At 38.2% G+C, this 144,179-nt stretch overlaps 3 protein-coding genes and 2 pseudogenes across 14 annotated transcripts in view; 2 read left to right on the top strand and 3 right to left on the bottom strand.

Annotated features, from left to right (window-relative positions):
• POLR2D (RNA polymerase II subunit D) overlaps positions 1-8,600 on the top strand; it is a 19,157-nt gene extending 10,557 nt beyond the window's left edge. The window contains exons 3-4 of the mRNA XM_028510711.2: positions 4,492-4,587; positions 6,027-8,600. Coding sequence (XP_028366512.1) covers positions 4,492-4,587; positions 6,027-6,105 — 175 coding nt within the window. The 3' untranslated portion in view covers positions 6,106-8,600. The remainder of the gene's footprint in view (positions 1-4,491; positions 4,588-6,026) is intronic.
• A 16,681-nt stretch (positions 8,601-25,281) lies between these two features.
• On the top strand, positions 25,282-117,780 carry WDR33 (WD repeat domain 33). Of its 11 annotated transcripts, XM_028509009.2 has the most exons (22): positions 25,283-25,457; positions 60,636-60,856; positions 61,545-61,613; positions 62,379-62,483; positions 64,163-64,258; positions 64,441-64,592; positions 66,289-66,386; positions 95,550-95,676; positions 96,783-96,937; positions 97,035-97,113; positions 99,364-99,474; positions 99,845-99,939; positions 100,147-100,233; positions 100,475-100,614; positions 101,259-101,411; positions 102,021-103,103; positions 106,117-106,225; positions 109,129-109,567; positions 114,075-114,238; positions 114,335-114,427; positions 115,142-115,357; positions 117,113-117,780. In XM_028509009.2, the coding sequence occupies exons 2-22, from the start codon at positions 60,653-60,655 to the stop codon at positions 117,340-117,342; spliced, it is 4,005 nt and encodes a 1,334-aa protein (XP_028364810.1). In that variant the 5' UTR covers positions 25,283-25,457; positions 60,636-60,652; the 3' UTR covers positions 117,343-117,780. The 11 variants fall into 11 exon arrangements, with proteins under 11 accessions (XP_035879606.1, XP_035879605.1, XP_028364810.1 ...); XM_036023709.1 differs by lacking the exon at positions 106,117-106,225 and having other exon boundaries at positions 25,319-25,457; XM_036023710.1 differs by lacking the exon at positions 109,129-109,567 and having other exon boundaries at positions 25,319-25,457.
• Positions 32,754-49,517, bottom strand: LOC114494894 (annotated as a pseudogene).
• LOC114494893 lies at positions 56,001-57,693 on the bottom strand (annotated as a pseudogene).
• Positions 117,781-120,515: 2,735 nt separating the features above from the next.
• Positions 120,516-122,099, bottom strand: SFT2D3 (SFT2 domain containing 3). Of its 2 annotated transcripts, none has more exons than XM_036023717.1 (2): positions 120,856-122,099; positions 120,516-120,825 (listed from the first exon to the last, which is right to left on the bottom strand). In XM_036023717.1, exon 1 carries the CDS (start codon positions 121,510-121,512, stop codon positions 120,871-120,873), a length of 642 nt encoding a protein of 213 aa, XP_035879610.1. In that variant the 5' UTR covers positions 121,513-122,099; the 3' UTR covers positions 120,516-120,825; positions 120,856-120,870. The 2 variants fall into 2 exon arrangements, with proteins under 2 accessions (XP_035879610.1, XP_035879611.1); XM_036023718.1 differs by having other exon boundaries at positions 120,516-120,831; positions 120,862-122,099.
• Between the last annotated feature and the right edge of the window lie 22,080 nt (positions 122,100-144,179).

The raw sequence follows: 144,179 nt of genomic DNA, 5'->3' as shown, positions 1-144,179 counted from the left end.
AGTGTCAGTACTTAAAATAGTGACACTTTGGCATGAGAATACACAGATCATTGAAACAGAATAGAAAATTCAGAAACAGACTTCCAGCCAAGATGGAGGCATAGGTAGACACACTGTGCCTCCTCATACAACCAAAATAAGGACAACAATTTAGAAACAAACAGCCATTACTGACAGAAAATGGAACTGTATGGAAGGCCAACAACCAAGGAGTTAAAGTAGACACATTCATCCACACCAGTAGGAGGGGCGAAGTCAGGTGGCCAGGTGGAGAGGGATCATCGCAAGGCAGCAGCTGGTGGACCCAGCGTGGCGGACTGTGAAGGGGCACAGTACACAAGGGGGCTGGCAGGCCAGGCGGTCCCACATTCCCTCGCAGATAAACCAGGTGAAACTGGGGAGCAAGATGGACCACACAACCCAGGGTCCCAGCATGGGGAAACAAAGCCTCAAAACACCAATTGAAAACACCTGTGGGGCTGAGGTACCAGGAGAAACTTCCAGCCTCACAGGAGAGTTCATTGGAGAGACCCACAGGGTCGTAGAATATACACAAACCCACCCACATGGGAATCAGCACCAGAAGGGCCCAATTTGCTTGGGAGAAGTAATTGAAATCTGGCAGAGAGCAGAGCAAGTGTTACTGTTCCCTCTCAGACTCCTGCCCCACATGCAGTCTCACAACCTGGCAACTGGGTTGCCCCACCCTGGTGAACATCTCAGACTCCGCCCCTCACTACTTAACAGGTGCAACAAGACAATAAAAATGGCCCAAACGAAAGAACAGATCAAAGCTCCAGAAAAAATACAAAGTGACAAAGAGGTAGCTGACCTATCAGATGCACAGTTCAAAACACTGGTAATCAAGATACTCACAGAATTGGTTGAATTTGGTCACAAATTAGATGAAAAAAATAAAGGGTACGCTAAGTGAAACGAAGGGAAATGAATAGGGAACCAATAGTGTTGGGAGGGAAACTGGGACTCAAATCAATGGAGTGGACCAGAAGGAAGGAAGAAACATCCAACTAGAAAGGTAGGAAGAAACAAGAATTCAAAAAAATGAGGAGAGGCTTAAGAACCTCCAGGACATCTTTAAACGTTCCAACATCAGAATCATAGGGCTATCAGAAGGGGGAGAGGAAGAGCAACAAGTGGGAAACTTACTTGAACAAATAATAAAGGAGAACTTCCCCAATCTGGCAAAGGAAATAGACTTCCAGGAAGTCCAGGAAGCTCAGAGCATCCCAAAGAACTTGGACCCAAGGAGGAACACACCAAGGCTCATCATAATTACCTTACCCAAGATTAAAGAGAAGGAGAGAATTCTAGAAGCAGCAAGAGATAAGGAGAGGGTTATCTACAAAGGAGTTCCCATCAGACTGTCAACTGATTTCTCAAAAGAGACCTTGCAGGCAAGAAGGGGCTGGAAAGAAGTATTCCAAGTCATGAAAGGCAAGGACCTACATCCAAGATTGCTCTATCCAGCACAGCTTTCATTTAGAATGGAAGGGCAGATAAAGTGCTTCCCAGATAAGGTCAGGTTAAAGGAGTTCATCATCACCAAGCCCTTATATGAAATGTTAAAGGGACTTATCTAAGAAAAAGAAGGTAAAAAACATGTATAGTAAAATGACAGCAAACTCACAATCATTAACAACCACACCTAAAACAAAAACAAAAACTAAGCAAAACAACTAGAACAGGAACAGAACCTCAGAAATGAAGATCACACGGAGGGTTATCAACAGGGGAGGGGGAGGAGCAGAGAGGGGGGAAAGGTATGGAGAATAAGTAGCATAGATGGTAGGTAGAAAATAGACAGGGGGAAGGGGTAAGAATAGTATGGGAAATGTAGACGCCAAAGAACTTATATATATGACACATGGACATGAACTAAAGGGGAGGAATGTGGGTGGGAGGGGGTGTGCAGGGTGGAAGGGAGTGAAGGGGGGAAATGGGACAACTGCAATAGCATAATCAATAAAATATGTTCAAAAAAGAAAATTCAGAAACAGATTCAAATAGAAATGTATTCTATTTTATATGAGTCTAATATATGGTAAAGATGGCACTGTAAATTAGTGGGGAAATATTTTACAACAAACTCTGAATTCCTAAGAAATTAAAGATTTAAATGTAAATTATGATGCATAAAAGTGCTGTGTGATAATAGGAGTGAATGTATATATTGTCTATGATTAGCAAGACTTTTTTCTTAAAATGTTTTATTTATTTATATAGGAGGAAGAGTGGGAGAAAGAGAGGGAAAAAATACTGATGCAAGATAGAAACATCAATCGGTTGCCTCTCAACCATGTCCCAACTGGGGACTGAACAACAACCCAGGCATATGCCCTGACCAGGAATTTAATTGGCTCCCTTCTTCCTCTTTGTGGGATGATGCTCCAACCAATTGAGCCGCACTAGTCAGGGCTGGTTAGCAAGACTTTAAATGTGGAGAAACGATTGACTCTAGTTGAATGTAAGTTTTTGTGAAGGCAGGGACTTGGTCATATTCATCATTGTAGACATTAAATAGTTAGTTGAATAAGTAAATGAATTTGCATAAATATCTTTAAATTTTCCTTTTACAAATAAAATGCATAAAATAGAAGTATGAACAAACTGGGAAAGGATTGATATCCTTAGATGATACCCACTTTGTAAAAGCTTAGTCTCTAATGGCTTGATTTATATCAGAATTTCAAACTTCTCATTCACATGAAATAATGGTCATCTTCAAGGAAACCAAAGAGATTGTAAAACAGCTAAGTAGATTTTAAAGATTAAAAAGAATGGGAAACCTAGTGTAACAAGAAGGGGAAATAGGCACTGTTATTTTTTGCTGATAAAAGTATATACTGGTAAATCCCTTTTAGGACACTGTCTTCTCAGAAGCTTTCCAGACAGTCATGTCCTTTGAATAATTCTACTTCCAGGAATTTATTTTTAAAACACACAGTACTCAAGTGCACTAAGAAGTATGAATTTATAATGATGTTCAAAAAGCATTGCAAAAACTGACATGTTCAACAACAGGAAACTTGATGTATAAATTAAGGCACAACTTTAGTGGAATGTGTTGTTTGAGGTAATTATTTGGGTACTAACATGGAAAACAGTTACTCTGTTGAGTGAAAATGGCCAGTTTTAGAGGAACATTTTGTTATGATTCCATTCATCTAATATATATATATATATATATATATATATATATATATATATATAAAGGGATGGTAGGGGACCTCCATGAAAATGTTAATACAGGTTATTTCTGTAGGATTTCAGGTTCTTTTCACCCTATTAATACCTTTTGGTATTTGTAAATGAGTGACTGCTCAATTTACAACATTCTGAACCTCTTCCCATGTAACTAAGATTACTGTATGTTCTTTACAAAATTAATATAGCATCAAGTAACAAAGCGTTACAAAACAATGTTTGAGTTTATATTCTAAACCATGTAAAGATGTTTAGAATGATATACTAAGATGATATATTGATTTTGTTTAGGTGGTAACATAGGTAGGTTTCCTTTTTGCCTTTATTTTCTATATTTTTTGTACATTAACATACATGCTTGTAATAGAGTGATAAGTACAGTAAATATTTTGTTTCTGAAGAGGTAAGATTCTCTCTGAAACCACATTTACCATTGATGAGTGCTGTTTTAGAGGCAGAGGGGTATAAATCCAAGATATGATTTGCATTGATGTCCTTTTATTTTAATAAATTTGTTTACTTTTTAAGATTTTATTTATTTATTTTTAGAGAGAGGGGAAAGGGGGCAGAAAGAGGGGGAGAAACAGCAGTGTGTGGTTGCCTCTCACATGCCCCCGACTGGGTACCTAGCCTGCAACCCAGGCATGTGCCCTGACTGGGAATCAAACCAGCAACCACACCAGAAACTGGTTTGCAGGCCGGGACTCAATCCACTGAGCCACACCAGCCTGGGTAACATTGTTCTTTTATACAGTTTGTCATTTAAAATAAGGTGTGGTTTACAATTTATTTGTACAAAGTAGAGTATGCCTTCGCTTATTTATTTATTTTTAAAATAAATTTTTAAAAATTTCCTCCAGGTTAAATATCTAATAAATTGGGGCATCTAACATATGTGTTTGACATACAATTAATAACAAAGGAAGCAAGGAAGAGTGTTAGGAAGAGCAGAGAGCAACAAAATAAATTCCTAGGATAAAGGTTGTGTTAGTCCTTGAGGCATTTTGTGGTTTTTCAGAAGTTACAGTAGCAGATCTTCTCTGCCTAAATGTGCTGTCTTCACTTTAATTGTCTCCACCTGATTTTGTTGTAACTTCCTGTCTCCAGGAATAGGAATGGGGAATGATTTGAAAGTGGGATTTTACAGCCACCCTAACCATAATAGAAAGATTGCAAGTGCTTTACTTTTTCTCTTGCTACATTTGATTCCATTTTTCCTATTCATGAACCTTTGATTTTGTTTTCTTTTGTCTTCCTGATGATTAGCTTGTTGCTTCAGAAGAAGCTTCATAAGTTTGAGTTGGCCTGTTTGGCCAACCTTTGTCCAGAGACTGCTGAGGAATCCAAGGCTCTGATCCCAAGGTTAGTATGAGTTATGTTAAGTTCTGTGTATTGGATGTATTCCTACAAGTAGAATTATTGTGCAAAAAAAGTGTGTGCATTTAAAATCAGGATAGATAAAACATTGAATGAGAGGACCTTTTTTAACAATGTGAGAATGATGACTTTGTAGCATACCAATTCTTACCAAAAATGTGGAACAGCTAAAATTCTCATACACTGATGGTAGGGGTGCAAATTAATACAGTTTGGAGACCAATTTGGCTAATTGGCATCTAATGAGGTTAAAGATGAATATACCCAATGACCCAAAAATTTCCTCCTGGATATATGCTCTAAGAGCCGCTCTTTTCCTAAAGATTTTATTTATCTATTTTCAAAGAGATGGGAAGAACGTGGGAGAAGCATCAATTGGCTGTCTCTTGTATGCCTCCACTGGGGACCTGGCCTGCAACTTAGGCATGTGCTCTGATTGGGAATTGATCTGGCTACCTCTTGATTCTCAGGCTGGCACTCAGTCCACTGTACTACACCAGCCAGGGTTCATACACTTTTTTTGTTAAGGATTTTATTTATTTGTTTTTAGAGAGAGGAGAAGATAGGGACAAAGAGAAGGGAACGTCAATGTGATGAGAGAAACATTGATCAGTTGCTTCCCAGGGACCTCGCCTGCAACCTCGGCATGTGCCCTGACTGGGAATTGAACAAGCGACCTTTTAGACCTTTTAGTTCACAGGCCAGTGGTCGGTCCACTGAGCCACACCAGCTAGGACCCATTCATGTACTTTAAAAGGAGATATATATTCCAGTGTCCACTGCTGCATTGTTAGTGATAGCAAAAACATGACAACAATCTGTCAGTCAACAAGAGACTGGACAAATAAACCATTATATGATCATATGGTATTTATTGTATAGCAATGAAAAAGTCAGTGAACTAGAACAGCATGGAATAATGTCAACAAAGGCTGGGGTGAATTTCCAAAACAAATTGCAGAAAGATACAGTATGATGCCATTTCTTATAAAGTTTAAAACAGTCCTGCATATTGCTTATAGATATATTTTACACATATATAATAAGTATAAAAATATGCATAGGAATGATAAGTACCAAACTTAGGATAATGGTTACTTCTGGGGAAGAGAGGTGAAGGTGTTGGGATACGGGGTATGCACGGTCATTGGGTTGTTCCTGATATGCTCATTAAATCTAAATCAAGTAGGGAGTACTGTTAAGGTTAACTTATTTTCTATACCTTTTGTATGTTTGAAATACTTCATGATGTTTTTAAAAGGAAAGGCAAGGAATAAATATAGTTGAAAGGTAAAAGTACCAGTGTTTAGGGGTAAATGGAGAGGTGGGTAACTGGTGCTCAAATATTGCTATACATTAAAGATAAGTGTGGGGAACATTGTCAATTGCTAAGAGACTTGCTTCTTTTGGTTTTCTTCTTGTAGCCTGGAGGGGCGGTTTGAAGATGAGGAACTGCAGCAGATTCTTGATGATATCCAGACCAAGCGCAGCTTTCAATATTAATCTCCTAACATTACTACTTAGGGAACCACATCCCCAGCATGGCACCACTGTCCCCCAGGATCTGGGACCAACTTGCACAGAAATTCTATCATAGAAGACATTTGGGCTTTTGGATACAACCACCCAGCTTTGTCTTGGTCTGGGTTGTTATTTGAGACTTGACTGTTAAATCATAATGACCATGTAATCTTGGAGAGGTCGTGCAGTGGCTGCTTGTGGCTTCCTGAGATTTCCTCTGGAAACATCAGGGCGGGGTGATAAGCATATAAGCTGTAGTTTTTGGCCCCTGTGTTATTTTTTATTTCTAATATTTTATGCTTTGATTTCAATGTGTTTCTAGTTTATGAAACTATACTACAACATACAAAACTGGTATGGGGAACAATCTTACCTAAATGCAAAAGGAAGAATTAAACAAGACCTGTACATTGTGTGAAATTCTTAAAGATAGGATGGTAGTAGTGTTAATGACCATGCCAGAGCCTTGACATTATTGGGCTTAACACAGGAGACCAGAAGAAGCTCACAATGGAAAACAGTCACAACTGAGGATAACTGTGCTAAGTATTGTGGGGCCGAAGCCTTGAGGTAGACAGGTATTTTTCCTTTTTTCTTACTGTTGCGGAATGTAGTTTTAGAATAAGTGATCCTAAAGTACTTACTTTATCATTCCCAAATTTAGATTTTTTTTTTCCTTCATCTGCCAGACGTGAAGGTCTGAACACTTTGAAGTGCCCTTTTAGGTAGCATCCCATCCAAACCTCTGGCTTGCTACTTGGCAACAAGTGTTATCAGATGGGAGTAATTTGGAAGGAGGGAGCCTGCCCATTCCTCAGTCAGTACAGTGAAGTCAATCAATCTGATACAAGTTGGAGAAAACATTTTAATAGCTGAACATTATAACTTTTATCTTTATGAAGGGAAATATGGTTTTTTTCCACAATTTGGAATTCTTTTTTTCTTTTTTTGTTTTGTTTTGTTTTGTTTTGCACTTGTTCCAAATGAATTCATGATCCAAGGAAAAAGGTTGAGGAAAAACGTTGGCTGTAAAGGTCAAGGTGATTTTGTGTTAGTTGCTAAAGCAAAAATAAAATATTCCTATTTTTATAAATTCTTTCAATTTCTGAAATGACATGGTTTAGTCACCAGTATTCTTATTTAATATTTAAAGGAAATGACAGGTATTCCTCAATTTAAGAAAAATTGAAGTAAATGTTTTCATCCTTGGATAACTTCTTTGAGACCCATCAGTGTTCTCAGTATTATCCACATACTATTAGATACTATTAACTTTCTCCTCTATAATTTTGAGAAGATTGAGAAAATATTAAAAGCCTATTGGTATCTGACATATATTATGTTCCAATAAATGTTAAGTATTGTGCTCCGTAGATGAACATGTATACATAGGTAATAAATAAGCTTGCTTCATAGAAGTTAGTACAAGACTTTGGTAGCATATTAACTGGTGATGGTATCAGTCTATGAACACAAACAAAATTGCTTATTCCTTAAGTCTCCAGAATTATCTTTTAATGGAGGCAGTTACATGTGCAGGTAGGCACCAAGCAGTAGACCAGAAAGAGCAGACCTGGAAAGCAGACCTGTGTTACAGCCCAGGTGCTATCTGGCAAGAGCAGTATAGTGCCACTGTCTTCACTGCTGTGCCCTCGGTGTGCCAAGAGTCTGTGAGCTCTATGAGGGTGGGAAAGTATGGAAAGTGCCAGGAAAATAGGCATTAATTAATGGTAGTAAGATCATTAGAAGCAGATTTTTAAAAATAACTCATACTAGGAAATACTTGTAAAAGCTACCTCATGCTATGTTCTAGATTCAAAACCTCATGAACATATTCTGCTGGGCATTGTTCTCTGCAGTCCTGGCCAACTCTGTTTCATCATCAGATTCTCTAATCATGTGTGAAACACTGTTAGGCCTACTGTACTATGTTTGCAAAGGCAGAATTAAGGGGCACATTGAAACAAAACAAGATATGCTGTCAAACCCTCACTTCACCCGAAAGCTAACAGAAGAAGCTTTTCTAAAAATTCTAGTCATTCTGGTTTTATTGAAATTAATTAAACTTGAGACTCAAAATATAGCATTACTGGAGGGACCTGAGCACAAGTCATTTTTTTAAACATTATTGATTTCAGTTTATGTTTAAAACCATCAAAGCCTACATAAAGATTTGTATGTGACTAATTAATGTTGTATTACTCATAGTCAGAAATAATCCAAATGCTCACAAACTGAATAGATAAATGTGATATATATTTTTTCAAGTTTTTACTACAAAAATTTTAAGCATACAGAAAAGCTGAAAGACTGGCACATTGATCATCTATATGTTCATCAACTACATTTAACATAACAATATTTGCTTTATCTAATATATTTTTGCTACAAAGCATTTGAAAACACATGATACTTTATTGAAATAGTTAAATGTGTTTTTCCTAAATGACTTCCTTCTGTAAGCAGTATTGGACTTAGGAACACTGATTAGAAGTTTCAGATATTTAATATTTAGTTCATATTCAAATATCCCCTGGGGAGAGTTGGGGACTGAAATTCAGTTCCCATGTTGGTATAATTTAGTATTATATAAAAGCAGTTACCACTAAGGATTTAAAATGACACTTGTGGAATTCCGGCCAAGATGGAAGCATAGGTAGACACACTGTGCCTCTTTGCACAACCAAGATAGGGACAACAACAATTTAGAAACAGAATAACAACCAGAATTGACAGAAAATCGAACTGTATAGAAGTCAGACAACCAAGGAGTTAAAATAGACACATTCATCCAGACCGGTAGGAGGAGCAGCTGGGCGGAGAGGGGTCCTGACACAAAGAGTGATGGGACTGGTGCATAAGGCATTCCGGGCTTGCAAGACCACAGCGGGTGGACCCTGGGTATGCAAGCAGCAGCTGGTAGGCCCCAGGTGTGGGGTGGCAACTGGCAGACCCAGCAAGGCGGTGATTGTGAAGCGAGGCACTGCATGCAACCCTTGGTCCCAGTGCCAGGAAATAGAGCTTCAGGGCACTGCTTGAAAAGACCTGTGGGGGTTGAGGCACAGGGAGAGACTTGCAGCCTCACAGGGTTGTTTGTTGGAGAGACCCACAGGGTCGTGGAACATACACAAACCCACCCACATGGGAATCGGCACCAGAAAGGCCCAATTTTCTTGGGGAAAGCGGCGGAAGGGACTGAAATCAGATGGAGAGTGGAGAAAGCGCCATTATCCTGAACCCTGACCCCACCTACTGCGTCACAACCCAGCAACTGGGTTACCCCACCCTGGTGAACACCTAAGGCTCCACCCCTCTACATAACAGGTGCGACAAGACAAAAAAAAAAAAATGGTCCAAACAGAAGAACAGATCAAAGCTCCACAGAAAATATAACTAAGCATCCAAGAGATAGCCAACCTATCAGATGCAAAGTTCAAAGCACTGGTGATCAGGATGCTCACAGAATGAGTTGAATTTTGCCACAAATTAGATGAAAAAAATGAAGGTACACTAAGTGAAATGAAGGGAAATGAATAGGGAACCAATAGTGATGGGAAGGAAACTGGGACTCAAATCAATGGAGTGGACCAGAAGGAAGAAAGAAACATCCAACTAGAAAGGAAGGAAGAAAGAAGAATTCAAAAAAATGAAGAGAGGCTTAAGAACCTCCAGGACATCTTTAAACGTTCCAACATCAGAATCATAGGGTTACCAGAAGGGGAAGAGGAAGAGCAACAAGTGGAAAACTTACTTGAACAAATAATAAAGGAGAGCTTCCCCAATCTGGCAAAGGAAATAGACTTCCAGGAAGTCCAGGAAGCTCAGAGCATCCCAAAGAACTTGGACCCAAGGAGGAACACACCAAGGCTCATCATAATTACCTTACCCAAGATTAAAGAGAAGGAGAGAATTCTAGAAGCAGCAAGAGATAAGGAGAGGGTTATCTACAAAGGAGTTCCCATCAGACTGTCAACTGATTTCTCAAAAGAGACCTTGCAGGCAAGAAGGGGCTGGAAAGAAGTATTCCAAGTCATGAAAGGCAAGGACCTACATCCAAGATTGCTCTATCCAGCACAGCTTTCATTTAGAATGGAAGGGCAGATAAAGTGCTTCCCAGATAAGGTCAGGTTAAAGGAGTTCATCATCACCAAGCCCTTATATGAAATGTTAAAGGGACTTATCTAAGAAAAAGAAGGTAAAAAACATGTATAATAAAATGACAGCAAACTCACAATCATTAACAACTACACCTAAAACAAAAACAAAAACTAAGCAAAACAACTAGAACAGGAACAGAACCTCAGAAATGGAGATCACACGGAGGGTTATCAACAGGGGAGGGGGAGGAGCAGAGAGGGGGGAAAGGTATGGAGAATAAGTAGCACAGATGGTAGATAGAAAATAGGGGGAGGGCAAGAATAGTATGGGAAATGTGGAAGCTAAAGTACTTATGACACATGGACATGAACTAAAGAGAGGGAATGTGGGTGGGAGAGGGTGTGCAGGGTGGTGGGGAATGAAGGGGGGTAGTGGGGCAACTGTAATAGCATAATCAATAAAATATATTTTTTAAATAAATAAAATGACACTTGTGAAAAATGAAGAAATACATGTGGTCACTGCTCTCAAGTTGCTGTAAAGAGCTCTGACTGGACAAAATACCTGTATGCCACCCTATGATGAAAAAAGGGCCTAGATAGATTGTAGGCCCAAAGTAGATTTTGATCACCAGTATGTCTGCATGTGACACTTGGTCTCTTCATCATCAGTGGGAGGGCAGTTTGGAACTAAATGGGCAGAATGGTGACAGTAGAGTTGAGGCAGGTCTGCTGAATGTCACCAAACATGGAGTAACATTCAGACGTGAGTTATGTGGTGCATCTTACTAGTAAATGTTAAGTAGAAACAGCTCCATTTTCAGAAGGATCAATGGGGAGCTGCAAGGAGATCAAGAATGTACCTGAAATTATAAAATGAGATAGAGTTGAGGTTGTGGAGAAACAGCTCAGAAGATACTTGGAAATTTTGAAAGACAAGGCAAAGTTGCCCAACAGAACTTTCTGTAAGGGATGAATGTTCTGTATCCGTGCTGCTCAATATGGTACCTGATAGCCACAGGTAACTATTGAGCACTTGAGGCTAGCATGACCGGAACTGTGTTAAAAAGGTTTTTTTCATTAAAATTTTAAGTATTTGCATGTACTAGGTGGCTATAGCACAGGTCTTAGCTCCCAAGACAAATGTCCTGTAGGGTGTTGAAATCGGAGGGTGTTGGCAAGATTAACACTGTTTACAAGAGTAGCAGTGGTAACAGGTGACTGTCAATCAAAATTTCATCTCCAAATTTCTGAAGTCTAAAATTGCTTATCACTTTCTATACATCTCTGAATTCAATTTTTCTAATGCAAGTTGTTTTCTCAAATCTGTTCCTTCTCTACTAATGCTCATAAACAAAATTTTGAAAGTTGTTTTAAGGAAATATATGGAAATAGTGAAAAAATGAATCTCACCTTTTGATGAGAACTTCTTTCCTAATTACTTTGCCTTTCAGTAGGCTGATAACTTATATGTGGAATTTAAAAGACAAAAATCCCTACACCAAGATTGCAGGTTCCAGCCTTATTAAGGGCACATACAAAAATCAACCCATGAATATATAAATAAATGAAACAACACGTCAGTGTTCTTTCTCTCTCCCACCCCTTTGCTTTCTAAAATCAATATATTTAAAACAAAAAACAGCCATGGATGGTGTGCCTCAGTGGATTGAACACCAGAATGTGAACCACAGGGTCCCTGGTTCAATTCCCAGTCAGGGCCTAGGTTGCGGGCCAGGTCCCCAGTGGGAGTGTGTGAGAAGCAACCACACATTGATGTTTCTCTCCCTTTCTCATTCTTCTTCCCCTCTATCTAAAGATAAATAAAATCTTTAAAAACAACAAGATTTATCACTGTAGGGGAAATGGAGTCAGTCAGGCTCCATCAGCTGGATATTCTGGGAACTGAGACTTAGCAGTGTTTCTATAACTGCGTAAGAGCCCGCATGCACAGAATCAAAGTCTTACATAAGCAGTGATAGTCTATGTTGGTGCCCTGCTGGGGTTTTTGGTTTGTTTGTTTTTTTTTTAACTTTTTGTTTTTATTGTCGTTCAAGTACAGTTTTCTGCCTTTTCTCCCCCACCCCAAGGTTTTATGTGCACTTAGTGTATAAGAGAGTCAGGACTTGCTGCAGTGTGACTCGAGGCTTGCTGCACATGTGGATCTCCCCATCCTGGAAAAGGGGCATGTCAGACATCCCGATGGCTCCACTCATTTTCTTTTGTCTGTCTGAATCCTGTGTGATCTTGCCCAGCCTTGAACAGCTGCAGGACTATCACTTTTTAAGACTTCCAATATTTATATTTTGTAATTCTTATAAACGTGGGCCAGGCACAGGATACTTTCATATTCAGGGACTGATGTTCTTTTAAATTCAGATCACTCTCTATCTCTTGAGCCATATTAACACCAACCTGTGGCAATGCATGTCCTAAATACATTATCCTTGTTAATAGAGAACTTAACAGTTCTTCATGTTCAAAGGTAATTGAAGTCATGAGATATCTGAAAAACAGTACTTTCTACATGGTCATGGGAGAAATAAAAAAGATGACAAGGAAGGATTATATAAAAATTAAAAACAAATTTCTAAAAAGGCAATCAACAGACTGATAAAATTTATAGCAGGGAAGACAGGCAAAGAAAGGGTGAAAATATTTTATTAAAAAAACTTTTAAAAGTTTAAATATTGACTCCAATTTTAGGAAGGTCAAAGGATATGGACATAAATTACATCCAGTTACCAAATTAATGGGTAAATGTTGAATCTAATTAATTTTAGAAGATTTAAGATGAGGTGACATTTTTCTAAAAAAAATACTATAATGAGCATATTGCCATTCGATGAGCAATTTGCATGAAGTGCTATTTTATACACATGAAGATACAGAAAGAAAACAGGATGCAAGCTCTCACAGTCTGTAGCCTCACTAGGAGAAATAAAAGAAAATGTATTTTCTGTTTACCATGCTTTTCTGTATTAACTGTTTTATTTTTCTAGTCTTCCAGTGGAATTGAGTGAGTTATATCCTTGCCTTTGTCTTCCTTGTACAGTCTTAGAATTTATACCGTCTACATATTTTTAGCACTTAACATTTAGCACTCAGTTGTCTTAATGAAGTCTTTACCCTCCTAAGTAATACAATAACCATAGCATAATTTTTTTCTTTTTTAACATCAATGTGCAGGTGCTGGGGGCCATGGCCTGCAACGCAGGCATGTGCCCTGGCTGGGAATCGAACCTGTGATACTTTGGTTCACAGCCCGCGCTCAATCCACAGAGCTACACCAGCCAGGGACCATAGCATATTTTAATTCTAATCATATGTCAACCTCCAAACCTCCATACCCCCTTCATGCTATTTTTGTCCAGGACTTGTTTGACCCTGTTTTAAATTACTTCCAATGCACACATATTAGTTGTTTTATAGTCAATGCATAGATTTGCCCACATATTTACGAATTTACTTGCTCAGTGGTGTTTCCTGCATCATTCCATCCTCCCTTTGTTTCTCACAAAGACCCTCCTTTGGTAGGTCTTTGAATTAGATTGTGAAGGTAAACATTCTCAGCCTTTCTTTGGTCAAATATGTCTTTCACCCAGAGTACTTTGAAGATACTATTATTCCATTGTCCTGTGATCTCTATTTTTGCTGATAAGAAATCTGACAGTTTTAATGTTGTCATGATTTTATGACTTTCTTTTTGTGTGTGTTTTATAATTTTACCACAAGGTGGCTAGGGATGGATTTGTTTTCACTTATTCTCTGGGAACTACTGTGCTGTTGTTGTATGTGGGTTTGTGTTTTTTACGATTTGGGACAGTTCTTAGTCATTGTCATTTTCCTGCATTTTCTTTTCCATTGTCCCTCTTCTTTTCTTCTTGACTTTTATTAGATATTTGACTTCCTTACTCTCTCTCTTTCCCAGAATCTCTTTCATATTTTTCACTTCTTTATCTCTTGATGATATATTTTGAGTGATTTCTTAAAGTCTATTCAATCACTGATTCTTCAGCTATGCCTAATGTATCTAGAGTTTTTTTAAACAGCTGTATTGAAATATAATTGACATAGCTGGTGAACACAATAGAATATACAGATGACATGTTGTAGAATTGTACACCTGAAACCTATATAATTTTATTAACCAATGTCACACCAATAAATTCAATAAAAAATGTTTTAAAAGAAATATAGCCCTGGCTGGTGTGGCTTAATGGATTGAGCCTGGCCTGTGAACAGCCTGCAAACCCAATGGTCAGCAGTTCAATTCCTAGTCAGGGCACATGCCTGGGTTGCAGGCCAGGTCCTCAGTCAGGGGTGTATGGGAGGCAGCCAATAGGTATTTCTCTTGTGCATTGACATTTTAAATAAAATTAAATTAAAAAAGAATCTACTTAGCCTTTCCTCTGTCTAACTCCATTAAACTCCCTGCAGATTTAATTGTTTATGCTCTCCACTTGCATCTCAGCTATAATTTACATGGGTTTTATTAGTTGTATAAATAAATATTAAACACTTAATAGGTCTCTTGGACACTATTCCAGGCTCCAAAGATACAGAGACGAGCAAGGCCAACAAAATGCTTTCAGGAAGCTTACAGTTTAATAAGGGGAAATAATGAAGTAAACAAGGTAATATTCAATAGTGATGAATGAATGAAAAAAATAGGTAGCAACTGAGTGACAGAGAGGACTACTTTAGGTTGGCTTCTCTGAGGTGGCCTGAATGAGCGACAGCCCTGTGAAGTCTGGAGCAGAACCTATGGATCAGAGAATATGAAATATAATGTCCCTAAGGTGGGAAAGAACTTGAGAGAAACAAGGATAGTGGGCCTGAAGGTTAGCATGTAGCTGTATAGGGAAGGATGGTAGGAAGCTGTATGAAGGGGTACAGCTATGGAAAAGGAGCTGGTAGGGGATAAAAGGGGTCAGAATAGGCTCTTTCTGAGATGGAAAATACTTGTGGATATTCATCTGTTAATAGGAATGACCCAGGAAGCTGAGACATTTAGTATGTATGGTAGAGGAAACTTCAGGAACAAAGTCTACAAAAGAGAGAAGAAATGGGATCCATTAGCTAAATGGAGAGGCAAGATAGGAGCAGAGAGACTGTTTGTTTTAGTAGGAAGGAAGGCAGAGAATGTGGACACAGAGGGCATGCATGTTGGCTAATTAGATTTCATTCTGCAAAGACAAGTGTCACTAGGTTCATTTAACTACAGATATCGTTTGTGTCTAGTGGGCCCAGCTGTCCTTTATCCACAGAGCATGTGCTTATTTTATGGAATATCTGTGTCTCCAAGCTTTAGTATGGAACAGTTCATAATCTCGACAGTGCTAGTTCAATAAACAGGTTGTTACTGGAAAGTGCAATTTGAGAGAAGAGGTGTATGAAATAGTCATTTTGGAGAGTGGGAAGTTGAATGAACAGGGGAAATGTAGTCAGATTGGAAAACCTGGAGGCTATATGTATGAATCTATTACAAGTGCTACAAACCAAACAAAAGTACAAAAAGAGGGAGTTATTGAAAGAAAATTGAACTTCCAAACCTTAGGGCAGGAATACAGGAACAATTAGAACCAGGCACAAAAATGCTGTGTGTGTTCTCTTAGTATTTACTCATCTCTTTAAATTAACTTCACTCTCTCATTACTGCCTACCTTCTTCCACAGAACAAAGAATAGGCTTCTGACTGCTCCTAAGTTTCATTGTCTTGACATTGTGTCACCTGGATTGGTTCAAAGTCTCTTGAACCCAGATTCAGAAATCCCAGGAAGAACTTTAAACAGTCTGTTTTGTGTCTGGTGCCCATGTGTGGTTGTGGCTGTAGAGATGGGAACTGTAAAAACATTGCAGTTTTCTGAGGAACACATGGTCATAGGGGCAAGCTAGTGGAAGTGGTGTTCCAGATGAGGGAAGAGGTTCCTGGGAGGGTTATATAAATGAAAGCATCTCCCAATCTAACCTAGTGATTGCATTTCTGAAAATTACCTTCTATATCAAATATCTTGAATACAGAAAAAGCTCTATGTCCATAGCTGATTCGCACACTTTTTCTAATAGAGAAATGGCATAGCATGTTATGGTCACTTGTCCACAGAGTATTACTAACCTATTAAATAAATGCGTTTTGTTCAGAAATTAATGGTTTACAACCAAGGTATCGATCTTGATGTCATTACACTAAGTGTAATAAGTTAGAGAAAGACAAATGTTATGATCTCAGTTATATATGAAATCTAAAAAAAACAAACTCCTACAAACAAAACAGATTGGTGGTTGCCAGTGTAAGGGATTGGGGTAGGGGTTTGGGGAAATGGGTGAAGGTTGTTAAAAGGCACAAACTTCCAGTTATAAGTGTTTGGGATGTAATATATAGCATTGTTACTGCAGATAATAATACTGTATTGTATACTTAAAAGTTGCTGAGTAGATCTTAAAAGTTCACACCACCGGAAGAAATTGTACAGTGTTAAAATGGCAGTTAAATCTGAAAAAATATGTAAAACTTTATCTATAGAATATATAAAATATAAACTGGAAAAATGTATAAAACTTAAAATTTTTTATTTGACTTAAAGTAAAAATTAGATACTTGAGTAAACAAACACAAAAGAGGTAAACATTTATACTACCTAAAGGGACATTTGAGAACTGAACTTGCCTTCTAATCAAGCTCAGTTTACTTCACCTTGAACAGAAAAGTGCCAAATGCCCATCTGTCCTTCCACTTATGGACATATGGACTCTGGATGCTCATCTCTGCTGACTCATGCTAAGGATGGTCTTCCCCGGATAGACAGAAACAACTGACCTCAGCTGTACCAAGGGCTCCCAAGAAAACTTCAGCATAGTTTCAATGCCTCCCAGTATGGTGCCAACCCACTGTTGTCCTTCCTAGTTACCCACTTGCCTTTTACAGTAAACTCACAGTTTGGGGAACCATAGCTCTTCCATCTGGAACTCACAACTTTAAACATCTCTATTTGCATTTTAAGGTCAGATGAACAGGCTAGAATTTCTTTTTTTTTCTTTTTTAAAGATTTTATTTATTTACTTTTAGGGAGGGAAGGGAGGGGAGAGAGAGAGAGAGAGAGAGAGAGAGAGAGAGAGAGAGAGAGAGAAACATCAATGTGCGGTTGCTGGGGGTTATGGCCTGCAACCTAGGAATGTACCCTAGCTGGGAATCGAACCTGGGACACTTTAGTTCCCAGCCTGCGCTCAATCCCCTAGCTACACCAACCAGGGCTAGAATTTCTACATGCCTTTGTGAAATATAAAAACAGAAACATAATCAATATGTCCTGTTCTTGGACAAAAATAGGCTGGTTTATTTATTTTTTTTAAAGATTTTATTTATTTATATTTAGAGAGAAGGGAAAGGAGAAAGAGAGGGAGAGAGACATCAATTGGTTGTCTCTGGTAGGTGCCCTGACCAGGACCTGGCTCCAGACCTGCCATATGTCCTGACTGGGAATCAAAACCAGGACTTTTTCCTTTGCAGGATGACACCCAGCCACTGGAGCCACACCAGTCAAGGCAAAAAAATAAAGGGCGGGGGCTGGTTTAAATCATCATCATTGTCATTGTCGTTGTCACTTAGTTCCCTCTCTAAGATTGCACAGAGTCAACTCTTGGCCAAAGTGGGATTCTTCTCAGGGTCTAGTCAGAGTTCAACTTTTCAGAAACTTGTATTTCCCAGTTTCTATTTCTCCTTAAGTAGAGGTGGTTTTCAAAATATTCAACAACCCAGGGGCCATTGGCCTTAGTGCTGTCAAGCAATAACCCTCTAATTGCCAGATCATGGTGAGGTCCTGGGGAGATGGGGGTGTTCAGAGGTTCCTTATGAAAGTTTAGTATTTTTGTAACTGGGATGGCCTTGGGGTACTTCCTTGATGAATCTTTCCTCTCTCTCTTTCTCTCACTGTATGTACATGCATACACGGACAGGTGTTTTAACTCCCAGGCCTATGTGTATTCAAAATAGAGGAGTGAGGACAGGCTATCATTGAGCTCAGGTGTTTGCAGCCAGGCACTGTTAAATGTTAATTTTTTTATATATTTTATTGAAACTTCACCACAAACCTTGGGAAAAATTTTAAAACACTCTTAAGACAGGCCCTTATGCTCTTATGCTCTCTAATGCTCTTATTAATAATCTCAATATCTGACCATTCATTCAACACATTTTATTGAGTACCCACCATGCAGATTGGGATTAAAAAAGTAGAGAAAGATGAGAAGGTTCTAGGAGGTCTCTTCTAATTGGGGTGGGAGGTAGAAACAGATAAGAAAAAGCAATTAAGGAAATTAGTCTGGGAACATGTGCCATATTAGAGGTGATACTTGGGGATAGGCTCTTTTAGGAGCTTATTTTTGAGCTGCCAAGGGTAGGAAAATCTAGGGTGGAAAAAGGAGTCCCAGATCAGGAGAAAGGATACTAAAGGCAAAGACATGGGTGGAGGGAGAGATATAGGTGCGAAGAAAATTAGCTTAAGTGGTTAGAATTTAGTAAATTAGAGGAACAAGCAGGAATAGATTGCAGATGCAGATGCTAGCAGACCTGGATTATAGAGAAAGCAGTTTGGATTTTATACTGTGCACATTGGGAAGCTATTTGGAGAGTTTTATGTGAGAAATAAGATCTGATTTTTATTTTAAACAGGTCATTGTTGGTTTCAGTGTAGGAAATGGATTGGAGTTAGGTGGGAGGGAAAACTGAGATGAAAAAGGGAAGCAAGTGGAACAGGAGGCCTTTACAATAGTTTAAGCAAACATGGCTTGGACTAGAACAGGGGTCAACAAACTTTCTGTAAAGGGTCAGAGAATTTTTGCGTTACATGTGCTCTCTGTCTCATAACTTTAGCTTTGTTTAAAAACACCTTAAAAATGTAAAGCTATTTTTAACTAGACTGCAGGCATAGTCTCTGGACTAGAATAACAACAGTGGAGATAAGAAATGGTCAGATTTGTGATTTATTTTGAAGACTGAGCCATATTATTCCATTTTACCAAGAAAGAAATTGAAACTCAGAAAAATCAACATTACACAGTCAGTAAATTACAGAGGTCAGATATAAACTCTAGAAAAGACATGACCCCAAGACTATGTGATCAATAGAATTCCTGGTGATAGAAAAGTATTTAGGACACAAGTGAGATGAAGCTTTAATATTAAGTGGCATTTGTATACACATTTGTATACTCAAAGACAAGGGCAAACCATAGTCTGGGAACTTATTTGATAAGTGCTCCTAAAATTCTTTAACAAGCATTGTAATGGAGGCCATGGAGGCCAACATGGGTTCACAGGGTGACAGAACCAGGACTTGGACCTAGGCCTACTGAGATGGGGTTCAATGTTCTTTTTCTCCCTGGCTTGCTTTGTAAACAAAACTGTAGTTGTGTATACAGTACTCCAACTTGAATTTGCGTTTTGTCAAAACATCAGAACTGTATTTAAAGAAGTGATATGCATTGTTTTCTTTGGTCTTTAATTTAGATACTTCAGTTTCTTCTGTTTTTGATTTGTTGTTGCTGGTTTGAGCAGGCTTGTTTTTTTTCACCTTTCAAAAGTAGGGAAAACTGTGCCTCATCTAGTGTTGACAAGAAGAGGATATTTAGAAAGAGTCTAATTCAGGGGGAGGTGATATGTGGAGATTTATTTTTAAAAAAGTAAATTTTATTCACCATGCTATTACAGTTATCCCATTTTTTCTCCCCTTTATTCCCCTCTGCCTTGCATCCCACCCCCCACCATCCACCAGCATTCTCTCACCTTAGTTCATGTTTATGGGTCGTACATATAAGTTCTTTGGTTTCTACATTTCCTTTACTATTCTTTTTTTTAAAATATTTTTTAAAGATTTTTATTTATTTATTTATTTATTTTTTTAGGGAGGGAAGGAGGGAGATAGAGAGAGAGAGAAACATCAATGTGCGGCTGCTGGGGGTTATGGCCTGCAACCCAGGAATGTACCCTGGCTGGGAATCGAACCTGGGACACTTTGGTTCCCAGCGTGAGCTCAATCCACTGAGCTACGCCAGCCAGGGGCTTCTTTACTATTCTTAATCTCCCACTGTTTATTTTGTACCTACCATTCATGCTTCTATTCCCTGTACCTTTTTCCCCATTCTCTCCTCCCCCGCTCCCCACTGATAACCCTCCATGTAATCTCCATTTCTGTGATTCTGTTCCTATTCTTGTTGTTTCCTTAGTTTGTTTTTGTTTTTGTTATTTTTTAGGTTCAGTTGTTGATAGTTGTGGCTTTGTTGTCATTTTACTGTTCATAGTTTTGAGCTTCTTTTTCTTAGATAAGTCCCTTTAACATTTCATATAATAAGAGCTTGGTGATGATGAACTCCTCTGACTTTAACTTATCTGGGAAACACTTTATCTGCCCTTCCATTCTAAATGATAGCTTTGCTGCATAGAGTAATCTTGGATGTAGGTCCTTTCCTTTCTTAACTTCAAATACTTCTTTCCAGCCCCTTCTTGCCTGCAAGGTTTCTTTTGAGAAGTCAGCTGACAGTCTTATTTGAACTCCTTAGTAGGTTACTGTCTCCTTATCTCTTGCTGCTTTTAAGATTCTCTCCTCCTTTTTAATCTTGGGTAAGGTAATTATGATGTGCTTTTGGTGTGTTCCTCCTTGGATCCAACTTCTTTGGGATGCTCTGAGCTTCCTGGACTTCTTGAAAGTCTATTTCCTTCACCAGATTGGGGGAGTTCTCTTTCATTATTAGTTCAAATAAGTTTTCCACTACTTGGTCTTCCTCTTCTCTTCTGATATCCCTATGATTCAGATGGTGGAACATTTAAACTTGTCCTGGAGGTTCCTAAGCCTCTATTCATTTTTTTGAATTCTAGTTTTTTCATTCTGTTCTGGTTGAATGTTTATTTCTTTCTTCTGCTCCATATTGTTGATTTGAGTCCCTGTTTCCTTCTCTTTGCTGTCGGTTCTTTGTATATTTTTCTTTATTTCACTTATCATAGCCTTCACTTTTTCCTCTATTTTGTGACTACACTCAACCATTTCTGTGAGCATCCTGATTACCAGTGTTTTGAACTTTGTATCTGATAGGTTGGCTATGACTTCATCACTCAGTTGTTTTTCTGGAGTTTTGATATGTTCTTTCATTTGGGACACATTTCTTTGTCTTGGTGCAGCTGATACATTGCAAGGGGCAGAGACTTAGGGTTCGCCAGGCCAGGGCAACTCACTTGTCTGTGTTGTGGCGATGTATGTTGGGGAGAAGTCCAAGAGGGAACAATGCTGCTTTCTCAGCTCTCAGCTGGCTTTCAGTCACTTTCCATGCTACCCACAAGCAAATTGGGCCCTTCTGGTGCTGATTCCTAGGTGGGTGGGTTTGTGTATATTCTAGGACCCTGTGGGTCTCTCCAACAAACTCTCTTTTGGTGCTGGGAGTTTCTCCCACTCCTACAACCCCCACATTTTTTTTATAGCTAGAGGTTTTGAGTCTTTCTTTTCCTGCATTAGAACCCTGGGTTGCACAATCTGTCTTGCTCCCGAGTTGTTCCTCTCAGTTTATCCACATGTGGATTGGACTGCTAGCTGCACCTCGCCTGCCCAGTCTTCCAAATGCCACTTTGCTGCTCCTTCTCTCTGTCCTGGCTCCGTGTCTCTGCTCCTCTTAACAGTCTGGATAAATGTTTCTTTTTAAACTCCTTGTTTGTCGGACTGCCATACAGTTGAATTTTCTGGCAGTCCTGGTTGTTTTTGTTTTTAAATTTGTTGTCATCCTTCTTTTGGTTGTGTGAGAAGGCAAAGTGTATCTACATACACATCTATCTTGGCTAGAACGCTATTAATTCATTTTTAGAGAGAGGTGAAGGGAAGGATAAAGAGAAGGAGAGAAACATCAGTGGGTGATAATGCCCAACCAGCTGTGCCACACTGGTAAAGGATGGATACAATACATTTTTATGGTAACATTTTATGATGATTTTATAAATGCCCATTATATTGATGCTGCAGTTCAGCACATTTTAAAGATTTTCAAGGACCAGGACAATTAAATATACTTGAATGCCTTCCCTACTACTTATAGCTATATCTAGGAACAGACTTCTTATCACTTCTCTATTTTACTTTTAGGACCCAAATTAAGAGTGGACTCCTTAGGGTAACCTTTCTGACCCCTCTCCTCTCTTCAGTCCATGAAAGTCCTGCCTGCCATTCTGGATTTCCTTCAGGGCTTCTGCCCTCCTATCCCTACACTTACCAGATATAAATAGAATTGCTTCTTGTCCTACAAGGAACTCCTTGAGATCTGGTTTATTCTGTGCCCAGAAGTTAGAGGAAATGCAGGACAGTATCTATTTGTTGTATGAATAAGTGGTTTGGTTGATTGAGTAATGATTTCTTCCATACAACTGATTCCTGCTACTCCCTCTGCCATCTCCATCATAATTTTTTTAGTGGATAGGGGATATACACAATCACATATCCTAGTGTTAAAAGCAAGACAACAGTCCCAAAATGGAGTCACTTATGCTATACTCCACACCCCCAAACCAAGACTTAATTACAATTTTGGCTGTTCCCAAATGGAATGTTAGATCAGTCAATCAGGTACTAACAAGGTAATCTGCACCATAGACCCCCTGTTATCCTCTAAAGGAAAGTGACTTTGTCTTTAGTAATCTGATTTTATGCCTGTTATAATTTTCTTATTCTTGCTCCCTTCTGCCTATAAAATCTTTGATTTTCCACAGTTCCTTGAAGCTCCTTTCTGTCTGCTAGATAGGGTGCTGCCCAATTCATGAATCATTGAATAAAGTCAGGAAGATCTTTAACGTTTATTCAAATTTTGTTATTCAATAGTAGCCTGCAGTAAAATTGTTGCTTTCCCAAATCTTTGCTTGTTGCCTCCAAGTTTTTGATAATTCCTGCCTTTCTGGAATTGGGAAAAAGGAAGACTAAACTCTTGACACCTGGGGAGTTGTAGGGTTGTGATATTTATTAACAACACCCAGTGGTTTCCAAGTCTCATCTAAAAAATGGAAAAATAGGAAGATTCCCTAAGTGATGTGTGATGTTAAGCAATGGACAAGAAGTTGGATATTGTAAATGGTAACAAATAGAAATGCATTTAATACAAAATAACATACAATGTCAGTAACCTGCTTTTTAAAGACAAACAAAACCCCTTTCCCTCTTAGTGATTACACAAGCAAAATGCAGATATTTGAAGGAAATAGTCATTCATAATCTCACCATTTTATTTCCTTAGCTATTTCTTGTTATGTATACATACACGTTCCAGCAGAAGTAAGGCCTGTTTCAGAGTGATTGGTAGGGTAATAATAATATGAATGTAATAATTTATAGTTTTAATCTGAACATTTCACCCAAAATGTTCATATGGTGTGCTTGAGTGTGATATTGTTGTTATTTACATGCTTATGATTTTGTAATAAAAGATTTTATAATAAAAAAGGGGCATTAAATTGTGACAGCATGGATGGAACTGGAGAGTATTAATGCTAAGTGAAATAAAGCCAGGCAGTGAAAGAAAAATACCACATGATCTCACCTTTAAGTGGAACCTAATGAACAAAATGAGCAAATGAGCAAAATAGAACCAGAGGCATGTAAACAAGGAACAGACTGACAGGAACCAGAAGGGAAGGGGAAGGCTGATGAGGAAGGCAAGAGGGGGAAAGGCCTGGTTAAAGAACTAGCATAAATGACTCATGGACATGGACAATAGAGTGGGGATTGACTGTCATGGGGTGGGGGGATGGGTGGGGCAGGGGAGAGAAAGGGGGAAAAATTGGGACAACTAACAGAACAACAATATAGAAAGGGGGGTTGTTATTTGGGCTGGACTCTGTAATTACAGTTGTTGATATTCATATCCCACTCTAATGAGATTATAAGCATTTCTGATGTTATTAAAACTTTATATTGTATACTCTGTAATGTCTGTGTAGTATTCTGTTGTATGATGCACTATTGTCTGGTGTTGGGCATTTAAATTTATTCCTTTTTTTTTCTATCTTCAGTACTACCTCAGTAACAGGTATGTCGATAGTTCTTTTTCACATTTCTCAGAGTATTCTTAGGATAGATTTTTAGAAGAAGGATTAGGGTCAAAAGCAATAAATATTTTAAAGATTCTTTAAAATTTTTTTTTAATTATATTTTACATTCAACATTATTTTGTATTAGTTCCCAATGTACAATATAGTGGTTAGACAATTATATTAAGACTCTTGATTCATATTGCCATACTACTTTCCAAAATTTAGAAGACGGCTTGCTTGAAGTTTTATTCTCAACTTCATATAAATTCCATCATCCAGTGTGCTCTTTTGTGACTGATTTAACAACACCCGTGATATTCATCCAGGTTTTTGTGATCATCAGGAATTATTTTCTATTGCTACACTGGTCACTGTATAACCACACCCTAGTTTATTTACCATCAAGTACTGATGGACATCTGGATTATCATTGTTTGGTTGTATGAATAAAGCTGGTATGAATATTCTTGTACAAGCCTTCTTTGGTGGATATATTCTTCTGGTAGTGTAATTGCTGTGTGGCTTCTTACACACTGTTAAGTTTTCCAAAGTGGTTATACCATAGGGCTTACTTAGTTCTTGGGCTATAGACTCTAACCTAGAAGTACTATCACATAGGGTAACTGCATTCTTGACTCAGCTTGGGGCTTTCATTTACATTCTCAGGTATGAGACACCATTTTAAAAGACTTTGCAAGGTCAAATGCTTTGTCCACAATTTGACTCTCCCGTTAGTTTGGCCATATAACCTAATACCGAACAAAATTCTCGTTCAAATTTGCTTCAGGGTTGCCTCACAACGTGGACAGTCAATACAGACAAACTTTCTAGCTTCTCTCCTCCACCCAAAGCAGAGACAACATTCCTCTAGAGGCAACAAAGGATACGCTCTGATAGGCCGCGTAGGGTTCTGACCAAGCCCGGCCCCTCATCTCTGCACATGCGCAGGTTGAACCCTACGGAACCTGGTGGCTCAGGCGCGCGTAACGTAGAGTCGTACGTCGGTGCGCGTTGACGCAAGGGCGTGCGCTCGGTAGTTCCCAGAGGAACATGGCGGCTGCTCCTTTGGAGGAGAGGTTTTGAGAGGTGCGGAGGAAGGAGGCCCACAGGAGGGACACACCCGGCAGTGAACCGGAGCTCTTCGCTCGTCATTCATTGAGAGCTCCGCTCCGCTCCAGAAGGTGAGTAAGGCGGTGCCACAGGACATCTCGCCGGTAGCAGGCGAGGGCACTTTCCGCCATTTTCAAGTTCGGCCGTTGCGTGCTTTGGAGGCCTGGCGGGGCGCTTGCGAACCGGTAGGAAGAGCAGGGAAACTCGACGTCGGGAGGATTGTTTAAGGCTGTTTGGAGCATTTGGGGAAGTGGTTGGAGGCTTGTTGTAGACCAGAAAAACAAGGCATGATAGGACTACGGCCTTCACTGGCGACTGGTGGCGACCAGACGTAGGTGTAGGGTAGGCCGCGGGTAGGATGTGAAGTTTGGAGGAGGGAAGCGGTTTAAGCAGATTTGGGGCGGGAGTGCAAGGGGTTGTGCTTAGAGTTGAACGGAGTGTGGCTGTGAATGATTGGTTTAAGTCTCTACACTTTAAGGGGTCACGGGAAGTTAATGCAAAAATCTGCGAGGGCAGAAGGTTTAACCTCGATATTATCGTGGTTTGTAATCGGTATTAGTAACAGGAATAAGTACACAGCTTGACAAGCAAAAACCCTGCTCTTTTGTAGTACTTACATTATTATTTTGTTTGCGTTAAATCATGTTCCCTGCAAGAGTCCCATTAATAACTCCCTCCACAGTTCCGATTTTTGGTTGCCTCTGGCAACTAGTTATTTAGGTTCTTAGAAAGCATTCTTTAAAAAAAGAAAAGAAAAATGTTGATACGTGGTTGTAACCCTGTGGATGGTGGCCCATCCGGAGAAAGAAGTATGCAGGTCGATAGGGAATTCGTAATTGGATATGTGTAAATCAAATCAGAAAGGTACGGATGACCTGTAGAAAGCCTATTAAATGTTTGGAAGTAATTTCTGCACAGAAAAAAAAACTGTTAGGAACTCTGGAAGACATTAGAGTGTAAACAAAAGCCTATGTTAAAAGGCATACCTCTTGGGAGCACTGAGTTGATTAATGCACACTTTATTTTTTGCCTGTTAACGTGCAGTGGTAGATCTGTTTAATTCAAAGCTTTTAGGTGAAACATGTTAATTGTTTCCCTAGTAGTATTCCGTCTCCCCCCTCTCCCACACCTCAGTCTTAGTTGCACTTAACACTGATCTTCTATCATACTTGCTCACTTTTTAATTGGTTTCCTTGCCTAGAAGGTAAAAATACTGTATGGATTTGTATTTGTGCTGAGGCTTGAAGTTCTGTATTTAGCCTATTTTCTTGGAAAATTTTATTTTTGTGGCAAATTTATTAATTAGCATTCTTATGTGGGAAGGATTTTGGTAGAAAGTTGGTTTTACATCACAGTGCTTTAGGAAAAAATAAATCCGTATTTATTTAAAGATTTAATTTTTTTATTTTTAGGAGAGGAAGGGAAGGAGAAAGAGAGGGAGACATCAGTGTGTGGTTGCCTCTCGCATGCTCCCAACTGGGGACCTGATCTGCAACCCAGGCATGTGCCTGACTGGGAATCAAACCAGTGATCCTTTGGTTCACAGGCCCGTGTGCAATCCACTGAGCTACACCAGCCAGGGCTAAATCCTTATTTATGATGTTGATGGCTTACCTTGTATTCTTTGGCAAAAATTATGAAAAGGACAGATTTTGCCATCACAATTTTAACATGCTGTAAGGCTTTAGTTACACTTAAACATTTTTAAAAAAGATTGTATTTTTTTTCAGAGAGAGGGTAAAGGAGGGAGAAAGAGGGAGAGAGACATCAATGTGTGGTTGCCTCTTGAGTGCCCCCTACTGGGAACATGGTCCGCATCCCAGGCATGTGCCCTGACTGGGAATCTAACTGGAGACCCTTTGGTTCTCAGGTGGGCACTCAGTCCATTGACCCACACCATACAGGGCTAGTTATTTTAATAACCACTTCAGGTGCTTTTTTGAACTCTCTTTGCCAAGTATTAATATTAAGTACATATACTTTTTCACATTACTTTGGGAAAAACATGTTACCTAGTTGCTGAAGTTTGAACTGTATCATATTTCAGAATTAGAAAGTAAGGTTACAGTAAAGCTTTATAACTTCAACAAATACATTGACAAAGGTATTAATGAAAGCTATTCCCTTATTAAGATATTCACATAATTCTTTTGAGGTCGCTTAGGAAAAGATTAAAACTTAGTGTTTTTAAAGTAGTACTAATTAGTTGGAACCTGCAGATTAGACATCTTCATTATCGAAGTATTTAATTAAATGTCAGAAACGTGCCAGTTGTTGTTTAAGCATTACAGATTTGTTGTTTAAGATTCCAAAGTGTCCTAGTTTTCTGCCAAATATTACTCCAGGATTTTGTGTTGAAACTTTTGCTTATAAAAGATGTTAATTTTTTTTCCTTGGCAGTGGTGAGTTTCTCTGTTGTAATGTGTTTGACTAAGTAAGTTGACTGATCAGGTTTTTTTTTTTTTTTTAAGATTTTTACGTATTTGCTTTTAGAGAGAGGGGAAGGGAGGGAGCAAGAGAGGGAGAGAAACAGCAATATGTGAGATACATCAATTAGTTGCCTCTTATATGTCAGCAACTGGGGACCTGGCCCACACCCCAGACATGTGCCCTGACTGGGAATTGAACCAGAGACTCTTTGGCTCGCAGGTGGGCACTCAATCCACTGAGCCACACCACTCAGGGTTGATCATAGTTTTAATACTTAAAAGTATTTTATCTTTTGTCTTTGACAGAGATACAGGTTCAAAACTTTGCTGAACACTTTCTCTTTTGTACCATTTCTTTTCTTGTTGCAAAGATTTACATTGGTCCTAAACACAAGCCTTTAAGTATTTTGGAAAATCTTACCCAGATTACTCTCATCTTTTCTGGACCATAAACATTTTAATATTTTCTGGTAGAGTGACTAACTTCATAATGTTCGTGTTGTACCTTATATTCATAATTTGAGGGCCTATGAATTCCCGGGTCTGGGTAATGTTGGAAAGGGCATGGATTTCAGCAGCAGGCACAACTGGGTTTGAATGCCAGGCTCACTACTACCTAGCTTTATTTATACTGGGTCAGTTAATTAAACTTCTGAACTTCAGTTTCTTTTTATATAAAAATGTTAATTATATCTCAGAAGTGAGAGGAAGTGTCTAATATATAGTAAGCATGAGTAAATTTTGATATTTTCATTTAGTGATGAGAATTTAATTGCTGATGTCACTTCAGTGTTTTAAATTGAAGTATAATGGACGTATGACATTAGTTTTAGGTGTACAACATAATTGGTTTTTTGCATTTCTATATACACTAATTTTTTATTTTAATTTTTCAATTACATTTAATGTAGAAAATTATATTAGTTTCAGGTGTACAACCCAGCGATGAGCCATTAAGTGTAGCTTATGAAGCAATCACCTTGATAAATCTAGTACCTGACACTATACATAATTATAACAATATTATTAACTATATTCCTATATTGTGCTTTACATCCCCATGACAGTTCCCTAACTACCAATTTGTACAAGGTCTGTCTAGAAGGTATCCAGCCATGTAGTGTGGAATAAAAGAGACATTTGTTGAAGAAGATACAAGAAACATTGTACATAGGACAATGATGCCTCAGTCCCCTTCAAAATAGGCACCTCAGGACTTCACACAGTTTTCCCAACAGCCGTCAGCTGCCTGGTCATATTTTCCTGAATCTTACCGATGGTCTGAAATCTCTTCCCTTTCAAAGGTGATTTTAATTTTGAGAAAAGCCATAAGTCACAGGGCGCCAAATCTGGGCTGTGGGGGGCTGAGTCACCTGATTGATTTGATGTTTCATCAAAAAATTCTGCACAAGGCTGATGCATGAGTGAAGCTGCCAATCACCAGTTGCCCATGGCTGCAGCCCTTTTCATCCTATTGAATCTCTTAACCAACAAAGAACATTGGGGTACTCCTTATTAATTGTTTGGCCTGGATGGACGTATTCATAATGGACAAACACTTTCATAATCAAAAAACGCAGTTAACAGATCTTGATCTGTTTGCCTTGCCTTTTTTGGGCCTGGAGAACCGGCAACTTCCATTGGGACAACTGGGCCTTTGTTTCTGTATCATAGCAGTAGATCTGTGATTCATCTCAAGTTACGACCTTCTTGAGGAAATCTGGTTCATTGGTAGCAGTTTAAATCAAATCATTAGCAGCTGCAGCATGATGTTCATTCTACAAGATGTTCATTCTGCTCTTGTAGCGGAAGCCATGGGATGAATTTTGCCACAAAACATTTTCTGCCAAGGTCCTGCGTCAAAATCTTAGTAGTTTTTGGAATATCCAGATCAGCTTCTAGTTCTTGCATTGTCAGTTGCTAATCTTTGTTGATTGTATTCCATACATGTTCAACATTCTCAGGTATACTGCTTGTTGCAGGCCTTCCAGGAGGTAGATCACTTTCAACAGAGTCTCGACCATCTTGGAAGCATTTGTGCCATCTTTTATTTGGGCTGCACTCATTGCATCGTCCCCAAAAGCCTTCTGAATCATCCAAATAGTTTCCATGGAGATATATTCAAGCTTATTGGAAAATTTGATACAGATTCATTGATCTACTCACTCAGTGGTTGTGAATGTGACAGCCACACAGGATACATGCTCACTCAACAGCATCTACTGTCCCCACTCACTAGTACAGTGAAGTTGTCATTGTTCAGGCATGACCATTCCAGTCCACTCTCCTTGGTTCCTGGGTTACATCGATGTCACACAAACCATTCTTGTTATATTAACAATGGCTGGACTTTTTCCAGACAGACTTTGTACTTAATCCCTTCACTTTTTTTATCCAGCCGATAATCTCCCTCCCTTCTGGTGACCATCAAAATAGTCACTTTATGTACAGCTTTGTTTTTTTTCAGGTCTGCTTGTTTATTTTGTTTTTCAGATTTCACACATAAGTGAAATCATATGGCATTTGTCTTTCTCTTATTTCACGCAATACACTATCCTTTAGGTCCATCTATATTGTTGCAGAAGACATGATTTCATTCCTTTTTATGGCTGAGGCCTATTTCATTGTATATGTGTACTACCTAATTATCCATTCATGTATTGATGGACACTTAGGTTGCTTCTATATCTTGGCTGTTGTAAATTATGCCTCAGTGAACATTGTCTTTTCAATTTATTATTTTGGATTTTTTCAGAAAAAATAACCTGAAGTGGAATGGCTGGGTCCTTTGTTTCTTGTTACAGCCTTTATTTAAAGTCTGTTTTGTTTGATCTAAGTATTGCTACTTCAGCTTTGTTTGTTTCTATTTCCACTAAATATCTTTTTCCATCCCTTCATTTTTTTATCTTTCATTTTTTAAAAAATATTTTTATTGATCATGCTATTACCGTTTTCCCAATTTCCCCCCTTATCCCTCCTCTGCCCTGCCCCCCACAACCCTTCAGCATTCCCCTCCCTGCTTACTCCATGTCCATGGATTGTACATATAAGTTCTTTGAGTCCTCTGTTTCCCATACAGTTTTTTATCTCTCCCTGTCTACCTTTTGCCTACTAACCATGCTTCTCCTTCCTTGTACCTTTTCCCCCCATTCCTCCCTTCCTCCTCCTGACTGAAATCCCTCTGTGTGATGTCCATTTCTCTGATTCTGTTCCCATTCTGGTTGTTTGCTTAGTTTTTGTTTCCATTGTTTTTCTTTTCTTTTAGGTTCAGTTGTTGATAGTTGCGTTTGTTGTCATTTTACTTTTCATAGTTTTGATCTTTTTCTCAGATAAGTCCCTTTAACATTTCATATAATAATGGCTTGGTGATGATGAACTCCTTTAATTTGACCTTATCTGAGAAGCATTTTATCTGCCATTCCATTCCAAACGAAAGCTTTGCTGGATAAGAGTAATCTTGGATGTAGGTCCTTGCCTTTTATGACTTCAAATACTTCTTTCCAGCCCCTTCTTGCCTGTAAGATTTCTTTTGAGAAATCAGCTGATAGTCTAATGGGGACTCCTCTGTAGATAACTCTTTTCTTTCCTCTTTCAGCTTTTAAGACTCTCCTTCTCTTTAATCTTGGGTAATTTAGTGATGATGTGCTTTGGTGTGTTCCTCTTTGGGTCCACCTTCCTTGGGACTCTAGGCTTCCTGGACTTCCTGGAAGTCTATTTTCTTTGCCAGATTGGGGAAGTTTTCCTTCATTATTTGTTCAAATAAGTTTTCAATTTCTTGCAGTCGGTTTTCTCTTTCTGGCAGCCCTATAATTTGGATATTGGAATGTTTCAGGTTGTCCCAGAGGTTTGTAAGAGTCTCTTCACTTTTTTCAAATTCTTGTTTTTTCATGCTGTTCCTGTTAGATGTTTATTTTTTCCTTTTGTTCCAAATTGTTGCTTTGAGTCCTGGTTTCCTTCCTGTCACTGTTGGTTCCCTGAACATTCTGCTTTATTTCACTTTGGGTATCCTTCATTTGTTTTTTCATTTTTCGACCAAGCTCAATCAGATCTGTGAGCATTTTGATTACCAGGGTTTTAAATTTTCCACCAGATGTGTTGGCTGTCTTCTCCTTGCTTAGCTCTTTCTGAGGCTCTACTCTGTTCTTTCATTTGGTGCAGCTGATAGGTTGTAAGTGTATTTCTTTGTCTTGGTGCAGCTGATAGGTTGTAAGGTGGCGGGACCATAGGTATTCACCCTGGCAGGGCAACCCTCTCTGCTGCATTGCGGTGCTGCCTGTGGGGGAGGGGGCAGAGAGGGAACAGTGCAGCTCACCTGCTCGTCTCTAGTGTACTTCTCTCTTTTTTTCTTAAAACTTTTTTAGTGTTGTTCAATTACAGTGTCTAGTGCACTTTTCAACGGACTCTGGGACTCTTTCTGTAGACTGGGAGCTTCTCCTACTACGACAACCCCAGCTGTAGCCCACAGCCACCTCTGAGTCCCATTAAGTCAGCCCAGCCCCCAATTTCTGCATGTTGCGGCAGTTTTTCTGAGTCAGTCTGCCAGTCTGTCACCTTACAGGTCTGGTGGTTCTGGTTGATTTTTTTTTTTTTTTTTATTCCTTGGTTGTTGTTCCATGCAGTTTGATTTTCTGGCGCTTTTGGTTGTTTATGATTTCACATTGGTTATTGTCCTCCTTTTGGTTGTGTGAGGAAACAAAGTGTCTCTACCTACACCTCCATCTTGGCCAGAACTCCCATCCCTTCACTTTTTGTGTGTGTCTTTCCATTCTAAGAGAATCTCTGTAGATAGCATATGTAAGGGTCTTGTTTTCAGCCAATGTCTTTTAATTGTAGTCCATTTAATCCATTTGCACTTAAAGTAATTGTTGATAGATAGACATTTATTGCCATTTCATTATTCCTATTTTTGATCTTTTTTTCCCTTCTTAAAGAAGACCCTTTTACCATTTTTTATAACACTGGTTTGGTGGTAATGAACTCCTTTAGCTTTTTCTTGTATGGGAAGCTCTTTACCTGTCCTTTGATTCTAAATGATTGCCTCGTTGGGTAGAGTAATAGTGCTTGTAGGTCCTTTCATTTCATCACTTTGATTATTTTGTGTCATTCCCTTCTGGCCTGCAAAGTTTCATTGAGAAATTAGCTGACAGTTTTACAGGAGTTCCCTTGCAGGTAAAGCACTTCTTTTCCCTTGCTGCTTTTAAGATTCTCTTTGTCTTTGACATTGAGTATTTTAATTATTTCTGTACATCATCATCATCATTTGTTTTTTTGTTGTTTTGGATAGTAGCCATTGTAGTGGATGTGAGGTGGTAAATACAACTCATTGTGGTTTCAATTTGCATTTCTCTGATGTTTAAGGATTTTGAACATCTTATACTCTTCTTGGCCATTTGTCATCTTTGGAGAAAAGTATGTTCAAGTCACTTTGTAAGGTATAGAATTGTCTAATCTTGTACACCTCAAACTAATGTATGTCAACTGTAATTGAAATATAAAATTATTAAAAAGTTTTTTTTGTTATAAATATGTATGTTTGATGGGTAAAGGGTAACAGAGGGTGGAGATGGTGCTGTACACAGTTGGTATAGGTTTGGAGGCTGGACACCACAGAGAGAGACAGGCAGTCTGTTCAGCAGGGCAGGCTGAGGAGCATTCTAGAGCCTGTAACACCTGGTTGGTGGGTGTGCTGGTAGGGGTCTTGTACATGGCTTCCTTGGCCAAGGTCCTGGGTGGTATGGGCATTGGCACCTGGGCTCAGGTTACATTATTCATGTAGGGCCTTGTAGGCAAACTCAGGCTGCTGGGTGCTCATCAGAGTTGTAATATTTTAGCTGCATCTGTTTGACCTGCTTCTGTTTCAGCTGCTGCACCGGGTGCTAGAATGCTTGGGTTTTTGCTGCACAGCATGAAGCCAGTCCAGCTCCTGGGGTGAGGTGGGAATGGTACAGTAGGCCTAGCTCAGAAGAGCATGAGAAGAGCGACCTGTGGAAGTGCATCATGTCTTTAATGAAGTTTAGATGCAGCTACTGGCACTCGCTTTGGCAACAGAGTGTTCTGTCCTTGAGGGTTGTCTTCATAAGCTGGTAATGGACTACTTGTAGAGGTTCTCAGCAGGGCCCCTGTGGTCAGAGGAGTCAGTGATAATAATGTCAAAGCTGTCCTTGTTCTGTTTCATGAGCTCAAACCGTGTAGCATCAGCTTTGACCTGGAGTAGCCAATGACCATGGCCAGTAGAACTTCTTAGAGACTTGAATGACATCCTCCTCAGTCTTGGACTGGACCATAGACTCCACAGAGGAATGCTTCACCACTGTCAACCTTCCCAGGACACTGTGTCTCCACTCCCCAATGATCAGCACCTTTCATGGGTTGGGTGGCTGCAGAGTGGCAGGTTGGCTATCATCTCCTGGTAGGAGAACTCATCCCTTTCCATGCACTGATGACTTGCTCCAACACCAACGTGTTGCCATGACTCTTACTGCAGAAGACAAAGATATCCTGGTACCACTCTAGTACTGGTACCTGGTACTCCTGGTATCCAGGCTTCACTTTTCATGGAAGTTACCCTCCTGGAACCAGCCCTCCTGGATGGCAGCAGGGCCAGAGTCCTTGGCTGGCATGCTGGTGGGTGGCACTGGGTGCGGACCCTGGACTTAGGAACCTGGACTCAGGCCACACCAAACCACAGCACAACTTGACCAGCTCTGACCACTGTGGTGATGTAACTTAACCCTTCTAGAGGGGCTGAAATATAAAATTATTGGAAAAAAATAAAAAATATATAACATAAATCCTAAAAAAAGACAGAAACTTTGAAAATTTTGTCTACTCTATATGTAATATTGAAATTACAGAGTATTTTACTTAAAGAGAACGTTAAATATTGATCCTTTAATTAGAAGATACACAGGATTGAGGAGATTAAATTTGTTCTTAGTTACACAGTTATGGCAGAATCCAGGTCACCTGCATACAAGTTTAGTACTCTTAAAAAAAAGAAAAAACCCAGAAAAGGAAAACCAGAACATTTCATAGTACAATGTGAAACGGATTTTTTGTTCATTGTCTTTGGGAGAAAGCTAAAATTATGACAATTAAAGAGCTATTTAGTAAAGTCTAAATCAGGAAAATTTTCCATCGGGAGTTGTGGTCACACTATTTTGTGAATTGTTAACTAGGACTTTTGTGTATTTTTATTTTAGTAACCTAATGATTTTCAGCCTTTAAGTCTGTCTTTAAATCATGGGATTTAGCTTAATATTTCTTGGTAGATTTTGCACACATGCCTAAGTGTGTAACCCATTGCCTTTCTCATGTGTTTCAGGTACTCAAGTTGTAGGTGATACTGTTAAGGAGTTGTTTTTTAACCCACAATTTCTACCCACAATGTTTGATTCCAGCTATTTTTTAAAATATCAAATTTGTGCCCAGAATAGACATCTTCAGTTCTGTCTGACCGTATCCATAATACTACAGTTAATAGCATTACCTTTCTGGGGGAGGGTGTTTAAGACAACAGAAATTTATTTATTCTCATAGTTCTGAAGGCCAGGAATCTGAAATCCAGGTGTGGTTAGAATTGATTCCTTCTGGAGGCTCTGAGGGAGAAGCCATTTCATGCCTCTCTCCCCTAGCTTCTGGTGACTGCAAGCAGTCCTTGGCTTTCCTTGGCTTATTTGTAGGTATATTGCTCCAATCTGCCTTTCTCTTTACATGGCTACCTTTGTTGGGTGTTTATCAGTAGCATTACTTTCGTAAATTGTGTTATTTTTATCACTTATTCATATATATGTATATGTAAAAAAAATGAAGGCACAAGAAGATATGTGGTGATCTGGCTCCTTTCTGTGGCTATTCTCTCATCCCCTTTCATCTATTTAGTAGGTACCATTGTTATAAATTTGGAGATAGTTTGGGCTATATACAGCAAACTAATGTTTGGGCATAGGACAATTTATCTTCCTAAATTACAAATTTTATAATCTGCATTTCTGGGATGATTGATTCATCATTGCCTACAACAGTGTTTTTTTACTTTTTGGACCCCATGACCCTGCTTTCTTGCTCCCCAAAATGTAAATATCCATATTAGAATTCTACATATGACTGCAAGGTGGAGGATGTCGTTGAATTCCTTTTACCCATTTATGTATCTAGATGTCAGTTAAGGCTTCTTGCTGTATTTGGTAGATTTAAACTCTTTAGCGTGTCTGAGCTGGCTTAACAGGAATTTCTGTTTCCTCTTCACCCTGCCCTGCTTATGAACCACTTTAGAAAAACCCTCTTTTTGTGGCTTAGCATAAGTTCTACAAGTTTCATCCATGTAGCATGTATTGAAATTTCCTTTTTAAAGCTGAATGATATTGAATACACTATACTTTCATTATCCATTCATCTGTCTATGGACATTTGGGTTGTTTTTCATCTTTTAGCTATTGTGTGAATAATGTTGTGTAGTATGGGTTTAAAAACACTTCTTACTGCATCTGCTTTCAATTCTTTGGGTTCATATCCAGAATCCCATAGCATTTTGTACATGCTTTTATAGCCCTTTGTCCTGTTGTGTTATCAATATTTCTATGTCTGAAGATTCTAAGCAAGGCATATGGTGGGGAAGCTTATGAAATTGATAATACAATTAAATTAATGATTAATAATCTTAATCTTCCAAAACAGAAAGCACCAGGCCTATATGGGTCATTGGTGAATTCTACCAAACAGTTTAGAAAGAAATTAAACCAATTCTTTACAATCTCTTCCAGAAAATAGAAGTAGAAAGAATACTTCCTAACACATATTTGAAGCCTAATACTAAACCAAAAAAAAAGATGTTATAAAAGGAAAACTATAGACCAGTATCTCTGGAACATAAACACAGAAATCTTCAACAAAATACTAGCAAATCTAATGCAACAATGAATAAAAAGAATTACATACACTATGACCAAGTGGAATTTATTCCAGTTATAACAGTCTGGTTCAGCATTAAATAATGAATTGATGTGATCTATCACAATCAACAGGCTGAAGAAGAAAAATCGTATGATTAAATCAATGAATATAAAAGAACATTTGACAGAATTCACTACCTATCATGATAAAAATGCTTAGCAAACTAGGCATAGAAGGGAACTCCCTAAGTTCATATAGAATATCGACAAAACCCTCACAGCTCTGGCTGGCGTGAGTCAGTGCACTGAGCATCAGCCTGCAAACCAGGAGGGGCCTCAATTCGATGCACAGTCAGGACAGGTGCCTGGGTTGTCCACCAGGTCCCCAGTTGGGGGTGTGCAAGAGGCAGCCAGTCAGTGTTTCTCTTCCTCTCTTTCTCCCTCCCTTCTCCTCTCTCTAAAAATAAATACATAAAATCTTTAAAAAAATACAACTCACAGCTAATGCCATACTTAATAGTGAGGAACTAGATGCTGAGATCAGGAACAAGGCTGAGATGTTCATACTCACCACTCCTTCTCAGCATTGTCCTGGAAGTCCTAGGTAATGCAATAAGATAAGGAAAGGAAGTAAAAGGTATACACATTAGGAAAGAAGAACTAAAGTTGTCTTTATTCACAGAAGATACGATTGTCTATGTGGAAAATCTTAAGAATCAAAATACCTCTAGTAAGGGATTATAGCAAGGTTTCAGGGTATAAGATACACACACAAAAGTCAATTGCTTTCTCATATAGCCAGAATGAACAGTTAGAATTTGGAATTAAAAACAGTGCTGTATTCTACATTTCCACCCAAAAATGTACTTAAGTATAAATCTCCCCCAAAATGTGCAAAATCTGCAGTAGGTAGGCTACAGAACTTTACAGAAAGAAATTAAAGATCTAAATAAATGGAAAAATATTCCATGTACATAGAGAGAAAGGTTCAGTATTGTCAAGATGTGAGTTTTCCCCAATTTAATCTGTAGATTTAACATGATCCCAGTGAAAATCCTACCAAGTTATTTTGTGGATCGAGATAAAAAAAATTCCTTTTAATCAGATAATTATCATCACTGTCTACTAAATGAATGGTTGCTGGAAAATAGATTAGTCACATAATTCTAAGGTATTACCCTAAGGTATTAAACATTTTGGGCATACAAAAAAGTTGAAAGAGGTTAATACCATATACTTGTCTCCTAAATTCAGCTTTTGTTCTAATTTTACTGTTATTCTCTCTCTCTATTGGTTTACCTTGACTGCCATAACAAAATACCACAAATTGAGTGGCCTAAACAATAGATATTGTCTTACAGTTATAGAGGTTAGGTGTTCAAGATCAAGATGTTATTAGGGCTGTGTTTCTTCAGAAGGTGCTAGGGAAAGATCTGTCCCCAGGCCTCTATTCTGGTTTCTGGTAATTTCTTGGCTTGTGTCAGCATAGCTCCAATCTTTTTTTTCTCCCAAATTAAAAGAGAAAGTGTATGTGGAAAGTTACAAAGGTAGTAGAAGTGAGCCAGCTGTGCTTTGTAGGCTCAGGAAACAAATTACAGAAGCAGAAGAAGGGCCCTTGGAGCTTAGGAAAGGCAAGGATAATGTGCCTGGGTGAAAGTGGGGGACCAGAAATGTGGGTATGCTCCTGGGAAGGAGAGTGCCAGCAAAGCTCCAGTCTTAATTACATGTGTACAAAATTTTATTTTTTTTGAAAAATAAGGACACTGGTCATACTGAATTTTGGGCTTGTCTTACCCCAGTATAACTTTAATGACATTATGTCTCTACATGCATACATATTACATACTTACGAGGTCTGTCCATGACACAATGTTTCAACATGCAACATTAGCATGCAGTATCATATCAAAGCCATAATTCCTTACTATTGTGTAATAGCTGGTCTGTATTCCACTGGTCTTTGATAGCTGGATTTTTCAAACCAGCACCTAATTAAGGTTCACATGTTCTCTCTGGTTGTCTCCTTAGTCTTTTTAACTAGAGCAGTCTTCCTGATTTTTGTTATTTTTAATACATACACTTTTTTTTTTTAAGACTTGTTCACAGAGCCCTGACTGGTGTGGCTCAGTGGGTTGGGTGTCAGCCCACAAAGCAAAAGTTCACTGTTTAGATTCCTGGTCAGGGCACATGCCTGGGTTGTGGCCAGGTCCCCAGTTGGCAGTGTGGGAGAGGCAACTGATCAATGTTTCTTTTGCACATTGATGTTTCCCTGTTTTCCTGTCTTCCCCTCTCTCTAAAAGTAAATAAATCTTAAAAAAAAAGAAAAGACTTGCTCACAGGAAGTTATCTTAATTACAAATCAAACCTCTGTGTTCTACCAACCTAATTTAGGACTAGTTGAAACCAGTACTTGCTTTCTCTGTCCAGGAGTCCTAATACAGAAAGCATGACTCTTGGACAGCTAAGAAAGCTGTTGCCTCTGTTATATTATTATCTCTGTTATAGTTGTTTTAGAGAATGGACTGTATTTCTTTGTTAATCTTAAGCATTGTCCTCCTACCTTAAAATGTTTCTTTTGTATGTGTAACATATTCTGTATTTTAAGGTACACTATCCTAAAAATGTCTTTTCAGTTTGGTGAAACTTCTTTTAGTTCATTCCCTGTGATACAAAAACAAAAATTACTGTTCTGTGAGCAAATATTTTGTTTGCTGGACCTTTTTTCCTGTATGGTTACTATTTTTCCTTTGTAATTAATAAGTATTTTGAGGATACTTTGAAACTAAGTAAATATATGTTGCCTCTCTATTTTTTGCTCACTAATTTTAGCAGCTATTGGTGGAGCCTGTCTGCAGCAAGTGTTACTGGGTTTTCCAATGGCGATTTTCTGATAGCATATGATGCCTATCTGCAAAATCTTCAACCACTGTTAATATAATGAGAGTGGTCTGTGTGACATCAATGTAACCCTGCAGCCAAGGAGAGTGGACTGTAATGCTCATCCATGAACAATGACAACTTCACTGTACTAGTCGGGGGGGGGGGGTGACAGATGCTGTTGAGGGATTGTGTGGCTGTTGCCTTCATAGTGACCAAGAGAATAGAGCAGTGAATCTGCATCAAGTTTAGTGTTAAGCTTGAATATTTCTCCAAGGAAACTGTTTGGATAATTCAGAAGGCTGCAGTTAAGGGCAACTGGTGATTGGCAACTTCATCATGACAGCACACCTGCTCATGCATCACATCTTGTGGAGTTTTTGACAAAACATTAAATCACCCAGGTGATTTAGCACCCTTAAAACCAGATTTGGTGCCCTGCAACTTCTGGCTCTTCCAAAACTAAAATCACCTTTGAAAGGGAAGAGATTTCAGACCATAGATGACATTCAGGAAAATATAACAGGGCAACTGATGGCAATTGGGAGAACTGTGTGAGGTCCCATGGCACCTATTTTGAAAGGGGCTGAGGGGTCATTGTCCTATGTTTCTTTTATCTTGTATCTTCTTCAATAAGTGCCTATTTTTCGTATTACATGGCTGGATACTTTCTGGACATAGTTCATATTTTACGATATATCTATCACAATTTTCATGTGTGCCAGGTGTATGCAAATTATTGGGAATGTAGAGATTACAACGTTCAGTTCTTGCTTACAAGGAATTTATGGTTTAGACAGACATGTAGTTTTTACCATTGTAATACATGCTTTTCTAGGATTATACATAGTGTACTTTGTGAGTATAAAGACTGCTGAAAATTAAATTGAGTATAATAAAGGAGCATAAATTTACAAAAGTAATTGAGAACATTGGTATAGAAATATACCAACAAAGGTTTTGAAAGTACAGTCATGTGCTACTTAATGATAGGGATATGTCCTGAGAAATGTGTTAAACAATTTCACTGTTCTATGGAATCATGGACTACACTTACATAAACCTAGATGGTATAGCTACTTTACACTAGGCTATAATGGTACAGTCTGTTTCTCCTGGGCTACAAACCTGTACAGCATGTTACTACACAAAACAATATGAGGTTAAATCAAGCACAAGAGAAAATGATGCAATCAAGAGACACTGTATATGTAATCAAGAAACACAAGATACGTGAGGCTGCCTCTGGAGTAATATGGCATACTATTTTACAGCAGACTTCAAAAAATAAGTTGAAAGAATACAGTCTAATAATATAGATATAGTATAGAGTAAATACAATAACGTTTATTATTATCAAGTATATGCTGCATGTAATTGTGCTATACATTTATATGACTGGCAGTGGACTGGGTTTACTTACACCAACATCACCACAAACTGGTGAGTAATGCATTGCACTACAGTGTTACAATGACTATAGCATCACTAGGTGATAGGAATTTTTCAGCTCCATTATAATCTTAGTGGATCACCATCTTTTATATAGCCCATTGTTTATTGAAATGCTTTGTGGCACATTATTTGGCAAAGCTAGAGATTTGAGAAGAACATTTTTAAAAAAGGAAAACACCACTCGTACCTCTTTATAAAAGTAATTCATATCTATTGTGGACAACTTGGAAAAGTGTAAGGTATAAAGGAAATGGCAAGATTTTACCATAATCCCATACTCTGTTGCGTTTATATGTTTCTTCCCATTTTTTGACTTTTGCCTCAAAGTATACAGTTCTTTTAAAATAGTTGTAAATTTTATTTTACAATCTAATTTTTCTACATAGTTTCAGATCAGGTAAATTTGTTTAAAATATTTCAAACAAATTTTAATAGTAATATAAAATTCCATGATATAATGGGCAAAAGCAACATATTTAGCTGTTTTTTGATTGCCTGTGCCTTTGAACTGTTTTGTTTGTAAGACATTTATTTTTAAATAGAAAAGTTTTTAAAAGATTTTATTTATTTAGTTTTAAACAGAGGGAAGGGGATATCAATGTGCAGTTGCCTCTTGTGCGCTCCCTACTGGGCACTTGGCCCACAGCCCAGGCATGTGCACTGACTGGGACTCAAACTGACAACCCTTTGGTTTGCAGGCTGGTGCTCAGTCCACTGAGCCACGCTAGCCAGGGTGAGACAGTTTTTTTAGTTGCCTTCATGGGTCTGTATTAAATCATAGAATGCTTCTCTGAAATTTATAAATTTATAAAGAAAGGTACTTTCTGGAAATAACTTCCAGTTGTGGTTTAAAAATAGCAGTAGTTTTCTTGAATGTCAAATGGAAGATTATAAGTCATAGTCATTATGTACTTTACAAATGGTAACTGTTGGGCGATAATAATAGTCCTTAATACTGGTCCTTTAAAAAAAAAATACCGATCCTTTTAAAGATGGAGCAAAGACCCAGAATGTCAAAAATTTCTCCAAGATAGGGAAGGAAGAGCCTTTATAGAGAGCCCTAGCTTCCCAAGTTCATTGTACTTTGCACTCTGATGATATTGTGTCCATCCCTCCAATGCTTAGGGACTCTGTTGAGGAGTTATGGATAGCATTAGGATGGTAGTACAACTTTGCTGTGTATCTTGAATTTACTTTTTAGATGTGACTTTAAGAAGGGGTTCTGCTGTTGAAGGAAATTTAAAATGAGAGAATGAGAATAACCTTATATTGTGTATATCATCCAGTTCTTTTGTTTTTCTTGTGAATAGTTAGTGCTGCCAAACCTAGGTGATCCTTATTACTCATGGCAGTTATGTTCTGTAAAGTTGCCGCAAACACTGAACTAGCAAATATTCAACTGTTTCTCCTAGGGTGAACACAGGGTTAGATTCCTGGGAGCCTCTGGTGATCAAATTTGCCTAAGCCAATCAAAACATAACCTTGTTTTTTGTGTGTTTCTGTTTAAAGAGACCTTTTTTAATGTGTATTATTGATTAACTGAACTCAGTGGCTAACAGCAGTAGTTAACAGCTCCCACCTGACCTAATGCCTGAACCATGCCTTCTAACCATATGGTTTTCATAAGGCACTCCAAAGCCTTCTTGTGCTTAGGAACAGAAGATAGCACTTTAGCACATTTGGGTACCATTTTAAGCAGTGAAATCATCAGTAAAAAGCACAAACATGTCAAAAACATGACATTCAATAGCCTGCAAAAGGACACTTGTTTACAGTATGAGAGAGGAAACAAGAAGGCAGAGCACCACCTGATTAGGCCTTAGCTGGGAATGAGCTCTTGGTGATTGAAATTTTTTGCTGCTCTGTGCATGTCTACAAATTACCACCAAAGACTGCAAATATTGATATGGGGCAAATATTGATATGATCAAATTTAGTGAGGAGACAAATGAGCAAATGTGAAATCTTTGAATAAGGAGGATCCATTGATGTTTGAGCACAGGGAAACAGTGTTTTTCTGATTAAGGTATTTTTTTTATTGTTGTTAACTCCAGGAATATAAGACATATGCTTTTAAATTCAAAGTTCAAACAACTATAAATGTAGGGAAGTTTTTCCCCGAATCTGCTCTTATGGAAGGCAAACGACAAAGACCTAAATGTAGATTTATTTCCAAAGCAAGATACATAAGAGGTGGAAAGAGAGTGTACCTAAGAGTGGGAATAAAATTGGTTAACAACGTGGGGAAAAAAGTATTCAACCTTACTAATAATCAAGAAGGTTAAAACAATAGAAACAGCCAAGTAAAAATTATTTTTTTAAACCTGAAGTAGCAAGGCTTATTTGACTTCAGTAATTCCTCTTGTGATGGATATAAATGGTTCTGAGGAAAAAGCATTGTGCACAAAGATGAATGCATTGTGAATTTTAGTAGTGTATATTTTAAAACAATTCTTATGTCCAACAATGGGACGTTTAAATAAATCATGTTATACTTAGTGGAACATCTAGGAAGTTGTTTAAAAAAATTTGTAGAGTTTTTAATATGGAAAACTTTAAAGCTGTAATTATTAGGGCATGAAAGTAAAACTTGACATGTAATCCACAATTGCAAATAGTTAACTAATTGTGGCATATTTTCTTCTTCCCTTTTCCCTTTGTGTTCTCAAATTCTTTCCCTAGGTATTCTATCATAACTGTGTTGTTTTCATAGTGGGCAAGTTCTTTAAAACGTGCAAATTATGAATAGGCAATACAAATTTGGCTCACAGTATATATAATATGTGATCGTAAATGTCCATAGTAGTGCAACACTGAGGTAAAACAGGATTTTGAACTGCCTTCTAATAGTCATTAGAAAGTAAATTATGTACAGCACAGGTGGCAAACACAAGGCCTGTGTACCGAATCTGGCCCTCCACCTTGTTTTATCCAGCCTGGAACCTTGTTTCTACCCAGTGGCAGCACTGAGCTCCTTGTCTCTAGTTAAGGAGTAGTTACATTTATACAGTCCTAAAATTACATTTGGCCCTTTGAAGGCAACCACAAGGCTGATGTGGCCCCTGGTGAAAATGAGTTTGACACTTCTGATATGCAGCATGCTTTTCACTTATTCATTCATTTTTTTGAACTCTGAAAGATGCAGACTTCTAAAAACTTTAGTGTTTATTATCTGTAGGAATAAAGAGATTTTCTTAAATAACTATAAGGTTATCACATAAGACAATTAGCAATGATTAATATTAATATCTGTGCTATTTATGTAATGTGATAAGGTAGATTGTACTTACCAAGCTTACATTGAACTGTATAAATTCAGTAAATTTGTAACTTGTTTTGCACTAATTTTAAAAATTGAGGTATAATTGACATAATATCAAGTGTACAACATAATGATTTAGTATTTGTATACATTGTCAAATGATCACTAGAATAAGTCTAGTTTACGTCAGTCATCTTACATAGTTAACAAGTTTTATGCTTATGATGAGAACTTTTAAGATCTTCTCCCTTAGGAACTTTCAAGTGCACAGTAGAGTATAACTAACTATAGACATCGTGTTGTACGTTACATCCCCATGACTTATTTATCTTATAACTAGAAGTTTATACCTTTTAAAGTCCCTTTCCTCATGTCCCCCACACCTCCCCCTACACCTCTGCTCTGTGTCTCTGTATCAATGAGCTTGTGTATGTCTGTGTTTTTAAGGTTTTATTTATTTAGAGAAAGAAGAAGGGAGGAAGAAAAAGAAGAAGAGAAACATCAGCGTGGGAGAGATACATGATCAGTTGCCTTTCGCATGTCCCCATCTGGGGACCGGTCCACAACCAAGGCATGTGCCCTGACTGGGATTGAACTGGAAACCTTTAGGTTTCCAGGCCAGCACTTAGTCCACTGAGCCACACCAGCCAGGTCTGTTTGCTTTTTTTAGATTTTGTATATATGATATTGTAGAGCATTGGTCTTTCTCTGACTTACTTCACTTAGCGTAATGTGCTCAAGGTTTGTTCATGTTGTAAATAATGCAAGGTTTCCTTGTTTATGGAAAAAAATCTTTTTTAATATTCTGTGTGTGTGTGTGTGTGTGTGTGGTGTGTGTACCATATTTTCTTAGCCATTGATTCATTGATAGACTGTTTCCATATCTTAGCTACTATAAATAATGCTGCAATGAGCCCTGGCTGGTGTGGCTCAATGGATTGTGTGCTGGCCCGCAAACCAGAGGGTTGTGGGTTTGATTCCCAGTCAGGGCCCATGCCTGAGTTGTGGGCCAGGTATCCATTAGGGGGAGCTCCAGAGGCAACCACACACTGATGTTTCTTTCCCTATCTTTCTCCTTCCCTTCCCTTCTCTCTAAAAATAAATAAATAAAGTCTTTTTAAAAAATTTAAAAAATAATGCTGCAATGAACATATCTTTTTGAGCTACTGTTTTCATTTTAACACAAGTGGAATTGCAGGATTATATGGTAGTTCTACTTTTTTAAAAAAGTATATTTTATTGATTATGCTAATATAGTTTTCCTACTTTTTCCCCCTTTATTGCCCCTTTGCCCCCCAACCCTCCAGCATTCCCCTTCTTTATAGTTCATGCCCATGGGTTGCACATATAAGTTCTTTGAATTCTGTTTCCTATACCATTCTTAACCCCTAGCCATCTATTTTATACCTACCAATTATGCTTCTTACTCCCTGTACTTTCCCCCCATTCCTCCCCTCCACCCTTCCCTGAAAACCCTCCATGTGATGTTCATTTCTCTGATTTTGTTCCTGTTCTAGTTTGCTTAGTTTCTGTTTTCATTGTTTTTCTTTTTTTTTAGGTTCAGTTTTTGATAGTTGTGGCTTTGTTGTCATTTTACGGTTCTTAGTTTTGATCTTCTTTTTCTTAGATAAGTCCCTTTAACATTTCATATAATAGTGGCTTGGTGATGATAAACTCCTTTAACTTGACCTTATCTGGGAAGCACTTTATTTGCCCTTCCATTCTAAATGAAAGCTTTGCTGGATAGAGCAATCTTGGATATAGGTCCTTGTCTTTCATGACTTCAAATACTTCTTTCCAGTCCATTCTTGCCTGTAAGGTTTCTTTTTGAGAAATCAGCTGCTAGCCTTATGGGCACTCCTTTGTAAGTAACTGTCTCCTTTTGTCTTGCTGCTTTTAAGATTCTTTATCTTCAATCTTGGGTAACTTGATGATGTGCCTTGGTGTGTTCCTCTTTGGGTCCAACTTCCTTGGGACTCTCTGGGCTTCCTGGAAGTCTATTTCCTTCGCCAAATCAGGGAAGTTTTTTCTTCAATATTTGTTGAGTAAGTTTTCAATTTCTTGCTTTTGTTCTTCTCCTTCTGGCACCCCTGTAATTCAGATATTGTAACATTTAAAGTTGTCCAAGAAGTTCCTAAGCCTTTCTTCATTTTTTTTGAATTTTTGTTTCTTCATGCTGTTCCCGTTGGATGTTTATTTTTCCTTTTGTTCCAAATCGTTGCTTTGAGTCCTGGTTTCCTTCCTGTCACTGTTGGTTCCCTGAATATTTTGCTTTATTTTACTTTGCGTATCTTTCATTTTTCGACCAAGCTTAATCAGTTCTGTGAGCATTTTGCTTACCAGGGTTTTGAACTCTCCATCAGATATGTTGTCTGTCTCCTCATTGCTTAGCTCTCTTTCTGAAGTTTTGCTCTGTTCTTCCATTTGGTCCATATTACTTTGTCTCAACACATCTGTTAAGTTGTAAGGGGGTGGGGCCTTAGGTATTTACTGGAGCAGCACAACCCTCTTTGCTGCATTGTGGCGCTGTCTGTGGGGGCAGGGTCAGGGAGGGAACAATGTACCTTGCTTGCTTGGCTCTAGCCCTACTTTCCAACTAACTCTCATGTGAGACTGGGAAGTTCTCCCACGGTGGCAACCCCTGCTGTAGTCCACAGTCAGCTCTGAGTCTCAGTTTCCTGTTCAGCCATCCTTGCCGGAGTGATCCCCCACCTTGCCCTGGGTTCTCTCAGCCAGGCCCTGCCTGCGTGGTCCATCACCTTGCTGCGGGTCTTTTCTGTCCACCCGGCTGCCCTGCTCCTTCCTACCGGTCTGGTTGCATGTTTTTTTAATTCCTTCATTGTTGGTGTTCCATGCAGTTTGATTTTCTGGCACTTCTCATTTATTGTGTTTAGATTGGTTGTTATCTTCCTTTAGGTTATATGAGGAAGCGAAGGGTTTCTACATAAGCCTCCATCTTGGCTGGAACTTTCCCTGGTTTTTTGGTAGTTCTACTTTTACTTTTTAACCTCTAAATTGTTTTCCATAGTTTTTGCACCAGTTTTTAGTCCCACCAGGAATGCACAAGGTTTCCCTTTTCTCCACATCCTTGTTAAGTCTTGTTGTAAACAACAACAAAAAAACAGAAAACAAAACTGTCAAGATTGCAGCCCTGGCCAGGTGTCTCAGTCAGTTGGAGCATTGTCCTGTCTACCAAATGGGTAGCAGATTGCTTCCTGGTCAGGGCACATATCTAGGTGTGAGTTCAATCTCTGGTTGGATCACATATGGAAACAACCCATCAATGTTTCTTTCCCCCAACCCCCAAAATAATCAATAAACATATCCTCAGGTGTGGATAAAAAATCCCCTGAGATTTCATCAAGGTTTGTTACAGCCTTCTTAGTCTCATAATCGAGGCTAGTTCTCCCCTGCCTTTTTCTTCTCATTGCATTAACTTTTGTTTAAAAAGATTTTATTTATTTTCTAAGACGGGAAGGAGAAAGAGAGGGAGTGAAACATCAGTGTGTGGTTGCCTCTTGTGCACCCCCTACTGGGGACCTGACCTGCAACCCAGGCATCTGCCCTGACTGGGAATCAAACCCTTATGACCCTTTGGTTCACAGGCATGCACTTAGTCCACTGAGCCACACCAGCCAGTGCTTACTTATTGCATTAACTTATTGACGTTTCTAAGCTAGGTGTCTTCTGGAACCTTATATATGTACGTTTGTGCATGCAATTGTTTTGTTAACTTGTTTTGTCTGTATTTTCTATCCTCTAGCTCTGGAGAACTAACTAAATTGTTTCATTTTCATGGATTAAAAAGTACAATTATGTCTGCTTGGTAGGTATATAACCTTGTTCCAGAGATTGTACCCATCAGAGCCTTTGGCATTAAAAGTTCTCAATGTGTAGATTATTCCCCGTGTACTGATACCATCAACTTCCAGGGGCTTTTAAATTATTAGTAGGTTCCAGTTTGGGAGTAGACGGTATTGCTTAAGCACATGTGAAAGGATAACTTTTTTCAAGAGTTGTTTTTTATTTCACATTTAAATTAATTTCGATTAAAAGTATTTCAGCCCTGACTGGTGTAGCTCAGTGGTTGGAATGTTGCCCTGTAACTGAAAGGTTGTGGTTCACCTCCGGTCAGGCACAAGCAGAGGTTGTGGGTTTTATCTCCTGTCTGGGCACATGTGTGTGTGACCCTGGTCCAAACACATACAATCCCATCCAGGCTCATATCCCCAATCTGGGTGCCTATGGAGGCAACCGATTAATGTATCTCTCTCACATGATGTTTCTTTTCACTACTCTCTCCCTTCCTCTTTCTCTCTAAAAAAAAAGCAAATGAAATTGTCCTCAGGTAAAGCTACAAATAAATAAATAAAATGTATTTCAAATAGACTCAGATATTTGACTTGTGTCTTATTTATTTATGATAACGTAATGATGAAGCTGGTGTTAGTTCACTAGAAATATTATATTGGATTGAATTCTCCATTTCTCACTTTCATGTTGGCTTTCAGTCTTACAGAATTTTCAGGTAAAAACTATCCCAGGTTTTTGGTTGAAAACTTAATTCAACATAGAATAAGCAACTGAATTTATATTTTTGTCATTTATAAATTAATACTCTCTAGTCATTAAAGAAGATTGAATAGAACCCCTGTTGCTTTAGAAAGATTATACATATACTAACTATATCCTTGAATGGAAGAAAAAAGTTTTTCCTTTAAATTGCCACTTGAGAGAAAGTGGTAGGGAATTACATAAACATCAACATGAAAGAAACATTGAGCTGTTACCTCCCCTATGTGCCCCAACAGGGATCGAACCCACAACCCAGGTATGTGCTCTAACCAGGGATTGAATCAGCAACCTTTGGGTGTAAGGGACCATGCTCCAGTGAACTGAACCATCCGGTCAAGGCTGGAAATTATTTTCTTAAGAACAAAGCTGAATTCTGACTTCTATTGAACAGGTTGAGTGAGTGAAATTTTACAGTGTTTCAAATTGGGTTTTTAATGTATCAAATCATTAAATACCTCAAATTTAAATTGTGTTGACAAAATTCTTCACACTTAACAATAAAAATTCTTACATACTTGGAATAGAAACGATTTTTTGTTTTGGCCTGATAAAGGTCATCTGCAAATATCTATAGCTCATGTCATACATAATAGTACTGTATGTGAAGGACTACATACCTTCTCCTCTAAGGTTGAGAACCATGGTAAAGCAAGAAAAATAAATAAAAGGGCTTTTAGAACACAAGTAAAGAAAATTGCTCCTATTTGTGGATGGCATAATTGTCTATGCAGAAAACTTCAAGGAATGTACAAGAAAGTTTCTAAAACTAGTGAGCTTATAACAAGATTGCAGGATCAGGATCTTTGGGCAATGTAAAAAATTATGTCTTTATACCAGCAGTGAACAACTGGAAATAGAAATCAGTTAAAAAAATAGTACCAATTAAATAGCACCCCCAAAAAGGTATAAATCTGAACACACACACACACACACACACAGGATTTATGTGCTGAAAACTACAAAACACTGATGGAAAAAATCATTATAGAAAATTACCTCCTTATGATTTGAAGACTCAGTATAGTTAAGATGTAATTTTTCCTCACATTGATTTGCCCAGATCAGAAGTCCAACAATATTTTTTGTAGATAATGAATAAGCTGCTTTTTGAAATTATGGAATGTTAAGCAAATTGCTAAATCACTTTTGATAAACAACAACATAGTTGGAGAATCCGATCTGAATCTAGCTGATATCAAGACATTCTGTAAAGTTACAGTAATCAAGCCCTGGCTGCTGTGGTTCCATGGATTGAGTGCTGGCTTTTGAGCCAAAGGGTCATTGGTTTGATTCCCAGTCAGGGCAGATGCCTGGGTTGCAGGCCAGGTCCCCAGTAGGGGGAGTGCGAGAGACAACCACACACTGATGTTTTCTTCTCTTTCTCCCTCCCTTCCCCTGTCTCTAAAAATAAATCTTTTTTAAAAAAGTTATAGTAATCAAGATTCTAAGGTAAATCTGGACAAAATATAGTCACTTGATTTTAACAAAGATAAAAAGCAACTTAGTTGAAAAAAAGGTCCTTTCTTCCAGCACAATAGTGTCAGAACAATTGGACATTATATGAGGAAAAAAGGAGAGAATCTTAACCTATCCCTAATAACTACTGTAGAAATGAACTCAAAATAGGTCATAGATATAAATGTAAAATAAAATTGTCAGAAAACACTGGAAAATCTTTGTAACCTTGGCTTACAAAGATTTCTACTTACTGTAGAAATGAACTCTTTTTTTTTTTTTTTTTAAAGATTTATTTATTTTTTATTTTATTTTTTTTAGAGAGGGAAGGGAGGGAGAAAGAGAGAGAGAGAAACATCCATGTGCGGTTGCTGGGGGTCATGGCCCGCAACCCAGGCATGTGCCCTGACTGGGAATCGAACCTGCGACACTTTGGTTCGCAGCCCGCGCTCAATCCACTGAGCTACGCCAGCCAGGCGAAATGAACTCTTTGTAACCTTGGCTTACAAAGATTTCTACTTACTGTAGAAATGAACTCAAAATAGGTCATAGATATAAATGTAAAATAAAACTGTCAGAAAACACAGGAAAATCTTTGTAACCTTGGCTTACAAAGGATTTTTAGATAAGGATTTCTTAGATAAGATTAAAAACAAAATAAATTGAGCCCTGGCTGGCGTAGCTCAGTGGATTGAGCGCGGGCTGTGAACCAAAGTGTTGCAGGTTCGATTCCCAGTCAGGGCACATGCCTGGGTTGCAGGCCACGGCCTCCAGCAACTGCACATTGACTTGTTTCTCTCTCTCTCTCTCTCTCTCCCTCCCCCCCTCCCTTCCCTCCCTAAAAATAAATAAAAATAAAAATCTTAAAAAAACAAAATAAATTGACAAATAAGGTTTCATTGTAGTTAAAAACTTCTGCTCTTTGAGGGATACTATGAAACCTTGGCTGGGTGGCTCATATGGTTGGAGCATCATCTCACACACCAAAAGCTTTCAGGTTTGATTCCCAGTTACGGCACATACCTAGGTTGCAGGTTTGAGCCCCATTTGGGGCCTGTTCGGGAAACAACTGGACCTGTGTTTCTCTTCCTCTCTGTCTTTCAAATCAATAAATAGATCCTTGAGTGAGGGCTGAAAAAAAATTCTCTTTTTAAAAAAAATTTTATTTTTTTTTTAGAGAGGGAAGGGAGGGAAAAAGAGAGAGAGAAACATGAATGTGTGGTTGCTGGGGGCCGTGGCCTGCAACCCAGGCATGTGCCCTGACTGGGAATCGAACCTGCAACACTTTGGTATGCAGCCCGCGCTCAATCCACTGAGCTACGCCAGCCAGTGCCGAAATTCTCTTCTAAGAAGGGAATGAAGTGTGGCAGACAAAATATTTGCAGATCACGTATCTGACAAAGGATTTGTATGTAGTTAATAGAAAGAACTCTCAAAATTCATCAATAAGAAAACACCCCAGCCCTGACTGATGTGGTTCAGTGGGTTGAGCACTGGCCTGTGAACAGAAAGGTTCCTGGTTCGATTCCCAGTCAAGGTACATGCCTGGGATGTGACCCAAGTCCCCAGTTGGGGACCATGCAAGAGGCAGCTGATCAGTGTTTGTTGTGCACATTGATGTTTCCCTCTCTTTGTCTAATACCTCTGATGGTGTGTCTTGGTGGTTGGAGTGTCATCTCATATACCAAAGGGTTGTGGGTGCAATTACTGGTCAGTGTTCACTCCTAGGTTGCAGGTTCAATCCTCAGTCGGGTCACTTATGGGAGCTAGCCTATCGACATTTTTCTTTCACATCAATGTTTCTATCTCCCCTATCCCCCTACTTACCTCTTTCTCTAAAATCAATTTAAAAAAAAAAGATCCTCGGGTGGGGATTAAAAAATAGAAAAGAAAATAACCCAGGAAAAAAATAAACAAAAGATTTGAAAAGCTTTATTGGAGAAAATATATTGGTGGTAAATAAACACTTGAAACCATGGTCTACATCATTAGTTAAATGCAAATTAAAACCACAACAAGATACTACTTTCACTGGTTAGAATGACTGAGAAACCAAAACAATCGTTCCCTGGCCCTAGCTGGCAATACCGAGTATTAATGAAGCAGGGTGACAAACTTTCATATATTGCTGGTGGGAATGAAAAATAGTACACCACTTTGGAAACAGTTACATAGTTTCACATTAAAGTAAAACATAAACTTACATAATCCAGCAGTTTCAATCCTAGCTACTTATCCAAGAAAAATAAAAACACATGTTCACACACAAACTACACACAAATGTTTATAACAGGTTTTTTTCTAATTGCCAAACACCGCAAAGAATCTAAATGTCCCTGAATTGGTGAATGGATAAAGAAACTGACATTCATAGAATTCAGCTAAAAAGATTCTTGCTACTTGCAATAACATGAATGAATCTCAAAACTGTTAAATTCAGTGAGAAATACCAGACTGAAAAGGCTACACAATGTATGATTTTTTTTTTATATGATATTCTGGAAAAGAAAAAAGCTAGAATGATGGGAAACAGACTGTTACCAAACCACCTCCCAAAATTCAGGTTCATATACCTGATATGCTAATAAGCCAAATACTGAGAAACTGCTGCTTGGAGATAGAACAAGGTTTATTCAATTTGGTTAAATGGAGAAGCCGGAAGAGCAGGATCTCTCATATCTATGTTCTCCTAGAAGCAAAAGGAGGGAGTTTTTTAGGAGGCTAGGGGATAAGGGAGGGGTACATTTGAGTGAACTGAGTCTGTTTCAGTTTCAGCCTGTTTCTTTAGTCCAGATAACGTTTTGTGCCACCAGACTTCTGGGTGTCAGTAGCTGGTTGCAACTTTTTTAAAAAGGCATTTATTTCTTCTGCAAAATTAACTCAAGTTCTCCTCACGACCCTGAAGTTACCTCCTCAAGTTATCTCCTCCTGCTCGACAAGGAGACCACTTCAGCCACTTACAACTAAATTGAGAACAAGGGGTGCTGGGCAGGAAGTGAAGCATAGCATGTGCAAGTGATGGTTTTGTGCTTTACCAGCTACATTTTTCTATTTTAATAGATGATTGTATCTTTATTTTTAGAGGGAGGTGAAGGGAAGGAGAAAGGAGAGAAGCATTGAGATCTGTTGCCTCTCTCACATACCCTGATGGGTGATTGAACCCGCAACCCAGGCATGTGCCCATCAGGAATTGAACTGTGGGACGATGCCAAACTAACTGAGCTAGCTGGTCAGGGAAACTAACTTTATTTTTCTTTTTAAGGATTTCTTCCCTCCCTCCCTATTTATTTTTAGAGAGAGGGAAGAGAGAGGGGAGGGAGGGAGGAAGAGGGAGAGAAACATTGATGTGTGAGGTCAGGGGTAGGTCAGGGAAACTTTGTTTTTCTTTTTAGAGATCCCCTCCCCTCCCCTCCCCTCCCCTCCCCTCCCCTCCCCTCCCCTCCCCTCCCCTCCCCTCCCCTCCCCTCCCCTCCCCTCCCCTCCCCCCTCATTTTTAGAGAGAGGGAAGCGAGGGAGAAAGAGAGAAACACTGATATGTGAGAGAAACCTGGCTCAGTTTCCTCTTGCAGGCCCCCAATCAGGGACTCTGCCTGCAACCCAAGCATGTGTCCTGACCAGGAATCAAACTGATGGGGAATTGAACCAGTGACCTTTCAGTTTGCAAGAACATATCCAACCCACTGAGCTATACTTCTCAAGTCTACCATACTTTCTTAATCTTTGACTATAAGCTATGTGACAACCCAAGCAATCAAAACATTTAAAGCCTGTTATCTATATTTCTAAACTCTATGATCTGATATCTAAATGTGTTTACTGTTGACTGTCAGTTTCAAGATGAGTGGTTGCCAGGGTTAGGAGGAGTAGTAGTAGTAGATTGCCGACAGAATGCCAATATGAAGGAACATATGGGGACCATATGTCAAACTGTTCTGCCTCTTCACTGTATTTGTTCCATAATTCTGTGCACTTGTCAAAACTTAGAAATGTACACCAGAAAGTGCATTTTATTGCATGAAACTTTAAAAAGAGTAAGAGAAGACAGGGCACAGACTGGGAAAAATGTTTGCAGAAGATATATCTGATGAAGGACTTATAAAAAATTTACTAAGAACTCTTAAACATTAAACAATAAGGAAACAAAAACTTGATTAAAAATGGGCATAAGATCTGAACTGGCACACTACCAAAGAAGATAAACATATGTTAAATAAGCATATGAAAAGATGCTCAAATCACATACCATTGGTTACATACCTATTAGGGTGTCTGAAATCCCAAACACTGACAACACCAGATGTCGGTGAGGATGTGGAAAAGCAACTCCCATTCACTGCTGGTGGGAACGCGAGATAGTGCAGCCACTTTGGACAGTTTGGCAGTTTCCTACAAAACTAAGTACTTGAACAGTTGATTCAGCAGTCGTGCTTCTTTGTATTTACCCAAATAAACTGAAAATATGACCATACAAAAACCTGCACATGAATGTTATAGGAGATTGATTCATAGTTTCCAAAACTTAGAAGCAACCAAGAAGGCCTTCTCTAGGTGAATGGATAAAATAGTCAAGACAATGGAATCCTATTTAGCGCTAAAAACAAATGAGCTATTGAATCACGGAAAAGGTGTAGATGGACCTTAAATACATATGACTATGTGGAAAAAGCCAATCTGAATACATTTATCAAAACCTGTAGGATGTACAGTACCGAGAGGGAACCCTCATGTAAAGTATGGGCTTTGGGTTCAGTGTCAGTACACTGATTTTAACAAATGTACCATAAAACATATACACACAAAAATAAATATAGCATTCTGATACTGGATGTTGTGGGGGAAGGGGCCGTATGTGTGTATGTGTGTACTTTATTAGTTTTGCTGTGGATATAAAAGTGCTTTAAAAATAGTCTGTATAAAAATAATACATATACAAGAAACATGACAAGCTGTGGCATTCACACTGGAGTATATGGTAAATTTCTAGAAAATCACTGTAGGTAGACTGTTGCTTCAAGGAAAACTATATTTGTTGCCAGTGATTTAAAAAAATTGAGGTTTCAAGCAAAAAATAGAGTTTTGGAAAACTTGTATCTGTCATGTGAGATTGAATTTCCCAATAATTTATAATTTTAATGATAAGACCAGTGATGAGTTTAATAAAAATGTGGGGTTTTTTTTTTTGTTTCATAAGTAATGTGACAATTACATGTAATTCTGTGGAACCGGTGGTTTCCAAATTGTCAGTGCATGCTGTTCTAAAATCACGCAGGGGTAAATGTTTCAAAGCACCAAATAAACCAGTGCCTTTAAATGTGAGAGTTCAAAAAGTTTATTGATAAGATTTCAGATGTTATGTTACAGATAATATTTAATAAGCTACCACTTGTCAAATTTTGTTGAAATATCAAAGAATATCCACATTATCTGAGAAGGGTATTAAAATATCTTTCTTTTTCCAAATATATATCTTTGTGGGTCCAGATATTTTTCATAAACTTCATCCCAAGTTAAGAGGGCAACGGATTGAATATAAAAGCAGGATGAGAATCCGTCTGTTTTCAATTAAGCTAGACATTAAAGAGATTTATAAAAATGTAAGACAAAAGTAATTTTTCTCACTAGTTCTTAGGGAAGAGGAAGTAGTTATAATGAGGTTTATCATTTAAAGAATATTTATTGGCGTTTATTTTATGTTGAATTTACTCCCAGGCCATAAGTTTTTGTTCCTTCCGTTTCTTCTGGGATATCTTTTACTTCTGTGCAGCCTCCTCTTCTGGTTTAGGAACAACTTGCTCTTCTTCAGTAAGGATCCTCTCCATGTGGCAGGGAGAGCTGGGTTGATCCACTTACTAGCTGAGTTCTCTGCCAGGTCTTGGGAGCTTTCTTCATCTGCATGTTCTCAATGACTGGGGAATCTACATCCAAACTCTTAAGTTCAGCATTGCTCTCTGCATTTTTAAACATGTGCAGCAGAAATTCAGCAGTGTTTTGGGGCTACCAACCCTGTGTCCAGCTCCAGTGTTTGGGCTGGGCATGCCTATCAACTCCACCATTGTGACAGTGGAATGGCACACTTTGCTTTTGTAAAGTGACATCCATCAGTTATGTGGTGGCTTTTTGGATATATGCATACCCTTGATGACCTGGGCAGTTACTACTTGTTCTTAAAAGGAACATGGAAGATTTGAACCTTTTAATTTGCATGATTTTGTGGGGTTTTCTGGGTCAAGTAAATAGCAAACTATTTTCAGAGGTCACCTCAGGCCGCTTATGGAAGATGTGTTTGTCGTCTTAAGATGAATTACTTTGTGTTTTTCTCTTTTAATTTCTAATGTGACCAGTATCTATAAATACCACAGTAAACAAATTTGGGTGAATCCTCAATTTTTAAGAGTAAAGGGGTCCTGAAGTAAAAAATGTAAGAACTTGCCGGTATAAGTAAGCCATCCAAGTTACTTAGTACAGTGGTTCTCAAATTGTGCCACACTTCAGTATTACCTGGGAGCTTTAAAAACCTCTGCTGCCCAGTTTATTTTCCATACCATTAAATCAGAGTAAAGATGAGAAACTTCAAGCCTGGCTTTGGGAACTCCTAGTTTCAGCTCATACTTGAAACTTTGTGTTCTTTATTTCTGCTTTGCATGGGTGCAGACAATCACTTTATTCACTTGATATTTAGTTACCTTATTTAGAAAACGTCACATTGTTTTTATTTACTTGTGCAAAAGTGAATTCAGTAATCCAGTGAGAATTAGTTTGCCCAACTTTTTTTGTTCTAAATCATTGATAACAATGTATAATTCAACTTACAAACAGTGGAAAAATCTTTTTTTTTTTTTGTATGCTAATGACTGGGGTGGGGGGGCCACACTCAATAATTTTATCTCCTTTGAAAAGAGTTTTTTTTCCCCTTAATGCCAGAACTGTACTTTTGAAATACTGAACTGTTACTTTCTAATTAAATAGATGGCCAGACATGTGGTCATGGACATTGTATCTTAAAGTCAGCTTTTGAAATAGGAAAACTAAATGTAAAAAGCTGGGTACAGTGTCAAGTAACATATATTAATTTCTGATCCAGTGCAGTATCTACTAAAAAGTTTATTTAACTTTATAGCTAAGTATGCAATGGAAGCTACTTACGCCAAATTAGGAAAAGTTATGCAGCTAAGTCTGTGGCTGAAAGCTAAAAAAGTTGGAAAACTTCTACATTGAGAGTTAATTAAAATTGATTCTTAATGTCAAGTTTAGTCATCAACAAATTTATGGTAGTAGTCTTTAAATGAACGCCTTTAAGTTGACTATTCCATATGTGTGTTCTCAGTATGTGTTGTTTGATCTTACCAACTAGTGAATTGCTCATGTTAACTTTTTAAAATTGATTCTTTATTGAGATAATTTTATATTAAATGCATTTGCAGGAAATAATGTAGAGGGACCCTGTATATCTTACCTAGTTTCTCCCAATGGTAACAACTTGCAAAACAGTATTACAAATTGAGTAATGACATTGATATAGCCTACAGATATTCAAAATTTCCTGAGTTTTCCTTGTGTGTGGTTCTCTGTGATTTTATTATATGTGTATGTTTGAGTGTCTACCACCGTAGTCAAGATACTTAACAGTTCATCTCTGTACAGGTTCATCTTTGATGACCACACCTCCACCCTCATCCCTAACTCCTGACAGTCACCAGTCTCCATCTCTGTTATTTTGTTATTTCAACAGTGTCATATAAATGGAAGCATATGGGCCTGGGCTGGTGTGGCTCAGTTGGTTGGGCATTGTCCTGCAAACCAGAAGGTCATAGGTTCAATTTCCACTCAGGGCACATGCCTGGGTTGCAGATTTGGTCCTGAGTCAGGGTGCGTGCAAGAGGCAACCCATCTGTGTTTCTCTCCCTCCCTTCCCCTTTCTCTAGAATCAATAAAAGAAAAAAATTTAAGTGGAAGCATATGGTATGTAACCTTCTTGATAGGTTTGTATATCTTACCACAGTCCAGCAAAATCTCATGTGAACTTTTAAAATCCACTTATTTAAACAGCTGCTTTCTATTTTATTCTTTAAAGGATTAAATGGTCTCAATATAATTCTTCCTGATTTGTTCAGGATTCACATTTATTAAAGACTGGACAATAAAAAAGGGAACAGGTTGATCATTTTGTTATTGGCCTTGCATACCACTCTTGTAGATCTCCTCAAAGTTCAAATTAGGTGTCAAGTGTCTTTTAGGGTAGATTATGCATGCCAGGAGGACCTAGCGGTCTGGAGATATATAATCTAAGTGGAAGGTGCATGGATAGGTAACCCTGGTTTTTACTTGATGGTTTGTTAACATTAAGCTATTGTTTTTACTTTTGACAAATTGACAGGAAGAAAATACTATTTTACATTATGACCCATTGTACATACTTGTACAACTGTAACAGGTTTCACAAAAGCATTTCTTCCCTTTAAAATGTGTAATTTTGTCCTGTGTATTTTACTTTTTTATTACTAAAGTAATGCTGGTTGTCAGCCACATTGATTTCAGGAACCATCCACAGGGTGTGACTTCTTGTTTAAAGTATAACTACTTCAGGCCCATTTATGACCTTCCAGGCCATAGGATTTTTCTGATGCAGAGCTTTCAATTCTAGACCTCCTGAAGCATAGTTTAAAGATCTTTTTATTCAATTATGTGAAGCATTTGGTGCTTTATACTGAATTCATTTTGGATTGAATTTGTGGAATTGAGTCAAGTTTTATTTTAGCAAGGTCATTTTCCTGTAAAAATGTGTCTTTCATCTGTGTTTTATTTGGAAAATAGCTGTGATGGTTAATAGAGTCAGAAGTGTTTGGTTGGGGAAGATTATTTCGGATTATTTGGTTAAGATTATGCTGGCTGGCCATGGTATGCTGAGTGGATGAGAGAGTGTCACATACTTTGTTTCTTTTCTGACAGTGTCTTTTCCTCTCCGCTTTTCCATCCTACTCCGAATTTAAACTACTCAAGGCTGAGTTATGCTGTAAGCCTCAGCTATGTTGTATCTCTATTGCCTATAATAGTTTCTGGCAGACAAGCAGTGTAGATTCTTTCTGTAGTAGTAGATTCTCATACTCCTTTCTTTTTTATCTCTTCTGATAAACTCGTCAGTCTTGAGAACAGTGTCGGTGTCCATCTGTCTGCATTTGTTGGTCTTTAGTGCCTGTCAAGTACTTTAGTGCTACTGATGAATTGAATTTCTAGTGCCACAGGGATTTTTCACATATTTCAGCAGTTCTTCGTGTGTGTGTACTCATAGCTAGTAACTGCCTTAGTGATTTTGGTGGTGTCTGCTCATTAATTCTATATTAATAAGTTTTTCCATATAATTTCCAATTTTAGTCTTACCTCTCTCATGAATCTTTCCTGTTCATTTTACTGTTCATTGTTGCTCCAGTTTTTGAGGTTTTGTTAGTACTTGTACACAGTTTTTTTTTTTTTACTTTAATTAGAGGTTTAGGTTCAATAAAATGAATTATTATTTAATAGAACAATTCTACAATGTGAAATTTATAATGACTTTTTAAAGAAAAGCATTTATGGTTTTTTCTATCCACTTTCCGTGTTCAGTTATAGTTTTGATAATATCACATGACTAAGATTATAATAAAAATTGTTCTATATAGTTGAGACAAGAAGCAGAATTATAATAATAGTATGGATTTGTGCACACAAACATTGGAGAACTAAGTTTGGGCATTCCATTTTGTTAAACAGATTACTGTAGTTACTACATTGGCTAAAGGGGTAATAATATATTTCATGCAAAATAATACATTTAAGAAAAAGAATCTTGGGAGTTATGTACATTAACTTCATTGTCCAGGTTGAGAAAACATCCAAAGTAGTTTAGTGGATTGCCTAATTAGGGGGAGAAGTTGAAATGATTTGGTTTATTATCAAACATCTAATGAAAATTTCATTTTAGAAATGTGAACAGTTCTCAGTTGATGCTGCCTCTCCAGCCCCTCTCCTATTTGCCTACCCCACATATGCACGAAACAAAACCCATTCAATCCAAGCTCTTATAAATTGTGGTTTTTCCTTCCATTAGGCTGAATTTTACAGCAAATGCTTATTAGCACTTACTCTATGAATTGGCCTTTTTCAAACATGTAACTGGTCTCTGCCATTAAATCTAATAGTTCATTTTGTAAACAGGATTGACTAAAAGCTATAAATGAAGTATATTATAAAAAGGAAGAGAAGTGTAAAAATGTTCATTTGAAATGTTCATTGTTGATATTTGTAGTGAAAGTACTTTTTTGTCTCCCCCAGTGACCTAGAACATCACCATGGCTACAGAAATTGGTTCTCCTCCTCGTTTTTTTCATATGCCAAGGTTCCAACACCAGGCACCTCGACAACTGTTTTATAAGCGACCTGATTTTGCACAGCAGCAAGCCATGCAACAACTTACCTTTGATGGAAAACGAATGAGAAAAGCAGTAAACCGAAAAACTATAGACTATAATCCGTCTGTAATTAAGTATTTGGAGGTAAGTACAGGTCATGTGCTTCAGATGCCAGACTTTTATTTTATTTTTTAAAAAGAAAATTTTAAAAATGAAGGGTAATAAGTATACCTATATTTTATGAGTTGGTGAGATTTTAATAAAGTGAAGCCAGTCACTAGTACTTTTTAAAAAATATATCTTCATGAATTATCTTAACAAAAATTATTAAAATTGGCTCCCAACATAGGAATTAGTATGTTGCATGCGCATAGGAGAAAAAGATTCATTCAGAGGTAAAGACAGATTTAGATTTTTCTATATATTTCAGTTGGGAAACTGGACTAGAAGAGCTTGAGAGGAATTAAGAAAACCAAGGGCAAGATGTGAAGAATTGTTTTTGTGCTGAGGATTTTGAAGGAATTGGGAGTGTCTCTTTATTCCTTATTTTTTATCCCTATAATTAAGGGATATATGGTCAATGAGAATGTGTTAGAGTTAGGAGCAACTCCAATGATTGGTGGAAGTTATTGTGAGTAAGGAAGAGGAGGGAAATTCTAAACAGTGTCAGTAGGATAAGATACCAACTATTATGTTAGTTTCAGTTTCATAATGAGAAAAGTTTAACCATGTTTTTCCCCCATTTAATAATAGCTTACATTTTGTTTAGTATCATATTGAGTGCAATTAGATCATATATCAGTTGAATAATTATTTGATCTATTTTTAACAGAATAGAATATGGCAAAGAGACCAGAGAGATATGCGGGCAATTCAGCCTGATGCAGGTTATTATAATGATGTAAGTATGAAATGTTATACTGGCTTAATACAACTTTTTTCATTGGGCATTTGAACATAAAAACATGTGATCTCAAATTCAAACATGGACTTTCTCTTTACATTTTTGTAATAAAAACAAAACATTCCTAAAGGGATACTGAACATATCTGTGTAAACCATGAGTTTTTTTTTAATCTCAATTTAAATTTTCCTTTTAATCTAATGATAGATGAAAGCAGTGTTCAACATAAGACTGCACTGCCTCAAAGTCTGTGTAATAGAAAAGTTAATTTTAAATTTGGCTTATTATTGACTTTGAGAAATAATTAGGGAAATCTGATACTTGATTTTGTTGTTTGTTTAGTAATAATTGGCATTTAGCCTTCCTGCATTTGTTTTCTTCATTTAATTTATATAGGCTACTTATAATCTATTATTCCAGATTTTTAAAAATACTATTTTTTTTAGAGAGAGGGGAAGGGAGGGAAAGGAGGGAGAGAAACATTGATTGGCAGCCTCTCACATGCTTCCAACAGGGGACCTGGCCCACAACCCAGGCATGTGTCCCCACTGGGAATTGAGCCAGTGACCTTTTATTTCTCAGGTTGGCACTCAATCTACTGAGCCATACTGGCCAGGGCTATTGTTACAGTTTTTTTAAAAGTCCTGTATATTCATGAATTTGTATTTAAATGTTAAAATAATGACTTCGCATGCCCCCGGTTTATGCCCTGTGCATAATCAGGAGCTTTTACAACTCAATTTTCTTTTCTTTTTTTAATAGCTGGTCCCACCTATAGGGATGTTGAATAATCCTATGAATGCAGTAACAACAAAATTTGTTCGAACATCAACAAATAAAGTAAAGTGTCCAGTATTTGTTGTTAGGGTAAGTATTCTGTTGGATATGTTTGGAAAAATTAATCCTGAGTTAGTCTGCAGATATATTTAACAGGACAAAGGAAATGAAGCATTATTTTAAATGTACATCTGGGATAAAAATTAGTGTATTGTTAATAATTTTATTTGTAATATCCAGTTTATCTGCTTTATCCACATTTAGTAAGGTATTACATTTATTTTATTTTTTTAAGAATTTTATTTGTTTTTAGAGAGAGGAGAAGGGAGGGAGAAAGAGAAACATCAATGTTTGGTTGTCTCTTGTGTGCCCCCTACTGGGGACCTGGTCTCCAAGACAGGCATGTGCCCTGACTGGGAATTGAAGTAGCTACCCTTTGGTTCGCAAGCCAGCACTCAGTCCACTGAGCCACAAAAGCCAGGGCAGGTATTACTTTTAGATTATTTTCTTCTTATTGCAATTCCCATAGAATTTTCTTTGAGCTGGCCATAAATATATATTGCAGCAGGTCTCAGATTTGCTCTTGAATGGGATTGCTTTTGTTGTTTAGAAAGCAGCATCTCAAGGCGAATGAAAACTCTTGGGTGTTACTAGGAAGGAAAGTACCTGAGAGAAGCTGAAGACAAATGGTATACCATAATTGTCAGCTCCATGAAGGTACATAGTAGGTACTCAATACATTTTCACTGGAATTTTAAAAATATAATTTAAAAATAGTACATTTATGTGGTTCAAAATAGTCAAAATTGAAGAGGTTTTTGATAAAAATATTTTCCCATATCTGTCTGCCAGACTAGTTAATAGTCCAGGTTGAGCAAATAAAAGACTGTCATAGCAAGTATGTGGCAAATAAGCAAAATAAGTAAGTCCTCTGATATTAGGAAGGTGTGATAGACAGCATGGAGAACTGAGAGGAGCTGGAAGAGATGCTGATTTGAGCTCCATAAAAATGTTGCAGTCAGTCTAAGGCCTCCTATTTGCTTTTGAAGCCTATCTCAGTAGAAATATCAGTAAGGGAACACTTATTTAAATGGTTTTTGTATTAGTAGAGCCAACCAACATGTAGGATAACTTTGCTTGCCAGGGAATTTGGGGAAAGGAGTATGATGTGCAACTAATTTTAATATCATCTTAGCATAACACGAAACTTTTTTGAAATGAATAAAATCTGAGCTTTCACTATCTTGTATTTTGTTTGATGGGTGAATTTCTCATTTGGGGCTCAATTTATAAGAAGTAAGGAGACATTTGCCAGTAGTGGCATAGTCCATATTACAAGGTATTAAGACATAGAAATGTGTCTACAGTGTAGTCGCCTGTTGTAGTTACTGGGTTGCAATCCATAGTGGGTAACAGAAACTAGGAAAGTAGGATGATTTTATTCATAATAATCCAAATCATAATCTGCAGGCAAGCAATAAAAAGCCAGATTGTCATATATATCTTCATAATTTACCAAATAGCCTTCATTTTATGTATCTCATCCTGCTGTTCCTGTGAATACACTTGTGCTTTTCAACTCTGTATCAGTTTTAATTGATTTATTTTAAAGATTTTATTTATTTATTTTGTTAGCTACATTTAAGTGAAAGTCAGTATCATCAACTTGATGTTTATTATTGGATATTTTGTAAATATATTCTCAGTGTTTTAAAAATTAAGGTTGAGGATCTGTGGCCTTGTATAACCTGTCTTTTTTTCTTCTCCAGTGGACTCCAGAAGGAAGACGATTGGTCACTGGAGCTTCTAGTGGAGAGTTCACCTTGTGGAATGGACTCACTTTCAATTTTGAAACAATATTACAGGTAACAGTAATCATCAGATGGTAGCATTGTTCTGCAGTACTATGAAGAACTTGAGATATTGTAACTTTATTGGCATTTTAAACTTATAGTTGGGCAGCTTATTGTGGATTAATATATGCTCCTGTAAAGCCTCCTGTCATATATTCTTGTATATAATGTTTACAAATACTTTATTTTCACAGGCTCACGATAGCCCAGTGAGGGCCATGACTTGGTCACATAATGACATGTGGATGTTGACAGCAGACCATGGAGGATACGTGAAATATTGGCAGTCGAACATGAACAACGTCAAGATGTTCCAGGCACATAAGGAGGCGATTAGAGAGGCCAGGTTTATACACAATATACCATTTCCTGTAGTCCCTACTGTCATGGTTAAATCATTCTCTAAGTGTATTCTGGGTGCAGAGGTGCATGGGCTCTGTGAGATTCTGGGAAGCTTTCTGCACCCTATAAACACAATATTTTCCTTTGTTTTCACACATTCACCATTTCGCTGGCGCCTTTCTGAAGTAGTGTTGTCCTGGTATCCGCCTTTACGATATGTTAGAGTTGTATTGTCTGCCGCATTTTGCACTGATTTTCTCTTTTCCTTTATGGTTAATAATGTGTATACGTTACTCCTTTTTATTACCTACTGTGTAAGACAAGAATATTTCATTCCAAATAAAGAATTCAGTCTTTAATTATACAGCTGAATAAAATTGAAAGCCTACAGAAAACACTTTCAGAGTTCACACAAAATACAAGGAAAAAAAGGCTTAAGTGAAGACCTGGTTGGCTTGGTTATGCCATGACTTCAAAGAAAAGTGCACTAGGTCTAAAACCTCCAACAAGTAACTCTGGATATGGCAAACATTAATGGATTAATAAATGGGTTCTTCAAGCTTTGAAACTGTAAGCAGATCATTTTCAAGAAGACTCTAGGACTTACCTTCCAATTCACTCTTGATACCATCAGTTATGCAAATGTGTAATAAGTGCAGTTTAAAATGTTTTCAGCAAGTTGTATATATATGTACATATCAGTGAGATATGTACAGTAAAACTGGAAAAAGAGTTTCAAAAACCAGCCTGAAGAGTTGCTGCAGCCTCAGAATAAAGCTAAACAGCATTCTCTATGGCTGTGCCGCCCATGTTGAGTAAGAGGTTGACATCTTTATAGAAACATTCACTGCAGTCACCATTTCTACTTTCAGATCTGAACAAAAATTGGTGGATAAAAATGCTTCTGCAAAGACTTGCTGTAGTGTCCTGCCCATCCATTGAGTTTCCACAGCTGGTTATTTCTTAGTCATAGGATTCAAAAGTTCAAAAGAGTTCTTAGAGTTCAATGAGAAACTTGATGCTCTGTCACTACAGGGAGGAAAAAATGGTTCTCTTCTTTGTAGCAGGTCTTAAGCTTTAAATACAAGTCTGGATGTCCCTATGTTAATGTTTTCATCAAAAGGTGCAACATTTATAAGATAACTTGCCAGGAAGAAGATGTGAAGGATTCCATAGACCTTTGAAATAAATGAGAAACATCATATGTGGGAATGTTTAGCAACCAGTTGTTAAATAGACTGCCCAGATTTTTTCAGTTTATTGTTTCACGAAGTGCCTGAAGTAGAAGCTAATTTTAACTTTTCGAGCAGTATTCTTATGTAATTTAAAAGACTGTTTACAGGAATATTGCAAAAACAATTCATTTAGTTTGTACACTTAAATTAGCTCCATGTTTTCTGTTGGTACAACAGGAAATTATTTACTGTGGGGAGTATGAATAGCATTAGTAGTAATACACTTGTTAAAGTACTCTGAATATCAATGATTGAAAACTAAGAAGCAACTACTTCATTAAATTCTTCTTTTGATGAGATGTGATGGTTAGCTGACGACATTCTCTTTAAAGTGTCTTCACGTGTGGATACCTCCCTCTTCTAAGTATAACGCAGCACAGTGTTTTTATTTTTCCCTTTTTGAGAAGCACAGATAATCTGTTAAATGCTGACTTCTTTCCCCTGCTGTGTGTCTTCATGTAACAGTTTCTCACCCACGGATAATAAATTTGCTACATGCTCTGATGACGGCACTGTTAGAATCTGGGACTTTCTTCGTTGCCATGAGGAAAGAATTCTCCGAGGTATGTGTACTAATAGTACTCATTGGACTATTTAAATAGGAAGGCATTTGTGGTTAAATCACGATACCACAATATCAGCTTAGATCTCCATTCAATTTTCTTACATATACAGTGTCTTAGGCTCTTTAAAGCTCTCTCTCTGGTTCCAATCAGTTTTTAGATTTCTTTGAATTCTTTGAGGTACAGGTGTTTCCCTTCTTCAATCCCTTTCCCCCAGGTATTCACTTATCTTTATGCATCTCTTAGGGCTGTATTCCTTTTCCTGTCTGGTATCCAGATATCTTGTTCCAACATACTGACACTATAATTTTATTTAGATAGCTCACATTCTCCCAACAGTCTTTCTACAACATGAATTAACTGAGTTATCAATAGCTGTCCTCCTAACTATTGCTATTTCTGAAAGCTGGCGGTGTTCTGTTGTATCACATTATATCACATGGCCCACATGTTACTAAATTTTGGAGGGATCCCTTCTTTACTTTTATTGATTCCATGTTTACTTTTATTGGTTCTTTGTTAACTAACATCTGATAATCCATCTTACAAAAGAAGTCTGTATTTCTACTCGGATTAGCTTAGTTTTAGACTTTATAATGTGGCACTTTTGAAATACTGACAGTACATCACCGATTATGTGAATCCAGTGGTGTTAGAAATAGGGAATTCACTTCATATTTAAATGTACAATATAAACATTTAAACAAATGTTTATACTTCCAACCAATGAAATCTCATTAGCTTATTATTAATTAGGAAGGTAGTTTTCTCAAGTGCTTCATTTGAACCTGTATTTATTTAACCAGGAGTACATTCTACTTCATACTTTTGATTTCAGTATGCCATAAAAGTAACAGATTCTATGGCTGTATGGGTGCAACAGATACTGGGTGTCAAGAAATTATTACTCAGATATTTCCCTTTCTGTTCAAAAGTCATGGTAGAGTTTTTGTCTTGGTTGAACTGTAAGTTTCTTACAACTTTTCAGAACTTTATTACCAGCATATAGTGACTATACTTTCTACACAAGAAAATAAATGCTCTTGATATTTAATCCATATTTCAACCCAGTACTTTTTAAAAATCATTTGCTTAAACATTGCTGGCTTTGTACATCTTATGTGGATTCATCCATAGTTTTGTATGGTTATAACTGATGTAAGGATATATAGTACCTATGAAGGAGTACACTCACTAAGAAAGTCATAATATTCTACAACTTGAACTAGATGTAGTCTCTGAAGTCCTCAAGTATGAGTTGTTTTATAGGTAAGAACCATGACCTAGAAGGCTTAAGTGACATGGACAGTGTAAAATAAGTTTAAAGCCAGGACCAGAATACTTACCACTTGACTCTTAGCCCAGTGCTACACTGGTGTTGCTTTTTTCTTCACTATTAGTAGAAGTCTCAGCTGTTAAACAGAAATAAGATAAACAACTTTTTCTAATCTTTGAAAATTCTAAGAAATGTAGAAGAAAAACAATTTTATTTATTAAAAGCAATTCTAAACTGTCAAAAACAATTTTACAGTAGACTAGGACTATAATAACTGAAGTCAGATATAAAACTATTATGCATCTTGGATTTAAAAAGAACAGCTCTGTTTGTAGTGGCTCAATGGATTAAGTCCTGGCCTTCAAACTGAAAGGTTGCTGGTTCAATTCCCAGTCAGGGCACATGCTTGATTGCAGGCCAGGTCCCCAGTTGAAAGCATGCAGGAGGCAACTGATCACATATCTCTTGTACACTTAGGTTTCTCTTCTTTCTTTACTCCCTCCCTTTTCTTCTTTCTAAAGTAAATAAATAAAATCTTTAAAAAATTTTAAAAAAGAAGAAAACCTATGATAACATTTTTCAATCTCAAGTTCTAATGAAGTGTTATTCAATTTTGGTAATGAAATTGTTTATACATAGTGTTTGAGAGTTTTTCCTCTAAAATTTAGAGTGTATGTGAGATATTAAGTAGCAGTTAACATATTTTCAGATTTGAATCCAGGTGGATTTGGATATAGTTAAGTGGATGCTGACTTATTGCCTATTCTATGTATGGCTTAAAAAAATACACCAATGTCTGTATTTATTTGTGGGTTGAATTTTATTTTTTCTGTAAAGATTTTATTTATTTATTTTTAGAGGGGAAAGGGAGGGAGATAGAGAAAGAAACATCAATGTGCGGTTGCTGGGGTCATGACCTGCAACCCAGGCATGTACCCTGACTGGGAATCGAACCTACGACACTTTGGTTTGCAGCCCATGCTCAATTCACTGAGCTACGCCAGCCAGGGCAGATTTTATTTATTTTTAGAGAGAGGGAAAGGGAGGGAGAAAGAAAAGGAGAGAAACATTAATATAAGAGAAACATCAATGCAAGAGAGAAACATCTGTGGATTGTCTCTCACACATACCCCTACCAGGGACCAAACCCAGTGGGAATTGCCCTGACTGGGAATCAAACCAGCAATCTTTTGCTTTGTGTGAGGACACCCAACCAACTGAGCTATACATGTCAGGGTGAATTTCATTTTTTATGTGGGGGCTCTTTTTATTTTAAGTTTTTGCTATGGAAATTTCAAACATACTCAAAAGTATTGTGCACCTATTTGTACTTACAGGATTTATGTTATAGCTTACTTATATTTTTCCTTTTTTAAAAGAATATTTTACTTTATAGTTAATGATTTTTTTCTTAGTATCTCAGTAAGTATATGGGATAAATATGACTGTTTTAAACTAAGTTAATTATACCACTCAAGTAGTTCTAGTAACAGGTCTGGTATAGTGGGTAAGTTATTCGATTCCAGTTACCCATTTTCTGTCATTCCTCATTTTTCTAAATTTTCTGAATTTGAGATAATTATAAAGTAATGAAACCAATGCTCTTATAATTGTCCTCTTTTACTTGGTGGGTTGGGGATCAGGGACAGGACCTTCCAACTTCTAAAAGTTGCCCTATGTAAAGATGACATGCTTATGTATCCCATATACACTGTACAACATTGGGCAGGTAAGCATATGCCTATAGCATGTTAGTGTTGTACATCAGACCATCATTTGGGATTAAGTATTTAAAGAATCCAAGAACATTTTAATTGAAGGGGAGGTTTATGATCATTCAGTCCAACTCTTTATTAAATACTTTCCTTTTCTGCATCATCCCTAAATAGCAATCATGTATTCAAACATTTTTAGTAATAATTACATAGCTCTGATTTTCAGAGAGTTTTGTTATATCAGAAACCTGCATCCTTACAACTTATCCTGCCTCTGGAACATGAAAAATTAAGTCTGTGCTCTGCTCCACAAGGCACTCCTTGGACTATTTGAAGACAGTTGTCATGTCTTCTTAATGTAGTCTTTAGCCTTAAGTGTGCAGAATCCCTGTGTATGCAGAAGCCATGATACTGTGCTACTCAGTGCAGTCCTTTCTGAGATTGTTCTTAGGATTCTTGAAAAAGGAAGAAATTTCGTAAGAGAGTAATCAGTATTTTTAAGGTTATAATGAGCATAAGTCTGTTGTCAGGAGACTTGCTATTCCAAAGGTCATGATTGGTCCGTATACTGGAAAAACATGGGCACTTAACAAAATTGAATACAGTGTAACATTTAGAAATACCATGAATATGTCCACTCATGCAAGTCAGCATCATTTATACACATTTATTCCTCTTCTAATATGAATTATAGCACTCAGTTCATAGATTGGGATTAAAATAACATTTAAGCAGCAGGAGTATATAAGCTTCTACATTACTGATGTTTATACATTTGACTCCATGTGAAATTAACCCATTAACATTGATTAATTTAGTTAGCCTATACTATATACACTACCATAGGTAGATTTTTATATTTTTAAAACAGGTTATGAGCCCTGTCATGCTTCTTAAAGTTCAATAGGGAAAGTAACATTTTCACAAGTTCAAGATGTTGGGTAGTTAGTATGGGAGAAGAATCATGATAGTGTTAGAAGTATAGTTTATTAGTGTAGAGTTAGAAGCAGGTCACTTATGACTAGCTAAAATGTAAATTTTAGATTGAAAGGGTAAATTTTAGGAGAAGTGTTGAAAATATGGACTTAGTAAGAAGAAATCAATTTTAGTGAGAAGCATAATGTTCTTTAAAGGAATTCAGTCTGCAGGTTCCTCATGCTTGAATTTTCTTTTATCTTCCTGATTTTAATAATAGCTGACACATTACAATTACTATGTATCAGCCATGTTCTAAGTGTTTCATTTAGTCTTCCTAATAACCCTGTGAGACAAATACTTTCATCCACAGTTTACAAATGAGTAACCAAGGTAGGAAAAGTTAAATAAACCTACCCAAGGTCATATTTGAACCTAGGTTGTTTGGCTCTAGAGTTCATACTATGTTTAACTGCCTCTTTTATGTTTTAAAGGTAACATCAGCAATAATGTTTTCCTGAGCTGTGATGACAATTGTAGAGGTGTTTTTTTGTTGTTGTTTTGTTTTGTTTTTAAAGAGGGAGGGGTGTGGGTAGAGGGAACTCATTTAGGTACTCAAGTTCATTTAACCATTCTTTTTTAAAAAACTATATAGGTTATAGATTTTCAGTGTATATTTAACCAAAAAATTTAAACACAATGAATAGTTAAAACTGCAAATGGGTTATCAGATATATACTAGGTTATATAAATAGAACATGGACATAAGGAATTATACTGAGACTTATTCGGGAGATGATACCTGTTTTCACTTTTTAAATACAGCACTCATGGAGAGGAAATGAACCCCTGAGTACACACAACTTAAGAAAAAGAATATTATTAATACTTTTGAAAAGTCCTTGTGTATTCCTTCCTGTTTGTATTTGACTGATTTTTAATAAATGAGATCACCCCCCCCTGCAAAGATTTTGTGGTTTAGTAGTGTGTTTTTTTGAACTGTATGAAGAAGATGTTGTATAGAGTCTGAGTGTTTCAGAAGTCTCTTTTTTTATTGGAAATAATTTCACTTGTTAAAGTAAAATTGACAAACCACGTAGTTTATGATTTAAAGGACATAATTTTTAAAAAAGATTTTATTTATTCATTTTTTAGACCGAGGAGAAGGGAAGGGAGAAAGAGAGGGAGGGAAATATAAGTGTGTGGTTGCCTCTTGTGTACCCCCAGCGGGGGTCCTGGCCCATAACCCAGGTGTGTACTCTGACTGGGAATCAACCCAGTGACCCAGCAACTGCTTTGTAGGCCTGCGCTCACAGAATCCTGTCTGTTCGCTCCAAGATGAAAAGCAGAAGCACCCATCTTCTTTAAAATAGCCTGTAGCACAATAACTTCTTCCAGTAACATAGTATTGTTTAATATTAAAAGCACTTCAGGCATATCTCATTTAATTATCCAACCAATGATGTGAACCCATTTTACATGAGGATACCTGTTTTCCCTATCTGGGTTTACTTATTTTGAGGAAGAGTTTATTTAAGGTTCTTATCTCTCTGCTTTCTTAAAAGACTGGACCATTATAGGTTTTCCTATGTAAATAACTATCTAACTGAGTATATTATAAAAGGGGGAAAGATTTAATATTTACTTCTAAAGCACACTACTAAAAGAAATTACTGTAGTAAGGTCCTATTCATTTACATTCAAATTTTTACAGAAATTTAGATTTTTATACTTGGCCTTGATATTTCTATCTTGAAGATTGTTTTAAACATTGCACATAATGTGGCAAAAAATTTGTTGAAAAGAAATCTGTGGCTTTCTTGGAATGGCAGTGTTGCATGTTGCTGCCATCATATTCAGTGTTTTAACTGAGTTGAGAGCGATTCCCAGACACTCCTGTATGTAAAGATTCCAATTTTTTGACAGTAACAAATTGCTTTTATTCATAATGTGGGCAGCAAGTTTTCAGACATAACCTTTGAATCTTTGCATCTTTGCATTTATAAATATACTGTAATTTTCTGCTTCAGTTAACTTTGAAGGATGAGACTTAAATAATTTAGCTACCCTGCTGTATTGTAGGGCTTCCCAGCTAATTAGATTTTTGATAGTTTTTACAGTTAAAATTCAGAGATTTGGAAAGAGTTGATAAAATTAGATAAATATATAATAGGCTTTTGACTTGTTAGTAGGTGTGTCCTTTAATAGAAATATATAATTAAAATATGGTGTCATAAAAAATAGTTATTTGTCAGTGGTTAAGTACCACAATAGACCAGAATAAGAATTTCTGTTTGAAAGAAGTGGTAGTTTCTAGATCACTTACTCTTTTTTACAGATTGTTTCATAACATAGTCTTATTTTTCCACAATGCACTGTTAAGTCTCTCAAGGTCATTCTGTTGAGGCCTCTTTGTGTTTTTTCCCCTTGGATATATTCTAATAAAATTCTCTTTGAGAGTACTTTGTCTTTTACGTGGTTTTAGAATAGCTAGTTATTTGGATTAGCACAGTGAATTATATCTGTGTTAATTTGCTAATGTTTTTACATATTGTATTTGGTCTCTAGGGAACACCAGGAAGGAGGGCTGTGGTGTCTTTGAGCAAGGGGTAGGTAAAGGCTTCTATACAGCCCAGTGTCCTGCTTTATTATAGCCACCACACTCCCCACCAACTGGTACATGCCCCTTGTCTGTAGTTCTGCTGGCAAAAGTACTGATGTTATGTAGAGATGCAGTATAGGGTACATAGCTTAAAAGGTGACTGAGTTGTTGCTTTTTTCAGGCTATGTACATATTTTTCTCCTTTTTAAATGATTCCAAAGTTGAATCTTGAGCATTCCCTACACTTAACATCACTATCTTCCTTTGCTTGTCAAAGGTGGGAGTCCCTTCTCAGTTTTCAGGTTTGTTTATCAAAGATGACAATTATAAGTGTTCTATCACATTAAAACAGTTAGGAAATACTAAGGGAAATCATCATGAATGCAGAACCAAGGAGTGCAAAGGTGAGTTCTAGAAACTCCATACCAGAGTTTAATCTCCAACAGAAAATTTTTATGTAGCATTAAATAAAAGTAATCTGTGATACCAGGAGTCATCAAAAGATTGAGTAGTAGTTTGTGGTCTTGTGAAGCCTAGTGACTGCTTTTTCTAATAAAGATTAATTAGCCTCTGCTTTTCTGAAATGAATTTCATTGATAATGACCACTGCACATAAAACATTTTAAAGGATGGCAGTGTGTGTGGATGTGCGCATGCACATACACAGGCTCTGAGAACAAAAATCTTTACAAGTAAAGTGCTCATTAAATGACATTATGGCTTCCATTTGAGAACCAGTGACTCGGAATAGGGTTGCTTTAGAATTAGTGGATGGGGTCAAGCTATTGTAGACAAACCATAGGCATTCTTTTGAACCAATCTGTGGATCAGGGTAGAGGATCATAACTTTAATGCTGCATGATTGAAAGGTCATTTCCAAAGTAAGTTTTCATTAGATGTTTGTTACCCGTGAGGCAAGTATTCAGATCTTTTCTTGGTCTCAGTCCCTTTTAACTTCTTAAAAAAATTAATCTAAAGATGGCTTGCCTTGGAGATTTACAGGTGATTCAAACTACAGGTTCTTCAGATTCAGGATTCAAGAAGATTCTGTGATGTTAAACTTCATGGTGGCATTTAATTATTGATGATTAGAATGGGAAAGGGTCTGGAAATCACTAGAAGAGTAAAGGGAAGTTTAATACTCAGTTTGGATAACAGAGACTTAAGAGTCATTTACAAATATTTAAAAGACTTTGTATGAAAGTACAATTGGATTGAATGTATTTAGAGAGAGAGAGAGAGAGAGAGAGAGAGAGAGAGAGAGAGAGAGAGAGAGAGAGAGAGAAAGAAACATCAATGTGCGGCTGCTGGGGGTTATGGCCTGCAACCCAGGAATGTACCCTGGCTGGGAGTCGAACCTGGGACACTTTGGTTCCCAGCCCGAGCTCAATCCACTGAGCTACGCCAGCCAGGGCAGGACTTCTTATTTGGATTTAATTATGGAAATTTGTTTCTGTAGAAAGTGTAATTAGCACTGTTAGGCTTGTTTTGCTGAAGTTGTGTCATGGTTAGCTTCCCAGCTGTTAGGAAGACTAGAAGACATTCCCTTTTCAGAGGAATGTTTTGATTTCATGTTTTAAGGAAGGCTCAAAAGTCTGAAAGTGAACAACACATTGTATACAAAGGGTTAAGTAGATAGGATATATCCCAGGAGGAAATACTGCCAACTCTGCTCCAGAATTTTTTTTGTTGAGACATTATATCATTTATTACTGTTATTTGAAGTAGTCTTAAAACCACCTAAATATTTTAAAATATTTATTCATACTTTAAATTATATATACAAACATATATGAAGTGTACAAATCTCAAGTGTACAGTATGAGGTAATTTTTTACATATTTACACACTGCTGTAACTCCCTTCCAGATCAAGATATAGAATGTTTTCAACACTCAAAGGATTTCTTCATGCCTCTTTCCCATCTAAGCCTTTATTTGGTAGTTTAGACTTTCAAAGGTATTTAGACTTTCAAAGGTATTTTCATTAAATTTCATTAGAAATTGTCATTAAATTTCCTTAGAAAATAAACTTGGAGGAAAGTAATACTGTTCTCCAAATTTATTTTGCCGTTTTATGGTTTCTGTGATCTTGTGTAAGTAGGGCTGTCTTAATTTCCTTTTTTTGATTTGTCACTGTGTTCTTTGGAAAAATGTTTTATTTTTTTCTGACTAGCTTCATTCGCTAGTTTCCTGCTACTAAAAGTTACACAACAAATCAGTATGTTAAGAGATAGTATCATATATTATTATAATCACAGGTTCTGGAACATGAATTTTAGTCACAGGTTTAGCCCTTAGCAGCTCTGTGACATGGAGGCAAGTCATATTACTGTGTCTATGCTCTCATCTGTAGAGTGGGGATTAATAAGTAGTCCTGACTTTACAGAGTTGTGAGAATTAAATGGGTTAATACATGAGAAGCATTGAACTGGTGCCTTAGAGGCATTCAGTGTGATGTCATTTTCAAAGATAATTTCAGAGCTGCTTCCGTACCTCTATTTAAGGATGTAAATGGTTTATTTTAATGTATTTTACTCTCTTCATTTAAATGGTTTTCAGCCATTGTCATTATTTACTATAGTAGTACAGGTTTTGATTTACAGGTAGTCCATAAATATGACCACCAGTTTAAACAAAGTTGTCATTGTTTTCTGATATTTTCACATGTAAAAAATTTAGCACTTACAATTAGCCTTTTTAAGATCTTACATGGAATCATTTAAAGAGTCTATTTTTTTCTTTTGATTTAATCTTTATTGTATTTTTTTCCATTTCTAGCTTAATTTTTAGCTGAATCAAATAATCATTGATTACCCACTGTGGTCAGGGTATTGTGCTTGGTTCTTTTGTTGATATAAATTCATAAGATATGGTCTCATACCTTAAATAGCATTTCCAACAGTCTCCTAGTTCTTTCATTTCTTCAAACATGTTTTGTGATTTAGCCCAGTACCACAATGAACAAAAATGCCAATTGCACTGAAAATCAAGTCTTCATAGTTTATCACACTGCCGCAGACTGATCATTGGTATCTAGGCTCTTGGATCAGGACAGTGTTTTTTTTTTTTTCTGTAGGGGAATAATATGTTTTTCCCATTGACCAGATTTAATCATAAAAATTTATTTCTACCTCATTTAGTGATAAAGTTTGATGAGTTAGTGATAGCTCTGGTACACTGTCATTTCTGTTTGCCATCTTTGATGAGTAATGTGACCAACTGTCAGGAGTCTTGGGAAAAGTGTATTCTACATATTCTTTGTCATAACAGACAAGATTTAATACAGACATCTAATATCTGTTCAGGCCTTGTGAAAACCTTCTGTTCCCATCTCATCAGACTAGCCAGCTGACAGCAGACTAGTCAAGTGTAAACTCTTCTGTCCCCAAGGTCTTTGGTGGAGTTTATTGCAGGATGGGAGCTAAATCCTTATCTAGGAATATAACAGATATGGCCCCTACTGATATGATTCTAAGAGTAAACAGGCTGATATTAAAGAAGATGGTAGGAATTAATCAGCACTGTAAATTCAATGATTTCTGAACTTAAATCCTTCTTCGTTCTTGAGGTTGTATAGTACAATGACCACAAGTTTCTTTTTTGTAGGCCCTGAATGTTAAATACTTCAAAAGTTTGGTGTTACTAATATTTTACATTTTTTGTAATGGTCAAATCAGATCATTTAATTTAGATTTCAGAAATTTATGTAAACTATACCATTCACATCTTTTTCAAGTATATCATCAATCTGATTTTTGAGGACATTTTTAGTTTTACAGATTTAATGTTTTAATGTGCCATGCAAATGTAAATTATCAAGATTTTGGGGGGTAAAAATAAGATGTTTATTAAAATAAAAATCTTTTTTAAGAGTTTTTTTAGGTGTTTTATTTGGTTTATTAGATTCTATCAGAGAAATCACTAAATTAATTACTGTAAAATAACATTTTTTAATTAACCATTTTAACTGTAGTTTTTTCTTTTATATTTTAGACCTTTAAAACAAAAATAAACACATCTGTTGTCTTCCCACAGTGAGGAAATAAAATGACATAGTTCTGATTTAGGAACTTGATGATATTAGGTAGTAAAGCCCATGAAATGATAGGTATTTGAAAGACTCAGTATGCTGGAGGAAGTTTCAGTCCTAGGTGAGGCATGCCAGAGAGTAAGTTCATGTAGAGGGTAAGGGTTGGCACTGTTATGAGGTCTAGACTGTAAAGAGATTTGTTAGTGTTGTGGTTTTCCTTTAGCATTATTTTAGAATTACATTTGAATTAAACACATACTAAGATTCACCAGGCAATAAATCTGCATTTTTTAAAAAAATTAGAAATGTACAGAGGAGTTTGGAATTACTTGAAAGGGGCAGCCTTCTTATTGGATTACTTTTGATAATCTAATACAAAATCAGGTGAAAGGAAATAAACCTACTATAAAATGTAACACATGAATGTTCAGTCCCCCCCTTTCCCTAAAATATTTGTTAATACCTCATTCATCATATAGATTTAGGGTGACCACAAACTTCCTTTTGCCACTGTAAGTTACACAGACATTACTTGGTATAATATATCTCACCTTTAAATAGTTTTTAAAAGATTTTATTTATTTATTTTTAGAAAGAGGAGAAGGGAGGGAGAAAGAGATGGAGAGAAACGTTAATCGTTTTCCTCCTATAGGTGCCCTGACCAGGGACCGAACCTGCAAACCAGGTTTGCAGGTGCTTTTACTGGGAATTGAACTGGAGACCTTAAGTTTTGAGGATGATGCCCTACCAAATGAGCCACACTGGTCAGGGCTAAATAAGTTTTTAAACATTTTTTGAAAACTGGTTCTCATTGCCATACTGAAGTCATGGTTTTGATGCATGATGGCATCAGAAGATGAGCTTAAATTTGTTACTTCTACTTGTTGAGTGACAAGTTTTCATGATGAATGAATAGTAGTGGTAATGCCTATCTAACAAGGGAAATCATATTGTAACATATGCAACGCTTTCTGTGCTGCAAAGATAGAGTACTTACTGGTGGTGAAAATGTGTTGTGTCTAAGCCAGACTTGTGCATGTATAGATTCTTAGGAAATTATGTGCTTTTGAAGTTAATGACCTTCATATTGGGGATCTCAGGCTAAAGCTCCAAATTTACATGATATTATGCAAAGGGCATAATATGCAGTTGGGAAACTGGCATTTACTTACCTTCTTTGTCACCCTCTTTAAAGTCTTCTTTGGAAGGTAGGTAATGGGTGATTTTTTCAAAGTTTTTTTTTTAAGCTGGTTTTATTGTTTTAATAATCTTTTAAAATTTTATTTTTAGAGAGAGGGGAAGGGAGGGAGAAAGGGAGAGAAACATCAATGTGTGGTTGCGTCTCACCCACTCCCCACCAGGGACCTGTCCCGCAACCCAGGCATATGCCCTGACTGGAAATTGAACTGGCAACCTTTTGGTTTGCAGGCAGCACTCAATCTACTGAGCCACACCAGGCAGGGCTAAAGCTAATTTTACAGTTGATAATTAAGAAGGTATTTCTACCTTTTATTTGGGGCAGAGAGAGACTTTTTAATTATTCCCCTCAGGTTTTTCAAGACTTCCAGTTTTTAACTTTTGTGTTAAACATATCATTATGAACAGAATAACTTTAAAATATTTTTTGACAAAAATGGTCATTTTATTCTTTATAGTAGATTTGTTTGTGTTACAGAATCTTGTGTCTAAATAATTGGCATTCCTGGTTTTTGTTTTTTTTACCTGTGCTTCAATGTGATTAATACTTACAAAAACAACATTCAGCTATAAAGTGGGAGACTTTGCACATAAAGAAAAATCTTTCAAAGAGTACAAATGAAAATTTGGTTCATTTTCTTCTTACAGCTAATCTATTCACATTTTCTAATAGTTATGATATGTACTACTTTTTAAAAGAAAAAACACAGCCTCTCTTACCTTTTCCTTATACCTTCAGTTTTATTATTGTTGGGTATTTTCCTGAAGTTTTTGTTTTAAAATCTTTGGGAACATTGGTGTAGCCCAGGCACTTGAGCACGCCTCCAGTTGAAATGACCATTGAACTCTCCAGTTGAAATGACCATTGAACTCCTGCTTAGTCTACTAATGAACTTGGCTAGACAGACTTCTTTTATGCCTTAAGAAGTTTCACTGTGATTATCAGGAATAGTTTTTGCTTTATCCGAACTTTTCAACATGTTTTGGCATGGTCTTGACCTTAAATGAAAAATGGAAGAAATCTTATACCAAAGTCATCCAAAGCTGCCTCTCCATGAATTGTGAGATGTGTATTAAGAAACTGTGCAGTACTGGAGTAATTTTGTAATCCATTTTGTAAAACATTTAGTCTTTTTTATTCTACAATTAGTATTCACAGGTGTCAGTACCTTTGTCAAAGACCACTAGCAGCACACTTGTAATTGAACAATTTTGATTTATTACTTATTGCAGGAAACTACACAGATCATATGCAACCATGGTGTGTCTCAGAAAGGGGGTGTTATAAAGACTATATTGTAGGATTTGGGCTTGGGGTAATATGGTGGAAAGTTCAAGGAAGTGAAGGCATTCACTAATTTAGCATAAAAGCAGTGTTTGGTATTTGGTGAGCTGTGTAGTGACCTTGTCTTTGTATTCTGCATGGTCTCAGAATGACAATGTGATGTGTTTAGTGAGGTAGTGAGGTTGTCCAACAGGAGGGCAAAATGTAAAAGTTTAGCTGTAAATGTCAGATTAGTTTGTCATAATGAGACTTAGCTGTGACTGTCAAGTTAAATCTCAGAGATCAGGAGCTGGCTTTTTTTTTGTTTTTTCTTCCTTAAAAGCATTTAAATCCTATGTAGGGACCAGCCAGGGAGCTCAGCATTTAGTAGTATATTGGGCATGCCACTGGAACACATTACAGCAATACTGACAATTGCTTTTATAAAACAGGGCAGTTGGGAAGCATGTCACACAAGCCAATTTTCAGCTGATTAGAAATAGTGGGTAAAATATGAACATGTTCATTTTAAGAAATATGATGATTAAGTTTTCCTGCATTAATCCTTTTGGGGGACCAAAGGGTTTACTCCACTAAATTTAGTGTCTAGAAAGTAGTTTTTAGTGCTTCAGGAGTTTTTATACATCTGGGAAGAGTAAACTGTTCATTTTATGTAATGTTTCTATTAATACAAAGCAGTAAATATCAAAGGGATCTTAAAAGCTTTTAAGATTTATGAACTGTTACATACCTTACAATTAAAAATCATAATTATAAAATTCCTTATGAACTGTCAGGTTGACCTGAGGCAAAAGGACCATGTTTTCACAGCTCCACTCTCCACCAAAGATCACTGAAGGGAAATCTGCATTTATTCATTTATTCATAAAATGGCTGTGGGCTATGTGCCAGGCTAGGTGCCTGGCCTTGGGTATGGAGGAGGGTTTCAGTCATTCCTTTCTTCATGAGCAGTACAGGTGGTGGCTGGCTGCAGATTTTTGGTTTAAAAGCATCACTTTAATGGTATCTTAGTTTCACTTATCTTTTATAGTAAGCACTGCATTGTATTATAATACATAGAAGAGTATCTGTGATTAATGAAGTAGTTTTTGTAGTTTTGTGACTTTAAAAATGGTGACTTTTCAAAGTCACATTTTTTGGAGCATCTATTCATGCCAGTCTGGAGACACCTTTAAAATATGGAGGTTTTTACAACAAAATTTGTTTCCTAGTAAACTTCAAGACAGGCTTCTTCGACTGTGTATTCACCTTTAATAATAAATCATGGGTATCCTCCTTAATACTGAATAATACTTAATTCTTTTTATCATTTTGTAAAAACTAAGTTTTAAAACTTAGAAAAGTTGGGTTTGTAGTTAAGACTTAACTGTGAGTACTTATTAAAAGTCTAGAGCACATTTGGGTAAAGTCACATGGAGAGAGAATTCAAAATGTCTAGCTCCATTAGACATATCATGTGGTACTACTGGTTCTGCCACTGGCTGTAGAACTTTTATGTAGAAATAAGTGTAGTCATACATAAGTGTTTTGTCACTTACATCTTCATAACTTCATCATATAGCTTTGCATGTTTTTGATAATCTGGAATATCTTTAAGAAAGGACATAGATTGCATAACTTGATACATCTTGCTGCTTTTGATGGAGCAGCAGTAGCATTAGAATATTGTTGATTTGGACCAAACTAAGGATGATAACTTTTCAGAATAAGGTTTTTCTCTTAAAGGCCATTCCACACAGAAAAATATATTCATGTTAGTTTTTAAGTATTCTGTCATTTTATTTACTAAGTACAGTACATATTTTTGCATGGGAGAAGTATTCCAAAGTTACCACAGTTTTCAGGATTGGTAGGGAACTTAACTATGTGGCCATTTTTAAAAAAATAATTGCAGCAGTTTCTTTAAAAAAAGGAAAAGATTTTATTTATTTTTAGAGAGAGAGAAAGGGAGGGAAAAAGGGAGAAAAACATCTATGTGAGAAAGAAACATCTATCAGTCACCTCTTGAACACGCCCCAACCAGGGACTGAACCTGCAGCCCAGGCATGTTCCCTGACTGAGAATCGAACCAACAACTTTTCCCAGCCAACTGAGCCACTACCAGTCAAGGCAGTACATAATCATTTTTATCTGTGACTAAATTATATGTAGATTCCAGAATGTATCTTTGTATAATGTAGGCATATAGGTTTCTGGTACATTTCTCTTGTTAGAGTGCTTGGAAAAGATTTTGTATTTTGAAACTAAATCTGTCTGGGCAGCCATCCATTTTTGTAATCTCCACAAAATTTACTTTTATTATTATTTACTATAACCACTAGGTTTTTATTAATGTCTTTTTTATAACTATCCACTCACCAGAAGGATTTATGTAGAATAGTACTAGTTTACTATTTCTTTTCAGGATCAATGATGACTGTAGGTCTGTTTGTAATGTCATTTTTTGACATTATTCTTTTCTATAAAAAAGGTGGGGTAAATTATAGTTTGTGTATTATCTTTAAAGTTTTGTGATAGCTGAATATAGTGTAATTTTTGTTTACAATGATTTATTAATATTGTTGAAACTCTTCCCCAGCTGCTCCAAAATTCTAGGAACAGTCATAGTTTTTACTTGGGGCAGTCTTTGTTTTTCCTCTGGGCAAGTTTAAACATTACTCATCTGAGAGTAATCTGGTCTGGCTTTGAATCTGAGCTCTGCCACTGGGCAAGTCAGTCTTCCTCAGTTTGTGTTTCCTCCTCTGTAACATGGGCTAATGATACCTACCTCACAGGGTTGTTGTGAGGGTCCCAGAAGGACACAGGAGCACTACTCATGTTGCAGGCCTAAAGTAAGTGTTTGTTGGTTGAGTCTGTAATCTGATGCGGGGAAACATCTGAAAAGTTTGGAGGAGTAATGAAAGTATCAATTTAAGTTAATGTAGTTAAGAGGGGGCTGGAATTGATTAGGAAGGGTATTATAAATGGTTTACTTAAGAGGAAGTTATTTACTAGTAGTGTTGGGATGGGGTATCATATAATTATCCTTTTTTTCAGTGGTGATTCTTAGGTTTAAAATAATTCTAAGAATAAAACTAATTGTATTATAAGCCACATTTAAATAAATAATATATTAAAATGGAGCTATGGCTTATTTTTAAAACTATGTAAGTCCTCGTGCTGCTTCACTTTTTAAAACTATGTAACTCCTCATGCTCTTCACTTCCAGTGTCATCTCAGAACCATAGTATAATACCATAAGGTACTACTTCACTCCCACCATCCCCATGCACTGTTCCCAAAACTCTGTTCTTTCCTTTATTTGGTTGCTTGCTTCTTTGTTTTTATTAGATAATATATTTGACTCTTTCCTGAGAGCCACTAGCTGTTTGTTTGTTGGTTTTTTTTTGAGTTCTAGTTAGGTATATCTATACCTGATGTGTATAAGAAATACTGAATTATTCTCTAAATTTATAGCAGAATATTCTTTTCATTGCTACCTTTATTAGATTTACAATATCTTGAAAAATATAAAAGCTAAAAATGATACATTTTTGTTGTGTGGATTGTTGATTTGGGCATTTTAACAGACATTTTAAGTTGGATCAAAATTAAATACTGTGTAGTTAGAGATATTTATGTAACTAGCACTGTGGTCATATTGTAAGTCCTCATTTGTTCTATTTTTCTTTATTCTTTGATTGCCTACTTTTATTGTTGCCTTTTCAGAAAATGAGTAGTGAAAGAACAACCATTCTAGAAACACAGTTCAGGTTCAGAACCCTTCACACTGCCACATTACTTTGATTTGTATTCAGTGTGAAGGCTGAAGATGAGAGTTAAAGCCAAGAAACTGAGAGCCTCATGGTCCCTCACATCCTGATATACACTCCTGCTGGCAGAGCAGAGTTTGGCAGTGTTGCTGCAGGTGCCTTGCTGACCAATATTCTTGTTTTGGGAAACGTTGAGGTCATAAGTTAGTGATTTTGAAGAAATATACAATGTGGTCATACACTTACACAAATGTGTTCTTCAGAATACAACCATCAGACAAGCCTACTATCAGTATTCATCTTTTAAGAAGTGTTTCCACTAGTTGAAATGGATTTACTTTGATCTTTTTACACCTTGTCCTATCACCAGGAAGAGGACAGATGATGAATAAAAAGGGCTGACTGCATTATCAATTAATGACCTGTATGGGGATATCACTTAAACCTTGGCTTTACTAGCAGCACCATTCCCTAACCAAGCAAACTGAAGACCAAATGCAACATTAAGATGCATTTTTTTCATCAGCCATGCAGGGTGTCAAGTATATTCTGTGTATCACATGGAAGTAAGATTTGAAGAGAATTGTATGGTCTGGATTTACACATTTCCACTACGTGCCATATGAAAGGCAGAGATGTATGGTGCAACCGTGTGGGGGGAATGGGGTGGGGGAAGTAAGGGAAGAATTGGGTGGGATTAATGTTGAAATTGTTCCCTCAAGATTTTTTTTTGCCTTTTTACAAAGTTAATATAAAAAGTTATAACAATTAGAAGTAAAAAGTCAGTGTCTTTCACTTTTTCAATCTCACATGAAGAGGTTATCACAATTTTGTTATTAGTTTGGTGTACATGTTTCCACAGTTCTTACGCATATACAAAAATACTTTTTTAAAGAAAATACACGCAATAGAGTTATACTACAAATTTCTTTTGCTGTTTGCTTCTGTTATGACACGGTTTATCAGGGTCATCTTTCCGAATCTTTTTTAGGTTACTGCTTTAACATTCTGTGTATAGCATATGTCTACCATAACTTATTTAGCCATTCTCATTAATAGACATTTAGGATTTGCAAGAGGTTTTTGCGAAGACACAGTTGTGCACTAAGCTTGTTCCTTTATAGTTGTTACCACTCATGTAAATTTTCCTTTAGAATAGTCTCCTAAAAATAAAGTTGGAGGATCAAAGAGTATGAACACTTAAGCTTTTGGAAGATAGTTCTGAGTTATCCTCACCATCTGGAGTCATTAATGAAAAGGTTAGGAATGTTGTGGTGTAGCCAAAAACTCTAGAGGTAACATAGAATTTAACATTTTAGGAAATTTCCACCATTTAAAAAATGTAACATTTTTATTTTTAATTTCACTTACTTATTCTTAGGGGGGAAGGAGAAAGAGAGGGAAACATTGGTGTGTGAGACAATCCATTGGTCGCCTCTCTCATGTCCCCAACTGGGGACCCAGCCCTCAATCCATGCCTGTGCCCTTATAGGGAATCGAACCAGCAACCTTTCAGTCCACGGGCTGGTGTTCAATCCACCGAACCACATGGGCCAGGGTGAAATGAAACATTATTTAAAAAAATTATAATTTGCACACATGGTAATACAATCTTTTCATCGGCACCATAGAGTGAAGGAACTTGTAATGTAAAAATCTGCCAATCCTTTACCATTTCCCAGTGATACATATGGAAAGCACTGAAGGGGTTCTCAGACATGGAAAGAAACATGTCATTTTTTAAAATTCAGCATTTCCAAATTATTTGACCACAGAACCCGTGATTCTGTGCACTGTTGTTTATTAGAACATGCTTTGTGAAAACACTGCCTAGAGGTATACTCTTTACAGAATTGACTTTCCATTTAATTTTACAGATTTTATTAATGTAACTTTCTAGATGGCAGAGTTACTAATAGCAATCACTTCCAGTTGATGTTGACTGTTGGATCAAGTTTAAAATCATTTTACAAAAAGGAAGATAAAAGTGCTAATAAATTGCATTCATTCACCAGCATACACGTTACTTATGCTCCTTAATTTTTTTAAATTCTTGGGTTCCCTGAGCTGTCAAAGTGTCTGGCTCTGGACCATGACTACCCATACCCTTTGCCTTAAACTGATCTGTTACATTTTATGTTCTGCAGCTGGAAGTAGCTTGAGTTTGTTGTTAATGTTTGACACATTTTCTTGAATAACAGTTCTTCAACTGTTAATATTGTATAAGATAGTATTTGAATTCTTTGTTAGCTTTTTTTTTCTTCCTGTATTAGAAAATATTGGTGCTTTTTGTAATTTATGTGTAAAAGAAATTTTCCTTAAGACTTGTTTATATGATGGTCTGATCCAGGAAAAATAAAACGCAAAAATGGACACTATTTCTGACCTTCAAATAAAACTCTCTATGTTGGTTTTCAGACTGTTCACCCAGCCTTGGGGTCAAATGAATTGTCTTAAGGCAAGGCTGTTCACTAGTACCTGCATGGGATGATAGGTCCCATAGGATATACTGAAGGCTGTGTAGGAGAGATGAGGTTCTCGAAAAACAGAGTTTATGTACAATTTCACAGAAGCCAGGCAGCCTCCTCCTATAATGGAAATGTTCAAAAACAGTCCTTTCCTTAATGGCTTCTGCCCTTCATTGCACTACACTTTTATGGTCCTGAAAGGAAATAACAAGGAATGCTCTACTTTCTACAAAGTAAGTCCAGAACTGTTCACCAAATAGCTAAGAACTAACCTATCTATCCTGTTGTTCTTAGAATTTTTGGGTTTATTAAGGAGTCTGTATTTTTAGGCTCTCCTTTAAAAAATTAAGTATTTTTCATTAGTTTAAAGCATTTTTAAATATATTTTGCATCTTGCTATTTCTGACATAATTATGCAACATTTTTTAAAAATATTTTTTTGTTGTTGTTTTTACTTGGCAGAGAAAGTTCTCTCCAAAACCTGCATTAATTGTTTTATTAGTTTAATTTCAGTCTTTATTCAGAAAACTTTTTTATGCTGTGTTAATTTGCTTAAAAGTTATTGTAACTGGACTGTGTAATTCTACAAATACTCCCGTGTTCAATCCTTATTTTGTTTAATCACATTTTAGAGATTGAGCACCCATATTAGGAGCCCAGTAAATGTGACACACACTTGTTTTAAATTAATGAGTGAAAAAATGATCAAGTGGAATCAGTAAATTATTGTTTATGTCCTGTTTGGTATAAATTATAATATATAATTAATAATTGCTTTTCTGCAAGTAATTATGAAGTAATTAATTGGGTTGTGTCAGATACAGGTTAATCCACAAAGCAATGCCACCCATCTTCAGGAAATGCTAATTCTGTCACTTTTAATTTCTCTAGGGCCCTGACAGAATGTTTAGCTAAGAAAATATGCAAAATTCATTGCCTTCAAGGCTTAACCTCTAAAAGTAACCCACTATGGTTAGATTAATTTGGAATTTCTTTGCATGGAGTTAGGTCATGGTTGCTAGATTCCTTTGTTTTTAACAAGACCCCGGTTTACAGAATCAATCTGATTTCTTCTTGGGTGGTTAAAAGAAGTACTACTTCTTTATGTATTTTTACATTTTACCCCAAATTTTTTCTTACAGTTCTGAGAAATGAAAAGGTATGCACAAGTTTGTCTTCTGCAGCCTCTTCAATTCTACTTGAGAAAGTGAAAATTGATAAGTGGAACAAAAGGAGCTATTCTGTCACTTTATTTGGATACGTTTTATTTAGTGAGGTTAAGGGAAGATTGGAATGGGAAGAAGGAAATCTGGGTCACCTCTTAGCCACTGGCTTAATCCTTTTAGGCATCAGTTTTCTCTTATGTAAAAATTACAGGGCAGGACAAATTTGCAGGTCTTCCCTACCTCTAGTATCAACTGAAGATAATTTTTTTTGGTTATTCCTGTTTATTGTATAACTGAAATAGTGAATATGGTTATGGGATTTAAGGAGAATCTTTACAGAGGCTAACTATAGTTTAAATCAATCTTGTCCAGTAGGGCTTTTTGATGGAATAGTCTACATCTGTGCTTTCTGATATGCTAGCCACTAGTCACATACGGCTTTTGAACTGTGAAATATCACTAGTATGACTGAGGAACATAATTTTAATTTGAATTTAAACAAAGTTAAATAGCCACATGTGGCTAATAGTTACTATATTGGGCAGTGCATGTTAAAGTATTCAAAAGAAATTCCTCATTGATGTAGTATGACAATCTTGGTTTTTAGTGATTTGCAACTAGAATCTGTTAATTTTAGAATTTGGCAGTTGAAACTCCAAGCCTCAATACTGAAATCTTTTTTCAAGCACATCCTCCGTTTCTAATTGCGGTCAAGTACAGATAAAATACTGTGATCTTTCCCAAAGGTCCAGAAGTCTACTTGGGAAATATGTGCCTACATCCCTGGTTTCTTTAAAGCTCTGCCATCCTACTGAGGAGTGCATGTGTCTACTAGTGAACCTGTAGACTGCTCTCAGTCCCCTACAGGATTATAATCCTGTGCCTGTGGTAGACTTTTAAAGATGTGATCTGGAGCAGGTTTGGGGGTGTTGAGAGTTTTGTCTTTATGTTTTTTACAAGCTTGATTCTGAAAAATTGAATTAGATGCTACTTTTAAAAATACTTGAAAAAGTTTTTAGTCCTAAAGTTTTTAGTCTGAAAATCTTGATCCATGGGCAAGATGTTTTAATATTAAAATATCTAGGTCACTAGGCCATAAAACAAGTTGTTACTTGAATGAAGTTTTCATTAGATCTGTATAAATTGCTTCAGGATGACAAATATTACATTCTTGGAATTTCCATGTGTGGGTGTCAACAAAGATTTTATCCTCAAATTCTAGACCTTTGAAATGACAAAAGTTAATGTAGAGTAATTCTTTAGGGTTAATGGTTGAAATTGCTATGTGTTTAGCACTTTATGAGATAATTTATGTAAATTTAATTTTTCATATATGGCATCCCAGATCACAAAACCCATGATATTTTTGAAACTTAATTCAGCCATACTGAGTCTGAGAGTTACCAGTGATAAAATGCATCCCACTGAGACTTCTGAAGCATATCTTCGTGGGATCACACACACTGGTTGGTTCTGTATTAGAAGATGAAGGTGTTAATTGATATCAGTCATTCACATGAGTTTTGAATAGAGGAAAATCAAAGACAGTTTCCATCAAATAATAAAAACATGTTAGAAACTTCAAGTAAAGAAAACTTCAAATAGTGCAGAAGAATACATACCTTCTTAGTCCCATAGTATTTCTTCTCTCTAAAAAACTTACTACCAGCTTAAGTTTTCTTTTTTACAAATGGAACTAAATTATGCCTTGCTTTCTTATAATTTTTAAAAGTCAGTTATTGGCCCTGGCTGGTGTGGCTCAGTGGATTGAGCGCTGGCCTGTGAACTAAAGGGTCACTGGTTTGATTCCTAGTTAGGACCCATGCTGGGGTTGCGGGCCAGGTCCCCAGTAGGGGCACTTGAGAGGCAACCACACATTGATGTTTCTCTCCCTCCCTTCCCCTCTGTCTAGAAAAATAAAATCTTTTTTAAAAACTTAAAAAAGTCAGTTATTGAGGTGTAATTTACCTATAGCTATATATACCATAATTGAATATATAACTTTTCATTGCTTCCAAAAAGTCCCTTTCCTCTGCTTCATTTTTGTGACTACCACCATAATCAAGGTATAGAACACTTTTGTAACCCCTAAAATTGCCTCTTTCTGCCTCAGTTTTTTAAAAATTCTCACCTGAGGAGTTGCTTATTGGTTTTAGAGATGCAGGGGGAGAGAGTGGGGAGGGAGAAGAAGAGAGAAAGAAAGAAATGTAAACTTTGATCAGTTGCTTCCTATACACAGTTGGATCAGGGATTGAACTTGCAACCTAGGTATGTGCCCTTAGTGGGAACTGAACATGCAACCTTTTGGTGTATGGGGACGACGTTCCAACCAACCGAACCACCTGGCCAGGGCTATAGTTTTTAACGGCTATATTGAATTCAGTATAGGGACATAACTAAATTTTCCTAAATCACCTTTCATAGGTTTATCTTCAGGTTGTTTCCAGTCTTGGGATTCAAACAAGGTGTAGTAAATTTCTTTTAACATTAATCTCGGTGTCTTTTTATAGCTACAGATGTAGGGTAAATTCCTAAGAGAGGGATTACAGAATGAAAGACTATGTAGCATTTAACATTTTTGGTAGATTTGGCCAAATGACTTCCCCAAACAGTTGGATTAATTTGTGGATGAAAGGGCCTGTTACTCTCTGTATTAACACTGGGTGTCACTAAATTTAATTTTTTGCTAATTTGATAAAGGAAAATATTACCTACCAAAGTAACTTGCGTTCAGTAGTGGGTTGTTTTTCCCCTCATTTTAAAATTTTATCAGGCCTTGGCTGGTGTGGCTCAGTGGATTGAGCGCTGGTCTGTGAACTATAAAGGGTCACTGGTTTGATTCCTAATCAGGGCCCATGCCTGGGTTGCGGGCCAGGTCCCCAGTAGGGGCACTTGAGAGACAACCACACATTGATGTTTCTCTCCCTCTCTTTTTCCCTTCCCCTCTCTCTAAAAATAAATAAAATCTTAAAATAAAAATAAAATAAAATCAAAAAGTTTACACACACAGAAAAAACGTAACTCATGTTGCTTGTGGTTAAAACCACAATATAACAGAGGAAATGTGAATAGGCAAACTTTACCTTTAGTTCTACTATCCCAGTATAAATTTCATTTTCTGCTCATCTATACCTCCATTTTCATAATTATACATGAACATTTTAATTGTCCTTATACCATATGCATAGTTTGTGTATGTATTATTTTGTTTTGCTTTTTAAAAGATCACTTCCTGAGTATTTTTTGTTGTTATTCTCAGAAACTTCATCTTTATAGTTGTATGTTTCTTATTTATTTGGCTATGGTACAGTTCAATCATTCTGTTTCCAACACTTTTTATAGTTTTTCACAATTGATAGGCTTCAAATACTATATTTTAAATATAAAAGTTTTTTTTAAGTCCTTTAAAATTATTTCCTTAGGATAAGTTTTTACTAGTCTGATTCTTCTGGATATAAATATACTGACAGTGACATGACAAGGTATAATTTTATCATTTCAAATAGTTTTTGTCACTTCATTGGGAATTCAGTAACTTTTCTCAGAAGAAGGAAGCAGTTGTATATCAATTTGCTTCTGTGCTTTCTTAATCTATTTTTTTCCTCTAGTCAATCTTTTATTTTTTTTATTTTTAATAACAGTTTACATACATTAGTTCCAGTTACAGCATAGTGGTCAGACATATGTATACCTTACGAAGTAATTGCCCTAATAAGTCTAGTACCCATCCGGCACCATACATAGTTATTCAAATATCAGTCATTCTGTTACTCCCTGTGCTCTACTTTGTGTCCTCATGATGACTTTTGTAACTGGCAATTTGCACTACTTAATCTCTTCACCTTTTTTTGCCCATTCCTCACCTTTCCCCAATTTAGCAATCATCAGTTCTCTGTATCTATGTATGTTTCTGTTTTGTTTGTTCGTTTATTTTGTTTTTTAGGTTATGTATACGTGAAATGATATATAGTATTTGTTTTTTTCTGTCTGATATTTCTATTAGCATAATACCCTCTAGGTTCATTCAGCCTATTTTTCATTTTAAAAAAAAAAAATTTAAAAATAGATCCAGCTGGTGTGGATCAGTGGATTGAGTGCTGGTCTGCAAACCAAAGGGTCTGTGGTTCAATTTCCCAGCCAGGGAACATGCCTGGGTTGAGGGCCAGGTTCCTTGGTGTGGGGCGTGCAAGAGGCAACCAAACATTGATGTTTTTATCTCCTTTTTTTTTCTCTTCCCCTCTTTCTAAAAACAAATAAAATATTTTTAAAAAATGTATGCTACCTGTAAAGATTTCATACCCACTTTCCAAAGGCAATTAACCCACTGTTATTTAGTAAATTCAATTTTTTTAATTGATTTTTTTTCTTAATAGATGATTTGCATCAGTGGTCCCCAACATTTTTGGCACCATGGACCAGTTTCATGGAAGACAGTTTTCCATGGAAACAGGGCTGGTGGTAGTGGGGGATAATTTGGGGATGATGATTCAAGCACAGTACATTCAAGCTCACCTCCTGCTATGTGCCTGTTTCCTAGCACGCCTGGACAGGAGCAGTCTGGCTCAGAGGTTGGGGACCCCTGATTTACATGTTTCAATATTTTAAAAATATCAAACAATAATACAGTGGAGGCACCTTACCCTTTTCCCTCCACTACTCAGTTTTCCTTCTTGGGGGCAGTTAATATTGTTAGATCCTTGTATACTTCTTTAAGACACATTTTATGCATTTTGAGCAAATGTATGTATTTGCTCTGTGTTTGAGTGTTGTCTTTTTTGAAGTCACAAATGTTAGCATGCTGCACATACTTTTTTGCACATATTTTCTTAGATACTATTTGTATTAAATTTTTTGAAAATTAGATAACATGCCCCTGGTTGGTGTGGCTTATTTTGTTTGAGCATTGTCCTGTCCACCAAAAGGTCGGGAGTTCAATTCCTGGTCAGGGCACAGACGTAGGTGTGGGTTCCATCCTCGGTTAGGGTTTATATGGGAGGCAACTGATTGATGTTTCTCTCTCACATCGATTTCCCTCCCTCCCTCCCTCTCTCTCTCTCTCTCTCTCTCTCTCTCTCTCTCTCTCTCTCTCCCCCCCCCTCTAAAATCAAACATTTGAAAACATTTTTTTAAAAGATCTTTTATTTATTCACTTTTAGAGAGGGAAGGGAGGGAGACAGAGAGAGAGGGAGAGAGAGAAACATCAATGTGCGGTTGCTGGGGGTCATGGCCTGCAACCCAAGCATGTACCCTGGCTGGGAATCGAACCTGCGACACTTTGGTTCGCAGCCCATGCTCAATCCACTGAGCTACACCAGCCAGGGCTTGAAAACATTTTTTAAAAAGTAGATAAGGTTCCCCTGGCTGGCGTAGCTCAGTGGATTGAGCGCGGGCTCCGAACCAAAGTGTCTCAGGTTCGATTCCCAGTCAGGGCACATGCCTGGGTTGCAGGCCATGACCCCCAGCAACCGCACATTGATGTTTCTCTCTCTCTTTCTCCCTCCCTTCCCTCTCTAAAAATAGATAAATAAAATATTAAACAAAAGTAGATAAGGTTCATTGCTCAAAAATATTGTAGTCTTGGATAGACCCCCTTCTATCCTGCTATGTCCTATCCTTCAGTGAGTTTTTATGCATTATAAAAGCAAGTAAGAAGGTATATATATTATTTCCTTCCTCCTGTAACTCTTAGACTAACCTTTTCACATCTAATAAGGCAGTATGGAATAGATGTTGAGAGCAGTGGCTTGGCCAGCTCCTTGCGTTCAGATGTTTGCTCTGCCACATAACAGCTGTGTGGGGGCAAGTTATTTAACTTATCTGTACTTTGCTTTGAATAGTAAGTACTATTCAAATACATGCTAAGTAAGAAATACATGCATTTGCTAGTAGTAGCATTTTTATTATTAAGGGCAGTGACTAATAAAATACTGTCAAAGAATCAGCCCTGGCTGGTGTGGCTCAATGGATTGAGTGCTGGCCTGCAAACTTAAAAGTTGCCAGTTAGATTCCCAGTGAAGGCAAATGCTTGTGTTGCACGTCAAGTCCTTAGTTGGGGGCATGTGAGAGGCAACCAATTGATATTTCTCTCACACATTGACACATTGATGTTTCTCTCCCTCTCATTCTCCCTCCCTTCCCCTCTCTAAAAATAAAATCTTTTAAAAAATAGTATCATGCCCTGGCTGGTGTTGCTCAGTGGATTGAGTGCTAGCCTGTCAACCAAAGGGTTGCTGGTTCAATTCCCAGTCAGGGCACATGCCTGGGTTGCAGGCTGGGCCCCCAGTGGGGGTTGTGTGGGAGGCAACCACACATTGTTGTTTTTCTTTTTTTCCCTCCCTCCTCCTCTCTAAAAACAAATGAAATATTCTTTAAAAAATAGTATCAAAGAATCAGTATCAATTTTATTAATATTAATTATATATATGGATATGGTTAAATTCATTAACAGAAAAGGATAGATGGATTCGTCACTTCAATTTTACTTATATACATTTTAGAAAACTTTAGGAAACAAAATTAAAGCAGTTAAAAAATATTTTGTTCCTTATTATGGCTTGATGGTTTTATGTTTTTGCACATATTTGTTTAAACTAAACATAAACTTTATGTAATGAAGGTGTCCCAGAGAAGGTGAAGGTAGAGATGGCTGCTAAGAATATAAACTTTTTTGCATAGAGTATCACATTTTAAAAGTGCTTTCTCATGCTTTTCCCACTCAAATGTGGTTAAAATACATACATATCTACATATAATATTTAGTTTTAGATGGTCTTCCAATTTTAAAGTTTTAAAATTTAGGATCAAATCACTAGTAACATTAAAAGTTTTTTTTTTTTTTTTGGTTTAGACTCCTAACAGACTCATTATATATTTTTTAAAGAGGGAAGGGAAGGAGAAAGAGAAACATCAATGTGCGGTTGCTGGGGTCATGGCCTGCAACCCAGGCATGTACCCTGACTGGGAATTGAACCTGCAACACTTTGGTTCGCAGCTCGTGCTCAATCCACTGAGCTATGCCAGCCAGGACATTAAAAGTTTTTAAGGCAAGCAGTAGGCTGGAGGACTAAATTGTATTTCTATTTAATTTGTTCATCCTCAATTTTTGTTTTAATAAAAAAATCAAAGGAACAACCAAAGCTGTCTTCCCCTTCCACCTTCAGATTCCCACTACAAAATAATTTACATTCATTGTAGAAAATGTAAAAACAGAAATACTGTACGCACTGGTGTTTTTTGTTTGGGTTTTTAAACTTAGTTTCATGAATGCTTTAATATCATTAAATTATCTATAGTATCATTTCTAATAGGTGCATCATATTCTATTGAGCACATATGCCATGCTGAAATTTATCTTGTATTTATTGCTTACTCAACAGCATTTTAAAAATGAGCTGTATCAGTGCGCATCTGGTAGATAAGTGTTTTTGGATATATATATATTTTTTCTTATGATAAATTCTGAGATGGTGTTATAGGGTTGCAGGATATGTACTGTTTTCATGCTCCAGATAGTTGCTATCTCCCTACATGCTTGCCAGCATGGGGTGTTGTCTTTAGGTAGGTCCATGCCTGTTTGAAATGTGAATTACTCCCCTTCTGATTTAGTGCAAATTCTCTTTCCTTGCCTCTAGAACCATCTGTTTCTTCTTCTCTACTTCCTGTTTTTCTATTCTTTTATATCCTTCCTCCTTGCCACCTAATACTTCATAGAAACTGGCATGGAAAGAGAGGATTTGATGCAGGCTAGAGAAGAAGTTGTTTCAGGTACTATTTACCTCACTCTTCACCTGCTTCTTACTGTAAAACATGTTCTCGGAGCTCCTCTTGTACAGTACCCAGTTTTTCAAAGATCATTTCTCTCAGTTTTATAGATTCTGATTTTCACTTTTGTGGTTTTTAGTGACAGTTAATCTAATACATTGTGATGTGACCCCATGTTCTAGCACAGTGGTTAAGAGAACTATCTCTGCATTCTAGTAGACCAGGTTCAGATCCCAGCTCCTTGTTCTTATTGACTGGTGTTGGAATCTAGGGTATGTTGTTTTAACCTTTCCAGTCCTTCTCTTTTTTCACATTTTTCTCATTTTTTTTCAAAATGGAGATAATGGTAATACTTTTCTTAGGATTTTGTTAGGATTTCAAGTACTCAATACATTATATAACATTTAGTAATTAATCAGTAGGGTATCTTTTTTCTTACCATCTCATCTGACATGTATGAAGGAAGCAGGGATTATTTTTCTCATTCTTCATTTGAGTCAATGGGATCAGAAAGATGGGATACTTTTCCTGTCATCACACCTAGAGAGTGGTAGTGTCTGAATGTGAATTTAGGACTTTTGTTTCAGGAACTACTGCCTGAGTAGAACTACTGCTTAACGTAGGAAAACTAAAGTTAATGACAAGAATTGAATTGTGCCTAATAATTAGGATAATATAGGAACAGCATGAAAAGTTTAAAAAGTTTTAGGTACTGGGGCTTGAGAGGTATAGCTCCAAAAAGCCTTGACTAGCCTAGCAGCAAATAGGTGAGAAGATGAAGTTAGTTCCTGAGCATCTTAGCATGGAAAGAGAGGTTGCTATATATCCATAAGGATCCCAGACACAAAGACAAAAGAGTCTTTAAAAAGTTTAAGAAGATAGCTCTAGGATCAAAACATTTAATAGGTTTCTGTACTTTGATTCAAGTTAGAATGGAGTCTTGCTTTAAATATATATGACTGACTAGGTTTTTATGTTAACTTGTTTCTAACAGGGCATGGTGCTGATGTGAAATGTGTAGACTGGCATCCAACAAAAGGGTTAGTTGTTTCAGGAAGTAAAGATAGTCAACAACCAATCAAGTTCTGGGATCCCAAGACTGGCCAGAGTCTTGCAACACTGTAAGTGACAGGAATCCCACCTTGGTCCCTAAACAAAGGAACAAAGCTGCTTGTGTTCTTTTAACTTTTAGCTTTCTCTTATGTATTTTGAAAAAGTGGTATAGACAACAGATACACTTTTATCTACAGCTTTCTTAGTAATTAAATATGGTTTTATCTTGGAATTGCTAATGAAATAAGGATTGGTTTTTATTCTGCCTCATACGTAAATAAAAATTTAATTTGGGTGTCTCAGGGGTGGGGTGGGGTGGAGATTGAGAAGGAGGTGGTCATTACTATTCTTACTGTCCTTCATTATAAACATTTTAGCATTACAAGGAGTTGATGTTTATGTCCCTTACTAGACATACAGCCCAGCTTTGTCCGTCTCACTCCATCTATTTATAGAGAAGTTTTTCCTTCATTTTTGAATCAGTTCTTGTTTTTTTGCTTTAAGTGCTTATTTTTGATTCACCTAATACAGTTTTCTCTTTGAATTATCTATAAACATTCACAGTGATAGGAATATGTTGTTAATGTATTTTTGACCAAGCAGCTGTATCCTGGTCCTTCTGATTGGGAATGAGCCATATCCAGAGTGAGCAGGTGGGAGCAGGGCTGCCATGTTGCACACCTCCAATGTCCAGTGTCAACTTGAATGCCATGGGAATGGTGCCTTGGAGCTGTGCATTGTGCAGGCTTTGGCTTGTTGCAGAGTCTCAACTTTAAATTAACAAATGAACAATCCCATGCTCTTTTCTGTGTTTTAATGAGAGGAGCTTCATTAAATTTTTAAAATTTAATGAGCTTTATTGAATAGTAATTTACATGTTCAAATGCTTTCCCTGCTTTAAAAGTTAAACTTGTATATCCAGCTGAAGCTCTGCTGCTATTTTAATTGATTAAAGAAAGCAGTGCTTAGATAATGGACATTGTTTCTGTCATTGACCTATTTATTTCAAGTGTACTTTTAACTGTGGCACTATAATGTTATTACTTCATGCTTTATTACTTCTAGGCTAAGCCTTTGCCATCTGGACCCATGTGCTTTTCAACAAAAATGGCCATTATGTGGATTTAGACTTGTTTTGCATTCTTATATTAATTTCTTGGTACTTTGTTTCTAGTCATGCCCATAAAAACACAGTGATGGAAGTAAAGTTAAACCTCAATGGCAATTGGCTACTCACAGCATCACGTGACCATCTCTGTAAACTTTTTGATATCCGAAACCTGAAAGAAGAGCTTCAAGTTTTCCGAGGTCATAAAAAAGAAGCCACAGGTCAGTGACTGTCAGATATGCTTCTCATTCTGACTGTTGCCTATAGCATTCTAAAGTTCTGATAATTTTGTGTTTTCTCTATGTTTGTGTTTTATAGCTGTGGCCTGGCATCCTGTTCATGAAGGGCTTTTTGCTAGTGGAGGGTCTGATGGCTCTTTGTTATTCTGGCATGTTGGGTATGTAACACTTACTGTGTAAAGAAGGTGTGTATTTTATGAAGAGAGCACTTGAAAGTGTAAAACATGATAACCCTTGTATTTTTCCTGAGTGTTCATACACCCTGTTTGTATCACAGACTTCCTGCGGTTTTCAGTTTTGGACACCCAGGTTGGAATAGAAAACTTAGCACCTTTATTTTTGGATATAAAAGTCATTAGGAGTGAATTAAGAGTGTTTCTTATTGGTGAAATCATTCTTGAAGAATTTATCCCTCTGAATTTTTGGGGGTAAAAGAATATATTACTAATGATAAATCAATATCAATCCCTGAAACATGTGGAAATGACAGAAGCAAAGTAACAGGCTTTGGTAGCTTCAGCTTTGTGCTATACTAAAATAAATTTTTTAAGTATATTTCATTGATTACACTATTACATTTGTCCCAGTTGATTTCTCCCCTTCATCCCCCTCTGCCCTACACTCCTTCCACCCTCCAGCATTCCACCGCCCTCCCCCCACCCTGTAGTTCATGTCCATAGGTTGTACCTGTAAGTTTTTTTACTTCTCTATTTCCTATGCTATTCTTAACCTCCCCCTATTTATTTTATATTTACCATTTATGTTTCTTGTTACCTGTACCTTTCCCCCCATTCTCCCCTTCCCTCTCCCCACTGATAACCCTCCATGAGATCTCCATTTCTGTGATTCTGTTCCTGTTCTAGTTGTTTAGTTTTTGCTTTTGTTTTTTAGGCTCAGTTGTTGATAGTTGTGAATTTATTGTCATTTTATAAGTTCCTTTAACATTTCATATAATAACGGCTTGGTGAGGATGAACTCCTTTAACTTGACCTTATCTGGGAAGCACTTTATCTGCCCTCCATTCTAAACGATAGCTTTATTGGACAGAGTAATCTTGGCTGTAGGTCCTTGCCTTTCATGACTACGAATACTTTTTTTCCACCCCTTTCTTGCCTGTAAGATTTCTTTAGAAATCAGCTGACAGTCCCATGGGTGCTCCCTTGTAAGCAACTCTCCTTTCCTCCCACCGTTTCCAAGATTCTCCTTATCTTCAGTCCTGGGCATCTTAATTGTGATGTACCTTGGTGTGTTCCTCTTTGGGTCCAGTTTCTTTGGGACTCTCTGGACTTCCTGGAAGTCTATTTCCTTTGCCAGATTGGGCAAGTTTTCCTTCATTATTTGTTCAAATAAGTTTTCAATTTCTTGTTCTTCCTCTTCTCCTGGCAACCCCATGATTCGGATGTTGGAGCGCTTAAAGTTGTCCCAGAGATTCCTAAGCCTCTCCTCATATTTTTTAATTCTAGTTTCTTCATTCTGTTCTGGTTGGATGTTTATTTCTTCCTTTTGTTCCAAATTGTTGATTTGAGTCCTGGTTTCCTTCCCTTCCCTATGGGTTCCCAGCATATTTTCCTTTATTTCACTTTGTATAGCCTTTATTTCTTCATTTTGCAAACGAACTCAATCAATTCTCTGAGCATCCTGATCACCAGTGTTTTAAATTCTGCATCTGACAGCTTGTCTGTCTCCTCGTTGCTTAGCTCCTTTCCAGTGTTTTGATGTGTTCTTTCATTTGGGCCATATTTTTTTTGTCTCTGTGCACCTGTTACATTGTAAGGGGTTGGGGCCTTGGGTATTCACCGGGGCAGGGGAATCCTCTGTGCTGTGTTGTGGTGTTGTCTGTGGGGGAGAGGTCAAAGGGGGAACAATGCTGCTCGCTCTGCTCTAGCCCCACTTTCTTTCACTTCCTTTGCTTCTCACTAGTGGATTGTGCCATTTCAGATGCTGATTCCCAGGTGAATGGTCCTATGTGCATTTTAGGATCCCATGGGCCTCTCCAGTGCACTCCCCTGCACAACTAGGAGCCTCTCCTGCCTTTGTAACCCCCACAGGATTTTTATAACCAGAGGTTTTGAGTCTTTATTTTCCCAGTCAGCTAGCACCCACCTTACCCGCACGGGTTGCCACCTTGCTGGGTGTCTAGTGGCCTGTCTCTGTCCCTCCTACTGGTCTGAATGAATGTTTCTTTAATTTAACTCCTTGGTTGTTGGAGCTCCATGCAGTTTGATTTTCTGGTAGTTCTGGTTGTTTATTGGTTTTAAATTAGTTGTTATCCTTATTTTGGTTGTGTGAGGAAGCAAAGTGTTTCTACCTATGCCTCTATCTTGGCCAGAACCCTGATTGTTATTGCTAAAATGTTTTTTTTTTTATAACTGTTGTGAAAAAGGCTTCTTTCTGTGGTGCTGTTACAGGGTAGAGAAGGAAGTGGGTGGGATGGAGATGGCCCACGAAGGAATGATCTGGAGTTTGGCTTGGCATCCTCTTGGACATATTCTCTGCTCAGGTTCAAATGACCATACTAGGTAAGCTTTATATAAAAACAACAAGGAATTACTATATTCATGGAGCAGAAAGAAATAAGTATATACATTTTTTAATTGAAAGATTAGTGTATTAACTTGTAGTCTACTTATTCTTAGGAACATTTTTCTGATGGCTTATAAATATATATATATTATATATAAGAAAGAGATTGGGTATTGAATATGACCTTGTTATTCAAATTTTGTTTTGCCTTCTGATTAAAAAAAATCTTCCTGAATTTTAAATTTTCAGAAGAAAAGCATTATAAAATTGTGTTTACCAGATGACTGCTTAGTACTGTTAAGTGCCCAGAAATACACTGAAGTGATTCTACTCCCCTTCTCCTATTCACTTTCTTTTACTTTGCAGTAAATTCTGGACCCGAAATCGACCAGGTGATAAAATGCGAGATAGATATAATCTAAACCTATTACCAGGAATGTCTGAAGATGGAGTAGAATATGGTGAGGCTCTTGCATGTTTATCCTTCTTTGAAATCGGATATTCTGTTAAAATATGTTAAGTATTGAGAAGTATTTACAAAACATTTTAACTTTACAGTTTGTTGATTTGTAAATCACTGGTGGTAGGTTTCATTTTTATAGAAGTATTTTATTGGGCCAGTACATTTATCAAATCTCTGTTGATGGTGGATATATTCCTATTTATAGATGACCTGGAACCTAATAGCCTGGCAGTAATTCCAGGGATGGGAATACCAGAACAACTTAAATTAGCTATGGAACAAGAGCAGATGGGTAAGAAAAGTTATACCTATGAATTTTATTTTTATAAAATTTTATAGATCTGTTTCATGTTCATGATATATGTTCATGATACTAAATTATTTTGGAAATGCCAAAATGATCTATGTTGAGAAATGTTGATGTAAGTAATATAAACTGCATAAGATTTAAAATCTACTCTTCCAAAAATGCATTCATTGATGAAGTGGCCACTTTCATTTCCTTGACTAATTACTTATTTTTATGATTATAGGGAAAGATGAATCAAATGAAATTGAAATGACAATTCCAGGTTTGGATTGGGGAATGGAGGAGGTGATGCAAAAAGATCAGAAAAAAGTACCTCAGAAGAAAGTTCCTTATGCAAAACCTATTCCTGCTCAGTTCCAGCAGGTGAGTGGCTGTATCTCATTCATGCATTGGAGGTTTTGCTCGGTGAGTCTGATTGAAGTTCAGAATATGTTTCTCTGGATTGTTTTATCTGTTGAAGATAATTCTGTACTATAGACTCTTTTGGAGCATTTTTTAGATATTTCAGGCATGCTTAGACATAGTTCCCATCTGCCACTTTGCAGTTAGTGCTGAGTTTGTCATGAATTTTCTCTAGATCTTTTATTCTTACCTACTTAATATCCATGCTATCAGAGGAAGGAAGAAAAAGGCAGGGAGCACAGAGAGTATGTTGACTTTCTCCTACATTGTCTGTCTTCTGCTTTATTTGCCCCTCAACACAAAGTGTATTTGCCCTTTTAAAGAGGCAGGCAAGCTTTGCATTCATAATAACATGCAAGATCTTACAGCTTTTGTTAATTTAGTAATTTCTACCTAGTAATGTGCTTGCCAGATTCCATTCCTGGGTCAGTACGAATTAGCATTAGAAATAAAGACAATAAATGTATCAGAGCCAGTGTCAGAATATAAAAGCCTCCTGAGCCAGTTTGTATTCAGGAGGTTAGAATTAGCCAATTATAGAATGGTTTTCTCATTTTGTCATTACACATCTAGGGTATATTTTAATATTCTCTTGTTTCCCCGAGGCTTGGATGCAAAATAAAGTTCCAATTCCTGCCCCAAACGAGGTGTTGAATGACAGAAAAGAGGATATTAAATTGGAAGAGAAGAAGAAAACACAAGCAGAAATTGAGCAAGAAATGGCTACATTACAGTACACTAACCCACAGCTTTTGGAGGTATGTGCAGCTCTTTAGGGGGATTCAAGATGCTTAGAGAAAGTAGTGATAACATCGTTTATTGATATGCTCATAAGAAGGGATGGCATTTTCAGGTGGATCTGATAAGCACCACTGTTTCTTACTAGTATGTTAGGGAGCTAGTTTCTAGCCAGATCAGTCAAGCAGTGAGTAGACCTCAGTTAAACATATGTTTCTAATAGAAAAGATAAAGCCAACATAGTTTAAATTGGAATTCACTTATTTATCCACAGATAAAATAATTTTTCTTTCTCTGTCAGCTTTAAAGCAGGTGGTTTCCTCTTAATTGTCCTACTCTCACAGCTACCAATAATGATATAACATTGGTACATTATTGGGCTTTTCCTAGGTCATGATAAATAATCCTGATTGCTGTGTCCCCAGCACCTCACTAGAGTGAGTCTAGAGGCCTGCATGCCCTCTGGATTATCTGAATGTTACATGGACTCTAGTTGCTGTTGGGGTGTTAAGAGGTTAATGCCTCATGTTTGTTCTGAGGTACCCCCAATGAAATAAGTGACAGCAGTATTGTCATCTTCTAGGGCTCTGGCTTATTTTTCAGTATGCTTTTTCTTTCTTTCTTTCCAGCAACTTAAAATTGAAAGACTTGCACAGAAACAGGCTGAGCAAATTCAGCCTCCTCCATCTGGTACCCCTCTCCTTGGACCCCAGGCATTTCCAGGACAAGGTCCAATGTCTCAGATTCCTCAAGGTTTTCAACAGCCCCATTCATCTCAGCAGATGTCAATGAACATGGCGCAAATGGGGCCTCCAGGTCCACAGGGACAATTTAGACCCCCTGGACCTCAGGGACAAATGGGACCACAAGGTCCTCCATTGCATCAGGGAGGTGGAGGGCCACAAGGATTCATGGGACCACAAGGGCCTCCGGGCCCACCCCAAGGGTTGCCAAGGCCTCAGGACTTGCATGGGCCCCAAGGAATGCAAAGGCATCCTGGACCTCATGGCCCTTTGGGACTTCAGGGACCACCTGGACCACAGGGTAATTCTGGTCCTCAAGGTCATATGGGTCCTCAGGGTCTACCTGGCCCACAAGGTCACATAGGCCCCCAAGGCCCACCTGGTCCCCAGGGTCACATGGGCCCTCAGGGGCCTCCTGGTACTCAAGGTATGCAAGGGCCACCTGGTCCCAGAGGAATGCAAGGACCTCCTCATCCTCATGGGATACAAGGTGGGCCAGGGTCTCAGGGGATCCAAGGTCCTGTGTCTCAGGGACCTCTGATGGGATTGAATCCAAGAGGAATGCAGGGCCCTCCAGGCCCTCGAGAGAATCAGGGTCCTACTCCCCAAGGCATGATGATGGGCCACCCTCCTCAAGAAATGAGACCTCACCCTCCAAGTGGACTACTGGGACACGGCCCTCAGGAAATGAGAGGTCCTCAGGAGATGCGAGGCATGCAGGGGCCTTCTCCTCAAGGATCAATGCTGGGCCCTCCCCAAGAATTGCGAGGGCCTCCAGGCTCACAAGGTCAGCAGGGGCCGCCCCAGGGCTCTTTGGGACCTCCACCTCAGGGTGGCATGCAAGGGCCCCCTGGACCTCAGGGACAGCAGAACCAAGCAAGAGGGCCACATCCATCTCAAGGGCAAATACCATTCCAGCAACAGAAAACAGCTCTACTAGGTGATGGGCCAAGGGCCCCCTTCAATCAGGTATTACTTATTTGCAACTTGTGGGCATTACGCATTGGGAAAATATACTCTGCACTGAGGTTACACTTTCAAATGCTGTGAAAAACAGTCACAACTGATATAAATGTCTCTCAAGTGGTGATACTGGCCTGAGAATAGCAATACAGCCAAAGAAGGAGATAATAATTAAATAGAACATTAAATACATCACATTATGAGTCTACTTCTCAACCTGTTTTCTAGTAGGTGTTCTTCCATAAGAGATTAACTTTCAATTGAGTACAGTTTTTTGTTTTTTTTTTTGAATCTCTACGGGCACTTGACTCAGATGGTCAGTGATCTGAGAAGATGGTGTGTTTGTACCCTAACAGACTGTCTTAAATTCCACTTTAAAATGTCCCTTTTTATAAGGAGAATAAATATTGTAGGTAAGGGGTTTGAAATTCAGGGAAAAGTTAATTGGATTAAAGAAAACTGCAGCATTTTTGCCTTGGGCAGTAGTCTTTAGCTGTGGTCATCTCACTCAGGAGGACAGTGGCTCAGATACCATCTTGAATTGCTTGTAGTCCTCTTGAGACACAAAGGTGGAAGTGTTTCTGGTCTCCTGGAGTCAGGGTGAGTCATACCTTCAGTTCCTGGAACAATAGCTTTTACATGCTCAGTTGAATACAGTTCCTAACTGTTCCAGGGCCCCAGAAGAGCTGTGGCCCTGGGGAGGAAGCATGGGTGCCTCTGAGTCTGCCATGCTCCATTTTCTGGGTCCTTTACTTTGTAGCATGGTGTTTCATGGGCCTGCCAGCAACAGAGCCACCTCTTATCTACCTGCCGACTGTACTTTTAAAGATAGTAGGGGGGTGTTTAACTCACTATTTTCATTTCAGTGAATGCTTTTAGAGGTCTCTCAGTCCAAAATTACACATTTTCAGATGGTGATCCTCTGGATAAAATTCTGTTCAAATTGTTTTCAGCTTACTTACAAAAATATCTATAGGAAGGAGTATTTCTGTAGAAATTTTCTGGGCCCTCTTTTAACAATTCTGTTTCTCTCAGTCAAGTTTTATTGCCCATTCCCTGAGCTTGTGCTTGAGGGGTGATGTGAGAACAATTCATGTTGGTTGGGGAGAATTACAGAAAGACTGCACAAGCATGGATGGATTTAACATTGTTCAGCTCTGGTTTTTATGTTCTTGTGAATTTCATAGTCTAGAAGCATTATTTGGGTGAGTGAGTGAGTGAGCTAACGTTGACTCCCTTATACTTCATCCACTTGGAAGAGGACTTGCTGCAGATACTATGTGTAGAAAATACACTCTGTTAACACCTTGGAGAATTCGTAATGTGAAAGTGATGGTCAGATTTACTGAATTAAAATAAGTAGCTAAATAAGTAGATATGTGGTACTCTTCAGTAGATCTTCCAGAACCTAAAAATGTCACGGCAATGGAGAATCTGATGGCATTTGAGTTTATCTCCAGAATTTATTGTGCACTTTTCAAAATTTAGGATGAGTTTAATAAACCTAGGTTTACCACACTGAAATTGCTGTAAAACTTGAAGTGTTACATATTTTATGAATGCAGAGTGTACTTGTGTGTGTTTATAATTTACTTACACGACCTTGTGGTAGTGAATTAACAGTTTTCATTTTGGAGGATAAAAACATGAACTTTAGCTTCCACATTATGACTGAAATTACAAACATGTTAGGTTCAAGGGGACAGGTTTGCGTTTCTGGAACAATTTAATAAGAGGTTTTACTCTTAAAATGTAATAAAAGATTTTATATATGAAAAACATAATGCCTGTAAAGATTTAATTGACATATACAAATGATGGTAGAATGAATGCGAAGGTTTGAAATAGGGTATTCCAAATCTCAGAAGTTACCTGATCAGAATCTTCGCTCATATTTTTTATATGCTGAAATCTGACATTCTTCACTTTGACCAGGTGAATTATTTAAACCAGTTGTTTTAATTGATTCAGTTTACTGGAACTGCTTTCAGGTGGTAAATGAACAGTATGAGAGATGTTGGTAAGAGTTGTCCTTGGGTAAAATGGACAGAAAATGAGAGGATAGAAATGACTGGCATTGTTTATAACTATAGTGCTGTACCTTATTAAGGCAACTCTTTCATGGAAGCTAGTTTGGATCGTGAAAAGAATTTTGCTATTGATGGTTTTGAAAGAGCTATTCTCATAGTAGATCCAGTCACTAAATGCATTTTTAATATGTGGGAATACCTAGAGATTTTTGTGTGTGTTTGTCAACAGACCTGGTCCAAGGTCACTGGACAGTGTGGGAAGTTAGAATTTAGACATGGCTAGATATAAATACAGAATATGAGGACTAAGGACAAGGCTGGGTTTCAGAGCAAGGAGATTAAGAACATCAGAACAGCAGGTTTGTATCAGAAGCTGCAAGAACCAATTGAATCCATCAAGATCCCAGGTGACTAAATGGGAATGAGCAGTAGGTTGCTGAGGACAGGGGAGTCTGGAAGGTAGAGGTAAGAGGGAGGTGAAAGGAGAAAGCTCTTGTGAACACCTTGCTCATTAGGAGCGTACCCCTTTCTTATTCTCCCACTGCTCCCTTTTCAAACCCAGCCCTGGTATCTTGTGAGGATGGCTAATTGTGGCTGGAAAGGAGCTGTGGATGTCGGAGCACAGCTTATCGGTCCTGGGAGATTGCCACGGCTTTCCTTTGCCAGGAGTTCCTCTATGCAGAGTGTTGTCATTATGTTATGATTTCTGACTTGCTATTGAGGTTCTTGCTTGGCATAACAAGTAAAGATCTAACTTTAAATAAAACCTATAAGCAGGTTTAAAATATGTGTTTCCTTTTACTATGGTAAGAGAAATATCTCCTTTTCCCCAATTTAAAGACAGTTTTGCTACAGTGTCACTAGCTACATTTATTGCTGGAGGCTTTGAGGCGACCTAATGTTTTTATCTTGTCACATTATAATAAAATTGCTATTCATGAAGCACAAGCCTATGATTTCACACCCCCGCTTTAAAAACATCTTTTCAGGAAGGACAGAACACAGGCCCCCCACCCCTGATACCAGGCCTAGGGCAGCAGGGAGCACAAGGTCGCATCCCCCCTCTTAACCCTGGACAAGGACCTGGCCCTAACAAAGGTAAATATCTGTTTGGCTGAATAAGAGATTGTATTTTACCACCTTTGGGTAAATCTTACAATAAATAGTTATATTGGTAAATAATTGAATAGAATGATCATTTGCATCTCTAGGAAAATAAGAGCACAGCCATTTCAGGTAACAGCTTTGTCTTATGTTGCTTTCATTCATAAGTTTGCTTTAGTTAGCCATAAATGCTGCCAGAGGGAATAAGCTCCTCATTACTGGATGCTGGTGGTAAGACACTTGGATAGTCCCCAGCAACATGGCCTGGCCCTGGTGGCCTTGTCCGTTTGCAGGAATGGGAGTGAGGCCAGTGCTCACCTATTGCAAGTGCGTCTTGCAGCAGCTGGAGAGCCGAACTGATTTGTAAATGTTTTGATGGGATAAAGAATTCAGAGATTGTAACAGTGTTTTTAGTACCACCCCATCCTCCCCCAAAATTGTGTCAGGTTTTGAGTTATGTAGCTAGTTACATTGTCCTGTACCATTTTAAAAGAAGAGAGCACATGGAAAGCACAGAGATGAGGAAATTAAGAGTTAATTTTAGGAGTTGAAAGAGTACACACTGGGAACCAGAGTCCTAGTTCCCTAAAGGATTAAGTTCTCCTAGCATCCCCTCACACCCACATGAAGAGCTGAAACTTCCTACAGTAGAAAGTGGACTGCAGGCTGTTGGAGAATTAGGGGATAGATAAGGACTGTGAAGGGAGTGTGGATGCCGGGAAGTCAGGAGGTGGAGTTGTTATATCAGTGGCAGGACACAAACCAGAGAATGTGAGTAATAATGGAGATTGCATTTCAAGGAACTTCACTCCTTTTCATTTTAATTGGCTAAGCCCACAACTCCCTGTAGTACACCTTAGGGTTCTTGCCTCATTTTATCAGATTAAGAAGAGTCCTTTTTAGCATTTTTCAGCCCCAGGACTTTGGGAATTTAAAGCTTAGTGTTGAATGTATGTAAGGTGTTTGAGGTAGGGATAAAGGAATTAGAATAATATTTAATTTAATCCCACCTTACGGAAGTGGTAGCCAACAGGGGAAAAGAGATAACAAGCATCAAGAACCAAGCTTTGGAGTTTGGGGACCCTAAGAAAGAGAAGTCTTTTATCCATAAGGTATAGCCATCAACAAACTGAGAGCCTGCCTCTCTTCCTCTCCCCTACCCTATGTCTGTCTCCATCTATTTCCCTCTCCTTGTTCTTCCCCTTTTCTCTTTCTCTTTCACTTTCTCTCCCTCTCCTCTTTTTCTCTTTTTTCTTTCTTTCTTCCTTCCTCCTCTCTTTTTCCTCCCAGGGACCAAAGGGAGAAGGGAGAGCCGAGAAAGGGGCCCTGCCATCCCCTACTGGATTAACCAGCGCTGCCGCCCCATCACCGGTGGCCACATTCCTTCTAATTTCTAGTGGTGGGTTTCTTTCCTTGGATGAGCAGGGTACTTTTAAACAGATAGAGGTAATGGGAGGATTAATATACATAGGTAAGTCCAAATGGAATAATGATCAGTATCCTCAGGTCACATGTCTGCTATATCTATGGTCACATCAAGTTCAAACAGCATAATGTCAGAGATAAGCCATTAACTGCATGAATACACTGAGAGGTGAGAGTCCTATCTACCATAGCATAGAGAGGACTGGTTTCATGGAAGAGAGGAAAGAACCCTTCATATGGTCTTTTTTACGCTCAGATATCCAAGTTTTTTATACATGTTTGAATAATGAGTGGGTTTTAAATAGCCAAGAGAAATGAGCAGAAATGAAGGAGGAAGGATATTGGAAAGGTAAGAATTATGGTTGCCTGTGATACCAGGAAACCAAATTCAAAGAGTAAATGTCATGAGCAGTGCAGGTGGAGGACATACATTGAAGTACAATACTTTGTTGTTTCAGAGGCAGAGTGTCCCTTTGTATCCACTTACTAGAAGTGTTTTAAATTGTATGTTGACAGAAAATTAGTATTCATTTATAATAGCTGAAGTAGTTCAGGATCCAGGAAAACATCCCTTCAATGTTAGGAGGTGAACTAAGCCATTAGCTGCATGAATACACTGAGAGGTGAGGGTCCCATCACAAGTTTAATTAGTCTTTTTTCATTTTTACTCAGTAGTTTTAATATATTACATATGTTCAAATATTTTAAAAAAATCTTTAGTGAGTTTCCAAACACTGTAAGGAATGGTAATGATACTATAGATGAGGAATATCAGTCATAGAAAAGGGCAGAAAAAATGTTCATATAAACCTTAAAACTGATGTATAGTGAGGTTGTTTGGTTACCAAGCAGTTATAAGAGAAGCCTATGGTTCTGTATGCCTTACAGAAGATTTTGTTAAGAATCAAAGTGTGAGTTAACAAATCAAGTTAAATGAACTATAGGTTAAAGGAGTGACATCATAGATGGTGGCAGGTAGCCCAGTGTTGTAATGGGCTTTGCAGGCCCTTCCTTGTAAGTGTGGGGCTGGGTGGCAGGGGTAGTGCCTGGCTTGGCTTCCTGGCCTGCACTGTGCATTTTTTCCTGTCTCCCTGGGTGTGGAGCAGGTGGGCAGAACTAAGTCACTGAAAGAATTAGGGCAGGGGAGGGAAGCTCAATTTTATTCCTGTGAGGCTTTCTTATATTTTCTAAATTAATCACTATACTATAAGGTGGGTGCATTTGAGATTAGTAATTTGTCCTAGGTCAAGTTCCTTAACTCTAGTGAGTGATGAAGTGGAAATCTTTACCATAAAACCCTAGTTCTGTTCATTTTATAATGCCTTAGAGACATTTGTCTCCTAGTATGCTGAGAACCAAGGAGGGAAAACATTCTAAATAAAAGAGTGCCTTCTAAAACATGATGCTGAAAACCAGACTTGTGTTGGTAGAATTCCTGGAAGACATGGTAAAAGCAGCTTTGTTTCCCATAGGTGACTCACGGGGCCCTCCAAACCATCACATGGGCCCACTGTCAGAGAGGCGGCATGAGCAGAGCAGTGGCCCTGAACATGGTCCAGACAGGGGACCTTTCCGGGGCGGCCAGGACTGCAGGGGTCCCCCTGATAGGCGTGGCCCTCACCCTGACTTCCCTGATGACTTCAACAGACCAGATGACTTCCATCCTGACAAGCGCTTTGGCCACCGATTACGTGAATTTGAGGGGCGAGGAGGACCTTTACCACAAGAAGAGAAGTGGAGGCGAGGGGGCCCCGGGCCTCCGTTTCCTCCTGATCACAGGGAATTCAGCGAGGGGGATGGCCGGGGCTCAGCCCGGGGCCCTCCGGGTACATGGGAAGGCCGCAGACCTGGAGATGAGCGATTTCCCCGGGATCCTGAGGACCCACGTTTTCGAGGGCGCAGAGAAGAAAGGTGGGGCAGATACTTTGTGGGTCTATTTCTTCTTCCCTGGAGCTTTTTATCTTTTCTTTCTCCACAAAGTCCTTTTTCTTTTTCGCTTCACTTCTAGCCCTACCCTCTTTGTGTTTTGCAGTTAGACTTTAAAAAATATATATGCTTTTTAACATTTTGTATTTCTTTTGTCTTTATAATTTAAAGATCATTTTTTGCTTATCTTTTGGTTGTTTTAAAGTGATAGGAATATATGTATACTATAAAGTTTCTTGGGCCTGATTAGAAATCACCAGGTTCTCTTGATTAGAATGATGAAATCATATAGCTATCTAGATTAAGAATAAAGAAATTGTTAAATAGTTTTTGTGAAATTGTCTAAAGATCCTAACAAAATGAAATCAAACTGAAAAGTAATCTTGCTGTTATATAGTAGGTCAAGGTTAGGCTTGAACACGCCACTTGCTCAGTGTAAAAACAGAATACAAGAAATATGGAGGAAAAAAACCAAACAAAAAATATCTAGTAAAAAACAAGAATTAGTGAAATTACAAGTGAAACTCAATATATCAGTGATGATAATTGAGTATTTATTGTGTGCTAGATGGCCCCACTTAATTGTTACAGTGAACTATGAGATAGATGTTACTGTGAGCATTTTACAGATGAGGAATCACAGCGCCCATGCTGTTCGGCACTCCTGCCTTCGCCACTTCAGTGTTCCCTCCCATGTCTTTTCCCATCACAGCTCTCACTAGTGTTAGTAGGTTGATTGAGTTAAGGGTTGGCATTTCCCATCCTCATGGGATGTGTTAGAAGAGAGTGGCTATTAAAAGGGCCATGAGGGTGAAGAGAGGGTTAAGGGAAGCAGCTATCAGAATGGAGTTTTGAAAAAATTTCAGGGGTCCCAATTTTCATAAGGGCCTTTCTTTATGATATCCAGTATTCACTCTGAAATAGCTTGTTATGTCTGCATGTGCCTCATTTTTAATGGCTTTGGCATCAGCCTGACTTTAATTGATTTCTTGAGTCCCTGCATCTTGTGCAAAGGCTCAGATTTCACTAAGCCTCAATTTGTATTATATTTCATCTCTTGATAACAGTCTCACAGCCAAAACTCGTGTGCTTTTTACAGCTTTGTGCTGCTCTTTCGATATGACAGTTGTTCCTTTTGTGCATGCTATTTCCTCTGCCTGGGACTCAGTTTCACAGATGTTTGTGGACCCAGTTAGTTCTTTTCTCCTGTATACCCAGGTCCTTTAAACTGCTTTCTATTTCTTCATAGCACTCAGTGTTGTGTGACACTAAGTAATATATTTATTTCTTTATAACCCATATCTCCCAGAAGCATCATACCTTTTGAAGGGCAGGGGCTTTGTTCATCCACCACTGTGTCCTCAGGACCTAGAGCAGTAGTGTTGTTATAGTAGGTGCTCAGTAACTTGAAGAAATGAATCTGTTCAATAAGGAGAGGCATTTGAGAGAGGTCAGTTTATTAGGAGCTCCGGCTGCCATACCAAATACCATAGACTGAGTGGCTTAAACAATAGAAACCTATTGGGTTGGCCAAAAAGTTTTATGCTTATGAAAGATACATTTTAAAAGGTACATTTAAAATACATTTTACAGATGGGGGATCACAATGAAAACTTTAATTTTTACCAGTACCTATCAATTTGGATATTTTGAGTATGTCAGCTGTCTCCCAATATTGGCTTCTAGTGGGCAGAGGCTAGGTGGTGCTGCTAATAAACACCTCTAATGCATAAGACAGCCCCACAGCAAAGAATTACTTGGTAAAAATGTCAGTAGTACCAAGAAACTTCACAAACCACCTTTGACACATTCAATCATACACAGCATCTTCTCCATATACTGCACAATCTTCTTTTTCTTTTGCATTTCAAGTGTGTTTTTACCTTTCTTGAAATAATAAAGCATAGTATGCTGAAAATATTGTGTGTTTTCTTCCATCTTCAATATTAAAATGGCTGCACAGAAATTCACCAATTTTGATAAGATTTTTTAAAATGCACCCTGGTATAACAGCTGTCACGATACAGTCTAACAAAATTGTTTCAAATGAAATGAAAGACAATTAAGCCCTACCACAGCCATCATATGGAAAAAACCATAATGGACTTTTTGGCCAGCCCAATATTTTCTCACAGTTCTGGAGGCTGGAAGTTCCAGATCATGGTCCAGCAGGATGGGTTTCTGGTGAGACTTCTCTTCCTAGCTTGCAGTCACCTTCTCCCTGTGTCCTCACATGGAAGAGGGGGAGAGAAACCTCACCCTGGTATTCCTTCTTACAGGGACACTAATCCCATCATGACGGCTGCACTCCAATAATCTCATCTAACTCTAATTTGCCTCTCAAAGGCCCACCTCCAAATAGCACATTGGGGTTAGGCTTCAACATATGAATTATGTGGGGGGACATAAACATTTAGACCATAACAGGAGCTTTTTTCCAATTAGGGCGACTTAGATTCTCTCTCTCCCCTTTTGGACCAAAGAAGAGTGCTGCTGTGTTTGGGGCTTCTGCCCTGACTCTGTCTCAGGAAAACATTGCCCTCTACTTTCACTCTTCCTGTTCCACTCATCTCCTGGCAACTTCACCCTCACTGTACATTGTTGTTTAGCTAGTGTTCTGGTCACACCCCCTTTATTTTCAGGACCATGATTCATAAGTTATCTCAGGGCCAAAAAAGTTATTAAAAAGATAGCTGAGTGGTGGAGTAGAAAAGGGGAAGATCTTTTTACAGTAAAACATCAAGTGATAAATGTAGGAGGAGTGGCAGAATTAGAAAATCACTTCTTTTATAGCAATTAATGTCATAGTTGATTCAGGCAAGGATCACTAGTGGATGCTAAAACCATTGGGTAAAAGATTGTGGGGAAACAGGTGAGTCTCACACCCCACAGATAACTTAATTGCAAAGGAGAAAATGTGTCTTTGCAACAGTGAAATTTGGTCGCCACCCACTAGTACATCATAAAAAAATGAGACAAATCGGTGTCACTTAGAAAGGTATAAGTGGTTTGGTCAAGAATGAGGAAACAATCAGAAAAATTCAAATTGTGTTTCATTCTATAAAACACATGGGCAGATCTCTCAAAAATGTCAAGATCACAAAAGATAAAATATGGGAGGGTGACTTCTAAATTACAGTAGAGCAGAGAGATGTGACTACCCAATAACAGTGTGTGGTTATGATTGAAATCCTTATTTTAAAACAAATGTAAAGGACATTTTGAGGACAACTGGAGAAAATTGAATGAGACTATAGAATACATAATATTACATGTTAGGTTAGTAATAGTATTACTACATAGGAGAAATGGTGTTCTTAGAAGAAACATACTGAAGTATTCAAAGCTAAAGCATCACATTCCAGCTGAGTTTAGAATGGTTTAGAAATGAATTTGGAAACAATAGAATAAAGAGTACACACAGCACATGTACAAAAAAGAACTGATTAGGTAAAGGATATATGAGCTTGTTCTGTTTTTTCAACTTTACTGTAAATTGTGAAATTTTCGAAACAAAATGGACTAAACAATAATTGAATGGAAACATGAAAAAGTAGAAGGTCTGGCCCAAAAGAAAGCCATGGACATGTGGCCCATGCATACCAGTCTTGTGCCCCTACCACCTTCCGACCCTTTCCCCACTTCCTGTGGTCTGTTGATGCTCTTTTGCTGGCAGGCCCTTATTCTGTTTCCCACAGGCTGCCTCTGCTTCCACAACACTCTGGGCTGGTTTGACTTCCCTGGTCCAGAATTCCTGAGAGACAGTGAAGTTGTTCACCTGCCAGGGCACCAGCCTGTCCTTACGCTGCATGCCTACCTGTACATCAGTCAGCTGTGGGACGGGCCCATTGGGGAAGTCCATAGTCACCCCTGAGTAGAGACTGTGGGGTGGGCCAGGGTAGATGGTAGGATAGATGCCCCAGAGCAAGTCTAGTACATTTGGCAGACATGAATCTATACTCTCCTTTTTTCTGATGATACAAGTATTCATTATAAAAATTTAAATGATAATGAAAACCTTTGGGAGGCAGTGGTAAAGAGCCTGGGCTGAAGGGCAGGACTGGCTTGAGTTCAGATGTGAACACTTAGGTATGTTCTTAAATAAGTGACTTAACCCCTCTGTGCCTTGTTATACTCATGGGTAGAAGAGAGTTAGTCATGGTAGTAGTTTCATATGGTGGTTATGAGCATGAAATGACTGAATTATACATTTAAGACATTTCACATATTAGCACCTAAAAAAATGCTCACTACTATTTTTCCTAAAAGCCTGAAAGAAAGTGAAAATAATCCTACATTCTGATATGTTTACTTCCTGCCTATTTTTGCCTGTATCTTGGGATTGTAAAATGTATACTTCAAACAATGTACAATTTTACCTTGTTTTGCACCCATTTAACGCATCATATTTTTTATATGCTTCTTTGAAACATGAACTTAGAGCTAGAAGGTGTTTCATTGGGTGGACATTCTGCTGTGTTTTTTTTTACAGCTTCAGAAGAGGAGCCCCCCCAAGACATGAAGGTCGAGCTCCCCCAAGAAGCAGGGATGGTTTTCCGGGTCCTGAAGACTTTGGTCCAGAGGAGAGTTTTGATGCTTCTGATGAAGCTGCCCGTGGAAGAGATCTCCGAGGACGAGGCAGAGGTGCCCCACGAGGTATGCTCTAAAGACACTGGCTCTGGGAAGAGCAGAGATGGAGAGGTAAATGTTTGGGAGCACACCTGAAATAGTCTGTTTTGCTCCATTGTGTAGGAGGAAGGAAGGGTTTACTTCCCACTCCTGATGAGTTTCCCCGTTTTGAAGGAGGCCGGAAACCAGACTCCTGGGATGGAAACAGAGAGCCAGGTAAGAAAGAGCTGCCTGTAGCTTATGGTAACTCAAGACAAATAGTTTAAGGATCCCTGGGGGCCTGAGACCCTCTTCCAGGTCCACCAGCTCCTCTTTTTTCCAACTCACTCTCCACCTGAGGATGGACTGTTTCACAGCCTTTACCCAACAGCATTCTATCACAGGAGATTAGAGATCGAATGCAGAAACAGATGGCAGAATCCAGCTTTCTTTCTCATTTCTCTGTAAATGAGGCAGACATTTATAAAGGGATTTATATAAATATGAAACAATAGCATTCTTTTCACTGAAGTGTGTTGTTTTTGGAAAATGTAGTGAAGGGAATTAGTTTTCTCAGTCTTAATTGCCAATATGGCAAATATTATTAGATATGTCTCTCATAAATGAAGTATCTTTGGGTAGCTCAGTAACTCTTACTGAGCACCCCAAAGAACTTCTGGGATTAAAAAGTTTGAGATCCACTTTTCTGGACCTTACCTGCCTTTTACTTGAAGTGGTATGTTGATTTCTAATCTTGACTTGTTTAATGTATTCATGGTATGACTTATACCTGGCAGGTATTCAACAAGTGAGTGTTTCTAGCATGGATGATTGTTGGTTCTCAAGTTGCTATTTATTCTTAACAATATAATTTCTGTCTGCTGTAGGTCACACTCTAATATAATGAGACTGTCAGATTCTTAGCTTTGTCCATCTGTGTTTCTCTTTTAGGACCAGGTCATGAACATTTTCGTGATGCTCCCCGCCCGGATCATCCCCCTCATGATGGTCATTCCCCAGCTGGCAGAGAACGATCATCTTCCCTCCAAGGCATGGACATGGCATCCCTGCCACCCCGAAAGCGCCCCTGGCATGATGGACCAGGGACCTCTGAACACAGAGAAATGGAAGTCCCAGGGGGTCCTTCTGAGGATCGAGGAGGCAAAGGTAAGTGGAGGCCAGTGATTCCAGTTCTGAGAACTATGGATGCCATAGACCTGCCAAGAAGGCTACAGGGGCCACTGGAGGTCTTATCTCCAGGCCAGCCCCATCCCAGGGTATGGCTGTTCCACCTGTCCCCTCCTAGGGTGTCAAGGGTCCTTTCTCCATTTCTACTCTCCAGGGCTTATGCTGTGTAAAGGCACATGTTCCCCAATGTGGTACAAGTGCAGTTTGCTTGGGCTTACCCCACATCCAGTCAGAGCTCTCCCTTGTGACTACAAGCTCAGTGTCCACTTGATTTCAAGAATCTCTGCTTTATTCAAATTCAGCTCTTTGTCAGGGTGCCCAGCAGTCTCTGCTGATGGTACTTTCTGTGAGACTCCAATCTGGCAAATGTGCTCCACTGATGGCTGCTCTGAGCCCTGGAGGGTCTCATCAGTGGCAAATGGAAGCACCCTCTTCCAGGTTTGTGGGGTTTTTTTTAGCATGGGCCTGGAAGGAACATTGTATGTATCCACAGTCACAAACACTTTGGGGATCATTGTCTGGAAACAGTTGTTTTCAGGCGGTGGCAATAAGAGTATTTCTAAATCTTGAGACTGGATCTTTATTTTAGTTGTAGCACTTTTAGGCAGGAGCTGTAGCCTATGTGCTATGGTTTGGAGGCTGCTTGAACAACTGCCCATGGTCCCCAACTTGGGCCCACTCCCCAGTTAGCCCGAGTCCCTGACAAAGTTCTGGCTTTTGTTCTTGACAGTTGTTTGGTTCTTCTCAGAAAAAGCCCCTCGGAAATTATCTCATGTCACCAAGAGATCTATCTCCCCATCTAAGCAGATTTTGTTGCTGGTCTGTTTGGGCACTCAGGACACATTTGTGGGTCCTCGACTGCAGCCACATGGCATGGAAATTACATCCCAGCTGACGACTTCTTTGCCCTTACACCTTCTGATGGGTCTAGGCTTCACTTTGTAAGAAAAGAAGCCAAAATTATTAATTGGACTAGCTTTCCTAACCTCTTTGTCTTAACTGGATTCAATTCCATTAAAAATTTTAAGACAAAATAAAGTTTTCAATAATCTTCTGATAATGCATTATGGGAGATGTAGCCAAATCCTGTCATCTCATGAGAAAAAAATGTTTTTAAATGAGAATTTTAAAAAGTAAAGTTTGTGTCCAAATCTGGAACAAATAAAACTATCCCTGGGAGAAATCATTCTAAAAGCTAATGTTTTTTTCTACACTTTTATTTTTCGAGAAATATATTATTTCACTATTTAAAAGGAAATCAAAAGTGCCACAGTTGTGGAGTAAGTAAGCAAACACTTGTTTTACTTATAATTACCATCATCATAGTTGCTTCCAAAGTTTAAGTTAGTACTTTTTAGACCTTCCCTCAAAATACCTCTGATGGCATAGGAGGGTGAAGATACACCTCCCATAGATTAATGACCTAGTGTATCCATGACTTCTAGAAGGTGCTCCATCTTTATCTTTTGGCTTCCAGTTGTCTCTGTCATAAAGCCTTGGGGAACATGTCTAGTTGTTGTGGAGGAGCATGGCTACAAGCCAGGATGGGAATGAGGCAGTGGTCAGGAAGACGGTGAGGGCACTTTTTATGCTTCTAATACTAGTGTCAGAACTTTGTACTAAAGAAAGACCCAGAAGTGTTCTACTGTCATCACAGAATAAAAGTTTGTACCAGGAGTTATCAAGAGTCTCTGATATAAAAAAGTCACATGTGAAATCAATGTTTCCTTTCAGGCCGAGGGGGCCCAGGACCTTCCCAAAGAGTGCCAAAGTCTGGGCGTTCCAGCTCCTTGGATGGAGATCACCATGATGGATACCACAGAGATGAACCTTTTGGGGGCCCTCCAGGCAGTGGTACCCCTTCTAGAGGGGTCCGGAGTGGCAATAACTGGGGTAGAGGGAGTAACATGAACTCTGGCCCACCAAGGCGAGGAGCTTCAAGGGGTGGTGGAAGGGGTCGATAGAAGGTGGGAATGAGTACTCCTTGGCATCTCTGGACAGTATTTAATAACTTCTTGTGGACTTAACAAGAGAAACAAAAGGAAACCTGCACCTTGTAGCCCTGAACTCTTATTCTGGGGCAGCTGAATTCCAGGAGCCCCTAATGAGGTCTTCAAGATGAAGAGACTGCTGCTGGTCACCCAGAGTAGCTGGCCTTTTGTCCTGTACACCCTCACTGCCCCAGCTCCTACATTGTTTTGTGAAGATAGAAGCTGGAGTTGTTGTTTTTTTTTGTTTGTTTTTTTGTTTTTTTTTTTATCAGGAGACAAGAAGCACCTCCTCCACAAATTTAAGTTCATGTCCAATTGGAAATTTGTTTCTATATGTACAGTTTGTCAGAAAAAAACATTGTTTTTGTATGAATACAGAATGTGATTTATGCAAGAATTAACAGAAAACAACTAGTTGTGAAGTGCTTGCCTTAAGGAAATCCTTAGTTTCTATTGCATCCAGTCTGTTGAAGGGTATACAATTAGTGCTTATTATGCTTGTAAGCAAACTTGATGAAATCTCTTAAGTCAGGGGTGTCCAACTTTTTGGCTTCTCTGTGCCACACTGGAAGAAGAGTTGTCTTGGGCCACACATTAAATACACTGCAACATGTAATCACAAAAAGATCTCAATGTTTTAAGTAAATTTACGACTTTTGTGTTGGGCTGCGTTCACAGCCAACCTGGGCCACATGCAGCCCAGGCTGCTGGTTGGACACCGCTGCCTAAGTCGTCTAAATTAATTACATCTGTGAACTTTTTGCTCTGGCAGATGGAGAAGTACACTCCAAGAAAAAAATATTCTGGTTATCCAAGTAGGGGTTCTCCCATAGGTACATCTAGTAATCACCTTAGACTTGAATTGCCTTTGTTCTGACCAGAGGAATTTGATGCAAGTCAGATATTAACATGTATCCTTTTGACTACTGTAAGTCAATTTTCACAAACTTTAAATTGAAGACTGGAACAAAATGTTTGAAACAATTTTGCAAAACTTAAGTAATTTCTTTCTTCCTCTAATATTAGCTCTGTGAAAATACCCACGTTTGAAGCAGAGGATAGGCCTAACCTAAAGTAAACCAGGAAGTTCTTGTCTACACATATTACTTTAGTTTTAAATACAACATTTGGCTCAGTTTGGATTGGGTGCCAAAAGTTCAGTTTGAGATAACTCCATAATACTCTCTATACTGATCCTTACTTTTTTTTTTTAATAGGGAGAAAGCTTTTATTATTCAAAGGAAGTCCATAGTGTCCCTAACACTGCCAGTTTCAGTTTCACATTAGAGACAAGTCTGCTTGGCACACTTAGCACTGGAAGTCTCAGTGGTTGCTTAGAAAAAAAATCCCTTTTCTAAGGGATAGTTGGACTGTATGTAAAAAACCTAACTGGCTCTCTATTAATGTAAAAAATGGTAAAAGCTGTTATTTCTGCAGAGAGAAAAGCAATAATCATGTTGCTTTTCGGGTATTAGAGCCTATAAACTACAAAGAATAATTTTCACTTTATTTTGAAATGAAAGACATCTTAATTATTAGCACCTCTGTAAACACGATTAGGAAGCTCAACATTGCTTTAGGTGTGTGGATGTTCTTTATTAGCCCTCAACTGATATATCTTAAAAAGAACATGTCATTAATTCTGAAGCTGAAAAGGGATTCAGAGACCAAACCCTGATCAAAATTAGGCTCCTTTATGAGATTTATTTGGTAAGAAACTTTATCATCTTAACATTTTAGGATTTGACTTTAAAACACAGTACCTCAGTAAGCAGATAACTATCACATTTTGAATATGAATTCATTTAGAAAAAACTGAAATCTCTACATTATATATTTATGAAATACTTAAGAGATACACATTTTAAAACATCACTGTCAAAATATGTTGTGCTTTGGATTTTATAAAAGCTAGATTTCCAATGTTGAATTCTTGAGAAAATGTTGGGAATACAATTTTTAGAAGTAACATCAACATAAAAATGCTAAAATGATAAAATCTTCAGTTGTGAAAGTTCTAAAGAAATTTAGAATTAAGAGATTTAACTAGGGGGTAGAAAGCAGCCAACTGACAAGACTTTACAGTTAAATAAATCACTCCCTGAAAACGGCATTTGCTTTTACAAACACCCTCTTGGTTTTTCCTTTTGAGAGCAGTAACCATATTTATTGGTCCAGGAAGAAGGCAATATTTTTAAAGAACACTATGGGAGGTGGGTGCATGAAGTAGCCTGTAAGCCTCCCGTGGATGTTGGTCACTGTAGTACCCATCAGGACCTAATAAATTTTGAGGCTGAATGAAGAGGCAGTGCTCTACTGCTGCCTGACATACTATTTAGGCAATACTGGACTCCAGCCCCAGAGAACAATTTTCAAATTGTGTAGTCCAATTCTGTCCAATTACAGAAAAGTGGTTCTCAAACTTAGCTGACAGTGGGTGATTGAACAGATCTGAGGTTTGGCTCTTCAAGTAATTTTGATGTGAACTGAGAACAAATAAAACAATTTTAAAATTCTAAATAGATTTTAAATTCTAGTTAATATATAACTAGTGACAACACAAAGTGTTATGGACTCATGAGAATATTCAGCCCATACTTTGTGGCAATAAATTAGGGTGTGCAATCAAGTCATAAGTGCTGAATCTAAAAGGAAATTTGGCAATTAGATATGAAAAGCATCTTACATTTTATTAGGATTGGCTTACAAGTTAGTTTAAAAGCAGGTAGTAAAATTAAGAATTTTGAATTAGACTGGTTTCCATCAAACATGGGAACTCTGGATGTAGAATTCTTTCCCCCAGGGGTCTGTCACCACAGTTCTATCCAGGAATCTCTCTGCACCTTACTAGATACAGTGATTCTTGGGGCAGAACATGTCCTTTTAAGGTCTATCACCTGTTTTTGCTATCAATAAAGATTTTTAGGTCCATCACTTTCATTATTACAATTTTCCTCTAACTTTATAAGGCACAACAATATTTACGATTTCGCTAATAGAAAAAAAACGAGGTAAAGCCTTTTTAACTAAAATACTTACAAAAAGTCAGATGGTTAAATTTTGTTTAAAGCGGTACTATTATGGATTCACCTCACATTGAAAATAATTTTCAACAACCAAAGAAAAGCTGATACAAACTAAAACCTACCACTATATTTTTAATATAAGGTAAAAGAAAAATCTAAGAAGGGTCACAAGGGCAGCTAATTAGTGGCATTTTTTTAATACTGAGAGCTTACATTTACTGTGTCTTACATTAACCATAGTTAATGCATAAGCAATTCATGTTTTATAGCAAATCACCAACTCAATGACCAAGTCTCATTTTCAGAGCACAAGCTACCGAGTGTAGAAGAAAAAGCTGAAATTGATCTTTCGAAACTGCTCTTATCTGCCGCTCCGTGTCTACAGATTGGCTGGCACGGTGAAGGCGGTCTCTGCCTGCGTGGTCTGGGAGCTGGCAGCTGCGGTCCTCGGCTCCAGGGCGCTGGCGCTGGATTCTCAAACTGGTAGCGTTTTGGCAAGGCCGCTACTGGAGCACATCCGCCCCAGCAGTAAGCGAAGTGCGGTGCCGGCGCCTCGAGGAAGCAGGTCAATCAAGGCAGCCAACAGCGCGGCCACCTGTGCGCAGGCGCCTAGTGCCGTGAGGAACGTACTGCGTAAGCCCAGCGCCGCGTACAGCGTAGCGCCCAGCGCAGCCACGTAGAACATCACAGCCCTTGAGGGCGCCTCCTCGCAACTCAGTAGACACTTGTACGCTGTCCCGCCCCGCAGCATCGTTCCTCCAGCCAGGGCTAACGCGGAGCCTAGCGACCAGAGTATTCCGAACTTGCGGGCGCGCAGCAGCAGCACGGGCACGTAGCACGCGGCCAGGCCGAAGCAGAGCGTGGCCAGTAGCAGACACACGCCGCTCGCCGCCAGCCGCTGCGCGCGCGTCACTTTGGGCAGACAAGTGAGGCCCGTCTCCGGCCCCGTGGTGCTCCGCGCCCACTTCCAGCGCAGGGCCAGCCACGCCCCTACTGTCCCGTCTCCCGCCTCGGTTTCCTCTGCCTTTTCCGCGATGAGCAGCGGCTCTGTGGCTGCCTGTCCGCCCGCTTTCCCCTGCGCCAAGTAGTCCTGCAGTTCGCGGTGGATACCCGCCATCTTAGGCCGAGAGCTGCATTTCACTTCCGGTTCTGTGGTGACGGTAGCTGTTCACCGCTGTAGTTCGGTTGTGGCGCAAGGGGTGGGGCCTGCAGCCCGCGTGGAAGGCTGTAGTTAGCCCCGGGCAGACTCAGGTGTCTTTATACACCCTGGGCAGGAGGCCTGGCCTGTCCGTCTGCATTTACTCTCCCAGCGCTGGATCTTGTTCCTTGGCGTGATTGTTGTTGCGGTCTGAGTAAATCACGTCAGCACATTTAGTTGGGGGTGGGGGTTGGTGTGGCTATAAAAGGATAGGTGAGGGACTCTTGATGAAACTATTGGTATCTTTATTTTTCTAATATAAATTTGAAGATATAATTGGCTTTATTAAATCATTTGTGATTTGGGCAGCATATCATCTAGCAATCATAGAGGTGCTCCTGTACTGCTTATATTTTGACCTTATGGATGTCAAGTAACCTGGTTGTGTGCTATGTAGTTGTACAAGACATTACAATTGGGGAAACTGGGTCAAGAGTACATGAGGTCGTTGTATTTCTAAAACTATGCTAACTTGCAATTATGTCAGTAAGTGTAATTTTTTTAAAGGTAAGACATGCAGGACTGGAAACGCAAATTTTAACAAGCTGCAGGCAGATCTGTTGAGAGTTTGGGTAAGTTGTATTTATTGGCAAGGAGTGGAAAGGCGGGGGAAGTCTAGCAGGAGGCTAAGTAGTAAAATTCATTGGCTTGTGTACAGGGAGAGCTTCTTGACAATGTTCATCAGTAGGAAGTACTTTTTGGTCTCTGTAGGTCAGACCTTTCCTGGAAATCACTTTCTCAGTTCTTAAGTTTTGTTTTCCTGAGGGAGCATGTATGAAAGCCTCCTTTTCATATTCTCTGGTTCCATTTTAGATTGAAATCCTTCACTTGATAATAATAGTGATCATGCTGATTACTTACTGTGAGCAAAATCATTAAGATGGCTACTATAAAGAAAAAAGTTTTGATCAGATGTGGAGAAATTGGAATGCTTATACACTATTGGTAGGAGTATAAGATGGTACAGCTGCTGTGGAAAACAGTATGGCAACTCCTCAAAAAAATTAAAGATATAACTACCATGTGACCTGGTAATTCTTCTGGGCATATATTCAAAGAATTTGCCCTGGCTGTTATGGCTCAGTAGGTTGAGTGCCGGCCTGTCAGATGAAAGGTTGCTGGTTCAATTCCTGGTTGGGGCACATGCCTGGGTTGCAGGCCAAGTCCTCAGTTGTGGGGTGTGTGAGAGGCAACTGATTGTTTCTCTCACATGTTTCTCTCCTTCTCTTTCTCCCTCCCTTCCTTTCTTTCTAAAAATAACTTAAAAAGTAAACAGAAGAAAAAAATTAAAGCACGGTCTTGAAGGTAGCCACAAGGTATAATCAACCCAAGTGTCTTATCCACAGATGAATGACTAGTAGTTTGTACAGACAATGGGATATTACTCAGTGTTAAAAAAGAAATTAATTCTGACATACAACATGGATGTACCTTGAAGACATAGGATACTAAGAGAAATAGGCTAGTCACAAAAAGGCAAATACTATATGATTCCACTTGTGAAGTACTTAGGTCAAATCACAGAGAGAGAGAGTAGAATGGTGGTACATATGATATTACCTAATCATTTATATAGCTGTGAGATGGATGTACTGGCTTCATGTACTGGCATCCCATGGGACTGGGCACAGTACCTATGATACAGAGAGATATGATCAGGTTACTGAGGAGGAATGGGGAGGGGCTTAAGAGGAGGTTGCTGAGGCAATGCTAAACAGCCTAGGACAGGATTAGTTGAGAAGCTGAACACCTCCAGTGCACATGGAATTATGTGCTGGAAGATTTAAACAGAAGGAAGGCAGAGACTTGCTTTCTCAAGGGTCCCTGGATGATTGTGCTGTAGCTACCTGCATTTCCCAAAGGGTGGCATTTTAAATGGGAGAAAGAACTCTGGGGCAGCCTATGATTGGGCTGGCCTGACAGAAGATGGCAGGGTTATTCTTTGGGTGTTCTAGAGGGGACAGGCTCTGAGGCAGAAGCCTGCCATTCTTCCAAAATTGTGTAGCTTTTGTATCTTCTGTTGTTTTAGTTTGTAAACTAACCTTATAGAAATAAGATATTTAAAAACTAATAGGTGGAATGATAGGGGAACTCAAGAGGTAAAGACTTTAGCTTTTGTTGATTGGCTTAAGTGATTAAAGCTGGAAGTTAAGAGTTAAAAAGATTTCAGCCTTAGTAGCATGTGGAGCTGTTATTTCTAAAATTGTGTAGTTTTTGAATAGGCTCCTTCCTTTTTTCACCAAACCTCTGCCTTCAGAATTTTGCCTAGAGGGTGGCAGCTGGGCAGCAGGACCTCACTTGCTGTTCAGTAATACCTACAGAGCTATTGTGCTCACTGCTTCTGAGACAGGATAGTAAGAAGCTAGGAAAATTCTTGGGCAAGTGGGATGGGGAAATAGACAAAATTAAAGCCAAACAGTTTGAGCAATTTACAAGCAACTAGCCCTTATCTCTTCTAACCAAAGACACTTGAGAATAAATGGTTTATACCTCTCCTCTCTAACCAGAGAATACATAACTTCCCTGGCCATAAACCACTGGCCTGGGGGACGGTGGAGGGGGTAGGCAGCATGGTGGGAGGAAGAGGAATTCTCATGTCAATGGAGAGATAACACCAGAACAAAGGAGCCAGCTTGGAAAGAAGCTGTGTATCTCCCTTTTCAGCACCCCCTCCCAAGAGAAACAGCATATCTGCGCTTCCCCTAGAATTTCCCCCTCCCAAATTCCCTCATTTCCTCTATATAAACTTGCTTCTGAAAGCTCAAGGTAAGGTGAACGTTAGGGTTTTAACTCACCACCTTCTCATACTGGTAGTCTCTGATATTAAATGTGCAATTATAATCCAATCCTTGTCTCTGCTTTTTGGCTGAGCAGTGACAGGCTGCCATGGGCCCTGGACTTGGTTGTCATCTGGTTTCTATTCCACAGACTGCTCATGAAGCCCACTTAGGTTTGTACTTTGCTTCTTTTGGTTGAGGTCAAATACTCGGGGTGGGGGTGGGGTTGTTCCCCTCAAGGGTGGATGAATGGGTAGTGGATAATTGTTCTGAGGAAGATTGTCCCATGCCAGCATGAGGGTACTCCCGCAGGAGTTTTCTACCAAAGAAAAAAAATTTCCCCCTCTCAAAAGAAAACCTTCACCTATGGAAGATTTCCTGGAAGGCATGATGTAGGGTAAGTGGAGGGAGTCTGGCTTCCTTGCCCAGGTGTCTGGGTAACTAAGAGGAGCAGTGTTCCTATAGCCTTTGGAGGGGCTTGATAACTAGCGTTCTCAGCCTTGAGACTGGGTCTGACAAACTGAAGTGAGACTGGGTCCCATAACATGAAGTGAGCTTGCATGCACAGAATTATGTAATGTTCTGGCAGTGTTCCAGCTTTGTTCCCCTCTAGTGTTTAAACAGGTAGGGACTCCCTGCTGGGGATGAAGATGATGAGAGATACACAATGGGACAGGTGCCACAATGGGTGCCATGCTGGGGAGCAGGGACTATGACATGAGACATGCAGATAGACATGCAGCTTGCAGCATGTGTGGCTCACCCACCCATGAATAAAGGCATGTCAGACATCCCAACGGCTCCACGAGGAATATTTTTCCATCTGCACGAATACCATGAACCTGCCTGGCCTTGAAGGGTGGCAACACACATATGAAAGAATCTGAGGCATTACGATAGGAATGAGGAAGTTGTTAAAATGGTCCATGAAGTGGGCTGTGGAAGAATTCACAAAGAGAAGAAAGTGTAGAGAATAAAGTTTTTATTCATGTTCCAAGAGAGGAGAGCCTTAAATCACCTTAAATTCACCAGCTCATGAATAGCCCAATAGCCTTAGAAGTAGTTAACCTCTGTTTCACCCTCCTAATTGTCATGCTCTTATAATGAATTAGCATTGTGGTTTGAATGCTGGCCAACAAATTGGGAAATGTTTAAAGCAAGACACTGGGTAAAGCATACTCCTTGGTGGTATTACCCATTACCTGTTTTTTCTTCTCATGGTGCTTCTGTAATCACTGAGACTGAGAAAACCACTTTGGCTTTGCACACTGCTCATGCACTGAATGTTACACAGGATTCCTTAAGACTGTTAAATAAGGAAGTATATCAATTAAGAAGAGTAGCCTTGCAAAATCATATGGTCTTAGATATGCTTACTGTGTCCCAAGGTGGAGTGTGCTCTAATAGGAGCTGAATGTTGTTTATATGTTCCTGGTGGCCATCACAATGTTAGTGAAGCTTTACAGGCATTAGCTTCTGAGACCTGTGTCATGGAATGCCTGACAGGTGATCTCCTGCAGGAATGGTGGGAATCTCTAACCACTTAATGGTGGTGGGTTCTTGCTGTCTTGGGTGGCAGTGCTTGTGTTTTAGCTGCTTGTTACTATAGTCTGTACTGCTGTTGTGGTTTATGGGTGCAGGGTTCTGCCCTCCTCGCCAGGGAGTGCTTGCAGAAGACATCCTTGAATAGATTGTATGGTGAAAAGCCCAGAAGGAGTGGGTTGTAGGGTAAATGGAGGCAGTCTGGCTCCCTCACCCAGATGTCTGGGGAACTAAGATAAGCTGTGAGACTGGGTCTGATAAGTGGTTCCCGTAACATTGAGTGTGCTCGCATGCACAGAATCACACTGTATTATACAGTATTCTGGCTTCCTGCCAGCTTTGTCTGTATTTACTATATAAGGTGGACAGGTGACATGCAGAGACACGCAGGGACATGCAGGGTGACACATGGCTCACAGCATGTGGATTGCCCACCCTTGAATAAAGACATGTCAGACATTCTAGCAGCTCCATGAATATTCTTCCGCCTGCTCAAATCTGATGAACCTGCCAGGCCTTTACAGGCTGCAGTCATGCCTCCTGAAACATGACAAGATATTTCAGTCTTTAGTAACTATGGTCAGAAATTTGGCAAAATGGAAAGTTTTATAAGATTTTTTAGTCTCCTCAACAATTCACAATCTGTCTTGCAGACAATCAGAAATATAAACAGCTCACAACTATTGAGACTAAACAAACCAAAGGAAAAATAAGGGAAAGACAAGCCTTTTAAAAACACCACCGTCACCCTGGCTGGTGTAGCTCAGTGGATTGAGCACAGGCCTGCAAACCAAAGGGTCACTGGTTTGATTCCCAGTCAGGGCACATGTTGGGGTTGCAGGCCAGGTCCCCAGTTGGGGGTGCATGAGAGGCTACCATACACTGATGTTTCTCTCCTCTTTCTCCTTCCCTTCCACTCTATCTACAAATAAATAAGACATTTTAAAATACCACAAGCATCTAAAAAGTTTTCCGTATCTAAGCAACCCTCCCACAGCCTACTTAAAAATTGTTTGTTATTAACAAATACAAATCCTAAAAGCCCTCTAAAAATAATAAAAGCATTAGCCATCTGAATGAATAAACTTAACTTATTCCAACTGTTACAAATTAATGGGGTTTTATTTTACTGTACCTGTATAATGGTTGAAATTTTTTGAAAAAGGTCTCTAGTTGTATCTGTGTGTATGTCTGAGCATGTGTGTGTAACAACACATCCTAGCTGAACAAGGGAGTTGTTGTATTTTAATAGTTCTGTTAATAATATATATAGTGTACGTAACATATAGTTAATATTACATATAATTGTATTTATTATTTATATATACTATATGCTTCCAGAGGATAGTAAAAATTAGTTTATAAAGAGTTCAGTTTAATAAGCTTAAAGAAAGTAAGTGCTTATACAAATTAAAAAATGTAACAAACTAACCCAAATGTTCCAGGTTTTGAAAAAATGTGATATTAAAGCTAATTAAAATAGGCATGTCTTTGAAATGATCAGTATTAAGTATAATACTTTTATTCTACCAAGGACTGTAAATTTGTGAGCAAAAATAACTTAGAATGATGACTGACTTGCTCTAACATTTCATAAAGCTTTTATTGGTCACCTAAACACAATTATTAAGAACAAATAAAAGAAGTAGACACAGATAGAGATGGCAGCTAAATAAGGTTAAAATTAATTTTTTATTGTTGAAGTACAGTTGTCTCCATTTTCCTCCCACAACTCTCCCTGTGCCACCCATCCTCACCTCCCACCTGTGATCCCCCCACCTTTGGCTTTGTCCATGTGTCCTTTAAACATGTTCCTTGATGACCCTTCCTTTTGTCTCCCCATAATTCCCCTTCCCCTCCCCTCTGGGTACTGTCAGTTTGTTATTTATTTCAACATCTCTGGTTATATTTTGCATGCTTGTTTGTTTTGTTGATTAGGTTCCACTTATAGGTGAGATCATAGGGTATTTGTCTTTCACTACCTGGCTAATTTCACTCAGCGTAATGCTCTCCAGATCCATCTATGCTGTCGTGAAGGTTAGGAGCTCCTTTCTTTCTGCTGCATAGTATTCCATTGTGTAAATGTACCAGTTTTTGATCCACTCATTTACTGATGGGCACTTAGGTTTCTTCCATAAAATTAATTAATAAATGAATTTAAATATCAAAAATAGGCTGATACAAAATTAGAGTTTGGTTATTTCTCTGCTCAAAGGAGAAAGTTTTTCTGTAGTGTTGGTATGACCTTAATAAGAGATTATAAATAGAAAGCAAAGATTTTATGTTTTAAAAATTATATCCTTTGTTATTATCACCAGCCTTTATCTCTTAAGTAAATTGAGTCTTAATAGTAAAAGGCTAAATTTTGCTTACATCTATTTCACTTTCTGTATTTGCTTGCAAAGTCTTTAACTTTCACCGTGATAAAATAGAATCCTAAGTATTGTTTCACAGTGGCCTATGATTCTATTTGACCAAATATTTTAAATACTTTTTTAATTTTTAAAATTTATTGATTAGAGAGAGATCAGTTTGTTGTTCTACCTATTTATGCACTCATTTGTTGATTCTTGTATGTACCCTGACTGGGGATAAAACCCACAACCTTGGTATATTGGGATGACACTCTAATGAACTGAGCTATTCAGCCAGAGCTTATTTGACAAGTATTTTAAGTCTTTTGATGTGTTTAACAATCTTCCCAAAATTCATAAATTAGAGACTTTCTCTTAACCTTTGAGATTTTTTTGAAAACTATGATTTAAAAACAAAAACAAGTTCCTTGGAATATTTCAAAAGAAATCTCTGTCTCTGTCTTTCACTTAGTGTAATACTCTCTAGTTCCATCTATGTTGTTTCAAAGAGTGGGAGTTCTTTCTTTCTGCTGCATAGTATTCCATTGTGTAAATGTACCACAGTTTTTTGATCCACTCATTTACTGATGGACACTAAGGACGTTTCTAGTACTTGGTTATTATAAATAATGCTGCTATGAATGTAGAGTTGCATAGGTTCTTTTGAATTGGTGTTCAGGATTCTTAGGGTGTTATCCCAGCAGTGGAATCACTGGGTCAAAAGGCAGTTCCATTTTTAGTTTTTTGAGGAAGTTCCATACTGTTTTCCACAGTGGCTACTTGAGTCTGCATTCTCACCAACAGTGTGCTAGGGTTCCCTTTTCTCTACAACCTAACCAGCAGTAGTTTGTTGATTTGTTAATGATGGCTATTCTGACTGGTGTGAGGTGGTATCTCATTGTGGCCTTAATTTGCATCTCTCTGATGGTTAGTGATGTTGAGCGTCCTCTCATATGCCCATGGGTTCTCTGTATATCCTCTTTGGAGAAGTCTCTTTTCAGGTTCTTTTCCCTTTTTCTTTTTTTGGGGGGGGCCTTTTTAAAAAGGGTTTTATTTATTTATTTTTAGAGAGAGGGGAAAGGAGGGAAAAAGAAAAGGAGAGAAACGGCAGTGTGTGATTGCCTGTCACGTGGCCCTCACTGGGGACCTGGCCTGCCACCCAGGCATGTGCCCTGACTGGGAATTGAACTGGTGACCCTTTGGTTTACAGGCCTGCACTCAATCCACTGATTGAGTGGATTAACCCTGGTTAATGTGGATTAACCAGGCCTATGTGTCGGTTCTTATGTCAGTACCTGACTTTTCTGATTGCAGTGGACTTGTAGTATAGTTTGATATCATGTATTGATTCTTCCTACTTTGTTCTTGATGCGAACCCTGGCTTGTGGGGTCCATGACATTGTGGATGAGACATGACAAATTCAAAGACTACCGAGCCCTGTGGAGGAAAAGGGATGGCATGGCCACTCTCTGAAGAGGAGAGCGCCCCGACTCTTGCCTTGACAAGCTTTTATTGCTTTCTTGGGCACATTACATGATGGTCCTCATTTACTATGCAGAGGTTAGCTTTAGGTGGTTACCTTTTACAAAAAACAAAGGAAAGAATGTTGCTAATTACTTCAAAGAGAAGGATGTGGCAGACCAAGGGTTGCAAGGGTTGCATTGAAGAGTGGTTGAATTGGTTACACTCCATACTGGGGAGGTTTAGCACAGACTTTAGGAAGTTACAGTAGGCACTTGCTGCCTCAATTCAGTGCGAGGGAGTTTTAGCAAAAAGCAAGTCTCAAAGCAGCCTAGGTACAATGCAGGCTGATTCCCCACAGGAGAACCTATCCGTGGGCGTGGGTCGTGTTTGGGCCCACGCCACACAGAACAGTCTCCCATAGTTCTTTTCTCTCAAGATTGCTGCAGCTACTTAGGGTCATTTTGGTTCCATATAAACTTTTGAAATATTTGCCCTATATCTGTGAAATATGTCATTGGTATTTCAATAGGGATTACATTGAATCTATAGATTGCTTTGGGTAGTATGGACATTTTAATGATGTTAATTCTTCCAATCCATGAACATGGTATATCCTTTCATTTATTTGTATCTTCCTTAATTTCTTTATTCATTGTTTTGTAGTTTTCTGAGTATAGATATTTTACCTCCTTGGTTAAGTTTATTCCTAGGTACTTTATTTTTCCTGTCACTATAGTAAATGGACTTGTCTTTCTAATTTCTGTTTCTGATATTTCATTGTTGGTGTACAAAAATGCATTTGATTTCTGAATATTGACTTTGTGTCTGGCTGTTTTGCCAAATTCACTTATTAGGTCAAATAATTTTTTGGTGGAGTCTAGGGTTTTCTACATACACTATCATGTCATCTGTAAACAGTGACAGTTTTGTTTCTTCCTTTCCAATTTGGATGCCTTTAATTTCTTTTTCTTGTCTGATTCCTGTGGCTAGATCTTTTGATATCATGTTGAATAGAAGTAGTGAAAGCAGACACCTTTTGTCTTGTTTTTGATCTTAGGGGAAAAGCTTTTAGTTTTTGCCTGTTGAGTATGATGTTGGCTGTAGGTTTCTCATATATGGCTTTTATTATGTTGAGGAATGCCCCTTCTACTCCCAGTTTGCTGAGTGTTTTTTTTTTTATCATAAACGGGTTCTGTATTTTATCAAGTGCTTTTTCAGCATGTATTGATACGATCATGTGATACTGTCTTTCATTTTCTTATGTGATGTATTATGTTTTTTGATTTGTGAATATTGTACCATCCTTCCATCCCTGGAATAAATCCCACTTAATCATGGTGTATGATCTCTTTAATGTATGGCTGGATGCAGTTTGCCAACATTTTGTTGAAGATTTTAGCATCTATGTTCTTCAGTGATATTGGCCTGAAATTTTTTTTGTTGTGTCTTTATCTGGTCTTGGGATTAGGATGATGATGGCTTCATAAAAAGAGTTTCAGAGTCTTCCATTTTCTTCACTTTTTTTTTTTTTTTTGAATAATCTGTGAAGGATAGGGCTTAGCTCTTCCTTAACTCTTTTGTAAAATTCTCCTGAGAAACCATCTGGTCCAGGACTTCTCTATGTTGGGAGTTTTTTGATTACTGATTCAATTTTGTCAGCTGTCATTGGTCTGTTTAGGCTTTCTGCTTCTTCTTCATTGAGTTTTGGAAGATTACATATTTCTAGAAATTTATCCATTTCACCTAGGTTTTCAAATTTCTTGGCACATGGAGTTCTTCATAGTAGTTTCCTTGTATTTCTTTGTAATACAATTGCTTTGTATTATAATCCTTTGTATTTTTGTGGTATCAGTTGTAATCTCTCCTCTTTCATTTCTGATTGTTTTTATTTGGGTCCTCTCTTTTTTTTCTTGATGAGTGTACTTAAAGGGTTGTCAATTTTGTTTATCTTTTTAAAGAACCAGCTCCTGATTTATCCATCCTTTGAATTGTTCTTTTGGCCTCTATGTCGTTTAATTTTGCTCTGATCTTGGTTATGTTCTTTCTTCTATTTGTTCCTGGCTTCATTTGTTGTTTTTCCACCTCTTGTAGATGTGGGGTTAGGTTGTATATTTTAAGTTTTTGTGTCTTTTTTAGGTAGTTCTGAGCAGGAATGACTGCCTTTGCATTGTCCCATCTATTTTGGGCTGGTGTATGTTCATCTTCATTTGTTTCCAGAACCTTTTTGATTCCTTCCTTGATTGTTTACCCATTCATTGTATTTAATAACATGTTATTCAGTCTCCATAAATTTGACCCTTTCTGAGTTTTTTTCCTCGAGGTTGGTTTCTAGTTTCAATGCCATTGTGATCTGAGAAAATGCTGAATATGATTTCAATGTTCTTGAAGTTGTTGAGGCTTTGTCCTATCATGTGGTCTAGCTTTTAAAATGTTCCGTGTGTGTTTGAAAAGAATGTATATTTTGATTCTTTTGGGTGAAAGCTTCTGTATATATTGGTTAATCCATTTGTTCTAGAGTGTTGTTCAGTGCCACAATATCCTTGTTGATTCTTTGTTTGGAGGATCAATCCATTGTTGACACTGGGGTTTTAAAATCCCCTACTATAAATGTGTTGCTGTGTATATCATTCTTTAAGCCCTCCAAGATTCTCCTTATATATTTGGGTGCTCCTATGTTGGGTGCATATATGTTTACAATGTTTATGTGTTCTTGATGGATTCTTCCCTTGAGTTTTGTGAAGTGTCCTTCTCTGTCTCTTTCTATCCCTTTGTTTTGAAATCTATTTTGTGTGATGTGAATATTGCTACCCCAGCTTTTTTTTTTTTTTCCTGTCCATTTGCTTGGAATATTTTTTTCCAACCCTTCACTTTCAGTCTTTGTAGGTGTTTTGTTCTCAGGTGGGTCTCTTGTAGATAGGATATATGTGGGTCATATTTTCTTATCCATTAAGCTACCCCGTGTCTTTTGATTGGAGTATTTAATCCATTTATAATGGATTATAATTTAAGGTTATTATTAATAGGTATTTATTCATTGCCATTTTTTCCTCTCTGTACCTGTGTTGCTCTCTCACTCTTTCTTCATCTTCTTTTTTTAAAATTTTATTTTTAGAGAGAAGGGAAGGGAAGGGAGGGATAAAGAGAGGGAGAGAAACATCGATGTGTGAGAGAGATACATCAATTGGCTGCCCTTTACTTATCCCCAACTAGGGACCTAGTCCACAACCCAGGCATGTGCCTGTAGTGGGAATTGAACCAGCGATCCTGTGGCTCACAGGCCAGCACTCAATACACTGAGCCACATCAGCCAGAGCTCTTCATCTTCTTAAGGCAGTCCCCTTAGATACTATCTTGCAATGATAGTTTGGTGGAGGTGTATCCTTTTAGCCTTCTCTTGTCTTGGAAACTCCTTATTTCACCTTCCATTTTAAATGAAAGCCTTACTGGGTAGAGTATTCTTTGTTGCAGGCCTTTGCTTTTCATTACTTGGAATATTACTTGCCATTCCCTTCTGGTGTGCAGTGTTTCTGTTGAGAGATCAGCTGCTAGCCTTATTGGTGCTCCCTTGTATGTTACTTTCTGTTTCTCCCTTGTTGCCTTTAAGATTCTCTCCTTGTCTTTGAATTTTTGCCATTTTAATTTTGATGTGTCTTGGAATGGGCCTCTTTGGGTTCATCTTGATTGGGACTCTCTGTGATTCTTGGACTTGCGTGACTTTACTGTTGTAAAGTTAGGGGAGTTTTCTGTTACTACTTTTTCAAACAAGCTTCCTATTTCTTGTTCCTTTTTTTCTCCTTCTGGTCTCCCTATTTTATGGATATTGTTGTATTTCATGTTGTCCTCCAACTTCCTTAACCCTTTTCCATTCTTTTTTGCGTTATTTCATTTTGTTGTCCTGTCAGGAAATTTTTTTCTACCTTGTCTTCAAGGTTGCTGATCTGATCCTCTGCTTCATCTAACCTGATTTTAATTCCTTCCACTGTGCTCTTCATTTCCGATATTGTATTTTTCATTTCCTCCTGGCTCTTATTGACATTTTCTGTGTCCTGTTTCGTGCTAGTGTAGTTCACAGTAAGTACCTTGCAGCTTCCTTGGAGTTCTTTGAAGTTCTCACTGAACTCCTTGAGCATCATTATAACCATTATTTTGAACTAAATGTCTGATAGTTTGGTTGCCTCAGTTTCATTTGGCAGTCTTTCTAGGGATTCCTCCTCTCCTTTCGATTGGCGGTTGTTTCTTTTTGTCCCCATTTTAGGTGACTCTTCTTATTTGTTTCTGCATGTTAGATTGATCTGCTTTGACTCCCTGTCTTTATTTTGTGATCCTCTCTGGTAGGAGACCTGTGGAACTTAGTGGTGTAGTCTCCTTGAACACCTTAGCTTGATGCTCTTGTACCACCCTTTATGCCTTTTTTGTGTGCTCTCTGGTTGTAACTGGGTTTTGGTTGTTGTTGGGTCATTCTTTTGTGGGTTCTTCCCTGCAGCTGACTGACTTAGAGTCACTCCTCCCTCCACATCTTGTATACTGTTGTACAGGTGCTATTATGACATCCTCAAAATCAGTCTTTCCCCAAATGGCCTTTTGACTGCTAAAAAGTCAGTCTCCAGATGAAATTCTTTCCAAGATCTAACATTCAATCCTGATGAAGCTGTTGTGGCCATCCTGTTTCGCTGTCATCTCCCATCCATAGGGTATGACCTGGTTCAAGCCCCAGGTTCCTGAGGGAGGTGGCTAGTCTGAAGACTTTGTCCTGTGGTTGTACCACCACCACTTCAGATGCCAGTTGCAAGCTTGTGTCATCAACTGTGCTTGGAAGCAACTTTACTTACAAGATTACTGGTTCTTTATAAAAGGATCTATGTCAGGAACCACCAAACAGAAGAGATGCAGAGGGCAAGGTATGGGGCTGGGGTATAGAACTTCTATAGCCTCTCCAGGTGTGCCACTGTACAAGCACCTCCATCTGTTCACCAACCTGGAATCTCCAATTTTTATTACTTTTATATGAAATATTACTGGTCTTTGATCTTTGTTTTCTAGATATAAGAAAAATTTTTTTCTCCTAAGCTACTTATGACCCCTACAGCAATTTGGTTACTTACGCCTTTGTAAACAGAATTGAAACATTTATTTTTTCCTCCCTAACTAGTCCTTCCAGAATTTAGAAACTCAGTATAATCTACAACTTGATTTTCCCTTTTTTTCTTTCTTTAGTGTCTTTCTGTCTCACAAATGATATGAGAGGCTAATTATTCAGTATAATAGTTATTGTTTCCTTTTTCCCTCCTTATTTCCTCTCTCAACATTGGGCATCAACTTTAAAACAACCTCATAGGTCAAAGTATGAAACTGATTGTACACCTAGTCAACGATGTTCAGTGGTTGGCAATATCAACCCCAGTGAAGTTACTGGATTTGAAAGAATACTTTTTCCTTGGGCAAGTATTACAAAGAATACATACATGACTGGAAACTTATCAGAAGCCTTAGATAAAACTTTGTGAGCTACTGCCTAAGCAATCGCCAACCAGAAAAAAATCTTTAAATTTCTTTAATGTGAGTTTATTTAGGCAATGGAATTAATCTTAACTACATCCTGGATGAACAAGGTGGGGTTTGTTCTGTTGTTAATAGCTCCCGTTGTACTTGATAAAGCACCTCTGATGAAATAGCAATGGAACTAGATAAAATTTGGGCACAAGCAAAATAATTAAAAGCAGTTCTTTAATATCTTTAGCTGATTGCCTTCAGGTATTGTCTCCTGTTCAGATCTGTACTTCATTTTAGACTTAGCATTTTGTTTATTATAGAAACTTTTATTGTTATAAATGTTTATTTTACGTGGCTCAATATTAGACACTAATAATGGTTGCTCAACATTTTGAGATGATCACTAAGGCCTGTGAGACTTCATATGAAAAACCTCAAGAAACTACAGAAAGTATTTGTCCTTAAAGGAACATGACAGTAAAGCCTTTCTCTGTTTGATATACTTGTTGCTCAAATTTGGCTAAGGCTCCCAAGAGAAAAGACATCTACTTTTTCTTGTGGGACATGACACTCCATGAATGAGCCTTCCTGGCTATGAGACTGGCAATGGAATGACATTCCAAAAATAAATCATCTTGATAATGGAGGATCACCTGATCAGTACTGCTTTCCAGTGGTTGAGCAGCAGTATTTTCAAGGAAAGATCTTGATCAAAGGGGGAAAATGTAAAAAAAAATAAATAAACACACACACACACACACACACACATATATATATATATATATGGCTACTTTATTTTTACTTTTAAAATTTTTATTTATTTATTTATTTTTAGACAGAGGGGAAGGGAGGGAGAAACATGGATTGGTGGTTCTCATAGATACCCTGACTGAGGACCAAACCTGCAACCCAGGCATGTCCCCAGGTCAGCGATCAAACCAGCAATCTTTCACTTTGTGGAATGATGCCCAGTCAACTAAGCTGCAGCAGTCAGGGCTAAACAGAGATGTTTTAAATTGGAGCTGGAGCTGCCATCCCAGGGAGAACTTCCTAGCACTTCTTACTCCTCAGAAACCTTTGGGTGTTAAAACAGGGCAAAATAACCGTTGCACTGGGCCTAAAGCAACCTTGTGTACTGAAGAACTATTTGTAAGGAAAACAAGAAAGCAGTTATCATGACTACTGGACTGAAAATTTAAAACTTTCTTTAGAATTAGCACCACTAGGTTAGCTTATCTGCACAAATAAAAATGTCTTCCTTCTATTGATAAAATTATTCTTTTCCCCCTTCATTTCTCTTGCCTTTCTCTTCTAATCCAAATACTATTTGGGTTTCTGCTTGAATCAGTGCTTCCCAAATAGTTATTTTTTTAAAAAACTCAAATACTTGTTGTCTCTTACTATGGCTTTTTATTTATTTTTAGATCAACAAAACTATTTCCTTAAACTCTCATCCAGTCTTGTGTCATTCAGAACCATCCATGTGCAGACCCTCCAGGAGATCCTTCAGTTAGTTTGCTGAATAGTAAACTAAGCTAATAGCTATTAGCTAATAGGTGCCTTGAAAATGACTAGTAAAACAAAACTTTTGATTCCCAATTTCTCTTCCTCATTCCCACAAATTTTTAGCTAATTCCCTCTTCCTTCCTCATCTCAGCAAATCACATATCATCAGCAAGCCCTGCCACTCTACCTTGGAAATACATCCAGCACCAGATTGTTTTCCTACACTGCTAACCTGTATCCAAACCCACCTGAATTCTAATTTGATGCCAGTTTTGGTTCATGCCTTCCTCTCAGCTATTCACACAATGGCCAGAAAGATCCTTTAAAACTTTTTAAAAAATATATATGGTTATTGATTTTAGAGAAAGAGTAAGTGAGAGAGAAACATCAATTGGTTGCTTCCCATATGAGCCCCAACCAGGGATTAAACCTGCAACCTACGTATGTGCCCTGACCAGGGATCAAACCCACAGCCTTTTGGTGTACAAGACAATGCTCCAACTAACTGAGCCATCATGCCACGGCAAAAGGATCCTTTTACAGGTAAGTCAGGCCATGTCACATCGTCTAATGCTTCCCATCACACATAAGAAGCCAATGTCCTTAGATTGTCTATGTGACTCCTCGGGGCCAACTCCTGGTACCCTTTCCATCATACTCCCATCATTCTTTCCTCATTCGAGTCTAGACATGGTGACCTCTGGGTTATTTCTGGGTATATTAAACTTGTGCCCACGTCTGCCTTTTTTTTCTTGTTAACAGCCTAGAACGTTTCTCCCCATACCCCATCCCCAAATATCTTTATAGCTCATCCATATCTCTTCAGATCTCTTCAGATCTTTGAATTTTCCTATTCACAGTGTAATTCTCTGGCCACTCTAAAATAGCATCTCCCATCACTGATTATCCCTTTACACTTAGAAAAATTAAATGTATTTCCTTGGTAGTATAATACATTTGAAGGTAATGAAATACACAATTACTTCACCACCATTTGAGCATCAATTTGCAGTGGACAAAGGCGTGGATGGAGATACAAAGCAGCAAAGGAGTCAAGTAAAGGCAGAGATCACTGAAAGTTGTTATTACCAGATGAAAGCAGGGTTTAGCTACCTACTGCCACCCATATAGGCAAATTCTGGAGGCAGAGGTTTGGTGAGAAAAGGAAAGGGGTATTTTACTCAAAAGCTGCACAATGTGAGAGGATGACAAGCTTCTGGATGAAAACCCATCTCCAGAAAAGCCAGAGGAAAACCCAGCCACCCTATACCAGACTAGTCCAAGGCTGTGCCCAGAATTCCTCCCATTAAAAAAAAAAACAAAAACATCCTACATCTCTGCCTTTATGCAGGTGGCTGCTGCACAGTCAAGTCATCCAGGTGGCTTGTTCCAGGTTGCAGTACAGCTTTAGGCTCTTCCCTGGGGGCTCATGTGGGGCTGGTGCTGCTACCTCCAAGTGGCTTCCAGGGCCTGGCAGTCCTACAAAGCACTGGCCGGTACACCTGGGCAGTGGGTCCAAGACAGAGCATGCCTCTCCCATCTCTTGGTTTATATCAACTACCCTTGTGGGTCTGGCTGGGTGCTCAAACTTCCATGGGCTTCTGGAGGGTCTGCCCCGCCCTCCACCCCAACTAATCCCATTTTTTCCAGGCTAGACTGACAGGTCTTCACTAGATCAGAAGTACATAGGAGGCGAAAATTTTGGCTTTCTGGTTGGAGGCAAAGGTGCAAAGATCTTCCATGGGTCATTCAGAATTTGGGCTTATTTAACACTAGTCTCCACCATGCTGCCTAAGTTCAAGAGATCAAAGTCCTATACCTGAGGTACACCTGTGGGGAAGTGAGTGGGGAAGTTGGTGTCATGTCTGTCCTGGCCCTGAAAATTGGACCCCTTAGTTTGTCTCCAAAAAAGTTTGGTGATGACATCACCAAAGCAACTGGTGATTGGAAGGGTCTATTATAGTGAAACTGACCATTCAGAACAGACAAGTCCAGATTGAGGTGCTGCCTTCTGCCTCTGCCCTGATCATCAAAGCCCTTAAAGAACGACCATGAGACAGAAGAAAAAGAAAACATTAAGCGCAGTGCAAATATCACTTTTGATGAGATTGTTAACATTTCCCAATAGATGTGGCACCAATCTTTAGCTTGAGAACTCTCTGGAGTCATTAAACAGATCCTGGGGACTGCCCAGTCTGTGGGCTGCAATGTTGATGACCACCACCCTCATGACATCACTGATGACATCAACAGTGGTGCAGGGGAATGCCCAGCTAGGTAAGAACAACAAAGGAAAATATTTCAATTAAAAGTCATTTGACAACAGCAACAAACAAATGAGTAGGGAGGCTTTTCCCTTAGCCAGTCACTCTCACTAGCTTTGCACATGTTCCGTGGAATGACTTCCTCCTCCCCATCTTGCCCCCTGGGTGGAGGTGATTTAGGGGTGGGAATCTGTCCTAATGTCTGACCTAGACTGGTTATCCAGGCAAAGCAGCACTTCCCCTGTGGCCCCTCCCCTCTGTTCCCACTTGCAGTCTGGACATTGCTCAGGTTACTAGTATTACTTAGCTTTTAAACTAAATCCTTGTGCTAAGGCCCCTGTTCTGTGTTCTCTGTGGTAGCAAATGGGCTTGCTTCACACAGTGGGAAGCATGGCCACCTGCAGTGCTTGTACCTTGTATATCAGTGTCAGCTGCCAGACGGGGACTGGCTTCAAGCTTTAGCAGGCATCAGACCCACAAGTCCTGGGAAGAGATCCATTGTCCAGCGTGGGTCAGGTGCCAGTCATGCCCAAGTGTTGGGGTGTCAGGGGATTCACAGCATTGAAGGTGAGGGTATTGGGGGTCTCCTGATGCCTGTGTCTTCCTTTCCCACTATGGTAGGATATAGCATATACCATCAGGCAGTTCCCAGCTCTCACCTCCCCATGGGGAAAAGGGCTAGAGCAAGCCTTTTATTAAGCACTTTCAACTTGACCTATGGAAGTAGTAGCCCACTCACCAAATCCTCTAACCCCTGGGGGACTTTTTCCTTAGAGTCATGCTTTTCAGAGGTGTTTTCCAAGTGGCATCTCCCCCACTTCCCTGGCTGCTTTGGCCATTGCTTTTCAGCTATGTCCTCCTGCACCTGGCCTGGCTCTGAAATGATGGCCATTCTGACTGGTGTGAAGTGGTATCGTACTGTGGTTTTAATTTGCATTTCTCCAATGGCTAGTGATGTTCAGCATCTTTTCATGTGTCTATGGGCGATCTGTGTGTCCTCCTTGGAGAAGTGACTATTCAGGTCCTTTGTCCATTTCTTAATTGGATTATTTGTCTTCCTGGTGTTGTATGAGTTCTTTATATATTTTGGAAATTAAACTCTTGTGTGATGTATCATTGGCAAATGTATTTTCCCATATAGTCAGTTCCCTTTTCATTTTCTGATTTTTCTTTAGCTGTGCAGAAGCTTTTTAATTTGATGTAGTCCTATTTATTTATTTTTTTACTTTATTTCCCTTGACCTAGGAGATATATTGGCAAAAATATTGTTGTGTGAGATATCTGAAATTTTACTGCCTATGTTTCTCTTAGGAGTTTTATGGTATCACGACTTACATTTAGTTCTTTTATCCATCTTGAGTTTATTTTGGTGTATGGTATGAGTTGGTTATCTAGTTTAATTTCTTTGCATGTACCAGTCCAGTTCTCCAGTACCATCTATTAAAGAGACCACTTTTACTCCATTGTATGTTCTTGCCCCCTTTGTCAAATATTAATTGACCATAGAGACGTGGGTTTATTTCTGGGCTATCTATTCTGTTCTATTGATCTATGTGTCTGTTCTTATTCCAGCACCAGACTGTTTCAATTATAGTGTGCTTGTAGTATAGTTTGATATCAGGTATTGTGATCCCTCTAGTTTTCTTCTTCTTTCTCAGGATTTTGGGGCTATTTGGGGTCTTTTTTTGGTTCCATATAACTTTTGTAGTATTTATTTTAAATCTGTGAAAATGCCATTGGTATTTTAATGGGAATTGCATTGAATCTATAGATTGCTTTAGGTAGTATGGACATTTTAATTATATTAATTCTTCCCATCCATGAGCATGGTGTATACTTCCATTTGTATGGAAGATACAACTGTATGTATCTTCCTCAATTTCTTTCTTCAGTGTTCTATAGTTTTCTGAGTACAGATCTATTACTTCCTTGGTTAAGTTTATTCATAGGTACTTTATTTATTTTTTTGTTGCTGTGGTAAATAAGATATTTTTCTTAGTTTCTGTTTCTGATATTTTATTATTGGTGTATAAAAATGCCCTTGATTTCTGAATATTGACTTTGTATCCTGCTACTTTGCTGATTTCACTTATTAGGTGGAGTAGATTTTTGGTGGAGTCTATAGGGTTTTCTATGTACACTCTCATGTGGTCTGCAAAAGAGGACAGTTTTACTTCTTTCCATTTCGGATGCCTTTTATTTATTCTCTGATCACTGTGGCTAGAACTTCCTGTACTATGTTGAATAAGAGTGATGAAAGTGGACACCCTTGTCTTTTTTTTTTTAAAGATTTTATTTATTTATTTTTAGACAGAAGGGAAGGGAGGGAGAAAGAGAGGGAGAGAAACATCAGTGTGTGGTTGCCTCTCATGTGGCCCCCAGTGGGGACCTGGCCTGCAACCCAGGCATGTGCTCTGACTGGGAATCGAACCAGAAACCGTTTGGTTCACAGCCCATGCTCAATCCACTGAGCTACACTAGCAAAGGCCCTTATCTTGTTCTTGGTCTTAAGGGAAATGCTTTTAGTTTTTGCCCATTGAATTTGATGTTGGCAGTTAGTTCTTCATATGTGGCCTTTATTATATTGTGGTGTGTTCCCTCTACTCCCACTTTTCTGAGTGTTTTTTTATCATAAATGGGTGCTGAATTTTATCAAATTCTTTTTCAGTATCTATTGATATGATCATGTAATTTTGCCCTTCATTTTTTATGTGATGTATTATGTTTATTGATTTGCCAATATTTTACCATCCTTGCATCCCTGAAATAAAGCTTACTTGGTAATGGTGTATGATCTTTTTAATGTATTGCTGGATGTGGATTGTCAATATTTTGTTGAGGATTTTTAACACCTATGTTCATCAGCAATATTGGCCTGTAATTTTCTTTCTTTGTTGTGTTTTTACCTGGTTTTAGGACTAGTATAATACTGGTCTTGTAAAAAGAGTTTGGGGATATTTCCTCTTCTTGAAATTTCTGAAATATTTTCAGAAGGATAGAGGTTAGTTCTTCTTTGGATATTTGGTAAAATTCATCTGTGAAGCCATATGGTCCTGGGCTTTTTTTGTGCCAGGAGTTTTTTTGATTACTGCTTCAATTTCGATAGTTATTGATCTATTCAGGTTTTCTGCTTCTTCCTGATTCTTTTTTGGAAGATTGTATATTTCTAGAAATTTATATCACTCAGGTTGTCTAATTTCTTGGCATATAGTTGTTTATAGTAATTTCTTATAATCCTTTGTATTACTGTGGTATCAGTTGTTGCTTCTTCTCTTTCATTTCTGATTTTATTTATTTGGGTCCTGTTTTTTTCTTGATGAGTCTGGTTAAAGGTTTTTCAATTTTGTGTATCTTTTCAAAGAACCAGCTCCTAAATTCATTGATTTTTTGAATTGTTTTTTTTCTCTATGCCATTTAATTCTGCTCTGATCTTGGTTATTTCCTTCCTTCTGCTTGCTCTGGGCTTTGTTTGTTGTTGTTCCTGTGGTTCTTTTAGATGTATCTTTTAGATGCATATATGTTTGTAGGGGTTATTTGAGATTTTTCTGTCTTCTTTAGGTAGGCCTGTATTGCTTTGAACTTCCCTCTCAGGACTGCCTTCACTGTGTCCCATAAGTTTTGGTTTGGCCTGTGTTCGTTTCCATTTGTTTCCATGTACTTTGATTTCTTCCTTGATCTCATTGTTAACCCATTCATTATTTAATAACATGTTACCCAGACTCCGCATATTTGAATGTTTTTTTTTAGTTTATTTCTTGAGATTGGTTTCTAGTTTTAAGTCATTGTGATTCTAGAAGATGCTTGATGTTTTCTCAATTATCTTGTATTTGTTAAGGCTTATTTTGTGTCCTACCATGTGATCTGTCTTTGAAAATGATCCATGTGCATTTGAAAAGAATGTATATTTTGCCTCTTTGGGGTGAAATATTCTATAAATATCAATGAAGTACATTTGATATAGAGTGCTGTTAAATGCTGCAAAATCCTTGTTGATTTTTTGTTTGGAAGATCTATCCATGGTTGACAGTGGGGTGTTAAAATCCCCTGGAGTGATGGTATTGCTGTCAATCTCTTTCTTAAAGTCCTCCAAGGTTTTATTCATATATTTAGATGCTCTAATATTGCATGCATATATGTTTACAAGGATTATATGCTCTTGCTGGACTACTCCCTTAAGTATTATATAGTGATTTTGTTTGGCTCTTGTTATAGCCTTTGTTTTGAAGTCTATTTTGTCTGATATAAGAATTGCTATCCTAGCATTTTTTTCATGTCCATTTGCATGGAACATTTTCCTCCATGTCTTCATTTTCAGCTTGTGTGACTCTTTTTTTCTGGGGTGGGTCTCTTGCAGATAGTGTATATATGGGTAGTGTTTTCTAATCCATTCAGGTTCCATATTTTTTGATTGGGGCATTTAACCATTTACATTTAAGGTTATTATTTACATGTGTTTATTCTTTGCCATTTTTCCCTTTGTACCTGTGTTCCTCTCTCCTCCTCCTCTTCCTCTTCCTCCTCCTTCTCCCCTTCTGCTCCTTGTCCTCCTTGTCCTCCCTCTCCTTCTCCTTCTTCTTCTCCTTCTCCTCCTCCTACTTCTCCCCCCTCCTCCTCCTCTTCCTCCTCCTTCTCCCCCTTCTGCTCCTTGTTCTTCTTCTCCTCCCTCTCCTTCTCCTCCCTCTCTTTCTCCTTCTTCTCCTCCTTCTTCTTCTCTTTCTTCTTCTCCTTCTCCTCCTCTTACTTCTCCCCCCTCCTCCTTCCTCTTCTCCTCTTCCTCCTCCCCTTCCTTCCCTCCCTCCCTCCCTTCCATCCTTCCTTCTCTCCCCCTTTAGTATCTCTTGCAATGCTGGTGGAGCTGTGTTCTTTTAGTCTTTTTTGGCCTAGCTCTTTATTTCTCCTTCTGTTTTGAATGACGGCCTTGCTGGATTGAGTAGTCTGGTTTCAAGTCCTTGCTTTTCATCACTAGGAATATTTCATGCCAGTCTCTTCTGACTTGCAGTGTTTCTATTGAGAAATCAGCTGATAGCCTTATTAAAGCTCCCTTGTATGTTACTAGCTGTATCTCCCTTGCTGCCTTTAAGATTATTCTTGTGTCTTTATATTTTGCCAGTTTAATTGGAATGTGTCTTGGAGTGGGCCTCTTTGGGTTCATCTTGATTGGGACCCTCTGTTCTTCTTTAACTTGTGA

Source organism: Phyllostomus discolor, chromosome 4 (assembly GCF_004126475.2).
Source record: "Phyllostomus discolor isolate MPI-MPIP mPhyDis1 chromosome 4, mPhyDis1.pri.v3, whole genome shotgun sequence".
Lineage (NCBI taxonomy): Eukaryota > Metazoa > Chordata > Mammalia > Chiroptera > Phyllostomidae > Phyllostomus > Phyllostomus discolor.
The sequence above is the reverse complement of the archived record's forward strand: the minus strand, read 5'-3'. Positions and strand labels throughout refer to the sequence as shown.

What these genes read in the sequence shown, in the direction of transcription:
- WDR33 (XM_028509009.2), top strand. Translation starts at nt 60,653, where the DNA reads ATGGCTACAGAAATTGGTTCTCCTCCTCGTTTTTTTCATATGCCAAGG. An exon ending in GGCCAGAGTCTTGCAACACT is followed by an intron (nt 95,677 to 96,782) that starts GTAAGTGACAGG and finishes CTTTGTTTCTAG; the next exon opens with TCATGCCCATAAAAACACAG. An exon ending in TTGTTATTCTGGCATGTTGG is followed by an intron (nt 97,114 to 99,363) that starts GTATGTAACACT and finishes GTGCTGTTACAG; the next exon opens with GGTAGAGAAGGAAGTGGGTG.
- SFT2D3 (XM_036023717.1), bottom strand. Translation starts at nt 121,512, where the DNA reads ATGGCGGGTATCCACCGCGAACTGCAGGACTACTTGGCGCAGGGGAAA.